Genomic DNA, 142,884 nt, shown 5'->3' with positions numbered 1-142,884 from the left:
CTCCTTCCGCTCCAGCAGCTCCCACTGCTCCTGAAGATCCTGCAGCTCCTGCTATTCCTCAAGGTCCCGCAGCTCCTGCTGCTCCTCAAGGTCCCTCAGCTCCCGCTGCTTCCAAAGGTCCTGAAGATGCTGCACCTGCAGCTGGACCGCTGGGCCACGGAGAGCCAGTTCAGGCGTCAGCAGCCCCTGGGGCTGAGCCCCCTCTGCGCCCACCCGCACCTTCTTCTTCAAAATCCCACCGTGAATCCCCTCCCGCACTCGACCTTGACTTCCATTCCCCTGAAGTGATTTGTGTTTGGTTTTTCTTCACTTGCCTCTGTTTCTTTCATATCGGTTATGGCATCCTTTATCTTCCCTTTTTAATTGTCTTTTAATAAAATATAGACTTTGTCCCTCTGAAATTGTGCAATTCAGGAGCACTAGGTGCCTTCACGATGCCGTGCGAGCATCACTGCCATGCAGGCTCACACCATTCCTTTCTTCAAAGTAAAAACTTGGATCCACAGCACGCACTGCCCCCCACGCCCTCACCCCCCAGCCCCTGACAGCCCCGAGTCCTCTTCCCCTCTGGGTGTCTTTACCTCTCCTGGGTGTTCCCTGTCAATGAAGCCACAGGAAAGCTGGCTTTGCGTGCCTGCCCACGTGGCTTAAGCGGGGGCTGGTGATGTTTTCTTTTGTTTTCACTTGAAATCGCATTTTGATTATTTGAAAGGGAAATCCAGGTGGGCTAAAGATGTCATGTGCAAAATGAAGCCCTTTCGGTAACTCTCTGCATAACCTCGGGGGAGGCGCTGCTCTTCCCCCTGGGACGCCACAGCCACAAGACAGAAGGGAGATGCTTAGCTCTTCCTGGGGCAAAAACAAAAGCACACAAACCAAGAAACCAGCAAAAGCCCAGAAATATACCCGGAAAGAGACTCCACGACCCGCGAGGTCCCAAGCTTGGAGAAAGGCTACACAACCCCGGGGTCCAAAAACCTCTCGAAACCCAGCGCTCTAAACAAACAAAACACACACGCAGATCCAAGGAGAGGCACAGCAGGTGGCCAGTGTGCGTTAGACCTGCTCGACCTCTCGGGGGAGGACACAGGCAGACGGATACACTGTGGAGACAGCACTGGTCACCATGACGCTGGCAGGGCTTTAGCCTGGTGACAGCCAGCCCTGGTGACAACGTGAGGAGGCAGAGGCCCCAGCAGATCCCCCGGATGGATGAGAGAACAGACACACCTCTCCAGGGAAACAGTGTGCAGGACGCATCAAAGGGCCACAGGCGCAGCAGCCCTTCCCCGGCAGTGCCGATCCTTACAGCTGACCCCACCAAAGTGCTCGCACAACTTGCAAAGAAGGTTTTACTTCAGCAACATGAAAACAATCAGTATGTCATCAAGGCATTTTCAGAAGTGACCTGCCCCGGGCCCTAACATTACAAACCCAGAAATACACAGGTACGCACGTAAATGTACACGCACATGCATCCAGGAAAAGGGACAGAGAGACTGACACACAGACAGGCAGAGGGAGAGAGAAACAGAGAGAGAGAGAGAGACAAGACAGGCGCTGAGAGACACAAAGGGGGAGAAGGAACAGCGGAGCTGGGAACGAGCGGAAGTCACGCCCATTTTCACACGTCACTCTGCATGTCACAACCAGGTCCCAATGTCCATCCACCCTGCAGGGGAGGGTGTGGTGGGGGCTCACACGAGGAAACGTGACCAGAAGGCATAAAAGCAGAGAGCATTGTGGGGCAGCCCACCCGAGGGGCCGAGATGAGACACTGGGCCTGAATCTAAACATGACCCAGTGACCCAGGAGGGGGTATGCCAGCGAGAACGAAGTCACAGTTATGTTCAGTTTCTCCCCACCCCCCGCCCCGACAGGGAGCTGGGAAGCAGGTGGCAAGGGGAGTGACTTTCTCCGGACCCCAGGGCAGACCCCACCCAGGCTGTGTGGGGTGTGCTCTGCGCTCCGCCAGCCCTCTCTGGGGCCCTCCCTTTGCTGAGTCTGCGCGCGAGCTCCCTGTGATGCCAGCCCGCGGGACTGACAGGTGAGGCAGGTGTTTGTGCCTCTGGAGACACGATGGCTTCCCCGGGAAGGAGGGGCCAGGATGATCCCCACTGTGCCGACGGGGGACTGGGGAGACCCTGAGAGGCAGGCAGCTCGTCCAGGGTGACAGCACTGCGGACGACGGCGGGCCGGGTCCGAACCCAGCTGCGTCCTCAGAGCTGGCGCCCTGGCTGCATCCAGGCCTCCGCAGGGTCCTGGGCAGGGGGGCCGAGGTGGCGTCACTGTGTGCGGACACGGACACGGCATGGGCTGGGAGGTGAGCAGTCAGCAGCCCAGAGGGGCCCCTGGGGAGCTGTACGGAAGGAGGAAGCTTGGGGAAGGGGATCCCAGGAAGTGACCTCATTTCCCTGGCAACCGAACCCAACAGAACTTAGACCCGAGGTCACCGGGCACCCACTCTGTCGAGAAGCCCCTACTCGGCTCACCCGCTTGGTGAACTCAGCTCAACTCAGTCACCCATGTTCTGCTGCGTCCCAACACCCCGAGGCCGCGGTGCCCGCAAGGCCCGCAGCCAGGGGCTGGGCCAGCGGTGCCGGCGCTGGCTCAGCTCTCACCCCAGGCGCCTCTGGCCTTTTGGCCACAGGGACCCAAAGGTAACCCAGGGAGGCCCGGGGCAGGCCCGACCAGCCCAGGCCACCACTCAGGCCCCACCCGGGTATAGCCCCACATCCCCTTCCCTTTGCTGGTGGAGGTGGGCAGTCACGTTGGGCTGGGGTGGGTGGGGCCTGCCTCAAGCACGAGCAGGTCAGAGGCCTGGGGGGCCTGTCACGTCCACACCCCGGGTCCCAGCTGGCGGGCTGGGCTGTGGCCAGCCGGGCAGGGACCTGCCGCACGAGTCCAAGCCCGTGCCCTCTGGCTGTGTCTCTTCCCTCCCGGGTGGCCGTCTCAGCTGACCAAGGTCCCAGTCTGATCGGGCAGCACAGGGTCGAGCGGGCAGAAGCGGGAGTGGTCCTGGCTGGGCAGGGCTCTGAGACCTCCGGGCCGGGCTCTGAGACCTCCGGGCCGGGCCCGCTGCCGCTCACTGTCATTGCAGAGCCGGACACTGCAGGAGCCGCTGGATCAGGACACCCACGCCGCCTCCCCGAGCGAGGGGCCGCTGCACGCTTCTCAGGGCCAGCACCAGCTCCGGGTGAGTCTGCACACGGAGGGGTCCCCGCCACCACGACGGCCTCCTCCCCAGAAACCGCCCAGGCGGCACGCCAGGGTCCTGCCCGCGGCTGACAGGCAGCTCAGCAGACCCGGCTCTGACCTGGACCAGCTCCCTGCGAGTCAGGTGGAGGACCAGGAGCCCACTGAGGCACAGCCCCAAGGTGAGAAGGGCGGGGCTGGTGAACGTGTGCAGCTGAGGGAGGGCCGAGGGCTGGGCCACACAGGGAGGCGTCCCCAGAGGCTGCTGCTGGCACCAGAGCAAACATTGCTCTCAGACCACCTGCCTACAAGAGTTCAGTCACAAAACACATCCTGTGGGCACTTGCTGGGTGGGAGCTGTTCGCAAAGCTCTGGGAAGATGTCCGCCCTTGAAGAGGCCCACGGAAAGGGAGGCACGTGGCTCAAGTTTTCCTCTCTCAAAGCACGAGCGAGCGCATCCACGAGACTCAAAGCTCTCTCCACTTCCAACAGTCACAGATCCAGAGCAGGCGCGGGCAGGGGAAGATGCCACAGACCAAAACCAGGACCATCAGGATCCAGCAGGAGACCCCGAGCTCCCTCCTGCTGCTCCTGCAGCTTCTGCAGCTCCAGCAGCTAACGCTGCTCCTGAAGATCCTGCAGCTCCTGCAGCTCCTTCCGCTCCAGCAGCTCCCACTGCTCCTGAAGATCCTGCAGCTCCTGCTATTCCTCAAGGTCCCGCAGCTCCTGCTGCTCCTCAAGATCCCGCAGCTCCCGCTGCTTCCAAAGGTCCTGAAGATGCTGCACCTGCAGCTGGACCGCTGGGCCACGGAGAGCCAGTTCAGGCGTCAGCAGCCCCTGGGGCTGAGCCCTCTCTGCGCCCACCCGCACCTTCTTCTTCAAAATCCCACCGTGAATCCCCTCCCGCACTCGACCTTGACTTCCATTCCCCTGAAGTGATTTGTGTTTGGTTTTTCTTCACTTGCCTCTGTTTCTTTCATATCGGTTATGGCATCCTTTATCTTCCCTTTTTAATTGTCTTTTAATAAAATATAGACTTTGTCCCTCTGAAATTGTGCAATTCAGGAGCACTAGGTGCCTTCACGATGCCGTGCGAGCATCACTGCCATGCAGGCTCACACCATTCCTTTCTTCAAAGTAAAAACTTGGATCCACAGCACGCACTGCCCCCCACGCCCTCACCCCCCAGCCCCTGACAGCCCCGAGTCCTCTTCCCCTCTGGGTGTCTTTACCTCTCCTGGGTGTTCCCTGTCAATGAAGCCACAGGAAAGCTGGCTTTGCGTGCCTGCCCACGTGGCTTAAGCGGGGGCTGGTGATGTTTTCTTTTGTTTTCACTTGAAATCGCATTTTGATTATTTGAAAGGGAAATCCAGGTGGGCTAAAGATGTCATGTGCAAAATGAAGCCCTTTCGGTAACTCTCTGCATAACCTCGGGGGAGGCGCTGCTCTTCCCCCTGGGACGCCACAGCCACAAGACAGAAGGGAGATGCTTAGCTCTTCCTGGGGCAAAAACAAAAGCACACAAACCAAGAAACCAGCAAAAGCCCAGAAATATACCCGGAAAGAGACTCCACGACCCGCGAGGTCCCAAGCTTGGAGAAAGGCTACACAACCCCGGGGTCCAAAAACCTCTCGAAACCCAGCGCTCTAAACAAACAAAACACACACGCAGATCCAAGGAGAGGCACAGCAGGTGGCCAGTGTGCGTTAGACCTGCTCGACCTCTCGGGGGAGGACACAGGCAGACGGATACACTGTGGAGACAGCACTGGTCACCATGACGCTGGCAGGGCTTTAGCCTGGTGACAGCCAGCCCTGGTGACAACGTGAGGAGGCAGAGGCCCCAGCAGATCCCCCGGATGGATGAGAGAACAGACACACCTCTCCAGGGAAACAGTGTGCAGGACGCATCAAAGGGCCACAGGCGCAGCAGCCCTTCCCCGGCAGTGCCGATCCTTACAGCTGACCCCACCAAAGTGCTCGCACAACTTGCAAAGAAGGTTTTACTTCAGCAACATGAAAACAATCAGTATGTCATCAAGGCATTTTCAGAAGTGACCTGCCCCGGGCCCTAACATTACAAACCCAGAAATACACAGGTACGCACGTAAATGTACACGCACATGCATCCAGGAAAAGGGACAGAGAGACTGACACACAGACAGGCAGAGGGAGAGAGAAACAGAGAGAGAGAGAGAGACAAGACAGGCGCTGAGAGACACAAAGGGGGAGAAGGAACAGTGGAGCTGGGAACGAGCGGAAGTCACGCCCATTTTCACACGTCACTCTGCATGTCACAACCAGGTCCCAATGTCCATCCACCCTGCAGGGGAGGGTGTGGTGGGGGCTCACACGAGGAAACGTGACCAGAAGGCATAAAAGCAGAGAGCATTGTGGGGCAGCCCACCCGAGGGGCCGAGATGAGACACTGGGCCTGAATCTAAACATGACCCAGTGACCCAGGAAGTGGTATGCCAGCGAGAACGAAGTCACAGTTATGTTCACTTTCTCCCCACCCCCCGCCCCGACAGGGAGCTGGGAAGCAGGTGGCAAGGGGAGTGACTTTCTCCGGACCCCAGGGCAGACCCCACCCAGGCTGTGTGGGGTGTGCTCTGCGCTCCGCCAGCCCTCTCTGGGGCCCTCCCTTTGCTGAGTCTGCGCGCGAGCTCCCTGTGATGCCAGCCCGCGGGACTGACAGGTGAGGCAGGTGTTTGTGCCTCTGGAGACACGATGGCTTCCCCGGGAAGGAGGGGCCAGGATGATCCCCACTGTGCCGACGGGGGACTGGGGAGACCCTGAGAGGCAGGCAGCTCGTCCAGGGTGACAGCACTGCGGACGACGGCGGGCCGGGTCCGAACCCAGCTGCGTCCTCAGAGCTGGCGCCCTGGCTGCATCCAGGCCTCCGCAGGGTCCTGGGCAGGGGGGCCGAGGTGGCGTCACTGTGTGCGGACACGGACACGGCATGGGCTGGGAGGTGAGCAGTCAGCAGCCCAGAGGGGCCCCTGGGGAGCTGTACGGAAGGAGGAAGCTTGGGGAAGGGGATCCCAGGAAGTGACCTCATTTCCCTGGCAACCGAACCCAACAGAACTTAGACCCGAGGTCACCGGGCACCCACTCTGTCGAGAAGCCCCTACTCGGCTCACCCGCTTGGTGAACTCAGCTCAACTCAGTCACCCATGTTCTGCTGCGTCCCAACACCCCGAGGCCGCGGTGCCCGCAAGGCCCGCAGCCAGGGGCTGGGCCAGCGGTGCCGGCGCTGGCTCAGCTCTCACCCCAGGCGCCTCTGGCCTTTTGGCCACAGGGACCCAAAGGTAACCCAGGGAGGCCCGGGGCAGGCCCGACCAGCCCAGGCCACCACTCAGGCCCCACCCGGGTATAGCCCCACATCCCCTTCCCTTTGCTGGTGGAGGTGGGCAGTCACGTTGGGCTGGGGTGGGTGGGGCCTGCCTCAAGCACGAGCAGGTCAGAGGCCTGGGGGGCCTGTCACGTCCGCACCCCGGGTCCCAGCTGGCGGGCTGGGCTGTGGCCAGCCGGGCAGGGACCTGCCGCACGAGTCCAAGCCCGTGCCCTCTGGCTGTGTCTCTTCCCTCCCGGGTGGCCGTCTCAGCTGACCAAGGTCCCAGTCTGATCGGGCAGCACAGGGTCGAGCGGGCAGAAGCGGGAGTGGTCCTGGCCGGGCAGGGCTCTGAGACCTCCGGGCCGGGCTCTGAGACCTCCGGGCCGGGCCCGCTGCCGCTCACTGTCATTGCAGAGCCGGACACTGCAGGAGCCGCTGGATCAGGACACCCACGCCGCCTCCCCGAGCGAGGGGCCGCTGCACGCTTCTCAGGGCCAGCACCAGCTCCGGGTGAGTCTGCACACGGAGGGGTCCCCGCCACCACGACGGCCTCCTCCCCAGAAACCGCCCAGGCGGCACGCCAGGGTCCTGCCCGCGGCTGACAGGCAGCTCAGCAGACCCGGCTCTGACCTGGACCAGCTCCCTGCGAGTCAGGTGGAGGACCAGGAGCCCACTGAGGCACAGCCCCAAGGTGAGAAGGGCGGGGCTGGTGAACGTGTGCAGCTGAGGGAGGGCCGAGGGCTGGGCCACACAGGGAGGCGTCCCCAGAGGCTGCTGCTGGCACCAGAGCAAACATTGCTCTCAGACCACCTGCCTACAAGAGTTCAGTCACAAAACACATCCTGTGGGCACTTGCTGGGTGGGAGCTGTTCGCAAAGCTCTGGGAAGATGTCCGCCCTTGAAGAGGCCCACGGAAAGGGAGGCACGTGGCTCAAGTTTTCCTCTCTCAAAGCACGAGCGAGCGCATCCACGAGACTCAAAGCTCTCTCCACTTCCAACAGTCACAGATCCAGAGCAGGCGCGGGCAGGGGAAGATGCCACAGACCAAAACCAGGACCATCAGGATCCAGCAGGAGACCCCGAGCTCCCTCCTGCTGCTCCTGCAGCTTCTGCAGCTCCGGCAGCTAACGCTGCTCCTGAAGATCCTGCAGCTCCTGCAGCTCCTTCCGCTCCAGCAGCTCCCACTGCTCCTGAAGATCCTGCAGCTCCTGCTATTCCTCAAGGTCCCGCAGCTCCTGCTGCTCCTCAAGGTCCCGCAGCTCCCGCTGCTTCCAAAGGTCCTGAAGATGCTGCACCTGCAGCTGGACCGCTGGGCCACGGAGAGCCAGTTCAGGCGTCAGCAGCCCCTGGGGCTGAGCCCCCTCTGCGCCCACCCGCACCTTCTTCTTCAAAATCCCACCGTGAATCCCCTCCCGCACTCGACCTTGACTTCCATTCCCCTGAAGTGATTTGTGTTTGGTTTTTCTTCACTTGCCTCTGTTTCTTTCATATCGGTTATGGCATCCTTTATCTTCCCTTTTTAATTGTCTTTTAATAAAATATAGACTTTGTCCCTCTGAAATTGTGCAATTCAGGAGCACTAGGTGCCTTCACGATGCCGTGCGAGCATCACTGCCATGCAGGCTCACACCATTCCTTTCTTCAAAGTAAAAACTTGGATCCACAGCACGCACTGCCCCCCACGCCCTCACCCCCCAGCCCCTGACAGCCCCGAGTCCTCTTCCCCTCTGGGTGTCTTTACCTCTCCTGGGTGTTCCCTGTCAATGAAGCCACAGGAAAGCTGGCTTTGCGTGCCTGCCCACGTGGCTTAAGCGGGGGCTGGTGATGTTTTCTTTTGTTTTCACTTGAAATCGCATTTTGATTATTTGAAAGGGAAATCCAGGTGGGCTAAAGATGTCATGTGCAAAATGAAGCCCTTTCGGTAACTCTCTGCATAACCTCGGGGGAGGCGCTGCTCTTCCCCCTGGGACGCCACAGCCACAAGACAGAAGGGAGATGCTTAGCTCTTCCTGGGGCAAAAACAAAAGCACACAAACCAAGAAACCAGCAAAAGCCCAGAAATATACCCGGAAAGAGACTCCACGATCCGCGAGGTCCCAAGCTTGGAGAAAGGCTACACAACCCCGGGGTCCAAAAACCTCTCGAAACCCAGCGCTCTAAACAAACAAAACACACACGCAGATCCAAGGAGAGGCACAGCAGGTGGCCAGTGTGCGTTAGACCTGCTCGACCTCTCGGGGGAGGACAGAGGCAGACGGATACACTGTGGAGACAGCACTGGTCACCATGAGGCTGGCAGGGCTTTAGCCTGGTGACAGCCAGCCCTGGTGACAACGTGAGGAGGCAGAGGCCCCAGCAGATCCCCCGGATGGATGAGAGAACAGACACACCTCTCCAGGGAAACAGTGTGCAGGACGCATCAAAGGGCCACAGGCGCAGCAGCCCTTCCCCGGCAGTGCCGATCCTTACAGCTGACCCCACCAAAGTGCTCGCACAACTTGCAAAGAAGGTTTTACTTCAGCAACATGAAAACAATCAGTATGTCATCAAGGCATTTTCAGAAGTGACCTGCCCCGGGCCCTAACATTACAAACCCAGAAATACACAGGTACGCACGTAAATGTACACGCACATGCATCCAGGAAAAGGGACAGAGAGACTGACACACAGACAGGCAGAGGGAGAGAGAAACAGAGAGAGAGAGAGAGACAAGACAGGCGCTGAGAGACACAAAGGGGGAGAAGGAACAGCGGAGCTGGGAACGAGCGGAAGTCACGCCCATTTTCACACGTCACTCTGCATGTCACAACCAGGTCCCAATGTCCATCCACCCTGCAGGGGAGGGTGTGGTGGGGGCTCACACGAGGAAACGTGACCAGAAGGCATAAAAGCAGAGAGCATTGTGGGGCAGCCCACCCGAGGGGCCGAGATGAGACACTGGGCCTGAATCTAAACATGACCCAGTGACCCAGGAGGGGGTATGCCAGCGAGAACGAAGTCACAGTTATGTTCAGTTTCTCCCCACCCCCCGCCCCGACAGGGAGCTGGGAAGCAGGTGGCAAGGGGAGTGACTTTCTCCGGACCCCAGGGCAGACCCCACCCAGGCTGTGTGGGGTGTGCTCTGCGCTCCGCCAGCCCTCTCTGGGGCCCTCCCTTTGCTGAGTCTGCGCGCGAGCTCCCTGTGATGCCAGCCCGCGGGACTGACAGGTGAGGCAGGTGTTTGTGCCTCTGGAGACACGATGGCTTCCCCGGGAAGGAGGGGCCAGGATGATCCCCACTGTGCCGACGGGGGACTGGGGAGACCCTGAGAGGCAGGCAGCTCGTCCAGGGTGACAGCACTGCGGACGACGGCGGGCCGGGTCCGAACCCAGCTGCGTCCTCAGAGCTGGCGCCCTGGCTGCATCCAGGCCTCCGCAGGGTCCTGGGCAGGGGGGCCGAGGTGGCGTCACTGTGTGCGGACACGGACACGGCATGGGCTGGGAGGTGAGCAGTCAGCAGCCCAGAGGGGCCCCTGGGGAGCTCTACGGAAGGAGGAAGCTTGGGGAAGGGGATCCCAGGAAGTGACCTCATTTCCCTGGCAACCGAACCCAACAGAACTTAGACCCGAGGTCACCGGGCACCCACTCTGTCGAGAAGCCCCTACTCGGCTCACCCGCTTGGTGAACTCAGCTCAACTCAGTCACCCATGTTCTGCTGCGTCCCAACACCCCGAGGCCGCGGTGCCCGCAAGGCCCGCAGCCAGGGGCTGGGCCAGCGGTGCCGGCGCTGGCTCAGCTCTCACCCCAGGCGCCTCTGGCCTTTTGGCCACAGGGACCCAAAGGTAACCCAGGGAGGCCCGGGGCAGGCCCGACCAGCCCAGGCCACCACTCAGGCCCCACCCGGGTATAGCCCCACATCCCCTTCCCTTTGCTGGTGGAGGTGGGCAGTCACGTTGGGCTGGGGTGGGTGGGGCCTGCCTCAAGCACGAGCAGGTCAGAGGCCTGGGGGGCCTGTCACGTCCACACCCCGGGTCCCAGCTGGCGGGCTGGGCTGTGGCCAGCCGGGCAGGGACCTGCCGCACGAGTCCAAGCCCGTGCCCTCTGGCTGTGTCTCTTCCCTCCCGGGTGGCCGTCTCAGCTGACCAAGGTCCCAGGCTGATCGGGCAGCACAGGGTCGAGCGGGCAGAAGCGGGAGTGGTCCTGGCCGGGCAGGGCTCTGAGACCTCCGGGCCGGGCTCTGAGACCTCCGGGCCGGGCCCGCTGCCGCTCACTGTCATTGCAGAGCCGGACACTGCAGGAGCCGCTGGATCAGGACACCCACGCCGCCTCCCCGAGCGAGGGGCCGCTGCACGCTTCTCAGGGCCAGCACCAGCTCCGGGTGAGTCTGCACACGGAGGGGTCCCCGCCACCACGACGGCCTCCTCCCCAGAAACCGCCCAGGCGGCACGCCAGGGTCCTGCCCGCGGCTGACAGGCAGCTCAGCAGACCCGGCTCTGACCTGGACCAGCTCCCTGCGAGTCAGGTGGAGGACCAGGAGCCCACTGAGGCACAGCCCCAAGGTGAGAAGGGCGGGGCTGGTGAACGTGTGCAGCTGAGGGAGGGCCGAGGGCTGGGCCACACAGGGAGGCGTCCCCAGAGGCTGCTGCTGGCACCAGAGCAAACATTGCTCTCAGACCACCTGCCTACAAGAGTTCAGTCACAAAACACATCCTGTGGGCACTTGCTGGGTGGGAGCTGTTCGCAAAGCTCTGGGAAGATGTCCGCCCTTGAAGAGGCCCACGGAAAGGGAGGCACGTGGCTCAAGTTTTCCTCTCTCAAAGCACGAGCGAGCGCATCCACGAGACTCAAAGCTCTCTCCACTTCCAACAGTCACAGATCCAGAGCAGGCGCGGGCAGGGGAAGATGCCACAGACCAAAACCAGGACCATCAGGATCCAGCAGGAGACCCCGAGCTCCCTCCTGCTGCTCCTGCAGCTTCTGCAGCTCCAGCAGCTAACGCTGCTCCTGAAGATCCTGCAGCTCCTGCAGCTCCTTCCGCTCCAGCAGCTCCCACTGCTCCTGAAGATCCTGCAGCTCCTGCTATTCCTCAAGGTCCCGCAGCTCCTGCTGCTCCTCAAGGTCCCGCAGCTCCCGCTGCTTCCAAAGGTCCTGAAGATGCTGCACCTGCAGCTGGACCGCTGGGCCACGGAGAGCCAGTTCAGGCGTCAGCAGCCCCTGGGGCTGAGCCCCCTCTGCGCCCACCCGCACCTTCTTCTTCAAAATCCCACCGTGAATCCCCTCCCGCACTCGACCTTGACTTCCATTCCCCTGAAGTGATTTGTGTTTGGTTTTTCTTCACTTGCCTCTGTTTCTTTCATATCGGTTATGGCATCCTTTATCTTCCCTTTTTAATTGTCTTTTAATAAAATATAGACTTTGTCCCTCTGAAATTGTGCAATTCAGGAGCACTAGGTGCCTTCACGATGCCGTGCGAGCATCACTGCCATGCAGGCTCACACCATTCCTTTCTTCAAAGTAAAAACTTGGATCCACAGCACGCACTGCCCCCCACGCCCTCACCCCCCAGCCCCTGACAGCCCCGAGTCCTCTTCCCCTCTGGGTGTCTTTACCTCTCCTGGGTGTTCCCTGTCAATGAAGCCACAGGAAAGCTGGCTTTGCGTGCCTGCCCACGTGGCTTAAGCGGGGGCTGGTGATGTTTTCTTTTGTTTTCACTTGAAATCGCATTTTGATTATTTGAAAGGGAAATCCAGGTGGGCTAAAGATGTCATGTGCAAAATGAAGCCCATTCGGTAACTCTCTGCATAACCTCGGGGGAGGCGCTGCTCTTCCCCCTGGGACGCCACAGCCACAAGACAGAAGGGAGATGCTTAGCTCTTCCTGGGGCAAAAACAAAAGCACACAAACCAAGAAACCAGCAAAAGCCCAGAAATATACCCGGAAAGAGACTCCACGACCCGCGAGGTCCCAAGCTTGGAGAAAGGCTACACAACCCCGGGGTCCAAAAACCTCTCGAAACCCAGCGCTCTAAACAAACAAAACACACACGCAGATCCAAGGAGAGGCACAGCAGGTGGCCAGTGTGCGTTAGACCTGCTCGACCTCTCGGGGGAGGACACAGGCAGACGGATACACTGTGGAGACAGCACTGGTCACCATGAGGCTGGCAGGTCTTTAGCCTGGTGACAGCCAGCCCTGGTGACAACGTGAGGAGGCAGAGGCCCCAGCAGATCCCCCGGATGGATGAGAGAACAGACACACCTCTCCAGGGAAACAGTGTGCAGGACGCATCAAAGGGCCACAGGCGCAGCAGCCCTTCCCCGGCAGTGCCGATCCTTACAGCTGACCCCACCAAAGTGCTCGCACAACTTGCAAAGAAGGTTTTACTTCAGCAACATGAAAACAATCAGTATGTCATCAAGGCATTTTCAGAAGTGACCTGCCCCGGGCCCTAACATTACAAACCCAGAAATACACAGGTACGCACGTAAATGTACACGCACATGCATCCAGGAAAAGGGACAGAGAGACTGACACACAGACAGGCAGAGGGAGAGAGAAACAGAGAGAGAGAGAGAGACAAGACAGGCGCTGAGAGACACAAAGGGGGAGAAGGAACAGCGGAGCTGGGAACGAGCGGAAGTCACGCCCATTTTCACACGTCACTCTGCATGTCACAACCAGGTCCCAATGTCCATCCACCCTGCAGGGGAGGGTGTGGTGGGGGCTCACACGAGGAAACGTGACCAGAAGGCATAAAAGCAGAGAGCATTGTGGGGCAGCCCACCCGAGGGGCCGAGATGAGACACTGGGCCTGAATCTAAACATGACCCAGTGACCCAGGAGGGGGTATGCCAGCGAGAACGAAGTCACAGTTATGTTCAGTTTCTCCCCACCCCCCGCCCCGACAGGGAGCTGGGAAGCAGGTGGCAAGGGGAGTGACTTTCTCCGGACCCCAGGGCAGACCCCACCCAGGCTGTGTGGGGTGTGCTCTGCGCTCCGCCAGCCCTCTCTGGGGCCCTCCCTTTGCTGAGTCTGCGCGCGAGCTCCCTGTGATGCCAGCCCGCGGGACTGACAGGTGAGGCAGGTGTTTGTGCCTCTGGAGACACGATGGCTTCCCCGGGAAGGAGGGGCCAGGATGATCCCCACTGTGCCGACGGGGGACTGGGGAGACCCTGAGAGGCAGGCAGCTCGTCCAGGGTGACAGCACTGCGGACGACGGCGGGCCGGGTCCGAACCCAGCTGCGTCCTCAGAGCTGGCGCCCTGGCTGCATCCAGGCCTCCGCAGGGTCCTGGGCAGGGGGGCCGAGGTGGCGTCACTGTGTGCGGACACGGACACGGCATGGGCTGGGAGGTGAGCAGTCAGCAGCCCAGAGGGGCCCCTGGGGAGCTCTACGGAAGGAGGAAGCTTGGGGAAGGGGATCCCAGGAAGTGACCTCATTTCCCTGGCAACCGAACCCAACAGAACTTAGACCCGAGGTCACCGGGCACCCACTCTGTCGAGAAGCCCCTACTCGGCTCACCCGCTTGGTGAACTCAGCTCAACTCAGTCACCCATGTTCTGCTGCGTCCCAACACCCCGAGGCCGCGGTGCCCGCAAGGCCCGCAGCCAGGGGCTGGGCCAGCGGTGCCGGCGCTGGCTCAGCTCTCACCCCAGGCGCCTCTGGCCTTTTGGCCACAGGGACCCAAAGGTAACCCAGGGAGGCCCGGGGCAGGCCCGACCAGCCCAGGCCACCACTCAGGCCCCACCCGGGTATAGCCCCACATCCCCTTCCCTTTGCTGGTGGAGGTGGGCAGTCACGTTGGGCTGGGGTGGGTGGGGCCTGCCTCAAGCACGAGCAGGTCAGAGGCCTGGGGGGCCTGTCACGTCCACACCCCGGGTCCCAGCTGGCGGGCTGGGCTGTGGCCAGCCGGGCAGGGACCTGCCGCACGAGTCCAAGCCCGTGCCCTCTGGCTGTGTCTCTTCCCTCCCGGGTGGCCGTCTCAGCTGACCAAGGTCCCAGGCTGATCGGGCAGCACAGGGTCGAGCGGGCAGAAGCGGGAGTGGTCCTGGCCGGGCAGGGCTCTGAGACCTCCGGGCCGGGCTCTGAGACCTCCGGGCCGGGCCCGCTGCCGCTCACTGTCATTGCAGAGCCGGACACTGCAGGAGCCGCTGGATCAGGACACCCACGCCGCCTCCCCGAGCGAGGGGCCGCTGCACGCTTCTCAGGGCCAGCACCAGCTCCGGGTGAGTCTGCACACGGAGGGGTCCCCGCCACCACGACGGCCTCCTCCCCAGAAACCGCCCAGGCGGCACGCCAGGGTCCTGCCCGCGGCTGACAGGCAGCTCAGCAGACCCGGCTCTGACCTGGACCAGCTCCCTGCGAGTCAGGTGGAGGACCAGGAGCCCACTGAGGCACAGCCCCAAGGTGAGAAGGGCGGGGCTGGTGAACGTGTGCAGCTGAGGGAGGGCCGAGGGCTGGGCCACACAGGGAGGCGTCCCCAGAGGCTGCTGCTGGCACCAGAGCAAACATTGCTCTCAGACCACCTGCCTACAAGAGTTCAGTCACAAAACACATCCTGTGGGCACTTGCTGGGTGGGAGCTGTTCGCAAAGCTCTGGGAAGATGTCCGCCCTTGAAGAGGCCCACGGAAAGGGAGGCACGTGGCTCAAGTTTTCCTCTCTCAAAGCACGAGCGAGCGCATCCACGAGACTCAAAGCTCTCTCCACTTCCAACAGTCACAGATCCAGAGCAGGCGCGGGCAGGGGAAGATGCCACAGACCAAAACCAGGACCATCAGGATCCAGCAGGAGACCCCGAGCTCCCTCCTGCTGCTCCTGCAGCTTCTGCAGCTCCAGCAGCTAACGCTGCTCCTGAAGATCCTGCAGCTCCTGCAGCTCCTTCCGCTCCAGCAGCTCCCACTGCTCCTGAAGATCCTGCAGCTCCTGCTATTCCTCAAGGTCCCGCAGCTCCTGCTGCTCCTCAAGATCCCGCAGCTCCCGCTGCTTCCAAAGGTCCTGAAGATGCTGCACCTGCAGCTGGACCGCTGGGCCACGGAGAGCCAGTTCAGGCGTCAGCAGCCCCTGGGGCTGAGCCCTCTCTGCGCCCACCCGCACCTTCTTCTTCAAAATCCCACCGTGAATCCCCTCCCGCACTCGACCTTGACTTCCATTCCCCTGAAGTGATTTGTGTTTGGTTTTTCTTCACTTGCCTCTGTTTCTTTCATATCGGTTATGGCATCCTTTATCTTCCCTTTTTAATTGTCTTTTAATAAAATATAGACTTTGTCCCTCTGAAATTGTGCAATTCAGGAGCACTAGGTGCCTTCACGATGCCGTGCGAGCATCACTGCCATGCAGGCTCACACCATTCCTTTCTTCAAAGTAAAAACTTGGATCCACAGCACGCACTGCCCCCCACGCCCTCACCCCCCAGCCCCTGACAGCCCCGAGTCCTCTTCCCCTCTGGGTGTCTTTACCTCTCCTGGGTGTTCCCTGTCAATGAAGCCACAGGAAAGCTGGCTTTGCGTGCCTGCCCACGTGGCTTAAGCGGGGGCTGGTGATGTTTTCTTTTGTTTTCACTTGAAATCGCATTTTGATTATTTGAAAGGGAAATCCAGGTGGGCTAAAGATGTCATGTGCAAAATGAAGCCCTTTCGGTAACTCTCTGCATAACCTCGGGGGAGGCGCTGCTCTTCCCCCTGGGACGCCACAGCCACAAGACAGAAGGGAGATGCTTAGCTCTTCCTGGGGCAAAAACAAAAGCACACAAACCAAGAAACCAGCAAAAGCCCAGAAATATACCCGGAAAGAGACTCCACGACCCGCGAGGTCCCAAGCTTGGAGAAAGGCTACACAACCCCGGGGTCCAAAAACCTCTCGAAACCCAGCGCTCTAAACAAACAAAACACACACGCAGATCCAAGGAGAGGCACAGCAGGTGGCCAGTGTGCGTTAGACCTGCTCGACCTCTCGGGGGAGGACACAGGCAGACGGATACACTGTGGAGACAGCACTGGTCACCATGAGGCTGGCAGGTCTTTAGCCTGGTGACAGCCAGCCCTGGTGACAACGTGAGGAGGCAGAGGCCCCAGCAGATCCCCCGGATGGATGAGAGAACAGACACACCTCTCCAGGGAAACAGTGTGCAGGACGCATCAAAGGGCCACAGGCGCAGCAGCCCTTCCCCGGCAGTGCCGATCCTTACAGCTGACCCCACCAAAGTGCTCGCACAACTTGCAAAGAAGGTTTTACTTCAGCAACATGAAAACAATCAGTATGTCATCAAGGCATTTTCAGAAGTGACCTGCCCCGGGCCCTAACATTACAAACCCAGAAATACACAGGTACGCACGTAAATGTACACGCACATGCATCCAGGAAAAGGGACAGAGAGACTGACACACAGACAGGCAGAGGGAGAGAGAAACAGAGAGAGAGAGAGAGACAAGACAGGCGCTGAGAGACACAAAGGGGGAGAAGGAACAGCGGAGCTGGGAACGAGCGGAAGTCACGCCCATTTTCACACGTCACTCTGCATGTCACAACCAGGTCCCAATGTCCATCCACCCTGCAGGGGAGGGTGTGGTGGGGGCTCACACGAGGAAACGTGACCAGAAGGCATAAAAGCAGAGAGCATTGTGGGGCAGCCCACCCGAGGGGCCGAGATGAGACACTGGGCCTGAATCTAAACATGACCCAGTGACCCAGGAGGTGGTATGCCAGCGAGAACGAAGTCACAGTTATGTTCAGTTTCTCCCCACCCCCCGCCCCGACAGGGAGCTGGGAAGCAGGTGGCAAGGGGAGTGACTTTCTCCGGACCCCAGGGCAGACCCCACCCAGGCTGTGTGGGGTGTGCTCTGCGCTCCGCCAGCCCTCTCTGGGGCCCTCCCTTTGCTGAGTCTGCGCGCGAGCTCCCTGTGATGCCAGCCCGCGGGACTGACAGGTGAGGCAGGTGTTTGTGCCTCTGGAGACACGATGGCTTCCCCGGGAAGGAGGGGCCAGGATGATCCCCACTGTGCCGACGGGGGACTGGGGAGACCCTGAGAGGCAGGCAGCTCGTCCAGGGTGACAGCACTGCGGACGACGGCGGGCCGGGTCCGAACCCAGCTGCGTCCTCAGAGCTGGCGCCCTGGCTGCATCCAGGCCTCCGCAGGGTCCTGGGCAGGGGGGCCGAGGTGGCGTCACTGTGTGCGGACACGGACACGGCATGGGCTGGGAGGTGAGCAGTCAGCAGCCCAGAGGGGCCCCTGGGGAGCTCTACGGAAGGAGGAAGCTTGGGGAAGGGGATCCCAGGAAGTGACCTCACTTCCCTGGCAACCGAACCCAACAGAACTTAGACCCGAGGTCACCGGGCACCCACTCTGTCGAGAAGCCCCTACTCGGCTCACCCGCTTGGTGAACTCAGCTCAACTCAGTCACCCATGTTCTGCTGCGTCCCAACACCCCGAGGCCGCGGTGCCCGCAAGGCCCGCAGCCAGGGGCTGGGCCAGCGGTGCCGGCGCTGGCTCAGCTCTCACCCCAGGCGCCTCTGGCCTTTTGGCCACAGGGACCCAAAGGTAACCCAGGGAGGCCCGGGGCAGGCCCGACCAGCCCAGGCCACCACTCAGGCCCCACCCGGGTATAGCCCCACATCCCCTTCCCTTTGCTGGTGGAGGTGGGCAGTCACGTTGGGCTGGGGTGGGTGGGGCCTGCCTCAAGCACGAGCAGGTCAGAGGCCTGGGGGGCCTGTCACGTCCGCACCCCGGGTCCCAGCTGGCGGGCTGGGCTGTGGCCAGCCGGGCAGGGACCTGCCGCACGAGTCCAAGCCCGTGCCCTCTGGCTGTGTCTCTTCCCTCCCGGGTGGCCGTCTCAGCTGACCAAGGTCCCAGGCTGATCGGGCAGCACAGGGTCGAGCGGGCAGAAGCGGGAGTGGTCCTGGCCGGGCAGGGCTCTGAGACCTCCGGGCCGGGCTCTGAGACCTCCGGGCCGGGCCCGCTGCCGCTCACTGTCATTGCAGAGCCGGACACTGCAGGAGCCGCTGGATCAGGACACCCACGCCGCCTCCCCGAGCGAGGGGCCGCTGCACGCTTCTCAGGGCCAGCACCAGCTCCGGGTGAGTCTGCACACGGAGGGGTCCCCGCCACCACGACGGCCTCCTCCCCAGAAACCGCCCAGGCGGCACGCCAGGGTCCTGCCCGCGGCTGACAGGCAGCTCAGCAGACCCGGCTCTGACCTGGACCAGCTCCCTGCGAGTCAGGTGGAGGACCAGGAGCCCACTGAGGCACAGCCCCAAGGTGAGAAGGGCGGGGCTGGTGAACGTGTGCAGCTGAGGGAGGGCCGAGGGCTGGGCCACACAGGGAGGCGTCCCCAGAGGCTGCTGCTGGCACCAGAGCAAACATTGCTCTCAGACCACCTGCCTACAAGAGTTCAGTCACAAAACACATCCTGTGGGCACTTGCTGGGTGGGAGCTGTTCGCAAAGCTCTGGGAAGATGTCCGCCCTTGAAGAGGCCCACGGAAAGGGAGGCACGTGGCTCAAGTTTTCCTCTCTCAAAGCACGAGCGAGCGCATCCACGAGACTCAAAGCTCTCTCCACTTCCAACAGTCACAGATCCAGAGCAGGCGCGGGCAGGGGAAGATGCCACAGACCAAAACCAGGACCATCAGGATCCAGCAGGAGACCCCGAGCTCCCTCCTGCTGCTCCTGCAGCTTCTGCAGCTCCAGCAGCTAACGCTGCTCCTGAAGATCCTGCAGCTCCTGCAGCTCCTTCCGCTCCAGCAGCTCCCACTGCTCCTGAAGATCCTGCAGCTCCTGCTATTCCTCAAGGTCCCGCAGCTCCTGCTGCTCCTCAAGGTCCCTCAGCTCCCGCTGCTTCCAAAGGTCCTGAAGATGCTGCACCTGCAGCTGGACCGCTGGGCCACGGAGAGCCAGTTCAGGCGTCAGCAGCCCCTGGGGCTGAGCCCCCTCTGCGCCCACCCGCACCTTCTTCTTCAAAATCCCACCGTGAATCCCCTCCCGCACTCGACCTTGACTTCCATTCCCCTGAAGTGATTTGTGTTTGGTTTTTCTTCACTTGCCTCTGTTTCTTTCATATCGGTTATGGCATCCTTTATCTTCCCTTTTTAATTGTCTTTTAATAAAATATAGACTTTGTCCCTCTGAAATTGTGCAATTCAGGAGCACTAGGTGCCTTCACGATGCCGTGCGAGCATCACTGCCATGCAGGCTCACACCATTCCTTTCTTCAAAGTAAAAACTTGGATCCACAGCACGCACTGCCCCCCACGCCCTCACCCCCCAGCCCCTGACAGCCCCGAGTCCTCTTCCCCTCTGGGTGTCTTTACCTCTCCTGGGTGTTCCCTGTCAATGAAGCCACAGGAAAGCTGGCTTTGCGTGCCTGCCCACGTGGCTTAAGCGGGGGCTGGTGATGTTTTCTTTTGTTTTCACTTGAAATCGCATTTTGATTATTTGAAAGGGAAATCCAGGTGGGCTAAAGATGTCATGTGCAAAATGAAGCCCTTTCGGTAACTCTCTGCATAACCTCGGGGGAGGCGCTGCTCTTCCCCCTGGGACGCCACAGCCACAAGACAGAAGGGAGATGCTTAGCTCTTCCTGGGGCAAAAACAAAAGCACACAAACCAAGAAACCAGCAAAAGCCCAGAAATATACCCGGAAAGAGACTCCACGACCCGCGAGGTCCCAAGCTTGGAGAAAGGCTACACAACCCCGGGGTCCAAAAACCTCTCGAAACCCAGCGCTCTAAACAAACAAAACACACACGCAGATCCAAGGAGAGGCACAGCAGGTGGCCAGTGTGCGTTAGACCTGCTCGACCTCTCGGGGGAGGACAGAGGCAGACGGATACACTGTGGAGACAGCACTGGTCACCATGAGGCTGGCAGGTCTTTAGCCTGGTGACAGCCAGCCCTGGTGACAACGTGAGGAGGCAGAGGCCCCAGCAGATCCCCCGGATGGATGAGAGAACAGACACACCTCTCCAGGGAAACAGTGTGCAGGACGCATCAAAGGGCCACAGGCGCAGCAGCCCTTCCCCGGCAGTGCCGATCCTTACAGCTGACCCCACCAAAGTGCTCGCACAACTTGCAAAGAAGGTTTTACTTCAGCAACATGAAAACAATCAGTATGTCATCAAGGCATTTTCAGAAGTGACCTGCCCCGGGCCCTAACATTACAAACCCAGAAATACACAGGTACGCACGTAAATGTACACGCACATGCATCCAGGAAAAGGGACAGAGAGACTGACACACAGACAGGCAGAGGGAGAGAGAAACAGAGAGAGAGAGAGAGACAAGACAGGCGCTGAGAGACACAAAGGGGGAGAAGGAACAGCGGAGCTGGGAACGAGCGGAAGTCACGCCCATTTTCACACGTCACTCTGCATGTCACAACCAGGTCCCAATGTCCATCCACCCTGCAGGGGAGGGTGTGGTGGGGGCTCACACGAGGAAACGTGACCAGAAGGCATAAAAGCAGAGAGCATTGTGGGGCAGCCCACCCGAGGGGCCGAGATGAGACACTGGGCCTGAATCTAAACATGACCCAGTGACCCAGGAGGTGGTATGCCAGCGAGAACGAAGTCACAGTTATGTTCAGTTTCTCCCCACCCCCCGCCCCGACAGGGAGCTGGGAAGCAGGTGGCAAGGGGAGTGACTTTCTCCGGACCCCAGGGCAGACCCCACCCAGGCTGTGTGGGGTGTGCTCTGCGCTCCGCCAGCCCTCTCTGGGGCCCTCCCTTTGCTGAGTCTGCGCGCGAGCTCCCTGTGATGCCAGCCCGCGGGACTGACAGGTGAGGCAGGTGTTTGTGCCTCTGGAGACACGATGGCTTCCCCGGGAAGGAGGGGCCAGGATGATCCCCACTGTGCCGACGGGGGACTGGGGAGACCCTGAGAGGCAGGCAGCTCGTCCAGGGTGACAGCACTGCGGACGACGGCGGGCCGGGTCCGAACCCAGCTGCGTCCTCAGAGCTGGCGCCCTGGCTGCATCCAGGCCTCCGCAGGGTCCTGGGCAGGGGGGCCGAGGTGGCGTCACTGTGTGCGGACACGGACACGGCATGGGCTGGGAGGTGAGCAGTCAGCAGCCCAGAGGGGCCCCTGGGGAGCTCTACGGAAGGAGGAAGCTTGGGGAAGGGGATCCCAGGAAGTGACCTCACTTCCCTGGCAACCGAACCCAACAGAACTTAGACCCGAGGTCACCGGGCACCCACTCTGTCGAGAAGCCCCTACTCGGCTCACCCGCTTGGTGAACTCAGCTCAACTCAGTCACCCATGTTCTGCTGCGTCCCAACACCCCGAGGCCGCGGTGCCCGCAAGGCCCGCAGCCAGGGGCTGGGCCAGCGGTGCCGGCGCTGGCTCAGCTCTCACCCCAGGCGCCTCTGGCCTTTTGGCCACAGGGACCCAAAGGTAACCCAGGGAGGCCCGGGGCAGGCCCGACCAGCCCAGGCCACCACTCAGGCCCCACCCGGGTATAGCCCCACATCCCCTTCCCTTTGCTGGTGGAGGTGGGCAGTCACGTTGGGCTGGGGTGGGTGGGGCCTGCCTCAAGCACGAGCAGGTCAGAGGCCTGGGGGGCCTGTCACGTCCGCACCCCGGGTCCCAGCTGGCGGGCTGGGCTGTGGCCAGCCGGGCAGGGACCTGCCGCACGAGTCCAAGCCCGTGCCCTCTGGCTGTGTCTCTTCCCTCCCGGGTGGCCGTCTCAGCTGACCAAGGTCCCAGGCTGATCGGGCAGCACAGGGTCGAGCGGGCAGAAGCGGGAGTGGTCCTGGCCGGGCAGGGCTCTGAGACCTCCGGGCCGGGCTCTGAGACCTCCGGGCCGGGCCCGCTGCCGCTCACTGTCATTGCAGAGCCGGACACTGCAGGAGCCGCTGGATCAGGACACCCACGCCGCCTCCCCGAGCGAGGGGCCGCTGCACGCTTCTCAGGGCCAGCACCAGCTCCGGGTGAGTCTGCACACGGAGGGGTCCCCGCCACCACGACGGCCTCCTCCCCAGAAACCGCCCAGGCGGCACGCCAGGGTCCTGCCCGCGGCTGACAGGCAGCTCAGCAGACCCGGCTCTGACCTGGACCAGCTCCCTGCGAGTCAGGTGGAGGACCAGGAGCCCACTGAGGCACAGCCCCAAGGTGAGAAGGGCGGGGCTGGTGAACGTGTGCAGCTGAGGGAGGGCCGAGGGCTGGGCCACACAGGGAGGCGTCCCCAGAGGCTGCTGCTGGCACCAGAGCAAACATTGCTCTCAGACCACCTGCCTACAAGAGTTCAGTCACAAAACACATCCTGTGGGCACTTGCTGGGTGGGAGCTGTTCGCAAAGCTCTGGGAAGATGTCCGCCCTTGAAGAGGCCCACGGAAAGGGAGGCACGTGGCTCAAGTTTTCCTCTCTCAAAGCACGAGCGAGCGCATCCACGAGACTCAAAGCTCTCTCCACTTCCAACAGTCACAGATCCAGAGCAGGCGCGGGCAGGGGAAGATGCCACAGACCAAAACCAGGACCATCAGGATCCAGCAGGAGACCCCGAGCTCCCTCCTGCTGCTCCTGCAGCTTCTGCAGCTCCAGCAGCTAACGCTGCTCCTGAAGATCCTGCAGCTCCTGCAGCTCCTTCCGCTCCAGCAGCTCCCACTGCTCCTGAAGATCCTGCAGCTCCTGCTATTCCTCAAGGTCCCGCAGCTCCTGCTGCTCCTCAAGGTCCCGCAGCTCCCGCTGCTTCCAAAGGTCCTGAAGATGCTGCACCTGCAGCTGGACCGCTGGGCCACGGAGAGCCAGTTCAGGCATCAGCAGCCCCTGGGGCTGAGCCCCCTCTGCGCCCACCCGCACCTTCTTCTTCAAAATCCCACCGTGAATCCCCTCCCGCACTCGACCTTGACTTCCATTCCCCTGAAGTGATTTGTGTTTGGTTTTTCTTCACTTGCCTCTGTTTCTTTCATATCGGTTATGGCATCCTTTATCTTCCCTTTTTAATTGTCTTTTAATAAAATATAGACTTTGTCCCTCTGAAATTGTGCAATTCAGGAGCACTAGGTGCCTTCACGATGCCGTGCGAGCATCACTGCCATGCAGGCTCACACCATTCCTTTCTTCAAAGTAAAAACTTGGATCCACAGCACGCACTGCCCCCCACGCCCTCACCCCCCAGCCCCTGACAGCCCCGAGTCCTCTTCCCCTCTGGGTGTCTTTACCTCTCCTGGGTGTTCCCTGTCAATGAAGCCACAGGAAAGCTGGCTTTGCGTGCCTGCCCACGTGGCTTAAGCGGGGGCTGGTGATGTTTTCTTTTGTTTTCACTTGAAATCGCATTTTGATTATTTGAAAGGGAAATCCAGGTGGGCTAAAGATGTCATGTGCAAAATGAAGCCCTTTCGGTAACTCTCTGCATAACCTCGGGGGAGGCGCTGCTCTTCCCCCTGGGACGCCACAGCCACAAGACAGAAGGGAGATGCTTAGCTCTTCCTGGGGCAAAAACAAAAGCACACAAACCAAGAAACCAGCAAAAGCCCAGAAATATACCCGGAAAGAGACTCCACGACCCGCGAGGTCCCAAGCTTGGAGAAAGGCTACACAACCCCGGGGTCCAAAAACCTCTCGAAACCCAGCGCTCTAAACAAACAAAACACACACGCAGATCCAAGGAGAGGCACAGCAGGTGGCCAGTGTGCGTTAGACCTGCTCGACCTCTCGGGGGAGGACACAGGCAGACGGATACACTGTGGAGACAGCACTGGTCACCATGACGCTGGCAGGGCTTTAGCCTGGTGACAGCCAGCCCTGGTGACAACGTGAGGAGGCAGAGGCCCCAGCAGATCCCCCGGATGGATGAGAGAACAGACACACCTCTCCAGGGAAACAGTGTGCAGGACGCATCAAAGGGCCACAGGCGCAGCAGCCCTTCCCCGGCAGTGCCGATCCTTACAGCTGACCCCACCAAAGTGCTCGCACAACTTGCAAAGAAGGTTTTACTTCAGCAACATGAAAACAATCAGTATGTCATCAAGGCATTTTCAGAAGTGACCTGCCCCGGGCCCTAACATTACAAACCCAGAAATACACAGGTACGCACGTAAATGTACACGCACATGCATCCAGGAAAAGGGACAGAGAGACTGACACACAGACAGGCAGAGGGAGAGAGAAACAGAGAGAGAGAGAGAGACAAGACAGGCGCTGAGAGACACAAAGGGGGAGAAGGAACAGCGGAGCTGGGAACGAGCGGAAGTCACGCCCATTTTCACACGTCACTCTGCATGTCACAACCAGGTCCCAATGTCCATCCACCCTGCAGGGGAGGGTGTGGTGGGGGCTCACACGAGGAAACGTGACCAGAAGGCATAAAAGCAGAGAGCATTGTGGGGCAGCCCACCCGAGGGGCCGAGATGAGACACTGGGCCTGAATCTAAACATGACCCAGTGACCCAGGAAGTGGTATGCCAGCGAGAACGAAGTCACAGTTATGTTCACTTTCTCCCCACCCCCCGCCCCGACAGGGAGCTGGGAAGCAGGTGGCAAGGGGAGTGACTTTCTCCGGACCCCAGGGCAGACCCCACCCAGGCTGTGTGGGGTGTGCTCTGCGCTCCGCCAGCCCTCTCTGGGGCCCTCCCTTTGCTGAGTCTGCGCGCGAGCTCCCTGTGATGCCAGCCCGCGGGACTGACAGGTGAGGCAGGTGTTTGTGCCTCTGGAGACACGATGGCTTCCCCGGGAAGGAGGGGCCAGGATGATCCCCACTGTGCCGACGGGGGACTGGGGAGACCCTGAGAGGCAGGCAGCTCGTCCAGGGTGACAGCACTGCGGACGACGGCGGGCCGGGTCCGAACCCAGCTGCGTCCTCAGAGCTGGCGCCCTGGCTGCATCCAGGCCTCCGCAGGGTCCTGGGCAGGGGGGCCGAGGTGGCGTCACTGTGTGCGGACACGGACACGGCATGGGCTGGGAGGTGAGCAGTCAGCAGCCCAGAGGGGCCCCTGGGGAGCTCTACGGAAGGAGGAAGCTTGGGGAAGGGGATCCCAGGAAGTGACCTCAGTTCCCTGGCAACCGAACCCAACAGAACTTAGACCCGAGGTCACCGGGCACCCACTCTGTCGAGAAGCCCCTACTCGGCTCACCCGCTTGGTGAACTCAGCTCAACTCAGTCACCCATGTTCTGCTGCGTCCCAACACCCCGAGGCCGCGGTGCCCGCAAGGCCCGCAGCCAGGGGCTGGGCCAGCGGTGCCGGCGCTGGCTCAGCTCTCACCCCAGGCGCCTCTGGCCTTTTGGCCACAGGGACCCAAAGGTAACCCAGGGAGGCCCGGGGCAGGCCCGACCAGCCCAGGCCACCACTCAGGCCCCACCCGGGTATAGCCCCACATCCCCTTCCCTTTGCTGGTGGAGGTGGGCAGTCACGTTGGGCTGGGGTGGGTGGGGCCTGCCTCAAGCACGAGCAGGTCAGAGGCCTGGGGGGCCTGTCACGTCCGCACCCCGGGTCCCAGCTGGCGGGCTGGGCTGTGGCCAGCCGGGCAGGGACCTGCCGCACGAGTCCAAGCCCGTGCCCTCTGGCTGTGTCTCTTCCCTCCCGGGTGGCCGTCTCAGCTGACCAAGGTCCCAGGCTGATCGGGCAGCACAGGGTCGAGCGGGCAGATGCGGGAGTGGTCCTGGCCGGGCAGGGCTCTGAGACCTCCGGGCCGGGCTCTGAGACCTCCGGGCCGGGCCCGCTGCCGCTCACTGTCATTGCAGAGCCGGACACTGCAGGAGCCGCTGGATCAGGACACCCACGCCGCCTCCCCGAGCGAGGGGCCGCTGCACGCTTCTCAGGGCCAGCACCAGCTCCGGGTGAGTCTGCACACGGAGGGGTCCCCGCCACCACGACGGCCTCCTCCCCAGAAACCGCCCAGGCGGCACGCCAGGGTCCTGCCCGCGGCTGACAGGCAGCTCAGCAGACCCGGCTCTGACCTGGACCAGCTCCCTGCGAGTCAGGTGGAGGACCAGGAGCCCACTGAGGCACAGCCCCAAGGTGAGAAGGGCGGGGCTGGTGAACGTGTGCAGCTGAGGGAGGGCCGAGGGCTGGGCCACACAGGGAGGCGTCCCCAGAGGCTGCTGCTGGCACCAGAGCAAACATTGCTCTCAGACCACCTGCCTACAAGAGTTCAGTCACAAAACACATCCTGTGGGCACTTGCTGGGTGGGAGCTGTTCGCAAAGCTCTGGGAAGATGTCCGCCCTTGAAGAGGCCCACGGAAAGGGAGGCACGTGGCTCAAGTTTTCCTCTCTCAAAGCACGAGCGAGCGCATCCACGAGACTCAAAGCTCTCTCCACTTCCAACAGTCACAGATCCAGAGCAGGCGCGGGCAGGGGAAGATGCCACAGACCAAAACCAGGACCATCAGGATCCAGCAGGAGACCCCGAGCTCCCTCCTGCTGCTCCTGCAGCTTCTGCAGCTCCAGCAGCTAACGCTGCTCCTGAAGATCCTGCAGCTCCTGCAGCTCCTTCCGCTCCAGCAGCTCCCACTGCTCCTGAAGATCCTGCAGCTCCTGCTATTCCTCAAGGTCCCGCAGCTCCTGCTGCTCCTCAAGGTCCCGCAGCTCCCGCTGCTTCCAAAGGTCCTGAAGATGCTGCACCTGCAGCTGGACCGCTGGGCCACGGAGAGCCAGTTCAGGCGTCAGCAGCCCCTGGGGCTGAGCCCCCTCTGCGCCCACCCGCACCTTCTTCTTCAAAATCCCACCGTGAATCCCCTCCCGCACTCGACCTTGACTTCCATTCCCCTGAAGTGATTTGTGTTTGGTTTTTCTTCACTTGCCTCTGTTTCTTTCATATCGGTTATGGCATCCTTTATCTTCCCTTTTTAATTGTCTTTTAATAAAATATAGACTTTGTCCCTCTGAAATTGTGCAATTCAGGAGCACTAGGTGCCTTCACGATGCCGTGCGAGCATCACTGCCATGCAGGCTCACACCATTCCTTTCTTCAAAGTAAAAACTTGGATCCACAGCACGCACTGCCCCCCACGCCCTCACCCCCCAGCCCCTGACAGCCCCGAGTCCTCTTCCCCTCTGGGTGTCTTTACCTCTCCTGGGTGTTCCCTGTCAATGAAGCCACAGGAAAGCTGGCTTTGCGTGCCTGCCCACGTGGCTTAAGCGGGGGCTGGTGATGTTTTCTTTTGTTTTCACTTGAAATCGCATTTTGATTATTTGAAAGGGAAATCCAGGTGGGCTAAAGATGTCATGTGCAAAATGAAGCCCTTTCGGTAACTCTCTGCATAACCTCGGGGGAGGCGCTGCTCTTCCCCCTGGGACGCCACAGCCACAAGACAGAAGGGAGATGCTTAGCTCTTCCTGGGGCAAAAACAAAAGCACACAAACCAAGAAACCAGCAAAAGCCCAGAAATATACCCGGAAAGAGACTCCACGACCCGCGAGGTCCCAAGCTTGGAGAAAGGCTACACAACCCCGGGGTCCAAAAACCTCTCGAAACCCAGCGCTCTAAACAAACAAAACACACACGCAGATCCAAGGAGAGGCACAGCAGGTGGCCAGTGTGCGTTAGACCTGCTCGACCTCTCGGGGGAGGACACAGGCAGACGGATACACTGTGGAGACAGCACTGGTCACCATGAGGCTGGCAGGGCTTTAGCCTGGTGACAGCCAGCCCTGGTGACAACGTGAGGAGGCAGAGGCCCCAGCAGATCCCCCGGATGGATGAGAGAACAGACACACCTCTCCAGGGAAACAGTGTGCAGGACGCATCAAAGGGCCACAGGCGCAGCAGCCCTTCCCCGGCAGTGCCGATCCTTACAGCTGACCCCACCAAAGTGCTCGCACAACTTGCAAAGAAGGTTTTACTTCAGCAACATGAAAACAATCAGTATGTCATCAAGGCATTTTCAGAAGTGACCTGCCCCGGGCCCTAACATTACAAACCCAGAAATACACAGGTACGCACGTAAATGTACACGCACATGCATCCAGGAAAAGGGACAGAGAGACTGACACACAGACAGGCAGAGGGAGAGAGAAACAGAGAGAGAGAGAGAGACAAGACAGGCGCTGAGAGACACAAAGGGGGAGAAGGAACAGCGGAGCTGGGAACGAGCGGAAGTCACGCCCATTTTCACACGTCACTCTGCATGTCACAACCAGGTCCCAATGTCCATCCACCCTGCAGGGGAGGGTGTGGTGGGGGCTCACACGAGGAAACGTGACCAGAAGGCATAAAAGCAGAGAGCATTGTGGGGCAGCCCACCCGAGGGGCCGAGATGAGACACTGGGCCTGAATCTAAACATGACCCAGTGACCCAGGAGGGGGTATGCCAGCGAGAACGAAGTCACAGTTATGTTCAGTTTCTCCCCACCCCCCGCCCCGACAGGGAGCTGGGAAGCAGGTGGCAAGGGGAGTGACTTTCTCCGGACCCCAGGGCAGACCCCACCCAGGCTGTGTGGGGTGTGCTCTGCGCTCCGCCAGCCCTCTCTGGGGCCCTCCCTTTGCTGAGTCTGCGCGCGAGCTCCCTGTGATGCCAGCCCGCGGGACTGACAGCTGAGGCAGGTGTTTGTGCCTCTGGAGACACGATGGCTTCCCCGGGAAGGAGGGGCCAGGATGATCCCCACTGTGCCGACGGGGGACTGGGGAGACCCTGAGAGGCAGGCAGCTCGTCCAGGGTGACAGCACTGCGGACGACGGCGGGCCGGGTCCGAACCCAGCTGCGTCCTCAGAGCTGGCGCCCTGGCTGCATCCAGGCCTCCGCAGGGTCCTGGGCAGGGGGGCCGAGGTGGCGTCACTGTGTGCGGACACGGACACGGCATGGGCTGGGAGGTGAGCAGTCAGCAGCCCAGAGGGGCCCCTGGGGAGCTCTACGGAAGGAGGAAGCTTGGGGAAGGGGATCCCAGGAAGTGACCTCATTTCCCTGGCAACCAAACCCAACAGAACTTAGACCCGAGGTCACCGGGCACCCACTCTGTCGAGAAGCCCCTACTCGGCTCACCCGCTTGGTGAACTCAGCTCAACTCAGTCACCCATGTTCTGCTGCGTCCCAACACCCCGAGGCCGCGGTGCCCGCAAGGCCCGCAGCCAGGGGCTGGGCCAGCGGTGCCGGCGCTGGCTCAGCTCTCACCCCAGGCGCCTCTGGCCTTTTGGCCACAGGGACCCAAAGGTAACCCAGGGAGGCCCGGGGCAGGCCCGACCAGCCCAGGCCACCACTCAGGCCCCACCCGGGTATAGCCCCACATCCCCTTCCCTTTGCTGGTGGAGGTGGGCAGTCACGTTGGGCTGGGGTGGGTGGGGCCTGCCTCAAGCACGAGCAGGTCAGAGGCCTGGGGGGCCTGTCACGTCCACACCCCGGGTCCCAGCTGGCGGGCTGGGCTGTGGCCAGCCGGGCAGGGACCTGCCGCACGAGTCCAAGCCCGTGCCCTCTGGCTGTGTCTCTTCCCTCCCGGGTGGCCGTCTCAGCTGACCAAGGTCCCAGGCTGATCGGGCAGCACAGGGTCGAGCGGGCAGAAGCGGGAGTGGTCCTGGCCGGGCAGGGCTCTGAGACCTCCGGGCCGGGCTCTGAGACCTCCGGGCCGGGCCCGCTGCCGCTCACTGTCATTGCAGAGCCGGACACTGCAGGAGCCGCTGGATCAGGACACCCACGCCGCCTCCCCGAGCGAGGGGCCGCTGCACGCTTCTCAGGGCCAGCACCAGCTCCGGGTGAGTCTGCACACGGAGGGGTCCCCGCCACCACGACGGCCTCCTCCCCAGAAACCGCCCAGGCGGCACGCCAGGGTCCTGCCCGCGGCTGACAGGCAGCTCAGCAGACCCGGCTCTGACCTGGACCAGCTCCCTGCGAGTCAGGTGGAGGACCAGGAGCCCACTGAGGCACAGCCCCAAGGTGAGAAGGGCGGGGCTGGTGAACGTGTGCAGCTGAGGGAGGGCCGAGGGCTGGGCCACACAGGGAGGCGTCCCCAGAGGCTGCTGCTGGCACCAGAGCAAACATTGCTCTCAGACCACCTGCCTACAAGAGTTCAGTCACAAAACACATCCTGTGGGCACTTGCTGGGTGGGAGCTGTTCGCAAAGCTCTGGGAAGATGTCCGCCCTTGAAGAGGCCCACGGAAAGGGAGGCACGTGGCTCAAGTTTTCCTCTCTCAAAGCACGAGCGAGCGCATCCACGAGACTCAAAGCTCTCTCCACTTCCAACAGTCACAGATCCAGAGCAGGCGCGGGCAGGGGAAGATGCCACAGACCAAAACCAGGACCATCAGGATCCAGCAGGAGACCCCGAGCTCCCTCCTGCTGCTCCTGCAGCTTCTGCAGCTCCAGCAGCTAACGCTGCTCCTGAAGATCCTGCAGCTCCTGCAGCTCCTTCCGCTCCAGCAGCTCCCACTGCTCCTGAAGATCCTGCAGCTCCTGCTATTCCTCAAGGTCCCGCAGCTCCTGCTGCTCCTCAAGATCCCGCAGCTCCCGCTGCTTCCAAAGGTCCTGAAGATGCTGCACCTGCAGCTGGACCGCTGGGCCACGGAGAGCCAGTTCAGGCGTCAGCAGCCCCTGGGGCTGAGCCCTCTCTGCGCCCACCCGCACCTTCTTCTTCAAAATCCCACCGTGAATCCCCTCCCGCACTCGACCTTGACTTCCATTCCCCTGAAGTGATTTGTGTTTGGTTTTTCTTCACTTGCCTCTGTTTCTTTCATATCGGTTATGGCATCCTTTATCTTCCCTTTTTAATTGTCTTTTAATAAAATATAGACTTTGTCCCTCTGAAATTGTGCAATTCAGGAGCACTAGGTGCCTTCACGATGCCGTGCGAGCATCACTGCCATGCAGGCTCACACCATTCCTTTCTTCAAAGTAAAAACTTGGATCCACAGCACGCACTGCCCCCCACGCCCTCACCCCCCAGCCCCTGACAGCCCCGAGTCCTCTTCCCCTCTGGGTGTCTTTACCTCTCCTGGGTGTTCCCTGTCAATGAAGCCACAGGAAAGCTGGCTTTGCGTGCCTGCCCACGTGGCTTAAGCGGGGGCTGGTGATGTTTTCTTTTGTTTTCACTTGAAATCGCATTTTGATTATTTGAAAGGGAAATCCAGGTGGGCTAAAGATGTCATGTGCAAAATGAAGCCCTTTCGGTAACTCTCTGCATAACCTCGGGGGAGGCGCTGCTCTTCCCCCTGGGACGCCACAGCCACAAGACAGAAGGGAGATGCTTAGCTCTTCCTGGGGCAAAAACAAAAGCACACAAACCAAGAAACCAGCAAAAGCCCAGAAATATACCCGGAAAGAGACTCCACGACCCGCGAGGTCCCAAGCTTGGAGAAAGGCTACACAACCCCGGGGTCCAAAAACCTCTCGAAACCCAGCGCTCTAAACAAACAAAACACACACGCAGATCCAAGGAGAGGCACAGCAGGTGGCCAGTGTGCGTTAGACCTGCTCGACCTCTCGGGGGAGGACACAGGCAGACGGATACACTGTGGAGACAGCACTGGTCACCATGACGCTGGCAGGGCTTTAGCCTGGTGACAGCCAGCCCTGGTGACAACGTGAGGAGGCAGAGGCCCCAGCAGATCCCCCGGATGGATGAGAGAACAGACACACCTCTCCAGGGAAACAGTGTGCAGGACGCATCAAAGGGCCACAGGCGCAGCAGCCCTTCCCCGGCAGTGCCGATCCTTACAGCTGACCCCACCAAAGTGCTCGCACAACTTGCAAAGAAGGTTTTACTTCAGCAACATGAAAACAATCAGTATGTCATCAAGGCATTTTCAGAAGTGACCTGCCCCGGGCCCTAACATTACAAACCCAGAAATACACAGGTACGCACGTAAATGTACACGCACATGCATCCAGGAAAAGGGACAGAGAGACTGACACACAGACAGGCAGAGGGAGAGAGAAACAGAGAGAGAGAGAGAGACAAGACAGGCGCTGAGAGACACAAAGGGGGAGAAGGAACAGTGGAGCTGGGAACGAGCGGAAGTCACGCCCATTTTCACACGTCACTCTGCATGTCACAACCAGGTCCCAATGTCCATCCACCCTGCAGGGGAGGGTGTGGTGGGGGCTCACACGAGGAAACGTGACCAGAAGGCATAAAAGCAGAGAGCATTGTGGGGCAGCCCACCCGAGGGGCCGAGATGAGACACTGGGCCTGAATCTAAACATGACCCAGTGACCCAGGAAGTGGTATGCCAGCGAGAACGAAGTCACAGTTATGTTCACTTTCTCCCCACCCCCCGCCCCGACAGGGAGCTGGGAAGCAGGTGGCAAGGGGAGTGACTTTCTCCGGACCCCAGGGCAGACCCCACCCAGGCTGTGTGGGGTGTGCTCTGCGCTCCGCCAGCCCTCTCTGGGGCCCTCCCTTTGCTGAGTCTGCGCGCGAGCTCCCTGTGATGCCAGCCCGCGGGACTGACAGGTGAGGCAGGTGTTTGTGCCTCTGGAGACACGATGGCTTCCCCGGGAAGGAGGGGCCAGGATGATCCCCACTGTGCCGACGGGGGACTGGGGAGACCCTGAGAGGCAGGCAGCTCGTCCAGGGTGACAGCACTGCGGACGACGGCGGGCCGGGTCCGAACCCAGCTGCGTCCTCAGAGCTGGCGCCCTGGCTGCATCCAGGCCTCCGCAGGGTCCTGGGCAGGGGGGCCGAGGTGGCGTCACTGTGTGCGGACACGGACACGGCATGGGCTGGGAGGTGAGCAGTCAGCAGCCCAGAGGGGCCCCTGGGGAGCTCTACGGAAGGAGGAAGCTTGGGGAAGGGGATCCCAGGAAGTGACCTCAGTTCCCTGGCAACCGAACCCAACAGAACTTAGACCCGAGGTCACCGGGCACCCACTCTGTCGAGAAGCCCCTACTCGGCTCACCCGCTTGGTGAACTCAGCTCAACTCAGTCACCCATGTTCTGCTGCGTCCCAACACCCCGAGGCCGCGGTGCCCGCAAGGCCCGCAGCCAGGGGCTGGGCCAGCGGTGCCGGCGCTGGCTCAGCTCTCACCCCAGGCGCCTCTGGCCTTTTGGCCACAGGGACCCAAAGGTAACCCAGGGAGGCCCGGGGCAGGCCCGACCAGCCCAGGCCACCACTCAGGCCCCACCCGGGTATAGCCCCACATCCCCTTCCCTTTGCTGGTGGAGGTGGGCAGTCACGTTGGGCTGGGGTGGGTGGGGCCTGCCTCAAGCACGAGCAGGTCAGAGGCCTGGGGGGCCTGTCACGTCCGCACCCCGGGTCCCAGCTGGCGGGCTGGGCTGTGGCCAGCCGGGCAGGGACCTGCCGCACGAGTCCAAGCCCGTGCCCTCTGGCTGTGTCTCTTCCCTCCCGGGTGGCCGTCTCAGCTGACCAAGGTCCCAGTCTGATCGGGCAGCACAGGGTCGAGCGGGCAGAAGCGGGAGTGGTCCTGGCCGGGCAGGGCTCTGAGACCTCCGGGCCGGGCTCTGAGACCTCCGGGCCGGGCCCGCTGCCGCTCACTGTCATTGCAGAGCCGGACACTGCAGGAGCCGCTGGATCAGGACACCCACGCCGCCTCCCCGAGCGAGGGGCCGCTGCACGCTTCTCAGGGCCAGCACCAGCTCCGGGTGAGTCTGCACACGGAGGGGTCCCCGCCACCACGACGGCCTCCTCCCCAGAAACCGCCCAGGCGGCACGCCAGGGTCCTGCCCGCGGCTGACAGGCAGCTCAGCAGACCCGGCTCTGACCTGGACCAGCTCCCTGCGAGTCAGGTGGAGGACCAGGAGCCCACTGAGGCACAGCCCCAAGGTGAGAAGGGCGGGGCTGGTGAACGTGTGCAGCTGAGGGAGGGCCGAGGGCTGGGCCACACAGGGAGGCGTCCCCAGAGGCTGCTGCTGGCACCAGAGCAAACATTGCTCTCAGACCACCTGCCTACAAGAGTTCAGTCACAAAACACATCCTGTGGGCACTTGCTGGGTGGGAGCTGTTCGCAAAGCTCTGGGAAGATGTCCGCCCTTGAAGAGGCCCACGGAAAGGGAGGCACGTGGCTCAAGTTTTCCTCTCTCAAAGCACGAGCGAGCGCATCCACGAGACTCAAAGCTCTCTCCACTTCCAACAGTCACAGATCCAGAGCAGGCGCGGGCAGGGGAAGATGCCACAGACCAAAACCAGGACCATCAGGATCCAGCAGGAGACCCCGAGCTCCCTCCTGCTGCTCCTGCAGCTTCTGCAGCTCCAGCAGCTAACGCTGCTCCTGAAGATCCTGCAGCTCCTGCAGCTCCTTCCGCTCCAGCAGCTCCCACTGCTCCTGAAGATCCTGCAGCTCCTGCTATTCCTCAAGGTCCCGCAGCTCCTGCTGCTCCTCAAGGTCCCTCAGCTCCCGCTGCTTCCAAAGGTCCTGAAGATGCTGCACCTGCAGCTGGACCGCTGGGCCACGGAGAGCCAGTTCAGGCGTCAGCAGCCCCTGGGGCTGAGCCCCCTCTGCGCCCACCCGCACCTTCTTCTTCAAAATCCCACCGTGAATCCCCTCCCGCACTCGACCTTGACTTCCATTCCCCTGAAGTGATTTGTGTTTGGTTTTTCTTCACTTGCCTCTGTTTCTTTCATATCGGTTATGGCATCCTTTATCTTCCCTTTTTAATTGTCTTTTAATAAAATATAGACTTTGTCCCTCTGAAATTGTGCAATTCAGGAGCACTAGGTGCCTTCACGATGCCGTGCGAGCATCACTGCCATGCAGGCTCACACCATTCCTTTCTTCAAAGTAAAAACTTGGATCCACAGCACGCACTGCCCCCCACGCCCTCACCCCCCAGCCCCTGACAGCCCCGAGTCCTCTTCCCCTCTGGGTGTCTTTACCTCTCCTGGGTGTTCCCTGTCAATGAAGCCACAGGAAAGCTGGCTTTGCGTGCCTGCCCACGTGGCTTAAGCGGGGGCTGGTGATGTTTTCTTTTGTTTTCACTTGAAATCGCATTTTGATTATTGGAAAGGGAAATCCAGGTGGGCTAAAGATGTCATGTGCAAAATGAAGCCCTTTCGGTAACTCTCTGCATAACCTCGGGGGAGGCGCTGCTCTTCCCCCTGGGACGCCACAGCCACAAGACAGAAGGGAGATGCTTAGCTCTTCCTGGGGCAAAAACAAAAGCACACAAACCAAGAAACCAGCAAAAGCCCAGAAATATACCCGGAAAGAGACTCCACGACCCGCGAGGCCCCAAGCTTGGAGAAAGGCTACACAACCCCGGGGTCCAAAAACCTCTCGAAACCCAGCGCTCTAAACAAACAAAACACACACGCAGATCCAAGGAGAGGCACAGCAGGTGGCCAGTGTGCGTTAGACCTGCTCGACCTCTCGGGGGAGGACAGAGGCAGACGGATACACTGTGGAGACAGCACTGGTCACCATGACGCTGGCAGGTCTTTAGCCTGGTGACAGCCAGCCCTGGTGACAACGTGAGGAGGCAGAGGCCCCAGCAGATCCCCCGGATGGATGAGAGAACAGACACACCTCTCCAGGGAAACAGTGTGCAGGACGCATCAAAGGGCCACAGGCGCAGCAGCCCTTCCCCGGCAGTGCCGATCCTTACAGCTGACCCCACCAAAGTGCTCGCACAACTTGCAAAGAAGGTTTTACTTCAGCAACATGAAAACAATCAGTATGTCATCAAGGCATTTTCAGAAGTGACCTGCCCCGGGCCCTAACATTACAAACCCAGAAATACACAGGTACGCACGTAAATGTACACGCACATGCATCCAGGAAAAGGGACAGAGAGACTGACACACAGACAGGCAGAGGGAGAGAGAAACAGAGAGAGAGAGAGAGACAAGACAGGCGCTGAGAGACACAAAGGGGGAGAAGGAACAGCGGAGCTGGGAACGAGCGGAAGTCACGCCCATTTTCACACGTCACTCTGCATGTCACAACCAGGTCCCAATGTCCATCCACCCTGCAGGGGAGGGTGTGGTGGGGGCTCACACGAGGAAACATGACCAGAAGGCATAAAAGCAGAGAGCATTGTGGGGCAGCCCACCCGAGGGGCCGAGATGAGACACTGGGCCTGAATCTAAACATGACCCAGTGACCCAGGAGGTGGTATGCCAGCGAGAACGAAGTCACAGTTATGTTCAGTTTCTCCCCACCCCCCGCCCCGACAGGGAGCTGGGAAGCAGGTGGCAAGGGGAGTGACTTTCTCCGGACCCCAGGGCAGACCCCACCCAGGCTGTGTGCGGTGTGCTCTGCGCTCCGCCAGCCCTCTCTGGGGCCCTCCCTTTGCTGAGTCTGCGCGCGAGCTCCCTGTGATGCCAGCCCGCGGGACTGACAGGTGAGGCAGGTGTTTGTGCCTCTGGAGACACGATGGCTTCCCCGGGAAGGAGGGGCCAGGATGATCCCCACTGTGCCGACGGGGGACTGGGGAGACCCTGAGAGGCAGGCAGCTCGTCCAGGGTGACAGCACTGCGGACGACGGCGGGCCGGGTCCGAACCCAGCTGCGTCCTCAGAGCTGGCGCCCTGGCTGCATCCAGGCCTCCGCAGGGTCCTGGGCAGGGGGGCCGAGGTGGCGTCACTGTGTGCGGACACGGACACGGCATGGGCTGGGAGGTGAGCAGTCAGCAGCCCAGAGGGGCCCCTGGGGAGCTCTACGGAAGGAGGAAGCTTGGGGAAGGGGATCCCAGGAAGTGACCTCACTTCCCTGGCAAACGAACCCAACAGAACTTAGACCCGAGGTCACCGGGCACCCACTCTGTCGAGAAGCCCCTACTCGGCTCACCCGCTTGGTGAACTCAGCTCAACTCAGTCACCCATGTTCTGCTGCGTCCCAACACCCCGAGGCCGCGGTGCCCGCAAGGCCCGCAGCCAGGGGCTGGGCCAGCGGTGCCGGCGCTGGCTCAGCTCTCACCCCAGGCGCCTCTGGCCTTTTGGCCACAGGGACCCAAAGGTAACCCAGGGAGGCCCGGGGCAGGCCCGACCAGCCCAGGCCACCACTCAGACCCCACCCGGGTATAGCCCCACATCCCCTTCCCTTTGCTGGTGGAGGTGGGCAGTCACGTTGGGCTGGGGTGGGTGGGGCCTGCCTCAAGCACGAGCAGGTCAGAGGCCTGGGGGGCCTGTCACGTCCACACCCCGGGTCCCAGCTGGCGGGCTGGGCTGTGGCCAGCCGGGCAGGGACCTGCCGCACGAGTCCAAGCCCGTGCCCTCTGGCTGTGTCTCTTCCCTCCCGGGTGGCCGTCTCAGCTGACCAAGGTCCCAGTCTGATCGGGCAGCACAGGGTCGAGCGGGCAGAAGCGGGAGTGGTCCTGGCCGGGCAGGGCTCTGAGACCTCCGGGCCGGGCTCTGAGACCTCCGGGCCGGGCCCGCTGCCGCTCACTGTCATTGCAGAGCCGGACACTGCAGGAGCCGCTGGATCAGGACACCCACGCCGCCTCCCCGAGCGAGGGGCCGCTGCACGCTTCTCAGGGCCAGCACCAGCTCCGGGTGAGTCTGCACACGGAGGGGTCCCCGCCACCACGACGGCCTCCTCCCCAGAAACCGCCCAGGCGGCACGCCAGGGTCCTGCCCGCGGCTGACAGGCAGCTCAGCAGACCCGGCTCTGACCTGGACCAGCTCCCTGCGAGTCAGGTGGAGGACCAGGAGCCCACTGAGGCACAGCCCCAAGGTGAGAAGGGCGGGGCTGGTGAACGTGTGCAGCTGAGGGAGGGCCGAGGGCTGGGCCACACAGGGAGGCGTCCCCAGAGGCTGCTGCTGGCACCAGAGCAAACATTGCTCTCAGACCACCTGCCTACAAGAGTTCAGTCACAAAACACATCCTGTGGGCACTTGCTGGGTGGGAGCTGTTCGCAAAGCTCTGGGAAGATGTCCGCCCTTGAAGAGGCCCACGGAAAGGGAGGCACGTGGCTCAAGTTTTCCTCTCTCAAAGCACGAGCGAGCGCATCCACGAGACTCAAAGCTCTCTCCACTTCCAACAGTCACAGATCCAGAGCAGGCGCGGGCAGGGGAAGATGCCACAGACCAAAACCAGGACCATCAGGATCCAGCAGGAGACCCCGAGCTCCCTCCTGCTGCTCCTGCAGCTTCTGCAGCTCCAGCAGCTAACGCTGCTCCTGAAGATCCTGCAGCTCCTGCAGCTCCTTCCGCTCCAGCAGCTCCCACTGCTCCTGAAGATCCTGCAGCTCCTGCTATTCCTCAAGGTCCCGCAGCTCCTGCTGCTCCTCAAGGTCCCGCAGCTCCCGCTGCTTCCAAAGGTCCTGAAGATGCTGCACCTGCAGCTGGACCGCTGGGCCACGGAGAGCCAGTTCAGGCGTCAGCAGCCCCTGGGGCTGAGCCCCCTCTGCGCCCACCCGCACCTTCTTCTTCAAAATCCCACCGTGAATCCCCTCCCGCACTCGACCTTGACTTCCATTCCCCTGAAGTGATTTGTGTTTGGTTTTTCTTCACTTGCCTCTGTTTCTTTCATATCGGTTATGGCATCCTTTATCTTCCCTTTTTAATTGTCTTTTAATAAAATATAGACTTTGTCCCTCTGAAATTGTGCAATTCAGGAGCACTAGGTGCCTTCACGATGCCGTGCGAGCATCACTGCCATGCAGGCTCACACCATTCCTTTCTTCAAAGTAAAAACTTGGATCCACAGCACGCACTGCCCCCCACGCCCTCACCCCCCAGCCCCTGACAGCCCCGAGTCCTCTTCCCCTCTGGGTGTCTTTACCTCTCCTGGGTGTTCCCTGTCAATGAAGCCACAGGAAAGCTGGCTTTGCGTGCCTGCCCACGTGGCTTAAGCGGGGGCTGGTGATGTTTTCTTTTGTTTTCACTTGAAATCGCATTTTGATTATTTGAAAGGGAAATCCAGGTGGGCTAAAGATGTCATGTGCAAAATGAAGCCCTTTCGGTAACTCTCTGCATAACCTCGGGGGAGGCGCTGCTCTTCCCCCTGGGACGCCACAGCCACAAGACAGAAGGGAGATGCTTAGCTCTTCCTGGGGCAAAAACAAAAGCACACAAACCAAGAAACCAGCAAAAGCCCAGAAATATACCCGGAAAGAGACTCCACGACCCGCGAGGTCCCAAGCTTGGAGAAAGGCTACACAACCCCGGGGTCCAAAAACCTCTCGAAACCCAGCGCTCTAAACAAACAAAACACACACGCAGATCCAAGGAGAGGCACAGCAGGTGGCCAGTGTGCGTTAGACCTGCTCGACCTCTCGGGGGAGGACACAGGCAGACGGATACACTGTGGAGACAGCACTGGTCACCATGAGGCTGGCAGGTCTTTAGCCTGGTGACAGCCAGCCCTGGTGACAACGTGAGGAGGCAGAGGCCCCAGCAGATCCCCCGGATGGATGAGAGAACAGACACACCTCTCCAGGGAAACAGTGTGCAGGACGCATCAAAGGGCCACAGGCGCAGCAGCCCTTCCCCGGCAGTGCCGATCCTTACAGCTGACCCCACCAAAGTGCTCGCACAACTTGCAAAGAAGGTTTTACTTCAGCAACATGAAAACAATCAGTATGTCATCAAGGCATTTTCAGAAGTGACCTGCCCCGGGCCCTAACATTACAAACCCAGAAATACACAGGTACGCACGTAAATGTACACGCACATGCATCCAGGAAAAGGGACAGAGAGACTGACACACAGACAGGCAGAGGGAGAGAGAAACAGAGAGAGAGAGAGAGACAAGACAGGCGCTGAGAGACACAAAGGGGGAGAAGGAACAGCGGAGCTGGGAACGAGCGGAAGTCACGCCCATTTTCACACGTCACTCTGCATGTCACAACCAGGTCCCAATGTCCATCCACCCTGCAGGGGAGGGTGTGGTGGGGGCTCACACGAGGAAACGTGACCAGAAGGCATAAAAGCAGAGAGCATTGTGGGGCAGCCCACCCGAGGGGCCGAGATGAGACACTGGGCCTGAATCTAAACATGACCCAGTGACCCAGGAGGGGGTATGCCAGCGAGAACGAAGTCACAGTTATGTTCAGTTTCTCCCCACCCCCCGCCCCGACAGGGAGCTGGGAAGCAGGTGGCAAGGGGAGTGACTTTCTCCGGACCCCAGGGCAGACCCCACCCAGGCTGTGTGGGGTGTGCTCTGCGCTCCGCCAGCCCTCTCTGGGGCCCTCCCTTTGCTGAGTCTGCGCGCGAGCTCCCTGTGATGCCAGCCCGCGGGACTGACAGCTGAGGCAGGTGTTTGTGCCTCTGGAGACACGATGGCTTCCCCGGGAAGGAGGGGCCAGGATGATCCCCACTGTGCCGACGGGGGACTGGGGAGACCCTGAGAGGCAGGCAGCTCGTCCAGGGTGACAGCACTGCGGACGACGGCGGGCCGGGTCCGAACCCAGCTGCGTCCTCAGAGCTGGCGCCCTGGCTGCATCCAGGCCTCCGCAGGGTCCTGGGCAGGGGGGCCGAGGTGGCGTCACTGTGTGCGGACACGGACACGGCATGGGCTGGGAGGTGAGCAGTCAGCAGCCCAGAGGGGCCCCTGGGGAGCTCTACGGAAGGAGGAAGCTTGGGGAAGGGGATCCCAGGAAGTGACCTCATTTCCCTGGCAACCAAACCCAACAGAACTTAGACCCGAGGTCACCGGGCACCCACTCTGTCGAGAAGCCCCTACTCGGCTCACCCGCTTGGTGAACTCAGCTCAACTCAGTCACCCATGTTCTGCTGCGTCCCAACACCCCGAGGCCGCGGTGCCCGCAAGGCCCGCAGCCAGGGGCTGGGCCAGCGGTGCCGGCGCTGGCTCAGCTCTCACCCCAGGCGCCTCTGGCCTTTTGGCCACAGGGACCCAAAGGTAACCCAGGGAGGCCCGGGGCAGGCCCGACCAGCCCAGGCCACCACTCAGGCCCCACCCGGGTATAGCCCCACATCCCCTTCCCTTTGCTGGTGGAGGTGGGCAGTCACGTTGGGCTGGGGTGGGTGGGGCCTGCCTCAAGCACGAGCAGGTCAGAGGCCTGGGGGGCCTGTCACGTCCACACCCCGGGTCCCAGCTGGCGGGCTGGGCTGTGGCCAGCCGGGCAGGGACCTGCCGCACGAGTCCAAGCCCGTGCCCTCTGGCTGTGTCTCTTCCCTCCCGGGTGGCCGTCTCAGCTGACCAAGGTCCCAGGCTGATCGGGCAGCACAGGGTCGAGCGGGCAGAAGCGGGAGTGGTCCTGGCCGGGCAGGGCTCTGAGACCTCCGGGCCGGGCTCTGAGACCTCCGGGCCGGGCCCGCTGCCGCTCACTGTCATTGCAGAGCCGGACACTGCAGGAGCCGCTGGATCAGGACACCCACGCCGCCTCCCCGAGCGAGGGGCCGCTGCACGCTTCTCAGGGCCAGCACCAGCTCCGGGTGAGTCTGCACACGGAGGGGTCCCCGCCACCACGACGGCCTCCTCCCCAGAAACCGCCCAGGCGGCACGCCAGGGTCCTGCCCGCGGCTGACAGGCAGCTCAGCAGACCCGGCTCTGACCTGGACCAGCTCCCTGCGAGTCAGGTGGAGGACCAGGAGCCCACTGAGGCACAGCCCCAAGGTGAGAAGGGCGGGGCTGGTGAACGTGTGCAGCTGAGGGAGGGCCGAGGGCTGGGCCACACAGGGAGGCGTCCCCAGAGGCTGCTGCTGGCACCAGAGCAAACATTGCTCTCAGACCACCTGCCTACAAGAGTTCAGTCACAAAACACATCCTGTGGGCACTTGCTGGGTGGGAGCTGTTCGCAAAGCTCTGGGAAGATGTCCGCCCTTGAAGAGGCCCACGGAAAGGGAGGCACGTGGCTCAAGTTTTCCTCTCTCAAAGCACGAGCGAGCGCATCCACGAGACTCAAAGCTCTCTCCACTTCCAACAGTCACAGATCCAGAGCAGGCGCGGGCAGGGGAAGATGCCACAGACCAAAACCAGGACCATCAGGATCCAGCAGGAGACCCCGAGCTCCCTCCTGCTGCTCCTGCAGCTTCTGCAGCTCCAGCAGCTAACGCTGCTCCTGAAGATCCTGCAGCTCCTGCAGCTCCTTCCGCTCCAGCAGCTCCCACTGCTCCTGAAGATCCTGCAGCTCCTGCTATTCCTCAAGGTCCCGCAGCTCCTGCTGCTCCTCAAGATCCCGCAGCTCCCGCTGCTTCCAAAGGTCCTGAAGATGCTGCACCTGCAGCTGGACCGCTGGGCCACGGAGAGCCAGTTCAGGCGTCAGCAGCCCCTGGGGCTGAGCCCTCTCTGCGCCCACCCGCACCTTCTTCTTCAAAATCCCACCGTGAATCCCCTCCCGCACTCGACCTTGACTTCCATTCCCCTGAAGTGATTTGTGTTTGGTTTTTCTTCACTTGCCTCTGTTTCTTTCATATCGGTTATGGCATCCTTTATCTTCCCTTTTTAATTGTCTTTTAATAAAATATAGACTTTGTCCCTCTGAAATTGTGCAATTCAGGAGCACTAGGTGCCTTCACGATGCCGTGCGAGCATCACTGCCATGCAGGCTCACACCATTCCTTTCTTCAAAGTAAAAACTTGGATCCACAGCACGCACTGCCCCCCACGCCCTCACCCCCCAGCCCCTGACAGCCCCGAGTCCTCTTCCCCTCTGGGTGTCTTTACCTCTCCTGGGTGTTCCCTGTCAATGAAGCCACAGGAAAGCTGGCTTTGCGTGCCTGCCCACGTGGCTTAAGCGGGGGCTGGTGATGTTTTCTTTTGTTTTCACTTGAAATCGCATTTTGATTATTTGAAAGGGAAATCCAGGTGGGCTAAAGATGTCATGTGCAAAATGAAGCCCTTTCGGTAACTCTCTGCATAACCTCGGGGGAGGCGCTGCTCTTCCCCCTGGGACGCCACAGCCACAAGACAGAAGGGAGATGCTTAGCTCTTCCTGGGGCAAAAACAAAAGCACACAAACCAAGAAACCAGCAAAAGCCCAGAAATATACCCGGAAAGAGACTCCACGACCCGCGAGGTCCCAAGCTTGGAGAAAGGCTACACAACCCCGGGGTCCAAAAACCTCTCGAAACCCAGCGCTCTAAACAAACAAAACACACACGCAGATCCAAGGAGAGGCACAGCAGGTGGCCAGTGTGCGTTAGACCTGCTCGACCTCTCGGGGGAGGACACAGGCAGACGGATACACTGTGGAGACAGCACTGGTCACCATGACGCTGGCAGGGCTTTAGCCTGGTGACAGCCAGCCCTGGTGACAACGTGAGGAGGCAGAGGCCCCAGCAGATCCCCCGGATGGATGAGAGAACAGACACACCTCTCCAGGGAAACAGTGTGCAGGACGCATCAAAGGGCCACAGGCGCAGCAGCCCTTCCCCGGCAGTGCCGATCCTTACAGCTGACCCCACCAAAGTGCTCGCACAACTTGCAAAGAAGGTTTTACTTCAGCAACATGAAAACAATCAGTATGTCATCAAGGCATTTTCAGAAGTGACCTGCCCCGGGCCCTAACATTACAAACCCAGAAATACACAGGTACGCACGTAAATGTACACGCACATGCATCCAGGAAAAGGGACAGAGAGACTGACACACAGACAGGCAGAGGGAGAGAGAAACAGAGAGAGAGAGAGAGACAAGACAGGCGCTGAGAGACACAAAGGGGGAGAAGGAACAGCGGAGCTGGGAACGAGCGGAAGTCACGCCCATTTTCACACGTCACTCTGCATGTCACAACCAGGTCCCAATGTCCATCCACCCTGCAGGGGAGGGTGTGGTGGGGGCTCACACGAGGAAACGTGACCAGAAGGCATAAAAGCAGAGAGCATTGTGGGGCAGCCCACCCGAGGGGCCGAGATGAGACACTGGGCCTGAATCTAAACATGACCCAGTGACCCAGGAGGGGGTATGCCAGCGAGAACGAAGTCACAGTTATGTTCACTTTCTCCCCACCCCCCGCCCCGACAGGGAGCTGGGAAGCAGGTGGCAAGGGGAGTGACTTTCTCCGGACCCCAGGGCAGACCCCACCCAGGCTGTGTGGGGTGTGCTCTGCGCTCCGCCAGCCCTCTCTGGGGCCCTCCCTTTGCTGAGTCTGCGCGCGAGCTCCCTGTGATGCCAGCCCGCGGGACTGACAGCTGAGGCAGGTGTTTGTGCCTCTGGAGACACGATGGCTTCCCCGGGAAGGAGGGGCCAGGATGATCCCCACTGTGCCGACGGGGGACTGGGGAGACCCTGAGAGGCAGGCAGCTCGTCCAGGGTGACAGCACTGCGGACGACGGCGGGCCGGGTCCGAACCCAGCTGCGTCCTCAGAGCTGGCGCCCTGGCTGCATCCAGGCCTCCGCAGGGTCCTGGGCAGGGGGGCCGAGGTGGCGTCACTGTGTGCGGACACGGACACGGCATGGGCTGGGAGGTGAGCAGTCAGCAGCCCAGAGGGGCCCCTGGGGAGCTCTACGGAAGGAGGAAGCTTGGGGAAGGGGATCCCAGGAAGTGACCTCAGTTCCCTGGCAACCGAACCCAACAGAACTTAGACCCGAGGTCACCGGGCACCCACTCTGTCGAGAAGCCCCTACTCGGCTCACCCGCTTGGTGAACTCAGCTCAACTCAGTCACCCATGTTCTGCTGCGTCCCAACACCCCGAGGCCGCGGTGCCCGCAAGGCCCGCAGCCAGGGGCTGGGCCAGCGGTGCCGGCGCTGGCTCAGCTCTCACCCCAGGCGCCTCTGGCCTTTTGGCCACAGGGACCCAAAGGTAACCCAGGGAGGCCCGGGGCAGGCCCGACCAGCCCAGGCCACCACTCAGGCCCCACCCGGGTATAGCCCCACATCCCCTTCCCTTTGCTGGTGGAGGTGGGCAGTCACGTTGGGCTGGGGTGGGTGGGGCCTGCCTCAAGCACGAGCAGGTCAGAGGCCTGGGGGGCCTGTCACGTCCGCACCCCGGGTCCCAGCTGGCGGGCTGGGCTGTGGCCAGCCGGGCAGGGACCTGCCGCACGAGTCCAAGCCCGTGCCCTCTGGCTGTGTCTCTTCCCTCCCGGGTGGCCGTCTCAGCTGACCAAGGTCCCAGGCTGATCGGGCAGCACAGGGTCGAGCGGGCAGAAGCGGGAGTGGTCCTGGCCGGGCAGGGCTCTGAGACCTCCGGGCCGGGCTCTGAGACCTCCGGGCCGGGCCCGCTGCCGCTCACTGTCATTGCAGAGCCGGACACTGCAGGAGCCGCTGGATCAGGACACCCACGCCGCCTCCCCGAGCGAGGGGCCGCTGCACGCTTCTCAGGGCCAGCACCAGCTCCGGGTGAGTCTGCACACGGAGGGGTCCCCGCCACCACGACGGCCTCCTCCCCAGAAACCGCCCAGGCGGCACGCCAGGGTCCTGCCCGCGGCTGACAGGCAGCTCAGCAGACCCGGCTCTGACCTGGACCAGCTCCCTGCGAGTCAGGTGGAGGACCAGGAGCCCACTGAGGCACAGCCCCAAGGTGAGAAGGGCGGGGCTGGTGAACGTGTGCAGCTGAGGGAGGGCCGAGGGCTGGGCCACACAGGGAGGCGTCCCCAGAGGCTGCTGCTGGCACCAGAGCAAACATTGCTCTCAGACCACCTGCCTACAAGAGTTCAGTCACAAAACACATCCTGTGGGCACTTGCTGGGTGGGAGCTGTTCGCAAAGCTCTGGGAAGATGTCCGCCCTTGAAGAGGCCCACGGAAAGGGAGGCACGTGGCTCAAGTTTTCCTCTCTCAAAGCACGAGCGAGCGCATCCACGAGACTCAAAGCTCTCTCCACTTCCAACAGTCACAGATCCAGAGCAGGCGCGGGCAGGGGAAGATGCCACAGACCAAAACCAGGACCATCAGGATCCAGCAGGAGACCCCGAGCTCCCTCCTGCTGCTCCTGCAGCTTCTGCAGCTCCAGCAGCTAACGCTGCTCCTGAAGATCCTGCAGCTCCTGCAGCTCCTTCCGCTCCAGCAGCTCCCACTGCTCCTGAAGATCCTGCAGCTCCTGCTATTCCTCAAGGTCCCGCAGCTCCTGCTGCTCCTCAAGATCCCGCAGCTCCCGCTGCTTCCAAAGGTCCTGAAGATGCTGCACCTGCAGCTGGACCGCTGGGCCACGGAGAGCCAGTTCAGGCGTCAGCAGCCCCTGGGGCTGAGCCCTCTCTGCGCCCACCCGCACCTTCTTCTTCAAAATCCCACCGTGAATCCCCTCCCGCACTCGACCTTGACTTCCATTCCCCTGAAGTGATTTGTGTTTGGTTTTTCTTCACTTGCCTCTGTTTCTTTCATATCGGTTATGGCATCCTTTATCTTCCCTTTTTAATTGTCTTTTAATAAAATATAGACTTTGTCCCTCTGAAATTGTGCAATTCAGGAGCACTAGGTGCCTTCACGATGCCGTGCGAGCATCACTGCCATGCAGGCTCACACCATTCCTTTCTTCAAAGTAAAAACTTGGATCCACAGCACGCACTGCCCCCCACGCCCTCACCCCCCAGCCCCTGACAGCCCCGAGTCCTCTTCCCCTCTGGGTGTCTTTACCTCTCCTGGGTGTTCCCTGTCAATGAAGCCACAGGAAAGCTGGCTTTGCGTGCCTGCCCACGTGGCTTAAGCGGGGGCTGGTGATGTTTTCTTTTGTTTTCACTTGAAATCGCATTTTGATTATTGGAAAGGGAAATCCAGGTGGGCTAAAGATGTCATGTGCAAAATGAAGCCCTTTCGGTAACTCTCTGCATAACCTCGGGGGAGGCGCTGCTCTTCCCCCTGGGACGCCACAGCCACAAGACAGAAGGGAGATGCTTAGCTCTTCCTGGGGCAAAAACAAAAGCACACAAACCAAGAAACCAGCAAAAGCCCAGAAATATACCCGGAAAGAGACTCCACGACCCGCGAGGTCCCAAGCTTGGAGAAAGGCTACACAACCCCGGGGTCCAAAAACCTCTCGAAACCCAGCGCTCTAAACAAACAAAACACACACGCAGATCCAAGGAGAGGCACAGCAGGTGGCCAGTGTGCGTTAGACCTGCTCGACCTCTCGGGGGAGGACACAGGCAGACGGATACACTGTGGAGACAGCACTGGTCACCATGAGGCTGGCAGGTCTTTAGCCTGGTGACAGCCAGCCCTGGTGACAACGTGAGGAGGCAGAGGCCCCAGCAGATCCCCCGGATGGATGAGAGAACAGACACACCTCTCCAGGGAAACAGTGTGCAGGACGCATCAAAGGGCCACAGGCGCAGCAGCCCTTCCCCGGCAGTGCCGATCCTTACAGCTGACCCCACCAAAGTGCTCGCACAACTTGCAAAGAAGGTTTTACTTCAGCAACATGAAAACAATCAGTATGTCATCAAGGCATTTTCAGAAGTGACCTGCCCCGGGCCCTAACATTACAAACCCAGAAATACACAGGTACGCACGTAAATGTACACGCACATGCATCCAGGAAAAGGGACAGAGAGACTGACACACAGACAGGCAGAGGGAGAGAGAAACAGAGAGAGAGAGAGAGACAAGACAGGCGCTGAGAGACACAAAGGGGGAGAAGGAACAGTGGAGCTGGGAACGAGCGGAAGTCACGCCCATTTTCACACGTCACTCTGCATGTCACAACCAGGTCCCAATGTCCATCCACCCTGCAGGGGAGGGTGTGGTGGGGGCTCACACGAGGAAACGTGACCAGAAGGCATAAAAGCAGAGAGCATTGTGGGGCAGCCCACCCGAGGGGCCGAGATGAGACACTGGGCCTGAATCTAAACATGACCCAGTGACCCAGGAAGTGGTATGCCAGCGAGAACGAAGTCACAGTTATGTTCACTTTCTCCCCACCCCCCGCCCCGACAGGGAGCTGGGAAGCAGGTGGCAAGGGGAGTGACTTTCTCCGGACCCCAGGGCAGACCCCACCCAGGCTGTGTGGGGTGTGCTCTGCGCTCCGCCAGCCCTCTCTGGGGCCCTCCCTTTGCTGAGTCTGCGCGCGAGCTCCCTGTGATGCCAGCCCGCGGGACTGACAGGTGAGGCAGGTGTTTGTGCCTCTGGAGACACGATGGCTTCCCCGGGAAGGAGGGGCCAGGATGATCCCCACTGTGCCGACGGGGGACTGGGGAGACCCTGAGAGGCAGGCAGCTCGTCCAGGGTGACAGCACTGCGGACGACGGCGGGCCAGGTCCGAACCCAGCTGCGTCCTCAGAGCTGGCGCCCTGGCTGCATCCAGGCCTCCGCAGGGTCCTGGGCAGGGGGGCCGAGGTGGCGTCACTGTGTGCGGACACGGACACGGCATGGGCTGGGAGGTGAGCAGTCAGCAGCCCAGAGGGGCCCCTGGGGAGCTCTACGGAAGGAGGAAGCTTGGGGAAGGGGATCCCAGGAAGTGACCTCAGTTCCCTGGCAACCGAACCCAACAGAACTTAGACCCGAGGTCACCGGGCACCCACTCTGTCGAGAAGCCCCTACTCGGCTCACCCGCTTGGTGAACTCAGCTCAACTCAGTCACCCATGTTCTGCTGCGTCCCAACACCCCGAGGCCGCGGTGCCCGCAAGGCCCGCAGCCAGGGGCTGGGCCAGCGGTGCCGGCGCTGGCTCAGCTCTCACCCCAGGCGCCTCTGGCCTTTTGGCCACAGGGACCCAAAGGTAACCCAGGGAGGCCCGGGGCAGGCCCGACCAGCCCAGGCCACCACTCAGGCCCCACCCGGGTATAGCCCCACATCCCCTTCCCTTTGCTGGTGGAGGTGGGCAGTCACGTTGGGCTGGGGTGGGTGGGGCCTGCCTCAAGCACGAGCAGGTCAGAGGCCTGGGGGGCCTGTCACGTCCGCACCCCGGGTCCCAGCTGGCGGGCTGGGCTGTGGCCAGCCGGGCAGGGACCTGCCGCACGAGTCCAAGCCCGTGCCCTCTGGCTGTGTCTCTTCCCTCCCGGGTGGCCGTCTCAGCTGACCAAGGTCCCAGTCTGATCGGGCAGCACAGGGTCGAGCGGGCAGAAGCGGGAGTGGTCCTGGCCGGGCAGGGCTCTGAGACCTCCGGGCCGGGCTCTGAGACCTCCGGGCCGGGCCCGCTGCCGCTCACTGTCATTGCAGAGCCGGACACTGCAGGAGCCGCTGGATCAGGACACCCACGCCGCCTCCCCGAGCGAGGGGCCGCTGCACGCTTCTCAGGGCCAGCACCAGCTCCGGGTGAGTCTGCACACGGAGGGGTCCCCGCCACCACGACGGCCTCCTCCCCAGAAACCGCCCAGGCGGCACGCCAGGGTCCTGCCCGCGGCTGACAGGCAGCTCAGCAGACCCGGCTCTGACCTGGACCAGCTCCCTGCGAGTCAGGTGGAGGACCAGGAGCCCACTGAGGCACAGCCCCAAGGTGAGAAGGGCGGGGCTGGTGAACGTGTGCAGCTGAGGGAGGGCCGAGGGCTGGGCCACACAGGGAGGCGTCCCCAGAGGCTGCTGCTGGCACCAGAGCAAACATTGCTCTCAGACCACCTGCCTACAAGAGTTCAGTCACAAAACACATCCTGTGGGCACTTGCTGGGTGGGAGCTGTTCGCAAAGCTCTGGGAAGATGTCCGCCCTTGAAGAGGCCCACGGAAAGGGAGGCACGTGGCTCAAGTTTTCCTCTCTCAAAGCACGAGCGAGCGCATCCACGAGACTCAAAGCTCTCTCCACTTCCAACAGTCACAGATCCAGAGCAGGCGCGGGCAGGGGAAGATGCCACAGACCAAAACCAGGACCATCAGGATCCAGCAGGAGACCCCGAGCTCCCTCCTGCTGCTCCTGCAGCTTCTGCAGCTCCAGCAGCTAACGCTGCTCCTGAAGATCCTGCAGCTCCTGCAGCTCCTTCCGCTCCAGCAGCTCCCACTGCTCCTGAAGATCCTGCAGCTCCTGCTATTCCTCAAGGTCCCGCAGCTCCTGCTGCTCCTCAAGGTCCCTCAGCTCCCGCTGCTTCCAAAGGTCCTGAAGATGCTGCACCTGCAGCTGGACCGCTGGGCCACGGAGAGCCAGTTCAGGCGTCAGCAGCCCCTGGGGCTGAGCCCCCTCTGCGCCCACCCGCACCTTCTTCTTCAAAATCCCACCGTGAATCCCCTCCTGCACTCGACCTTGACTTCCATTCCCCTGAAGTGATTTGTGTTTGGTTTTTCTTCACTTGCCTCTGTTTCTTTCATATCGGTTATGGCATCCTTTATCTTCCCTTTTTAATTGTCTTTTAATAAAATATAGACTTTGTCCCTCTGAAATTGTGCAATTCAGGAGCACTAGGTGCCTTCACGATGCCGTGCGAGCATCACTGCCATGCAGGCTCACACCATTCCTTTCTTCAAAGTAAAAACTTGGATCCACAGCACGCACTGCCCCCCACGCCCTCACCCCCCAGCCCCTGACAGCCCCGAGTCCTCTTCCCCTCTGGGTGTCTTTACCTCTCCTGGGTGTTCCCTGTCAATGAAGCCACAGGAAAGCTGGCTTTGGGTGCCTGCCCACGTGGCTTAAGCGGGGGCTGGTGATGTTTTCTTTTGTTTTCACTTGAAATCGCATTTTGATTATTGGAAAGGGAAATCCAGGTGGGCTAAAGATGTCATGTGCAAAATGAAGCCCTTTCGGTAACTCTCTGCATAACCTCGGGGGAGGCGCTGCTCTTCCCCCTGGGACGCCACAGCCACAAGACAGAAGGGAGATGCTTAGCTCTTCCTGGGGCAAAAACAAAAGCACACAAACCAAGAAACCAGCAAAAGCCCAGAAATATACCCGGAAAGAGACTCCACGACCCGCGAGGCCCCAAGCTTGGAGAAAGGCTACACAACCCCGGGGTCCAAAAACCTCTCGAAACCCAGCGCTCTAAACAAACAAAACACACACGCAGATCCAAGGAGAGGCACAGCAGGTGGCCAGTGTGCGTTAGACCTGCTCGACCTCTCGGGGGAGGACAGAGGCAGACGGATACACTGTGGAGACAGCACTGGTCACCATGACGCTGGCAGGTCTTTAGCCTGGTGACAGCCAGCCCTGGTGACAACGTGAGGAGGCAGAGGCCCCAGCAGATCCCCCGGATGGATGAGAGAACAGACACACCTCTCCAGGGAAACAGTGTGCAGGACGCATCAAAGGGCCACAGGCGCAGCAGCCCTTCCCCGGCAGTGCCGATCCTTACAGCTGACCCCACCAAAGTGCTCGCACAACTTGCAAAGAAGGTTTTACTTCAGCAACATGAAAACAATCAGTATGTCATCAAGGCATTTTCAGAAGTGACCTGCCCCGGGCCCTAACATTACAAACCCAGAAATACACAGGTACGCACGTAAATGTACACGCACATGCATCCAGGAAAAGGGACAGAGAGACTGACACACAGACAGGCAGAGGGAGAGAGAAACAGAGAGAGAGAGAGAGACAAGACAGGCGCTGAGAGACACAAAGGGGGAGAAGGAACAGCGGAGCTGGGAACGAGCGGAAGTCACGCCCATTTTCACACGTCACTCTGCATGTCACAACCAGGTCCCAATGTCCATCCACCCTGCAGGGGAGGGTGTGGTGGGGGCTCACACGAGGAAACGTGACCAGAAGGCATAAAAGCAGAGAGCATTGTGGGGCAGCCCACCCGAGGGGCCGAGATGAGACACTGGGCCTGAATCTAAACATGACCCAGTGACCCAGGAGGGGGTATGCCAGCGAGAACGAAGTCACAGTTATGTTCAGTTTCTCCCCACCCCCCGCCCCGACAGGGAGCTGGGAAGCAGGTGGCAAGGGGAGTGACTTTCTCCGGACCCCAGGGCAGACCCCACCCAGGCTGTGTGGGGTGTGCTCTGCGCTCCGCCAGCCCTCTCTGGGGCCCTCCCTTTGCTGAGTCTGCGCGCGAGCTCCCTGTGATGCCAGCCCGCGGGACTGACAGCTGAGGCAGGTGTTTGTGCCTCTGGAGACACGATGGCTTCCCCGGGAAGGAGGGGCCAGGATGATCCCCACTGTGCCGACGGGGGACTGGGGAGACCCTGAGAGGCAGGCAGCTCGTCCAGGGTGACAGCACTGCGGACGACGGCGGGCCGGGTCCGAACCCAGCTGCGTCCTCAGAGCTGGCGCCCTGGCTGCATCCAGGCCTCCGCAGGGTCCTGGGCAGGGGGGCCGAGTTGGCGTCACTGTGTGCGGACACGGACACGGCATGGGCTGGGAGGTGAGCAGTCAGCAGCCCAGAGGGGCCCCTGGGGAGCTGTACGGAAGGAGGAAGCTTGGGGAAGGGGATCCCAGGAAGTGACCTCATTTCCCTGGCAACCGAACCCAACAGAACTTAGACCCGAGGTCACCGGGCACCCACTCTGTCGAGAAGCCCCTACTCGGCTCACCCGCTTGGTGAACTCAGCTCAACTCAGTCACCCATGTTCTGCTGCGTCCCAACACCCCGAGGCCGCGGTGCCCGCAAGGCCCGCAGCCAGGGGCTGGGCCAGCGGTGCCGGCGCTGGCTCAGCTCTCACCCCAGGCGCCTCTGGCCTTTTGGCCACAGGGACCCAAAGGTAACCCAGGGAGGCCCGGGGCAGGCCCGACCAGCCCAGGCCACCACTCAGGCCCCACCCGGGTATAGCCCCACATCCCCTTCCCTTTGCTGGTGGAGGTGGGCAGTCACGTTGGGCTGGGGTGGGTGGGGCCTGCCTCAAGCACGAGCAGGTCAGAGGCCTGGGGGGCCTGTCACGTCCACACCCCGGGTCCCAGCTGGCGGGCTGGGCTGTGGCCAGCCGGGCAGGGACCTGCCGCACGAGTCCAAGCCCGTGCCCTCTGGCTGTGTCTCTTCCCTCCCGGGTGGCCGTCTCAGCTGACCAAGGTCCCAGTCTGATCGGGCAGCACAGGGTCGAGCGGGCAGAAGCGGGAGTGGTCCTGGCCGGGCAGGGCTCTGAGACCTCCGGGCCGGGCTCTGAGACCTCCGGGCCGGGCCCGCTGCCGCTCACTGTCATTGCAGAGCCGGACACTGCAGGAGCCGCTGGATCAGGACACCCACGCCGCCTCCCCGAGCGAGGGGCCGCTGCACGCTTCTCAGGGCCAGCACCAGCTCCGGGTGAGTCTGCACACGGAGGGGTCCCCGCCACCACGACGGCCTCCTCCCCAGAAACCGCCCAGGCGGCACGCCAGGGTCCTGCCCGCGGCTGACAGGCAGCTCAGCAGACCCGGCTCTGACCTGGACCAGCTCCCTGCGAGTCAGGTGGAGGACCAGGAGCCCACTGAGGCACAGCCCCAAGGTGAGAAGGGCGGGGCTGGTGAACGTGTGCAGCTGAGGGAGGGCCGAGGGCTGGGCCACACAGGGAGGCGTCCCCAGAGGCTGCTGCTGGCACCAGAGCAAACATTGCTCTCAGACCACCTGCCTACAAGAGTTCAGTCACAAAACACATCCTGTGGGCACTTGCTGGGTGGGAGCTGTTCGCAAAGCTCTGGGAAGATGTCCGCCCTTGAAGAGGCCCACGGAAAGGGAGGCACGTGGCTCAAGTTTTCCTCTCTCAAAGCACGAGCGAGCGCATCCACGAGACTCAAAGCTCTCTCCACTTCCAACAGTCACAGATCCAGAGCAGGCGCGGGCAGGGGAAGATGCCACAGACCAAAACCAGGACCATCAGGATCCAGCAGGAGACCCCGAGCTCCCTCCTGCTGCTCCTGCAGCTTCTGCAGCTCCAGCAGCTAACGCTGCTCCTGAAGATCCTGCAGCTCCTGCAGCTCCTTCCGCTCCAGCAGCTCCCACTGCTCCTGAAGATCCTGCAGCTCCTGCTATTCCTCAAGGTCCCGCAGCTCCTGCTGTTCCTCAAGGTCCCTCAGCTCCCGCTGCTTCCAAAGGTCCTGAAGATGCTGCACCTGCAGCTGGACCGCTGGGCCACGGAGAGCCAATTCAGGCGTCAGCAGCCCCTGGGGCTGAGCCCTCTCTGCGCCCACCCGCACCTTCTTCTTCAAAATCCCACCGTGAATCCCCTCCCGCACTCGACCTTGACTTCCATTCCCCTGAAGTGATTTGTGTTTGGTTTTTCTTCACTTGCCTCTGTTTCTTTCATATCGGTTATGGCATCCTTTATCTTCCCTTTTTAATTGTCTTTTAATAAAATATAGACTTTGTCCCTCTGAAATTGTGCAATTCAGGAGCACTAGGTGCCTTCACGATGCCGTGCGAGCATCACTGCCATGCAGGCTCACACCATTCCTTTCTTCAAAGTAAAAACTTGGATCCACAGCACGCACTGCCCCCCACGCCCTCACCCCCCAGCCCCTGACAGCCCCGAGTCCTCTTCCCCTCTGGGTGTCTTTACCTCTCCTGGGTGTTCCCTGTCAATGAAGCCACAGGAAAGCTGGCTTTGCGTGCCTGCCCACGTGGCTTAAGCGGGGGCTGGTGATGTTTTCTTTTGTTTTCACTTGAAATCGCATTTTGATTATTGGAAAGGGAAATCCAGGTGGGCTAAAGATGTCATGTGCAAAATGAAGCCCTTTCGGTAACTCTCTGCATAACCTCGGGGGAGGCGCTGCTCTTCCCCCTGGGACGCCACAGCCACAAGACAGAAGGGAGATGCTTAGCTCTTCCTGGGGCAAAAACAAAAGCACACAAACCAAGAAACCAGCAAAAGCCCAGAAATATACCCGGAAAGAGACTCAACGACCCGCGAGGTCCCAAGCTTGGAGAAAGGCTACACAACCCCGGGGTCCAAAAACCTCTCGAAACCCAGCGCTCTAAACAAACAAAACACACACGCAGATCCAAGGAGAGGCACAGCAGGTGGCCAGTGTGCGTTAGACCTGCTCGACCTCTCGGGGGAGGACAGAGGCAGACGGATACACTGTGGAGACAGCACTTGTCACCATGACGCTGGCAGGGCTTTAGCCTGGTGACAGCCAGCCCTGGTGACAACGTGAGGAGGCAGAGGCCCCAGCAGATCCCCCGGATGGATGAGAGAACAGACACACCTCTCCAGGGAAACAGTGTGCAGGACGCATCAAAGGGCCACAGGCGCAGCAGCCCTTCCCCGGCAGTGCCGATCCTTACAGCTGACCCCACCAAAGTGCTCGCACAACTTGCAAAGAAGGTTTTACTTCAGCAACATGAAAACAATCAGTATGTCATCAAGGCATTTTCAGAAGTGACCTGCCCCGGGCCCTAACATTACAAACCCAGAAATACACAGGTACGCACGTAAATGTACACGCACATGCATCCAGGAAAAGGGACAGAGAGACTGACACACAGACAGGCAGAGGGAGAGAGAAACAGAGAGAGAGAGAGAGACAAGACAGGCGCTGAGAGACACAAAGGGGGAGAAGGAACAGTGGAGCTGGGAACGAGCGGAAGTCACGCCCATTTTCACACGTCACTCTGCATGTCACAACCAGGTCCCAATGTCCATCCACCCTGCAGGGGAGGGTGTGGTGGGGGCTCACACGAGGAAACGTGACCAGAAGGCATAAAAGCAGAGAGCATTGTGGGGCAGCCCACCCGAGGGGCCGAGATGAGATACTGGGCCTGAATCTAAACATGACCCAGTGACCCAGGAGGGGGTATGCCAGCGAGAACGAAGTCACAGTTATGTTCAGTTTCTCCCCACCCCCCGCCCCGACAGGGAGCTGGGAAGCAGGTGGCAAGGGGAGTGACTTTCTCCGGACCCCAGGGCAGACCCCACCCAGGCTGTGTGGGGTGTGCTCTGCGCTCCGCCAGCCCTCTCTGGGGCCCTCCCTTTGCTGAGTCTGCGCGCGAGCTCCCTGTGATGCCAGCCCGCGGGACTGACAGCTGAGGCAGGTGTTTGTGCCTCTGGAGACACGATGGCTTCCCCGGGAAGGAGGGGCCAGGATGATCCCCACTGTGCCGACGGGGGACTGGGGAGACCCTGAGAGGCAGGCAGCTCGTCCAGGGTGACAGCACTGCGGACGACGGCGGGCCGGGTCCGAACCCAGCTGCGTCCTCAGAGCTGGCGCCCTGGCTGCATCCAGGCCTCTGCAGGGTCCTGGGCAGGAGGGCCGAGGTGGCGTCACTGTGTGCGGACACGGACACGGCATGGGCTGGGAGGTGAGCAGTCAGCAGCCCAGAGGGGCCCCTGGGGAGCTCTACGGAAGGAGGAAGCTTGGGGAAGGGGATCCCAGGAAGTGACCTCACTTCCCTGGCAACCGAACCCAACAGAACTTAGACCCGAGGTCACCGGGCACCCACTCTGTCGAGAAGCCCCTACTCGGCTCACCCGCTTGGTGAACTCAGCTCAACTCAGTCACCCATGTTCTGCTGCGTCCCAACACCCCGAGGCCGCGGTGCCCGCAAGGCCCGCAGCCAGGGGCTGGGCCAGCGGTGCCGGCGCTGGCTCAGCTCTCACCCCAGGCGCCTCTGGCCTTTTGGCCACAGGGACCCAAAGGTAACCCAGAGAGGCCCGGGGCAGGCCCGACCAGCCCAGGCCACCACTCAGACCCCACCCGGGTATAGCCCCACATCCCCTTCCCTTTGCTGGTGGAGGTGGGCAGTCACGTTGGGCTGGGGAGGGTGGGGCCTGCCTCAAGCACGAGCAGGTCAGAGGCCTGGGGGGCCTGTCATGTCCGCACCCCGGGTCCCAGCTGGCGGGCTGGGCTGTGGCCAGCCGGGCAGGGACCTGCCGCACGAGTCCAAGCCCGTGCCCTCTGGCTGTGTCTCTTCCCTCCCGGGTGGCCGTCTCAGCTGACCAAGGTCCCAGTCTGATCGGGCAGCACAGGGTCGAGCGGGCAGAAGCGGGAGTGGTCCTGGCCGGGCAGGGCTCTGAGACCTCCGGGCCGGGCTCTGAGACCTCCGGGCCGGGCCCGCTGCCGCTCACTGTCATTGCAGAGCCGGACACTGCAGGAGCCGCTGGATCAGGACACCCACGCCGCCTCCCCGAGCGAGGGGCCGCTGCACGCTTCTCAGGGCCAGCACCAGCTCCGGGTGAGTCTGCACACGGAGGGGTCCCCGCCACCACGACGGCCTCCTCCCCAGAAACCGCCCAGGCGGCACGCCAGGGTCCTGCCCGCGGCTGACAGGCAGCTCAGCAGACCCGGCTCTGACCTGGACCAGCTCCCTGCGAGTCAGGTGGAGGACCAGGAGCCCACTGAGGCACAGCCCCAAGGTGAGAAGGGCGGGGCTGGTGAACGTGTGCAGCTGAGGGAGGGCCGAGGGCTGGGCCACATAGGGAGGCGTCCCCAGAGGCTGCTGCTGGCACCAGAGCAAACATTGCTCTCAGACCACCTGCCTACAAGAGTTCAGTCACAAAACACATCCTGTGGGCACTTGCTGGGTGGGAGCTGTTCGCAAAGCTCTGGGAAGATGTCCGCCCTTGAAGAGGCCCACGGAAAGGGAGGCACGTGGCTCAAGTTTTCCTCTCTCAAAGCACGAGCGAGCGCATCCACGAGACTCAAAGCTCTCTCCACTTCCAACAGTCACAGATCCAGAGCAGGCGCGGGCAGGGGAAGATGCCACAGACCAAAACCAGGACCATCAGGATCCAGCAGGAGACCCCGAGCTCCCTCCTGCTGCTCCTGCAGGTTCTGCAGCTCCAGCAGCTAACGCTGCTCCTGAAGATCCTGCAGCTCCTGCAGCTCCTTCTGCTCCAGCAGCTCCCACTGCTCCTGAAGATCCTGCAGCTCCTGCTATTCCTCAAGGTCCCGCAGCTCCTGCTGCTCCTCAAGGTCCCGCAGCTCCCGCTGCTTCCAAAGGTCCTGAAGATGCTGCACCTGCAGCTGGACCGCTGGGCCACGGACAGCCAGTTCAGGCGTCAGCAGCCCCTGGGGCTGAGCCCCCTCTGCGCCCACCCGCACCTTCTTCTTCAAAATCCCACCGTGAATCCCCTCCCGCACTCGACCTTGACTTCCATTCCCCTGAAGTGATTTGTGTTTGGTTTTTCTTCACTTGCCTCTGTTTCTTTCATATCGGTTATGGCATCCTTTATCTTCCCTTTTTAATTGTCTTTTAATAAAATATAGACTTTGTCCCTCTGAAATTGTGCAATTCAGGAGCACTAGGTGCCTTCACGATGCCGTGCGAGCATCACTGCCATGCAGGCTCACACCATTCCTTTCTTCAAAGTAAAAACTTGGATCCACAGCACGCACTGCCCCCCACGCCCTCACCCCCCAGCCCCTGACAGCCCCGAGTCCTCTTCCCCTCTGGGTGTCTTTACCTCTCCTGGGTGTTCCCTGTCAATGAAGCCACAGGAAAGCTGGCTTTGCGTGCCTGCCCACGTGGCTTAAGCGGGGGCTGGTGATGTTTTCTTTTGTTTTCACTTGAAATCGCATTTTGATTATTGGAAAGGGAAATCCAGGTGGGCTAAAGATGTCATGTGCAAAATGAAGCCCTTTCGGTAACTCTCTGCATAACCTCGGGGGAGGCGCTGCTCTTCCCCCTGGGACGCCACAGCCACAAGACAGAAGGGAGATGCTTAGCTCTTCCTGGGGCAAAAACAAAAGCACACAAACCAAGAAACCAGCAAAAGCCCAGAAATATACCCGGAAAGAGACTCCACGACCCGCGAGGTCCCAAGCTTGGAGAAAGGCTACACAACCCCGGGGTCCAAAAACCTCTCGAAACCCAGCGCTCTAAACAAACAAAACACACACGCAGATCCAAGGAGAGGCACAGCAGGTGGCCAGTGTGCGTTAGACCTGCTCGACCTCTCGGGGGAGGACACAGGCAGACGGATACACTGTGGAGACAGCACTGGTCACCATGAGGCTGGCAGGTCTTTAGCCTGGTGACAGCCAGCCCTGGTGACAACGTGAGGAGGCAGAGGCCCCAGCAGATCCCCCGGATGGATGAGAGAACAGACACACCTCTCCAGGGAAACAGTGTGCAGGACGCATCAAAGGGCCACAGGCGCAGCAGCCCTTCCCCGGCAGTGCCGATCCTTACAGCTGACCCCACCAAAGTGCTCGCACAACTTGCAAAGAAGGTTTTACTTCAGCAACATGAAAACAATCAGTATGTCATCAAGGCATTTTCAGAAGTGACCTGCCCCGGGCCCTAACATTACAAACCCAGAAATACACAGGTACGCACGTAAATGTACACGCACATGCATCCAGGAAAAGGGACAGAGAGACTGACACACAGACAGGCAGAGGGAGAGAGAAACAGAGAGAGAGAGAGAGACAAGACAGGCGCTGAGAGACACAAAGGGGGAGAAGGAACAGTGGAGCTGGGAACGAGCGGAAGTCACGCCCATTTTCACACGTCACTCTGCATGTCACAACCAGGTCCCAATGTCCATCCACCCTGCAGGGGAGGGTGTGGTGGGGGCTCACACGAGGAAACGTGACCAGAAGGCATAAAAGCAGAGAGCATTGTGGGGCAGCCCACCCGAGGGGCCGAGATGAGACACTGGGCCTGAATCTAAACATGACCCAGTGACCCAGGAAGTGGTATGCCAGCGAGAACGAAGTCACAGTTATGTTCACTTTCTCCCCACCCCCCGCCCCGACAGGGAGCTGGGAAGCAGGTGGCAAGGGGAGTGACTTTCTCCGGACCCCAGGGCAGACCCCACCCAGGCTGTGTGGGGTGTGCTCTGCGCTCCGCCAGCCCTCTCTGGGGCCCTCCCTTTGCTGAGTCTGCGCGCGAGCTCCCTGTGATGCCAGCCCGCGGGACTGACAGGTGAGGCAGGTGTTTGTGCCTCTGGAGACACGATGGCTTCCCCGGGAAGGAGGGGCCAGGATGATCCCCACTGTGCCGACGGGGGACTGGGGAGACCCTGAGAGGCAGGCAGCTCGTCCAGGGTGACAGCACTGCGGACGACGGCGGGCCAGGTCCGAACCCAGCTGCGTCCTCAGAGCTGGCGCCCTGGCTGCATCCAGGCCTCCGCAGGGTCCTGGGCAGGGGGGCCGAGGTGGCGTCACTGTGTGCGGACACGGACACGGCATGGGCTGGGAGGTGAGCAGTCAGCAGCCCAGAGGGGCCCCTGGGGAGCTCTACGGAAGGAGGAAGCTTGGGGAAGGGGATCCCAGGAAGTGACCTCAGTTCCCTGGCAACCGAACCCAACAGAACTTAGACCCGAGGTCACCGGGCACCCACTCTGTCGAGAAGCCCCTACTCGGCTCACCCGCTTGGTGAACTCAGCTCAACTCAGTCACCCATGTTCTGCTGCGTCCCAACACCCCGAGGCCGCGGTGCCCGCAAGGCCCGCAGCCAGGGGCTGGGCCAGCGGTGCCGGCGCTGGCTCAGCTCTCACCCCAGGCGCCTCTGGCCTTTTGGCCACAGGGACCCAAAGGTAACCCAGGGAGGCCCGGGGCAGGCCCGACCAGCCCAGGCCACCACTCAGGCCCCACCCGGGTATAGCCCCACATCCCCTTCCCTTTGCTGGTGGAGGTGGGCAGTCACGTTGGGCTGGGGTGGGTGGGGCCTGCCTCAAGCACGAGCAGGTCAGAGGCCTGGGGGGCCTGTCACGTCCGCACCCCGGGTCCCAGCTGGCGGGCTGGGCTGTGGCCAGCCGGGCAGGGACCTGCCGCACGAGTCCAAGCCCGTGCCCTCTGGCTGTGTCTCTTCCCTCCCGGGTGGCCGTCTCAGCTGACCAAGGTCCCAGTCTGATCGGGCAGCACAGGGTCGAGCGGGCAGAAGCGGGAGTGGTCCTGGCCGGGCAGGGCTCTGAGACCTCCGGGCCGGGCTCTGAGACCTCCGGGCCGGGCCCGCTGCCGCTCACTGTCATTGCAGAGCCGGACACTGCAGGAGCCGCTGGATCAGGACACCCACGCCGCCTCCCCGAGCGAGGGGCCGCTGCACGCTTCTCAGGGCCAGCACCAGCTCCGGGTGAGTCTGCACACGGAGGGGTCCCCGCCACCACGACGGCCTCCTCCCCAGAAACCGCCCAGGCGGCACGCCAGGGTCCTGCCCGCGGCTGACAGGCAGCTCAGCAGACCCGGCTCTGACCTGGACCAGCTCCCTGCGAGTCAGGTGGAGGACCAGGAGCCCACTGAGGCACAGCCCCAAGGTGAGAAGGGCGGGGCTGGTGAACGTGTGCAGCTGAGGGAGGGCCGAGGGCTGGGCCACACAGGGAGGCGTCCCCAGAGGCTGCTGCTGGCACCAGAGCAAACATTGCTCTCAGACCACCTGCCTACAAGAGTTCAGTCACAAAACACATCCTGTGGGCACTTGCTGGGTGGGAGCTGTTCGCAAAGCTCTGGGAAGATGTCCGCCCTTGAAGAGGCCCACGGAAAGGGAGGCACGTGGCTCAAGTTTTCCTCTCTCAAAGCACGAGCGAGCGCATCCACGAGACTCAAAGCTCTCTCCACTTCCAACAGTCACAGATCCAGAGCAGGCGCGGGCAGGGGAAGATGCCACAGACCAAAACCAGGACCATCAGGATCCAGCAGGAGACCCCGAGCTCCCTCCTGCTGCTCCTGCAGCTTCTGCAGCTCCAGCAGCTAACGCTGCTCCTGAAGATCCTGCAGCTCCTGCAGCTCCTTCCGCTCCAGCAGCTCCCACTGCTCCTGAAGATCCTGCAGCTCCTGCTATTCCTCAAGGTCCCGCAGCTCCTGCTGCTCCTCAAGGTCCCTCAGCTCCCGCTGCTTCCAAAGGTCCTGAAGATGCTGCACCTGCAGCTGGACCGCTGGGCCACGGAGAGCCAGTTCAGGCGTCAGCAGCCCCTGGGGCTGAGCCCCCTCTGCGCCCACCCGCACCTTCTTCTTCAAAATCCCACCGTGAATCCCCTCCTGCACTCGACCTTGACTTCCATTCCCCTGAAGTGATTTGTGTTTGGTTTTTCTTCACTTGCCTCTGTTTCTTTCATATCGGTTATGGCATCCTTTATCTTCCCTTTTTAATTGTCTTTTAATAAAATATAGACTTTGTCCCTCTGAAATTGTGCAATTCAGGAGCACTAGGTGCCTTCACGATGCCGTGCGAGCATCACTGCCATGCAGGCTCACACCATTCCTTTCTTCAAAGTAAAAACTTGGATCCACAGCACGCACTGCCCCCCACGCCCTCACCCCCCAGCCCCTGACAGCCCCGAGTCCTCTTCCCCTCTGGGTGTCTTTACCTCTCCTGGGTGTTCCCTGTCAATGAAGCCACAGGAAAGCTGGCTTTGGGTGCCTGCCCACGTGGCTTAAGCGGGGGCTGGTGATGTTTTCTTTTGTTTTCACTTGAAATCGCATTTTGATTATTGGAAAGGGAAATCCAGGTGGGCTAAAGATGTCATGTGCAAAATGAAGCCCTTTCGGTAACTCTCTGCATAACCTCGGGGGAGGCGCTGCTCTTCCCCCTGGGACGCCACAGCCACAAGACAGAAGGGAGATGCTTAGCTCTTCCTGGGGCAAAAACAAAAGCACACAAACCAAGAAACCAGCAAAAGCCCAGAAATATACCCGGAAAGAGACTCCACGACCCGCGAGGCCCCAAGCTTGGAGAAAGGCTACACAACCCCGGGGTCCAAAAACCTCTCGAAACCCAGCGCTCTAAACAAACAAAACACACACGCAGATCCAAGGAGAGGCACAGCAGGTGGCCAGTGTGCGTTAGACCTGCTCGACCTCTCGGGGGAGGACAGAGGCAGACGGATACACTGTGGAGACAGCACTGGTCACCATGACGCTGGCAGGTCTTTAGCCTGGTGACAGCCAGCCCTGGTGACAACGTGAGGAGGCAGAGGCCCCAGCAGATCCCCCGGATGGATGAGAGAACAGACACACCTCTCCAGGGAAACAGTGTGCAGGACGCATCAAAGGGCCACAGGCGCAGCAGCCCTTCCCCGGCAGTGCCGATCCTTACAGCTGACCCCACCAAAGTGCTCGCACAACTTGCAAAGAAGGTTTTACTTCAGCAACATGAAAACAATCAGTATGTCATCAAGGCATTTTCAGAAGTGACCTGCCCCGGGCCCTAACATTACAAACCCAGAAATACACAGGTACGCACGTAAATGTACACGCACATGCATCCAGGAAAAGGGACAGAGAGACTGACACACAGACAGGCAGAGGGAGAGAGAAACAGAGAGAGAGAGAGAGACAAGACAGGCGCTGAGAGACACAAAGGGGGAGAAGGAACAGCGGAGCTGGGAACGAGCGGAAGTCACGCCCATTTTCACACGTCACTCTGCATGTCACAACCAGGTCCCAATGTCCATCCACCCTGCAGGGGAGGGTGTGGTGGGGGCTCACACGAGGAAACGTGACCAGAAGGCATAAAAGCAGAGAGCATTGTGGGGCAGCCCACCCGAGGGGCCGAGATGAGACACTGGGCCTGAATCTAAACATGACCCAGTGACCCAGGAGGGGGTATGCCAGCGAGAACGAAGTCACAGTTATGTTCAGTTTCTCCCCACCCCCCGCCCCGACAGGGAGCTGGGAAGCAGGTGGCAAGGGGAGTGACTTTCTCCGGACCCCAGGGCAGACCCCACCCAGGCTGTGTGGGGTGTGCTCTGCGCTCCGCCAGCCCTCTCTGGGGCCCTCCCTTTGCTGAGTCTGCGCGCGAGCTCCCTGTGATGCCAGCCCGCGGGACTGACAGCTGAGGCAGGTGTTTGTGCCTCTGGAGACACGATGGCTTCCCCGGGAAGGAGGGGCCAGGATGATCCCCACTGTGCCGACGGGGGACTGGGGAGACCCTGAGAGGCAGGCAGCTCGTCCAGGGTGACAGCACTGCGGACGACGGCGGGCCGGGTCCGAACCCAGCTGCGTCCTCAGAGCTGGCGCCCTGGCTGCATCCAGGCCTCCGCAGGGTCCTGGGCAGGGGGGCCGAGTTGGCGTCACTGTGTGCGGACACGGACACGGCATGGGCTGGGAGGTGAGCAGTCAGCAGCCCAGAGGGGCCCCTGGGGAGCTGTACGGAAGGAGGAAGCTTGGGGAAGGGGATCCCAGGAAGTGACCTCATTTCCCTGGCAACCGAACCCAACAGAACTTAGACCCGAGGTCACCGGGCACCCACTCTGTCGAGAAGCCCCTACTCGGCTCACCCGCTTGGTGAACTCAGCTCAACTCAGTCACCCATGTTCTGCTGCGTCCCAACACCCCGAGGCCGCGGTGCCCGCAAGGCCCGCAGCCAGGGGCTGGGCCAGCGGTGCCGGCGCTGGCTCAGCTCTCACCCCAGGCGCCTCTGGCCTTTTGGCCACAGGGACCCAAAGGTAACCCAGGGAGGCCCGGGGCAGGCCCGACCAGCCCAGGCCACCACTCAGGCCCCACCCGGGTATAGCCCCACATCCCCTTCCCTTTGCTGGTGGAGGTGGGCAGTCACGTTGGGCTGGGGTGGGTGGGGCCTGCCTCAAGCACGAGCAGGTCAGAGGCCTGGGGGGCCTGTCACGTCCACACCCCGGGTCCCAGCTGGCGGGCTGGGCTGTGGCCAGCCGGGCAGGGACCTGCCGCACGAGTCCAAGCCCGTGCCCTCTGGCTGTGTCTCTTCCCTCCCGGGTGGCCGTCTCAGCTGACCAAGGTCCCAGTCTGATCGGGCAGCACAGGGTCGAGCGGGCAGAAGCGGGAGTGGTCCTGGCCGGGCAGGGCTCTGAGACCTCCGGGCCGGGCTCTGAGACCTCCGGGCCGGGCCCGCTGCCGCTCACTGTCATTGCAGAGCCGGACACTGCAGGAGCCGCTGGATCAGGACACCCACGCCGCCTCCCCGAGCGAGGGGCCGCTGCACGCTTCTCAGGGCCAGCACCAGCTCCGGGTGAGTCTGCACACGGAGGGGTCCCCGCCACCACGACGGCCTCCTCCCCAGAAACCGCCCAGGCGGCACGCCAGGGTCCTGCCCGCGGCTGACAGGCAGCTCAGCAGACCCGGCTCTGACCTGGACCAGCTCCCTGCGAGTCAGGTGGAGGACCAGGAGCCCACTGAGGCACAGCCCCAAGGTGAGAAGGGCGGGGCTGGTGAACGTGTGCAGCTGAGGGAGGGCCGAGGGCTGGGCCACACAGGGAGGCGTCCCCAGAGGCTGCTGCTGGCACCAGAGCAAACATTGCTCTCAGACCACCTGCCTACAAGAGTTCAGTCACAAAACACATCCTGTGGGCACTTGCTGGGTGGGAGCTGTTCGCAAAGCTCTGGGAAGATGTCCGCCCTTGAAGAGGCCCACGGAAAGGGAGGCACGTGGCTCAAGTTTTCCTCTCTCAAAGCACGAGCGAGCGCATCCACGAGACTCAAAGCTCTCTCCACTTCCAACAGTCACAGATCCAGAGCAGGCGCGGGCAGGGGAAGATGCCACAGACCAAAACCAGGACCATCAGGATCCAGCAGGAGACCCCGAGCTCCCTCCTGCTGCTCCTGCAGCTTCTGCAGCTCCAGCAGCTAACGCTGCTCCTGAAGATCCTGCAGCTCCTGCAGCTCCTTCCGCTCCAGCAGCTCCCACTGCTCCTGAAGATCCTGCAGCTCCTGCTATTCCTCAAGGTCCCGCAGCTCCTGCTGTTCCTCAAGGTCCCTCAGCTCCCGCTGCTTCCAAAGGTCCTGAAGATGCTGCACCTGCAGCTGGACCGCTGGGCCACGGAGAGCCAATTCAGGCGTCAGCAGCCCCTGGGGCTGAGCCCTCTCTGCGCCCACCCGCACCTTCTTCTTCAAAATCCCACCGTGAATCCCCTCCCGCACTCGACCTTGACTTCCATTCCCCTGAAGTGATTTGTGTTTGGTTTTTCTTCACTTGCCTCTGTTTCTTTCATATCGGTTATGGCATCCTTTATCTTCCCTTTTTAATTGTCTTTTAATAAAATATAGACTTTGTCCCTCTGAAATTGTGCAATTCAGGAGCACTAGGTGCCTTCACGATGCCGTGCGAGCATCACTGCCATGCAGGCTCACACCATTCCTTTCTTCAAAGTAAAAACTTGGATCCACAGCACGCACTGCCCCCCACGCCCTCACCCCCCAGCCCCTGACAGCCCCGAGTCCTCTTCCCCTCTGGGTGTCTTTACCTCTCCTGGGTGTTCCCTGTCAATGAAGCCACAGGAAAGCTGGCTTTGCGTGCCTGCCCACGTGGCTTAAGCGGGGGCTGGTGATGTTTTCTTTTGTTTTCACTTGAAATCGCATTTTGATTATTGGAAAGGGAAATCCAGGTGGGCTAAAGATGTCATGTGCAAAATGAAGCCCTTTCGGTAACTCTCTGCATAACCTCGGGGGAGGCGCTGCTCTTCCCCCTGGGACGCCACAGCCACAAGACAGAAGGGAGATGCTTAGCTCTTCCTGGGGCAAAAACAAAAGCACACAAACCAAGAAACCAGCAAAAGCCCAGAAATATACCCGGAAAGAGACTCAACGACCCGCGAGGTCCCAAGCTTGGAGAAAGGCTACACAACCCCGGGGTCCAAAAACCTCTCGAAACCCAGCGCTCTAAACAAACAAAACACACACGCAGATCCAAGGAGAGGCACAGCAGGTGGCCAGTGTGCGTTAGACCTGCTCGACCTCTCGGGGGAGGACAGAGGCAGACGGATACACTGTGGAGACAGCACTTGTCACCATGACGCTGGCAGGGCTTTAGCCTGGTGACAGCCAGCCCTGGTGACAACGTGAGGAGGCAGAGGCCCCAGCAGATCCCCCGGATGGATGAGAGAACAGACACACCTCTCCAGGGAAACAGTGTGCAGGACGCATCAAAGGGCCACAGGCGCAGCAGCCCTTCCCCGGCAGTGCCGATCCTTACAGCTGACCCCACCAAAGTGCTCGCACAACTTGCAAAGAAGGTTTTACTTCAGCAACATGAAAACAATCAGTATGTCATCAAGGCATTTTCAGAAGTGACCTGCCCCGGGCCCTAACATTACAAACCCAGAAATACACAGGTACGCACGTAAATGTACACGCACATGCATCCAGGAAAAGGGACAGAGAGACTGACACACAGACAGGCAGAGGGAGAGAGAAACAGAGAGAGAGAGAGAGACAAGACAGGCGCTGAGAGACACAAAGGGGGAGAAGGAACAGTGGAGCTGGGAACGAGCGGAAGTCACGCCCATTTTCACACGTCACTCTGCATGTCACAACCAGGTCCCAATGTCCATCCACCCTGCAGGGGAGGGTGTGGTGGGGGCTCACACGAGGAAACGTGACCAGAAGGCATAAAAGCAGAGAGCATTGTGGGGCAGCCCACCCGAGGGGCCGAGATGAGATACTGGGCCTGAATCTAAACATGACCCAGTGACCCAGGAGGGGGTATGCCAGCGAGAACGAAGTCACAGTTATGTTCAGTTTCTCCCCACCCCCCGCCCCGACAGGGAGCTGGGAAGCAGGTGGCAAGGGGAGTGACTTTCTCCGGACCCCAGGGCAGACCCCACCCAGGCTGTGTGGGGTGTGCTCTGCGCTCCGCCAGCCCTCTCTGGGGCCCTCCCTTTGCTGAGTCTGCGCGCGAGCTCCCTGTGATGCCAGCCCGCGGGACTGACAGCTGAGGCAGGTGTTTGTGCCTCTGGAGACACGATGGCTTCCCCGGGAAGGAGGGGCCAGGATGATCCCCACTGTGCCGACGGGGGACTGGGGAGACCCTGAGAGGCAGGCAGCTCGTCCAGGGTGACAGCACTGCGGACGACGGCGGGCCGGGTCCGAACCCAGCTGCGTCCTCAGAGCTGGCGCCCTGGCTGCATCCAGGCCTCTGCAGGGTCCTGGGCAGGAGGGCCGAGGTGGCGTCACTGTGTGCGGACACGGACACGGCATGGGCTGGGAGGTGAGCAGTCAGCAGCCCAGAGGGGCCCCTGGGGAGCTCTACGGAAGGAGGAAGCTTGGGGAAGGGGATCCCAGGAAGTGACCTCACTTCCCTGGCAACCGAACCCAACAGAACTTAGACCCGAGGTCACCGGGCACCCACTCTGTCGAGAAGCCCCTACTCGGCTCACCCGCTTGGTGAACTCAGCTCAACTCAGTCACCCATGTTCTGCTGCGTCCCAACACCCCGAGGCCGCGGTGCCCGCAAGGCCCGCAGCCAGGGGCTGGGCCAGCGGTGCCGGCGCTGGCTCAGCTCTCACCCCAGGCGCCTCTGGCCTTTTGGCCACAGGGACCCAAAGGTAACCCAGAGAGGCCCGGGGCAGGCCCGACCAGCCCAGGCCACCACTCAGACCCCACCCGGGTATAGCCCCACATCCCCTTCCCTTTGCTGGTGGAGGTGGGCAGTCACGTTGGGCTGGGGAGGGTGGGGCCTGCCTCAAGCACGAGCAGGTCAGAGGCCTGGGGGGCCTGTCATGTCCGCACCCCGGGTCCCAGCTGGCGGGCTGGGCTGTGGCCAGCCGGGCAGGGACCTGCCGCACGAGTCCAAGCCCGTGCCCTCTGGCTGTGTCTCTTCCCTCCCGGGTGGCCGTCTCAGCTGACCAAGGTCCCAGTCTGATCGGGCAGCACAGGGTCGAGCGGGCAGAAGCGGGAGTGGTCCTGGCCGGGCAGGGCTCTGAGACCTCCGGGCCGGGCTCTGAGACCTCCGGGCCGGGCCCGCTGCCGCTCACTGTCATTGCAGAGCCGGACACTGCAGGAGCCGCTGGATCAGGACACCCACGCCGCCTCCCCGAGCGAGGGGCCGCTGCACGCTTCTCAGGGCCAGCACCAGCTCCGGGTGAGTCTGCACACGGAGGGGTCCCCGCCACCACGACGGCCTCCTCCCCAGAAACCGCCCAGGCGGCACGCCAGGGTCCTGCCCGCGGCTGACAGGCAGCTCAGCAGACCCGGCTCTGACCTGGACCAGCTCCCTGCGAGTCAGGTGGAGGACCAGGAGCCCACTGAGGCACAGCCCCAAGGTGAGAAGGGCGGGGCTGGTGAACGTGTGCAGCTGAGGGAGGGCCGAGGGCTGGGCCACATAGGGAGGCGTCCCCAGAGGCTGCTGCTGGCACCAGAGCAAACATTGCTCTCAGACCACCTGCCTACAAGAGTTCAGTCACAAAACACATCCTGTGGGCACTTGCTGGGTGGGAGCTGTTCGCAAAGCTCTGGGAAGATGTCCGCCCTTGAAGAGGCCCACGGAAAGGGAGGCACGTGGCTCAAGTTTTCCTCTCTCAAAGCACGAGCGAGCGCATCCACGAGACTCAAAGCTCTCTCCACTTCCAACAGTCACAGATCCAGAGCAGGCGCGGGCAGGGGAAGATGCCACAGACCAAAACCAGGACCATCAGGATCCAGCAGGAGACCCCGAGCTCCCTCCTGCTGCTCCTGCAGGTTCTGCAGCTCCAGCAGCTAACGCTGCTCCTGAAGATCCTGCAGCTCCTGCAGCTCCTTCTGCTCCAGCAGCTCCCACTGCTCCTGAAGATCCTGCAGCTCCTGCTATTCCTCAAGGTCCCGCAGCTCCTGCTGCTCCTCAAGGTCCCGCAGCTCCCGCTGCTTCCAAAGGTCCTGAAGATGCTGCACCTGCAGCTGGACCGCTGGGCCACGGACAGCCAGTTCAGGCGTCAGCAGCCCCTGGGGCTGAGCCCCCTCTGCGCCCACCCGCACCTTCTTCTTCAAAATCCCACCGTGAATCCCCTCCCGCACTCGACCTTGACTTCCATTCCCCTGAAGTGATTTGTGTTTGGTTTTTCTTCACTTGCCTCTGTTTCTTTCATATCGGTTATGGCATCCTTTATCTTCCCTTTTTAATTGTCTTTTAATAAAATATAGACTTTGTCCCTCTGAAATTGTGCAATTCAGGAGCACTAGGTGCCTTCACGATGCCGTGCGAGCATCACTGCCATGCAGGCTCACACCATTCCTTTCTTCAAAGTAAAAACTTGGATCCACAGCACGCACTGCCCCCCACGCCCTCACCCCCCAGCCCCTGACAGCCCCGAGTCCTCTTCCCCTCTGGGTGTCTTTACCTCTCCTGGGTGTTCCCTGTCAATGAAGCCACAGGAAAGCTGGCTTTGCGTGCCTGCCCACGTGGCTTAAGCGGGGGCTGGTGATGTTTTCTTTTGTTTTCACTTGAAATCGCATTTTGATTATTTGAAAGGGAAATCCAGGTGGGCTAAAGATGTCATGTGCAAAATGAAGCCCTTTCGGTAACTCTCTGCATAACCTCGGGGGAGGCGCTGCTCTTCCCCCTGGGACGCCACAGCCACAAGACAGAAGGGAGATGCTTAGCTCTTCCTGGGGCAAAAACAAAAGCACACAAACCAAGAAACCAGCAAAAGCCCAGAAATATACCCGGAAAGAGACTCCACGACCCGCGAGGTCCCAAGCTTGGAGAAAGGCTACACATCCCCGGGGTCCAAAAACCTCTCGAAACCCAGCGCTCTAAACAAACAAAACACACACGCAGATCCAAGGAGAGGCACAGCAGGTGGCCAGTGTGCGTTAGACCTGCTCGACCTCTCGGGGGAGGACAGAGGCAGACGGATACACTGTGGAGACAGCACTGGTCACCATGACGCTGGCAGGTCTTTAGCCTGGTGACAGCCAGCCCTGGTGACAACGTGAGGAGGCAGAGGCCCCAGCAGATCCCCCGGATGGATGAGAGAACAGACACACCTCTCCAGGGAAACAGTGTGCAGGACGCATCAAAGGGCCACAGGCGCAGCAGCCCTTCCCCGGCAGTGCCGATCCTTACAGCTGACCCCACCAAAGTGCTCGCACAACTTGCAAAGAAGGTTTTACTTCAGCATCATGAAAAGAATCAGGATGTCATCAAGCCATTTTCAGAAGTGACCTGCCCCGTGCCGTAACAATACAAACACGTAAATACACAGATACGCACGTAAATATACATGCACATGCATCCCAGGAAAGACACAGAGAGACTGAAACACAGAGAGGCAGACGGACAGAGCAACAGAGAGAGAGATAAGACAGGTGCTTAGGACAGAGAGGTGTAGAAGGAACACCGGAGCTGGGAACGAGCAGAAGTCACACCCATTTTCAAACAAAGATACTGAGGATGAAAAGCTTATTTCACTTATTCCAGAAACAAAGCTACTTATAGTCTATTTTTATTTGAGAAAACTAATTCTCTCCATCGTTATTTACTACCATAATATATTGAATGGAATATATGTATGTTCTATTCGACGTATACATAGGTATATGCTACACAATATACGTTATACACAAAATATATATTTACATACTCAATTTTATATTCCATAAAATGATCCTGAAATAATTTGAAGGGCATTGTAAACACTTGTACAAAAACCCACCTTTCAAAACACATTACGCGATGTCTTTCCTATTTCTCTGTAACTCCTATGCTAGCCAAACGAGCCACTTAGCAACCTAAAGATCTGTAATGAAGGGTGCCTCTCTTTGCTACTTTTATCCTTTTTACGCGCACAGCATAATCGGTGCTAGGAAGAAACTGATTTTTTCGGCCTTGGACCTAAATGTCACTATACATTTGATTGGCTTAGCCTTTCCAAACAATCAAATCATGCCTATGTCACATCAAAGTAACTGCTAGAAAACAAAATTGTCAAAGGAGAGTTATAATTTCCTAAAATGGAAAAAGAACCTACCTTGTGAGAATGGGAGCTTTTCCAAATTATACAGGAGTCAGATCAGTAGGGTGGGGCGGCGGGAGGCAAGGGCACCAGCCTCTTCTGGCCCCATAGGGTGCGAGCGACTTCAAGAGTCCAGGTGCGGGGCAGGCTCAGTGGCGGGCTAAGCCCCACTGAGGCTTCCGCGCCCATCCTCGGAGCGCCCAAGCAGCGGGGGCACAACTTTGGGGCCGCGGGAAGGGTGCGGAGCGACAAGGGCCCCGGGGTGCCCAGTGTGGGGAGCGACAAGGGCTCGGGAGTGCCCAAGGTAGGGAGAGGTAAGGCCTCCGGGGTTCCCAGGGTGGGGAGCGGCAAGGCATCCTGGGTGCCCATGGTGGGGAGCGTCATGGGCTTCGGGGTGCCCACGGTGGGGAGCGACAAGGGCTCCGGGGTGCACAGGGTGGGGAGCGAAAACGGAATCCAGGTGCCCAGGTTGGAGAGCGATAAGGGCTCAGGTGTGCCCAGGGTGGGGAGCCACAAGGGCTCCGGGGTGCCCAGGTGGGAAGCGACAAGGGCTCAGGGGTACCCAGGTTGGGGAGTGACAAGGGCTCCAGGGTTCCCAGGTGGGTAGCGACAATGGCTCCGGGGTGCCCAGGTGGAAAGCGACAAGGGCTCAGGGGTGCCCAGGGTGGGGAGTGACAAGGGCTCCTGGGTACCCAGGTGGGGAGCGAAAAGGGCTCCGGGGTGCTCAGGGTGGGGAGCGAAAAGGGCTCCCGGGTGTCCAGGGTGGGGAGTGACAAGGGCTCCTGGGTACCCAGGTGGGGAGCGAAAAGGGCTCCAGGGTGCTCAGGGTGGGGAGAAACCAGGGCTCCGAGGTGCTCAACTGCGCCCACAGCCATGGCCCCTGACGCGCAGAGTGCCGGCGCCCGCACTCCCCGCCCCGCGGAGGCCCGCGGGGCCTCCCTCCCCCCGCGAGGACCCGGGGCGGCAGCCGCCGCATCCCCCTCCTTCCAGCGCCCCGCGCCCCGCGCCCTGCCGCCGCCGCCGTACTCACCTCAGGGACGCAACCGGCACAGCCGGCCGTCGGCCTCGTTCCCGCTGAAGCCTCTCGCTGCGGTACTCCCTGCGTGGGCGGGCTGTTCCCCGGCGGTCGCACGGGGTTCCGGGCTGGGGGTGCGGGGAGCAACGAAACGAAGCGCCGCCTGCTGGCATTTTCCACAGGCCGGCGCCACCGCAGCCGCCTTGGGTCCGCACAGCCCCCTGCCGGCCGCAGCTCTTGCTGTCTCGCCGAGCCGACAAGCCTCCGAGGACAGGGGACGGAGCCACGGCGCGAGACGGGGGTGTGCGCAGACTCTTTCCTGTGGGGACTGCGCGCATGCGCACCAGCGGGGCGGGGCGAACGGCCGCTGCGTGGGGGCGGGACCCGTGACCGCCGCGTGGGGGCCGGCCCCGCCCAGGGGCGCTGGTCCGGCTTAGCCAATCGCGATCGTCGGGTACCTCTTGGAGCGGGCGGTTTGAATGGTTCGTGGACCGCCGGAGGCAGCGGCAGGCTGGCCACGCTGCTGCCGTTTTGGGAGCTTTTCCGAGATCGGGATGGGAACTCGCCCCTCATCGTTTCGCCGGAGCCCCTGGGAAAGTAAAACAATAGTGACTTCAGGTAACGGTTACCTCGCGCCCTTAGGGGGGGAGTCTCAGTGGCCCCGCCCCCCAACCCCCAAACCCCCCGCCACTTGAAAGCACCGCGCCCGCCTCCCAGGAGAAGGCTGCCTGCGACACGTGCACCCCATGAACATGGGGAAGCAAGACCGGCGGGGTCCAGGCCGCGCGGGACTAGGGCACACATCCAGGGGCTCGCACCGGGCAGCCCCCATCCCCCCGCGGCCGCAGCCGCCGCGGCCCCGAGACCGCACCGCACCCGCCCCCTGGGAGCAGGCCACGGTCTGAGAGCCGGTCGCAGGTGCTCCGGGGCCGTCAGGAGCCCTCCCACCTTCCGGAGCTGCACCTGCTTCTGCAAACCCCGGCATAAGTGGCAGCGGAGACACGCCGTTCAGGGGCTACTAATGTGGGGAGGCGGGGTACACTACGAACCAGGGCGGTGAGCCCGGACCCGCCTCAGGGCCCTAACGGGAAGCGCGGCCGGGACCTCACCACGCACCCCTCCCTGTGCGCCTCCCCAACGGCACAGCCCAGGCCTCACCCGCCGACTCCCCGACCTGCGCGCCCCCACCAGCGCCCCCTTACCTGCCTGGCGGCGGCAGCGAAGACGACGACCCGCGGCGGCCCAGACCCCAGGCCGCGTTCCTCCTCCGGGAGCTGGTCCGGGAGCACCTGACTCTCGCCAACTTCTACAAGCTCTGGGCCGTTTCCGGGGTCTGCGCGTCTGCGCGTGCGCGCCCCTCCTCCTCCCGCCCGCAAGGCGGACGCTGGGGCGGGGTCTCTTGCTGTATCGCCCTTGGACAGTGGGGCAGGGCGGGACCGGGCTGGGGGGGCGGGGCCGGGCAGGGGCCCGACCCCCCGGCCCGCCCTACCTGCCCTGCCCGCCCTGCCCGCCCTGCCAGGTCTCCATCTCCAATGCCCCCACCCCACCACCCCACCACCCCACCAGCAATCGGGTCCGCACTCAACCAGGACTACCACTGGCCCGGGTAGGGGACACATCGCTCGGCCCCACTTCCCTCGGCCCCATTCCCCTCGGCCCCACTTCTCCTGCTCTCCTCCCTCTCCCCATTACTGCCTCCCAGACCCGGGCCAGGCCCAGTTTCCAACTGGACCTCCAAGATGGGGCTCCCTCTCTTCACACCAAGAAGCAAGCACAGGGTCTCCCTGCAGGGCTGGTGGAACTGGACCCAGTCCTGGACCTCCTGCAGGAGCAGGCTCTGGGTTAGTGTTGGGGTTGTGGTTGGGGTTGGTGTTCAAGGTTAATGTTAGTGTTGGGGTTGGGGTCGGGATCAGGTTAAGGGATTTGGGGTTAGGCTTAGGATTTCAGGTGAGGGCTGAGGGGTTAGGGATTAGGGATACGGGTAGCTTTAGGGTTAGGGTTTTAGGGTTAGGCTTATTGCTAAGGTTAGGATTTGGGAGGAGGAGGAGTCGTTAGGGTTAAGGCTAGGGGTAGGGATAGGGTTAGGTTTAGGGGTTAGGGTTAGGTTAAGAGGTTAGGGGTCAGGACCAGAGCCAGACTTTAGGGATAGGTTTGGGGTTTGGGTTAGGGGTTGGGGTTAGCGTTAGGGGAGAAGGAGGAGAAGGGTTAGGGTTAGAGGGGAGGAGGAGCAGGAGTAGGATAAGGTTAGAGTTAGCAGTTGGGTCAAGTTAAGGTTTGTTTTAGGGTTAGGGTTTGTGTTCTCGTTCTGGTTTGAGGTTCTGCTTAAGGCTAGTGTTAGGGTTAGGGTCTGGGTAAGGGTTAGGACTTGGGGTAGGGGTTAGGGTTAGGGGTTAGTGTTAGGACTAAGGCTAGGGCTAGGGCTGGGCTGTACGTGGGGGAGGGGGAGCCAGACTAGGATGAGATGTCAGTTGGAAGATCCCAGTCCCTGCAGATGACAGCAGCCATGGGGTTGGAGGGGAAGGACACTACCCACATGAAGGAAGGAAGACCCCAGTCCTGGAGGCTCCCTGGTGTGCGGGGGGTCCTGCCATCAGTGGTCCCATCACCGGGAGGGAGAAAGAACCACTGGGAGTCATACATCGCTATCAAAGGAATAAAACCAAACACAAAATAAGAATCAGCAGAATGCGGTAATCCAATCATAAAGGACAGTCCAATGTCCTCTCACTCGGCTCCCACACACACCCCCCCAGCAAACCCAGCTTACTTTAAAATTTATTCTCATGCTATTCTTTAGTCTCCAATTTAGCTGTCTCTTCCACTGCTGAGGTTACTAACATCTCTCAACTGAGACAATGAAAAATGTCTCATAGTTGATCTCCATGTCTTCAGTCTTTCCCCTACTCTCCATCCTCCACATAGCAGTCAGAGTATGTCCGGTATGTATTTAAATCAGATAATGTTATTAACCTAGTGGTATCTCAGCATCCTTAGTGAGGCTTCTAGATGACCTATCACAGCCCAGAAGACTCTGTATTCTCTCCTTGGCTTCTCTTTCCACTTCAGGTCTGTTTCTATGTCTGCCCTTCTCTCCCTTAGACATGAAGACTTTTTGCCTTCCTTGTCCTTTTGACCTACAGGGCTTTTCACATGACCATTCCCATGACTTTTCTTGCTCATCAGTTACTTACATGTCAACACAACTATCACCTCAGAACTGCCTTCTAGGACTGTCGTTACTAAAGGAGCTCCCTTCCTTTGCTACTGCTGCAGTCCATTGCGTCACCTGGTCCCAGGTCTGCTTTGATCACCACCGAAAGTGAGCAATTAGAGGAGGATGTGGCAAACTGATAGAATGATTCCATTCATAGTGACTCATGCTTTTAAATACATGGAGGATACACATACGCTCTCTCTCGTATTATGTGTGGCAATTTTTACACTGAAAGATTTAATACATTATTAAAAGTGATAATACAATTTTCAGCATTTTAGATTTACCGCTTTTCTTTGAAAGAGGCATTGCTGTCTGTGATATCCTCGACTTCATGGAATGAAGTGAGCATAGATTTTAGATTTGGATAATTGTTTACAATTGATACAGTCTTAACTTTATACACATAAAAACAATAAATTAAGTGGTCTGCTTCAAATCATACATCTAAGTTGGATTCTAGCTGACAATCCCATAAGATTTATTTATTTCCCAGGAGCATAATATGTGGTTGAAGGTGGACCCCAGATCATCCACCATTCTTCTAATTAGATGCAATATTAAGACATTTTGGGAGAATGTCATTCTAAGTGAAGTAAGCCAGAAAGAGAAAGAAAAATACCATATGACATCACTCTTATGTCGAATTTAAAAAAAAAAAAGAACATAAATACAAAACAGAAACAGACTCATAGACAGAGAATACAAACTTGTGGTTGCCAAGGGGGAGGGGGATGGGAAGGGACAGTCTGGGAGTTCAAAATTTGTAGATACTGACAGGCATATGCAGAATAAATAAGCAAGATTATATTGTACAGCACGGGGAAATGTACACAAGCTCTTGTGGCAGCTCACAGTGAAAAAAATGTGACAATGAATATATGTATGTTCATGTATAGCTGAAAAATTGTGCTCTGCATGGGAAATTGACACCACCTTGTAAAATGAATATAGCAATAAAAAATGTTAAATAAAAATAAATAAATACATACATAAATAAGTAAATAAGACATTTTCATTGCCTTCCTCACCTGGTCCTGCTTAATGGACCATAAGTCTTAAGCATCATTACTGAGGGTCATTTGCTTGATAAATTCTAGACTGATTGGTTGATTGACTGATTAACATGATCCAGCAATTCACATTTAAATGTAACTTTTATTCAAATAAGGATTTCACTAATTTTGAGATATAAATGTTTCATCTTAGATAAATTAGAAAATGATCTTGATCTTTACTTGCCAGAATATATAGGCTGTAAAAATGTCACCAAAAAGAAATTCTCAAAAATACATTTTGATATTCATAATTAATATACATGTTAGGATCACAGGGTATTTTGGAGTTAATAAAGTATTACAGTTTAAGAGACTGTTTTTGCATTATCTATACACTAGGTACTGTTGAGTGCTGACCATGTAATAGTTTTAAAGGTTTGGGTTATTTATCTATATTGAATTTTATAAAGTTTGTTCATACCATATACTTATTTCACTTCTAAAACTGTGCATTGTTTTTCACTCAAAATACTCTCATATGAAACAGTGCCTTTGCCACTAGAACAAAGCCATACTAACATCACAGTGTTTAGAAATTCACACAATGTTATTTATCTTGAACTGTCTATTGAGTTTTTTTAATACATTTGTCTATATTGATTTTATATAGTGACAATCAGTTTATACTATTACTGTACAGCATTTTATACATTTATGCAAATTAACTTTTTGTGATATGTTTACATTGATACAAGGAAAATATTCCTTTATGAGTAATGTTCATATATTATGACCTTACATTATATAAATATATATAAAAATATAACTCAAAAGACACCTGCACCCCAATGTTCATAGCAGCACAATTTACAATAGCCAAGACATGCAAACAACCCAAATGTCCATCAACGGATGCCTGGATAAAGAAGCTTGGTTACATATATACAATGGAATACTACTCAGCCATGAAAAAGAATAAAATAATGCCTTTGCAGCAATATGGATGGACCTGAAGAATGTCATTCAAAGTGAATTGGACCGGAAAGAGAAAGAAAATGCCATATAACATCATTTATATGAGGAATCTAAATAATAACAATAACAATAATAATAATAATAATATTCATAATAATAATGACACAAAAGAACTACTTATTATTTATAACTAACATGAATTATTTCTTGAATATGTATAAGCACATTTGACTGTCCTTTATGATTGGATTACCGCATTCTGCTGATTCTTATTTTGTGTTTGGTTTTATTCCTTTGATAGCTATGTATGACTCCCAGTGGTTCTTTCTCCCTCCGGGGATGGGACCACTGATGGCAGGACCCCCCGCACACCAGGGAGCCTCCAGGACTGGGGTCTTCCTTCCTTCATGTGGGTAGTGTCTTTCCCCTCCAACCCCATAGCTGCTGTCATCTGCAGGGACTGGGATCTTCCAACTGACATCTCATCCTAGTCTGGCTCCCCCTCCCCGACGTACAGCCCAGCCCTAACCCTAGTCCTAGTCCTAACACTAACCCCTAACCCAAACCCCTACCCCAAGTCCTAACCCTAACCCAGCTCCTAACCCTAACCCTAGCCTTAAGCAGAACCTCAAACCAGAACGAGAACACAAACCCTAACCCTAAAACAAACCTTAACTTGACCCAACTGCTAACTCTAACCTTATCCTACTCCTGCTCCTCCTCCCCTCTAACCCTAACCCTTCTCCTCCTTCTCACCTAACTCTAACCCCAACCCCTAACCCAAACCCCAAACCTATCCCTAAACTCTGGCTCTGGTCCTGACCCCTAACCTCTTAACCTAACCCTAACCCCTAAACCTAACCCTATCCCTACCCCTAGCCTTAACCCTAACAACTCATCCTTCTCCCAAATCCTAACCTTAGCAGTAAGCCTAACCCTTAAACCCTAACCCTAAATCTACCCCTACCCCTAACCCCTAACCCCTCAGCCCTCACCTGAAATCCTAACCCTAACCCCAAATCCCTTAACCTGATCCCGACCCCAACCCCAACACTAACATTAACCTTGAACACCAACCCCAAACCCAACCCTAACCCAGAGCCTGCTCCTGCAGGAGGTCCAGGACTGGGTCCAGTTCCACCAGCCCTGCAGGGAGACCCTGTGCTTGCTTCTTGGTGTGAAGAGAGGGAGCCCCATCTTGGAGGTCCAGTTGGAAACTGGGCCTGGCCCGGGTCTGGGAGGCAGTAACGGGGAGAGGGAGGAGAGCAGGAGAAGTGGGGCCGAGGGGAATGGGGCCGAGGGAAGTGGGGCCGAGCGATGTGTCCCCGGCCCGGGGCAGTGGTAGTCCTGGTTGAGTGCGGACCCGATTGCTGGTGGGGTGGTGGGGTGGTGGGGTGGTGGGGTGGGGGCATTGGGGATGGAGACCTGGCAGGGCGGGCAGGGCAGGCAGGGCGGGCAGGGCAGTCAGGGCGGGCCGGGGGGCGGGCCCCTGCCAGGCCCCGCCCCTCCAGCCCGGTCCCGCCCTGCCCCACTGTCCAAGGGCGATACAGCAAGAGACCCCGCCCCAGCGTCCGCCTTGCGGGCGGGAGGAGGAGGGGCGCGCACGCGCAGACGCACAGACCCCGGAAACCGCCCAGAGCGTGTAGAAGCTGGGCGAGAGCCAGGTGCACCCGGACCAGCTCCCGGAGGAGGAACGCGGCCTGGGGTCTGGGCCGCCGCGGGTCGTCGTCTCCGCTGCCGCCGCCAGGCAGGTAAGGGGGCGCTGGTGGGGGCGCGCAGGTCGGGGAGTCGGCGGGTGAGGCCTGGGCTGTGCCGTTGGGGAGGCGCACAGGGAGGGGTGCGTGGTGAGGTCCCGGCCGCGCTTCCCGTTAGGGCCCTGAGGCGGGTCCGGGCTCACCGCCCTGGTTCGTAGTGTACCCCGCCTCCCCACATTAGTAGCCCCTGAACGGCGCGTCTCCGCTGCCACTTATGCCGGGGTTTGCAGAAGCAGGTGCAGCTCCGGAAGGTGGGAGGGCTCCTGACGGCCCCGGAGCACCTGCGACCGGCTCTCAGACCGTGGCCTGCTCCCAGGGGGCGGGTGCGGTGCGGTCTCGGGGCCGCGGCGGCTGCGGCCGCGGGGGGATGGGGGCTGCCCGGTGCGAGCCCCTGGATGTGTGCCCTAGTCCCGCGCGGCCTGGACCCCGCCGGTCTTGCTTCCCCATGTTCATGGGGTGCACGTGTCGCAGGCAGCCTTCTCCTGGGAGGCGGGCGCGGTGCTTTCAAGTGGCGGGGGGGTTGGGGGGCGGGGCCACTGAGACTCCCCCCCCAAGGGCGCGAGGTAACCGTTACCTGAAGTCACTATTGTTTTACTTTCCCAGGGGCTCCGGCGAAAGGATGAGGGGCGAGTTCCCATCCCGATCTCGGAAAAGCTCCCAAAACGGCAGCAGCGTGGCCAGCCTGCCGCTGCCTCCGGCGGTCCACGAACCATTCAAACCGCCCGCTCCAAGAGGTACCCGACGATCGCGATTGGCTAAGCCGGACCAGCGCCCCTGGGCGGGGCCGGCCCCCACGCGGCGGTCACGGGTCCCGCCCCCACGCAGCGGCCGTTCGCCCCGCCCCGCTGGTGCGCATGCGCGCAGTCCCCACAGGAAAGAGTCTGCGCACACCCCAGGCCGGCCTTCGTCTCGCGCCGCGGCTGCGTCCCCTTTCCTCGGAGGCTTGTCGGCTCGGCGAGACAGCAAGAGCTGCGGCCGGCAGGGGGCTGTGCGGACCCAAGGCGGCTGCAGTGGCGCTGGCCTGTGGAAAATGCCAGCAGGCGGCGCTTCGTTTCGTTGCTCCCCGCACCCCCAGCCCGGAACCCCGTGCGACCGCCGGGGAACAGCCCGCCCACGCAGGGAGTACCGCAGCGAGAGGCTTCAGCGGGAACGAGGCCGACGGCCGGCTGTGCCGGTTGCGTCCCTGAGGTGAGTACGGCGGCGGCGGCGGCGGGTCGCGGGGCGCGGGGCGCTGGAAGGAGGGGGATGAGGCGGCTGCCGCCCCGGGTTCCCGCGGGGGGAGGGAGGCCCCGATGGCCTCCGCGGGGCGAGGAGTGCGGGCTCCGGCACTCTGGGCGCCAGGGGCCATGGCTGTGGGCTCAGTTGAGCACCTCGGAGCCCTTGTGGCTCCCCACCCTGGGCACCCCGGAGCCCGTGACGCTCCCCACCCTGTGCACCCCGGAGCCCTTGTCGCTCCCCACCGTGGGCACCCCGGGGCCCTTGTCGCTCCGCACCCTTCCTGCGGCCCCAAAGTTTTGCCCCCGCTGCTTTGGCGCTCCGGGGATGGGCGCGGAAGCCTCAGTGGGTCTTAGCCCGCCACCGAGCCTGCCCCGTAGCTGGAATCTTGAAGTCGCTCGCACCCTATGGGGCCAGAAGGGGCTGGTGCCCCTGCCTCCCGGCGCCCCACCCCACTGATCTGACTCCTGTATGATTTGGAAAAACTCCCATTCTCACAAGGTAGGTTCTTTTTCCATTTTAGGAAATTATAACTCTCCTTTGACAATTTTGTTTTCTAGCAGTTACTTTGATGTGACATAGGCATGATTTGATTGTTTGGAAAGGCTAAGCCAACCAAATTTATAGTGACATTTAGGTCCAAGGCCGAAAAAATCAGTTTCTTCCTAGCACCGATTATGCTGTGCGCGTGAAAAGCATAAAAGTAGCAAAGAGAGGCACCCTTCATTACAGATCTTTAGGTTGCTTAGTGGCTCCTTTGGCTAGCATAGGAGTTACAGAGAAATAGGAAAGACATCGCCTAATGTGTTTTGAAAGGTGGGGTTTTGTACAAGTGTTTACTCTGCCCTTCAAATTATTTCAGGATCCTTTTATGGAATATAAAATTGAGTGTGTAAATATGTATATTTGTGTATAACATATATTGTGTAGCATATACCTATGTATACGTCGAATAGAACATATATATATTCCATTCAATATATTATGGTAGTAAATAACGATGGGGAGAATTAGTTTTCTCAACAAAAATAGACTATGAGTAGCTTTGTTTCTGGAATAAGTGAAATAAGCTTTTCATCCTCAGTATCTTTGCTTTGAAAATGGGTGTGACTTCTGCTCGTTCCCAGCTCCGGTGTTCCTTATACCCCTCTCTGTCTCTCAGCACCTGTCTTATCTCTCTCTCCCTCTGTTGCTCTCTCCGTCTGCCTCTCTGTGTTTCAGTCTCTCTGTGTCTTTTCCGGGATACATGTGCATGTATATTTACGTGCGTATCTGTGTATTTACGTGTTTGTATTGTCAGGGCCCATGGTAGGTCACTTCTCAAAATGGCTTGATGACATCCTGATTCTTTTCATGTTGCTGAAGTAAAAACTTCTTTGCAAGTTGTGCGAGCACTTTGGTGGGGTCAGCTGTAAGGATCGGCACTGCCGGGGAAGGGCTGCTGAGCCTATGGCCCTGTGATGCATCCTGCACACTGTTTCCCTGGAGAGGTGTGTCTGTTCTCTCGTTCCTCCGGAGGATCTGCTGGGGCCTCTGCCTCCTCAGGTTGTCACCACGGCTGGCTGTCACCAGGCTAAAGCCCTGCCAGCGTCATGGTGACCAGTGCTGTCTCCACAGTGTGTCCGTCTGCCTGTGTCCTCCCCCGAGACGTTGAGCTCCTCTAAGGCACACTGGCCACCTGCTGTGCCTCTCCTTGGAACTCCCCGTTTGTGTTGTGTTTGTTTAGAGCACTGGGTTTCGAGAGGTTTTTGGACCCCGGGGTTGTGTAGCCTTTCTCCAAGCTTGGGACCTCGCGGGTCGTGGAGTCTCTTTCCGGGTATATTTCTGGGCTTTTGCTGGTTTCTTGATTTGTGTGCTTTTGTTTTTGCCCCAGGAAAAGCTAAGCATCTCCCTTCTGTCTTGTGGCTGTGGTGTCACAGGGGGAAGAGCAGTGCCTCCCCTGAGGTTATGCAGAGATTTACCGAAAGGGCTTCATTTTGCACATGACATCTTTAGCCCACCTGGATTTCCCTTTCAAATAATCAAAATGCGATTTCAAGTGAAAACAAAAGAAAACATCACCAGCCCCCGCCTAAGCCACATGGTCAGGCACGCAAAGCCAGCTTTCCTGTGGCTTCATTGACAGGGAACACCCAGGAGAGGTAAAGACACCCAGAGGGGAAGAGGACTCGGGGCTGTCAGGGGCTGGGGGGTGAGGGCGTGGGGGGCAGTGCGTGCTGTGGATCCAAGTTTTTACTTTGAAGAAAGGAATGGTGTGAGCCTGCATGGCAGTGATGCTCGCACGGCAATGTAAAGGCACCTAGTGCTCCTGAATTGCACAATTTCGGAGGGACAAAGTCTATATTTTATTAAAAGAAACTTAAAAAGCAAGATAAAGGATGCCATAACCGATATGAAAGAAACAGAGGCAAGTGAAGAAAAACCAAACACAAATCACTTCAGGGGAATGGGAGTCAATGTCGGGTGCGGGAGGGGATTCATGGTGGGATTTTGAAGAAGAAGATTCGGGTGGGCACAGAGGGGGCTCAGCCCCAGTGACTGCTGACGCCTGAACTGGCTCTCCGTGGCCCAGCGGTCCAGCTGCAGGTGCAGCATCTTCAGGACCTTTGGAAGCAGCAGGAGCTGCGGGACCTTCAGGAGTATCAGGAGCAGCAGGAGTTTAGGGATATGTTTGGGGTTAGGATAGGTGTTTGTGTTAGGGTTAGGCGTTGGGGTTAGAGTTATGGGAGAAGGAGGAGAAGGGTTAGGGTTAGAGGGGTGAAGAAGCAGGAGTTGGATAAGGTTTGAGTTAGCAGTTGGGTCAAGTTAAGGTTTGGTTTAGGGTTGGGGTTTGTGTCTCGTTCTGGTTTGAGGTTCTGGTTAAAGCTAGGGTTAGGTTTAGGGTTAGGGGCTGGGTTAGGGTTAGGACTTGGGGTAGGGGTTAGGTTTAGGGGTTAGTGTTAGGACTAGGGCTAGGGCTAGGTCTGGGCTGTATGTGGGGGAGGGGGAGCCAGACAAGGATGAGATGTCAGTTGGAGGATCCCAGTCCCTGCAGATGACAGCAGCTATGGGGTTGGAGGGGAAAGACACTACCCACATGAAGGAAGGAAGACCCCAGTCCTGGAGGCTCCCTGGAGTGCTAGCCTTGCTTTCCAACATCAGCTGTAGCCTTCCTGGTCAGACCAACGTCATGTTCTCCTACGTGGTTCCTGGCTCAAGTGGCCAGCTCATCTTTGACTCAGGTTTTGAAAAGTACAGTGATGGGAGAATTCAGAATTTCTTGATTCTGCAGGCTGCCAATAGTAACCACATGGATGTGGATTTTTTGCAGTCCCTGGGATATAGTGTTCTCCGTCTCTCTTCTGCTAAAGTGAAGGTAACAAATGCTGAGAACCCACATTATCGAAACATTAGGCATGGAGAGGGATAAGGATTTTGGGACTAAGGACAAATAAACTGTTCTTCACTAAGGATCTTGCATAGAGGAATACTAGTCTTATTCAGTCAAGATTGACAAGAGATGTGTTTTCATTCAATCAACAAGTAATTACTAAGTGCTAGAGGCTCTTTGCTGAATGTCATTAGAGGTAAAAGGTTAAAGTCACTGCCCTTGGGTTGCCCACAGCTTAGCGATCCAGGTTTTCCATGACATAAATTCCTTCCAAAGACAGCTTGGAAGATGTTAGCTCCTCATGGTCACTCATTGTAAGAACCCATTATTTCTCTCTTTCTTTCACTCTCTCTCTTTCATGATTTTATTTATTTATTTGTTTGTTTGTTTATTTATTTATTTTAATTGACATATAGTCAATTTCCAATGTTGGGTCAGTTTCTGGTGTACAACATCATGTTTCATATACATACATCTATTCCTTTTCATATTCTTTTTTTGACATCAGTTACTACAAGATATTTAATACAGCTTCGTATGCTATATAGTAGAACCATGTTGTTTGTCTTTTTTGTATATAGTAGTTAGTATCTGCTGATCTCAAACTCCCAATTTATCCCTTCCCAACCCCTTCCCTACTCTGGTAACCGTAAGTTTGTAGGACCCATTGTTTTTGTAATCAGCCCCCTGAACCATCTTTAGTGACAGTTAATGGCTTGTTAGCATAACCCCCCTCCTCTCTTTTCTGCTGCCCCAGAACCATGCACCCACAGAAGTCACAGGGGTAAAAAGATCTCATATGACATCTATTAGGAAACGACCTCCCCAAACTTTGAAAGTTACATTGATTTTTTCCTTCCATCATGCATCCAATGGATTTATTTCTTAAAAAATGTAATTCACTTTTTAAATTCAGTTTTTCTATGAGTAAAGGTAACAGAGGTAAAGAACATTGTAAGACAATTTTTGGACGATATCTTTAAGTGAACACATTAAGCTGCTTCAAATTCTTTTTCAGCGGTGGGGGTGTGTGTGGGAGGACATGGAGGGCAAGTGAGTGTGTAATAAAGTAATAAATGAATGGGTAAAATGGAATAGAACAGGGTGAAAGGCTGGTTATAGCTTACCCTTGCATTTTTTAAGAAACGTGCGATTTACAGCATCCATCTTTTCCATTGCCCCTCCCCTCTGTCCTCCCTTCTTCTTCCTTCTCCCTGGTCCCTCTGTTCCTGCATCTCCCATACCCCCCTCTCATAAACAACAGGTCCTTTTAGTGTTTACAGACGTATTGGATGATGATTTAGAGAGACTGAAGGAAACGTCCCAGCTTCTCCGTAGCAAAGGTAAGTGCATGATTTTGTTCCTCCCACGGGAGCAGAGATGGTCTTTCAGATTCCGGAGGGCCCAGTGATCTCTGAGCCCCCGAAGGCTAAGCCAGGTAATTGGAGCTCAGTGCCCACGAGGCTGCTGCCCAGTTTCTGGCTTCGTATGAATCAGGGGGCTATTGAGGGCTGAGAGACCCCTGGGTCTCTCTGACTGAGACAGGGCTGACCAGTTACCAGTCCAGCATCTGGTTCAGAAGGTTGTGGGTACAACCCCTGCTTCGTGGGAAGTGGGTGCTCTCTGCTCTTTTGAGCTACCCAGGGGTCCAACCGTCTCTCTTTCCTAAACTCTAAAATCACCCTAAAGCTGCGTCTTACTTTTTCTACTGTCCTTCCTCCCTGATTCTTCTTTATCCATCTCCAAGGGCTGCTGCATACATACATGTATATGTACATATATATGTATATAATCAAAGTATAGTTAGTTTGCATTACTGTATTAGTTTCAGGTGTCCAACATAGTGATTTGATATTTTTGCAAATTATACTCCATTTAAATTTATTATAAAATATTGGTTATATTCCCTGTGCTGTACAATATATCCATGTAGCCTATTTATTTTATACATAATAGTTTGTATTTCTTAATTCCCTCCCCCAATTTGCCACTCCCCTCTTTCTCTCCACACTGGTAACCACTAGTGTGTTCTCTTTATGTTAGTCTCTTTCTGTTTTGTTATATTCATTTGTTTGTTTTATTTTTTAGGTTCCCCACATAAGTGATAAATAACATAGTCTTATCTTTATCTGATTTATTTCACTAAAAGTGATACCCTCCAGGTCCGACTATGTTGTTGCAAATGGCAAGATTTCATTCTTTCTATGACTGAGTAGTATACCTTTGAATATACAGTTGACCCTTGAACAACCGGGGGTTAGGGGCACCAACCCTGAGTACAGTTGAAGACTCATGTATAACTATATTATTGCAGAAAAATGTGTGACAGCTCAGTGGTACAGCTCAGTGTTATGGCTCAGTGTTACAGCTCAGTTGTGACAGCAGCCTGGATCCGGGTGAGAGACCAAGCAGCACTCGGAGAGTAGGAGAACTCAGGTTTATTATGCCAGCGGGCCCAGAGGAGTTAACACTCCAAGCTCTGGACCCCATCTGTAGGTTTACACAGGCTTTTAATAGGCTGTCAGTTTACACTTTGCAACATCATATGCAAATAAGATATAACAATAGTTGTCTAATTAGGATCAATCAGGAGGGAGAGAAAGAACCAATCAGGTGTAAGCTCCATGCAAATGAAGTACTACAAATGGACCAATCAGAAGTTAGGGAAATGGACCAATCAGGAATGAAGGAAATAACCAATCAGGAGTGAGCTCAGGGAACAAATAGAATTTTAGGGGTAAGTTCCACTTTCCTAGAAGTAAGCTGTTTCAGAGGCAAAAAGTGAGATAGAGCCACTGGGCCAGGAAACTGGATGGTGCTGGCAGGAGAGTAGTGGCCATGCCTGGGGGTCCTGCCGGTCTTTTTTATGGGGCTTCCCACCTCAATATAACCTCTGTATCCACAATTCATCCATAGTTGAATCCACAGATTCAATCAGCCACGCATCATGTAGGACTATAGTGGTTATATATTGAAAAAAATCCGCATGTTAGTGGACCCACGCAGTTCAAAGCCATGTTGTTCATAGGTCAACTGTATATACCACATCTTCTTTATCCATTCCTCTATTGATGGACATTTAGGTTGCTTCCATATCTTGGCTATTTAAAAAACTGCTTCTATGAACACTGGGTGCATGTATCTTTTTGAGTTAGTGCCTTCATTTTTGTTGGAAACATACCGAGGAGTGGAATTTCTGGATCATTTGTTAGTTCTGTATCTAGGTTTTTGAGAAACCTCCATATTATTTTCCATTGTGGCTGCATCAATTTACACTTCCACCAACAGTGTACAAAAGTTCCATTTTCTCTACATCCTTGCCAGTATGTTGTTTGTAGACTTTTTGATGATAGCCATTCTGACAGGTGTGAGGTTTTATTTTACTGTCATTTTCATTTGCATTTCTCTGATGATTAAGGATATTGAGCATCTTTCCCTGTGCCTGTTGGCCATCTGTATGTCTTCTTCGTAAAAAGGTCTATTCAGGTCTTCTGCCCATTTTTTGATTGAGTTGTATGTTTTTTCAATATAGAGTTTATGAGATGCTTATATGTTTTGAGTATTGACCCTTTATTGGTCATATCATTTGCAAATATTTCTCCCATTCAGTAGATTGCCTTGGTTTCGTTGATGGTTTCATTGATGGTTTCCTTTGCTGTGCAAAGCTTTTACATTTAATTAGATCATATTGTTTTTGCTTTTGTTTTCTTGCCAGATCCAAAAAATTATTGCTACAATTTATGTCAAAGAGTGTTTTGCCGGTTGTTTTTTGAAGTGTTTTATGGTTTTTGGTCTTACATTTAGGTCTTTAATCCATTTTGAGTTTATTTTTGAGGTTTATATGATGTGAGAAAATGTTCTAATTTCATTGTTTTACATGTAGCTGTTCAGTTTTCCCAGCACCACTTATTGAAGAGACTGTCTTTTCTCCATTGTATGTTTTTGCCTCCTTTGTCATAGATGAGTTGACCTTAGGTGTGTGGGTTTATTTATGATCTCTGTATTCTGTTTCATTGATCTCTGTGTCTGCTTTTGTGCCAGTATGTGTCTGTTTTTATTACTGTAGCTTTGTAATATAGTCTGAAGTCAGGGAGCATGTTACCTCCAGCTTTGTTATTTTTCTCTTAAGATTGCTTTAGCAAATCAGGGTCTTTCATGGTTCCATATAAATTTTAGGATCATTTGTTCTAGTTCTGTGAAAACTGTCATGGGTACTTTACTAAGGATTGCATTAAGTGGAATATTTTCTGACAATTTGCTTTCAACTAAATTTACTGCATAGATTTCCACTGAAAGTTTAAAACATTGCAACTTTTCTCGAAGGGAACTGGGAGTTCATGACAAAGGACTGCAAACTTTGCCTACGAGCTAGATCAGCAATTCCATTTCCAAGAATTTATTTTGAGGAGTAATTAAGAATTTGTATACAACTGTTAACCACAGGATTTTAAAGCAGTTTGTTTACCATAGCCAAGAGCTGATGTGTGTGCATGTGTGTGTGAATTTACTGTTTAAGTATTAACGGTAATATTTGTTTGGAAATTCTACTTGACTTCTGGTCAGATTTGAGAAATGTTCTTGTCACTATGTTTTCTGTTACATGGAAAAACCCAGATGATCTCTCAGTGTCTGCATCAGTAGGAGACTGTTGTTATTCTGCAATGACCACCTTCAAATCTCAGTGGCTTAAACTAGCAAGATTGTCTCCATCTTGTACTTCGTGCCCTTTCATCCATGCCTCTTTCTCATCAGTCGAGGACCCAGGCTGAAGGAGGGATCTGTTTCTGTGGGAGGGGAAAGAAAATGGGCTGAAGTGTGCACTGCTCTTAAAATTTCTCCCAGGGAGTGACCAGTGTCACCTCTGCTCATATTTCATTGGTCAGAGCCAGCCGTGCGGACAGTTGTAAATTTCATGAGATAGTATTTTTGCTGGTAAAGAATTGGGGCTTAATGAAAGCTTATAATTTCCCCCAAAAAGTGAAGTCTTACCTCGTCCTCTTCAGTAGAGGAACCAGAATATTTGTGAACAGCCCGCAAGATGGTCACAGAGTAAACCACAAGTCTACTTCAAGCATGGGGTTAAAGGATGTAACTTCATACTGTAACAGAGGAAAACTCTTTCAAATAGAAAACTGGGGCTATAAGAGCCCTGAGGGTCCTTTGTGGTTCCATGTAACTGTTTGACTTTCAGCTGCAGGGATTGAAAGATGTCAGACCAATTCTTCAAGAAGGCATGTCATGAGCTAGCTTTGATTTTAAAAGAAATGCAGTTTGAGACAAGATTGATGAGGCTGTAGGAGCGGTGATGGATATTGGGGCCCAAAGACAGACCATTCAAAAGATGTGCAAGGAAATCCCCCACCTGTTGGTGTTTTGAAGGATTCTCTGGACTCCTTACTATTGGCCTGGAAGGTGTGTATAAATTGGAGGAGGTCCAGGAGCTAGAATTTGGCAGAGGATTTGTGTATCATCAACCTCTCAGCATCACACTGCCATCCCTCCCGAGCATCTTACAGAAGCAACTTGTAAGTTGTTTTTAGATTTTAAATTAATTAATTACTTTTTTATTGAAGTATAGTCAGTTTACAATGTTGTGTCAATTTCTGGTGGTTGTTTGTTTTGACACCATCCTTCACCAGATCTGTACATTCTAATAACTTTAAAAACCTTGAGGGAATTTTGTTTCTTTAGTGTGTCATGTGACATAGGTTCATACAGATGAAAAAAAAATTTTACGTGATGTGGATTCTGTTTTCAGGACGCAATTGTAGAAAGAACGTGCTGCAATACATATGCAAAGTGTTTTGGAGACGACAGGCACAGAGGTGATGGTTGGAGCCCTGGGAGGAAGGTGAGGATTTGTTGGGGGGGTGTGTGGGAGAGAGATGACATTTCGTATCCACTGCACACCAGCCTGTGTTATGCCTTTAACATGCCTTTTTTAGTTCTGTGCTCTTTACAACCTATTTTACAGGTGTGAAATCGAGACTCAGAGAGGGAACACCACTTTCCCCAAAGTTGCATGGTTGCCAAGAGATATTTTGGGATTTAAGCCCCTATGTCTCCCTGACTCCAAGGCGTACTTCCTGTCCACCCTATTGTGCTGTCTACTTATATTTATTTTACAGACACTTTCCCTAACTGTAGGACTGAGTGGTAGGAAAAAGATCACTTCATGCTTTTCAGGGAGACTCTTGTTAGAAATGGTCCTCAGCTATCCAGGGACACAGGTTTCCATTCTCATGGGACGACAGCTTTAAGATGGGGGTATAATCACCAATTCACATGTAAGGTTGAATCACACCCATGGGCTTTCATGTTCTCTTGTTGTAAGGTTTCCCATGAGGTGGTTGAAACGAGCTCTTCCTGCCTTTGCAGATCAATCTTAATTTTGAACACTGTGTAATTACTTTTTGAAAAATAAATTATAATTATGCCCCAGCACTAGAATTTTCTTCCCTCTTGTTTTTCTTAAATATGGGATTGGAGGTTCAGAAAATCAAGCCTGGGAATCTCTTGACATGTTTTTTGGCAACTTGAGGACCATGCCTCAAAGGCCAAAGACGGGAGTGTCCTGAATTCTTGACTTCTCTGCTCAGAATTCAGTGCTTGGTCATGTTACTTTCATATCTTTGTTAATTACAAGGAGACTATGGTTCCCACATCTTGTTGACCAGGTTTTCGACTAAATAAAAACCTCTGGCTATAAAATGTTAAGCCAAACTTCCTTGACAGGAAATGGTTTGTGGGTTTAGTTATCTAAGAAGAGTAAAAAAACAGAGACTAAACAGTTTAGTCACACAGAAATAAGCAACCATTTCTCATAAGTAATGCGGGCTGTAACACCTTTGTTTACTGATGTTTTGTAAAACCAGCTCAAAGCCCCCTTTAAAGTAATAGTCTTCCTGAAATGTTTAATTAGAAACTAGTTTTGACTTTGGTTTTCACAATAGCATGGCTTAAAAGATATTTTAGAAAAATAAAAATAGACTGGGGTCCCGGACTATGAAGACAAACAGGTATGCAAGTTTCACTCTAAGACAGGCCAACAGTGTCTCTACGTCTCTGTGTGTTACACTCCACATTTAGTAGAATCTCAGTAAAACGTCAACTCAGTGAAACAAGGGTATCTATTAGTAACCATTTTTATTTCACATAGATTTGAGAAATGAAGGATTAGGAGTCCAAAATATTTATTTTGATTTTTTCTCAGGGAGAGAGGGGTTTTGATGGATTATCTGGTCACCCTGGTGAAGAAGGTGGTCCTGTAAGTACTGAATCTGTTTTTCTCTTTGAGGGAGTATGGTAAATGGGTCATCTATTAGGAATACTTAATTGCATTAAGCCATCAAAGTTCTTCACATCCATGCCATTTAAGGTGGATTTAAAATATCTATATAAAAATAATCATCTGTTACAACAAATGTTTGGTGGACTGAGTTTGTAAAGATATAATCTCCAGAAGGTGTTTGGTGATGAAGTATGGTCATTTTGGTCTTCAGTCAGTGATTCTTGGACAACTGAAAATGTGCTCTGTGTCTGACAGGCATACATTGAAGAGCAGTTCTTAATCATGAGCTGAATAACAGGTAGCTTGTTACCATTAAGGAGACAGCCATGCTTGTAAGTGGTTTAACAGAATCAATTAAAGAACTAAGGCTGTTCTTACAACAAGATCACTCAGATGCCTTCCTGAGTGACTGAAAAGGTGATGGAGTTGTCATCACCTGCTGACAATTTGTATGTAACCCTGGACACATCCCTGGGCAAAGAAAAGTTACCATGTGATTGGCTGTGGAGAACAATGTGTGTCACAGAGACAGTTGTTAGCTTGGGGACTGGAATGTGGTTGGGACCATCTTTATTACATCATATAAATACTGAAAGGATTTTAAAAGCCCATCATTTTCAGTTAATTTTAGATGATGGGAAACCACTCACCCACAGGGGTCAATTTTAAATCTGACTTTTATATACTACTGTTTCTTACACTTTTTGGTCTCAAGATAGCTTTGCATTCTAAAAGATTATGGAGCTCGAAGAGCTTTTGTTGGTGTGGTATCTAGCTACTGATATTTACCATGTTAGAAATTAAAATCGAAGTAATTTAAAATCATTTATTTTCTTTCAAAATAATAAAAATAAACCCATAACATAAATCACATATTCCTTTATAAAAAATAACTATTTTCCCAAACAAAATACATTAGTGAGAAGAGTGGCATTCTTTTATGTGTTTTCAAATGTCTTTAATGTCTAGCTTATTAGAAGGCAGCTGGATTGTTATATCCACTTCTGTAGAGTCTGTTGTGATATCGCTTGCTTTGTGACCTCTTAAAAACTACTGTACACAGACATAGGGAACAAACTTATGGTTACCAAGGGGTAGAAGGGGTGGGGAGGGATAAATTTGTAGTTCAAAAATTGCATCTCTTGGGGAGCGATGGAAGTGTTAGCTGTCTTGATTGTGGTCATGGTTTCATGGGTGTACACATCTATCAAAATTCATCAAATTGTACATCTGAAATATGTGTAGTTTACTGTACAGAAATTATACCACAATAAAGTTTTTTAAAACTCTGCTGCACATTTGGGAAAGAATATGAATGAAAAAGGAAAAGATAGCATTTTAGTGTAATTGGGAAAAAAGGTTTAACTTTGTGAGCATCACCTCCCAAAGGGTCTTGGGGGCCTGAGGGGTCTTTGGGCCAAACTTTTCACACTCCTGGTATACACAAGCATTAGTGTTTTAATTGCCCCAGTTAGAGTAGTCTGTTGATTATTAGAATCTTTAGGTTGCCTGAGCTTGGAAAGGAAGCAGAAATTAGAGAAAAATGTAGCCACTGAGATTTGTGTAAGCCCACCCTTTTCTTTGGTGATGTTTGTGGGAGAATCACTCCACTTTCCTCTTTATTTTGCTTCAGTAAGCGTAGTCTCAGATGTTAGAAATATGTTCAGAAATGTGAATTGTGAGCTTACATGATTTTGCTGAGCAGTAGTGAAATTATTTCTTCCTGTTTTTAAGATGTTTTAAAATGTCTTTTAAGTGTTATTTTTTCTGCTTGGCCTCTGGCTTCATAATATGCCTGATCAAAGTTAAGAGAATAACTTAAGGTCTGACTAGCCCATTAGGACCACTGACGCCAATTTCAGACAACTTGGATAAGCCAGCAATGCCTGTCTAGGGTGGAGGATGATTTTGTCCCCTTTCTCTGCTGTCTCAACATCTCAAAACCAACATATCTTATAAAGACCGTCTAGTACAGAGCTAGAAATAGAATGTGAGCAACGTATGTAATTTTATATAATGAAAAATTTTTAGTAGCAAACAAAAAATTTAAAAAAACAGGCAAAGTTAACTTTATTAGCATATTTTATTTAACCCAGTATATCCAAGATGTAATCATTTCAACATGTAATTAATATAAATATTGATGAGATAATTTATTTTTAAAAATATGCTACTTCATAATCCAGTGTGTATCTGCATTTAGAGCTCAATTGGACTAGACACATTTTAAGGTCTCAGCAGCCACCTGTGGTTACTGATTGTGACACTGCCTTCTGTAGGACTCATTCTTTTTTTATTTCATTTCTCGCAAGAGAGGTGACTTCAAACTACATCACCCTCTGAGTGGCTTTTTTTTTTTTAATTGAAGTATAGTCAGTTACAGTGTGTCAATTTCTGGTGTACAGCATGTTTCAGTCATACATATACATACATACATTCATTTTCATACTCTTTTTCATTATAGGTTACCACAAGATAGTGACTACAGTTCCCTGTGCTGTACAGTAGAAACTTGTTGCTTATTTTATATATAGTATCTACAAATTTTGAACTCCCAATGAATAGCTTTTTTAAAAATTGAGGTATAGTAGGTTTACAATGTTGTGTTAATTTCTGGTGTATAGCATATTGATTTGGTTATACACATACATATATATTATTTTTCACATTCTTTTTCACTATAGGCTATGACAAGGTATTGAATATAGCTCTATGTACTATACAGTAGGACTTTGTTGTTTATCTATTTGATGTATAGTAGTTGGTATCTGCAAATCCTGAACTCCCAATTTATCCGTCCTCACTCCCATTCCCCTGGGTAACCATAAGTTTGTTTTCTGTGCCTGTGAGTCTGTCTCTGTTTTGTAGATAAGTTCATTTGTGTCATTTTTAAAAGATTCCACATATAAGTGATATCATGTGGTATTTCTCTTTCTCTTCCTGGCTTACTTCACCTAGTATAACAATGGCTTTTAATGTCACTTCTCCGCAAAGCAGATCAGGCTGGTCTCCTCTATGGCAGAGACAGCTCTTGCTGGTTGACAGGTTTCAGAATCTGCCCAGAATTCATAGGTTCAAGAACGTTCAAAGTGTAGGAAGACAGATAATTAACTCATTGTTCCTATTATCTTTCCATCCCTGTTCCCACTTCCCAAATAGCAACAACAACAAACCCAGACACAACCCTTAGTGTTGCAGAACAGCAGTCACCCTCTAGGGCTCTGTGGGTGATGAAGCTGAGAGGGGAACAGTGGGTAGTCCTATGCTGGGTGTCTAGGGTCTCAGCTGGGCTGGAAGACCCGAGGTGACTTCCTTTCCCTGCCCTGGTGAGCTTCGAATGCGAAAGGGCAGGTAGAGGTGGTCCTGCAAGGCTGCTGGGTCTCACAGGGAGTGGCAGACTTGAGAGGGAGCAACCAAGGGATCAGCCTGAAGCCACCGGGCTCTGAGCATGCTCAGAAGTCAGGCGGTAACTTGCCGACCACAGTCTGCTGGGTCCAAGGGCATCACTAAGGCCTGACCAGATTCAAAAGAAGGTGGGCGATCAGAACCCTCGTCTTGAGACGGGAGTGCAAGGTCACGTGCATGGCAGGAGAACTTGGAGCTTTTGGTGTGGCCATCCTTGGAAAGCACAATTGGTCAGAATCACGGATTCAATGTATTTTCAAAATTTACCTACTGTGAGATGGTGGTTTAAATATGAACTGGTCACACATGAAGGCTTCATTAGATAGTACAAAAGTCAGGTTATCTACGGTCACAAAAAATAGTTACGTAAGAAAACCGGCATGCCGCGAGGCAAGGCACGCCTTCTCGCAAGAAACTGGCACCTGGCTCTTGGCATCTGCCCACCCTTCCACAGGCGTCGCCCTCTTCCTCTTGGAACTTCAGCTTCCTGCCTCTTGAAGTGTACAGACTGTGTTGTTTCCTCATCTGTGTGGAAGGATAGCCCTACCTGCATCCTAGGTGTGCGGACTAAATGAGCCAAGGTGGGAAACGCACTTGGAACAGCGTCCAGCAGGGAGCAAATGCTGTTACTGTTGGTGGTGCTTTTCCGGCTGCTCTCTGACTTGAACGTCCAACCCTGCGACCAGGACGCATCCTCTGAGTGAGCGCGGGGCTCGTCCAACTGGCCTTTCCTCCAAGCAAGCTTCCTCCAGGGCCAGCACCAGGACACCTTGCTGCAGCCCATTGGCCACGGGTGGGGGAGGATTGGTCACCACACCCAGGGGAGAACATCATTAAGACACACAACAAGGGGCGCAGATAGTGGGGTGAGCATCCCTGGGACCAGCAGTGCCGCTGGAAACCAACTAAAAGCTCTAACAGTAAACAGCATTTATGACTTTTAACGGCAGCAAGAAGCATCACAGACAACGTGGCAGTAAATGACTAAAAGCAGGCGCGAACGTGATGAAAGTTTAATGGAAAACACAAAGGAGACTGGGTAATGGGTCCAAATGGAGTCACCCACCATTTTCGTGGATGGGAGATTCAGCGTGGGAGAGTCCAGGCTCTGTCAGGCGGAACTGTAGTTCAGTGTGGTGCCAGTATGGAGTCAGTGGGCGTGACTTGGTCCTGCTGTTGGGCTGAGCGATGCTGGTGTGTTGGGGAGCCTGCCTCACAGATCACGGGGACAGCCCTTAGCGTGGTGTTTAAAAACAGAGCAAGGGCTCTAAGAAAGGACTTCAGTGCATATGAAGATTAGTGTGACGTAGGATTAATACCTGGCGCGGGACAAGTGGTCCTTCATGGGGTGTAAGAGGAGAGAGCGCTTCACCCCACACAGACCAGAGTTGCTGCAGATGCAAGAGCCAATCGTGAGCGTTTAGTTATGAAAGTTCGAGTAGTAACAGAAGTCATATGGAAACAACACATAGTTTGTTACTGTTTTTATTGAAGTACTGTCAGTGACAAATGTGCCAATTTCTGGTGTAGAGCACAATGTTCCAGTCATGCATACATACATAGATTTGTTTTCATATTCTCTTTCATTAAAGGTTATTATAAAGATATTGAATAGTTTCCTGCACTATACAGAAGAAACTTGTTTTTCAATCTATTTATATATATTAGTTAATAATCACAAATCTCAAATTCGCAAATTTATCCCTTCCCACTCCCTTTTCCTGGTAACCATAAGATTATTTACTGTATCTGTGAGTCTTTCTGTTTTGTAGATGAGTTTATAGTGTCCTCTTTTTTCTTTTTTTTAGATTCCACATATAAGTGATATCATATGGTATTTTTATTTCTTTTTCTGTCTTACTTCACTTAGAATGACAATCTCTAGATCCATCCATGTTGCAGCAAATGGCATTATTTTATTCTTTTTTATGGTTAAGTAGTATTTCATTGTATAAATATACCATAGCTTCTTTATCCAGCCCTCTGTCAATGGACATTTAAGTTGCTTCCAAGTCTTGGCAACAATTGATAGTTTTGACTCCAAATTTAAGAGTTGCATTTAAGGACAGACACCATGGATAAAGTTAGAAGGACGAGCATCACATAGAGAGAGAAATGTACCAGTTAAACAGTGCAAATATATCTGGAACACACAGAAATGTTCTATAAATGAGTAAGAGGTAGAAATTCAATAGAAAGTGGACAATGGATAAACTAGTAATTTGCAGAAAAAGAAATGCAAATGGAAAATAAGTACCCAAGAAGAGGTTTGACTTTGTAAAAATACAGGAAAATGAAAATAAGAACATATTCTATTTATGCTAGCCTGATTGAAAAAATGTAAAAGATTGATAATATCTGGGGCAGGGAAGTGGCCACTCTCATCACTGTTGATTGCAAGACACCTGTTTTTTTGCAGGATAATTTGGAAGAATTTATCAAAAATTAAACAATGCCTGTTTTTTGACCAGCAAACCCACTATTAAAAAGCCATGTATAGCTCTCCAAGACTTCAGACAATACTATAGAGCTACAGTCATCAAGACAGCATGGTATTGGTACAAAAACAGACATATGGACCAATGGAACAGAATAGAAAGCCCAGAAATGAACCCACAAACTTTTGGTCAACTAATCTTTGACAAAGGAGGCAAGAATATACAATGGAATAAAGACAGTCTCTTCAGCAAATGGTGTTGGGAACACTGGACAGCAGCATGTAAAGCAATGAAGCTAGAACACTCCCTTATACCATATACAAAAATCAACTCAAAATGGATCAAAGACTTAAACATAAGACAAGATACAGTAAACCTCCTAGAAGAAAATATAGGCAAAACATTATCTGACATACATCTCAAAAATGTTCTCCTAGAACAGTTTACTCAAGCAATAGAAATAAAAGCAAGAATCAACAAAGGGGACCTAATGAAACTTACAAGCTTCTGCATAGCAAAGGAAACCATAAGTAAAACAAAATGAATGGGAGAAAATTTTTGCAAATGATGAAACCAACAAAGGCTTGATCTCTAGAATATATAAGCAGCTCATACAACATAATAAGAAAAAAGCAAACAACGCAATCCAAAAATGGGCAAAAGACTTAAAGAAGCAATTCTCCAAGGAAGACATACAAATGATCAATAGGCACATGAAAAAATGCTCAATATCACTAATTATCAGAGAAATACAAATCAAAACTACAATTAGGTATCACCTCACACCAGTCAGAATGGCCATCATTCAAAAGTTCACGAATGACAAATGCTGGAGGGGCTGTGGAGGAAAGGGAACCCTCCTACACTGCTGGTGGGAATGCAGTTTGGTGCAGCCACTGTGGAAAACAGTATGGAGATTCCTCAAAAGACTAGGAATAGACTTACCATATGACCAAGGAATCCCACTCCTGGGCATGTATCCAGAAGGAACCCTACTTCAGGATGACACCTGCACCTCAATGTTCATAGCAGCACTATTTACAATAGCCAAGACATGGAGACAGCCTAAATGTCCATCAACAGATGACTGGATAAAGAAGAAGTGGTATATTTATACAATGGAACACTACTCAGCCATAAAAACTGACAACATAACACCATTTGTAGCGACATAGATGTCCCTGGAGAATGTCATTCTAAGTGAAGTAAGCCAGAAAGAGAAAGAAAAATACCATATGAGATCGCTCATATATAGAACCCCCCTCAAAAGAACATAAATACAAAACAGAAACAGACTCATAGACATAGAATACAAACTTGTGGTTGCCAAGAGGGTGAGGGGTGGGAAGGGACAGACTGGGAGTTCAAAATCTGTACTGACAGGCATATGCAGAATAGATAAACAAGATTATACTGTATAGCACAGGGAAATATACACAAGCTCTTGTGGTAGCTCACACACAAAAAAAAGTGACAGTGAATATATGTATGTTCATGTAGAACTGAAATATTGTGTTCTACACTGGAATTTGACACAACATTGTAAAATGACTATAACTCAAAAAAATGTTAAAAAAAAAAGCATGTATAGTGGCTATTGGGGTAAGTGGAACAAGTCATGCAGAGAAAGACAAATACTGCTTTAGCTCACTTATATGTGGAATCTAAAGAAAGAGAGAAGGAAAGAAAAAGAACGAACTAAACTCATAGAAAAAGAGATGAGACTTGGTTACCAGCGGGGTGGGGGAAGGGGACCTGGAGGAAGGTGGCCAAAAGGTACAAACTGCCAGGTGTGAGGTAAGTGCATGCTAGGGGAATAATGGGCCACGTGTGACTCCCGTTACCACTGCTGTGTGATCCACGGGAAAGTTGTCAAGAGAGTCAACGTTGAGTTCTCATCACAAGGCAAAGAGCGTGTTCCCTTATCTTTTGTCTTTGTGTCTGTATGGGATGGTGGGTGTTGACTGAGCCCTCCTTTCACAGCGGGTGGAAGTCAGAAACCTGCATCTGCTGCGTGAGGGTGGGCTGGGAAAGCAGATAGGGAAGAAATAAGAAAATCCATGTGTGAAGATGTGTGTACTAGTGTGATTACTTACCAGCAAACAGTGGGGAGCAGTCTAGACCTTTCCTCCTGGAGACCTGGATACGGAAGTTGTGGTGCCTGGAAGCCAGCTTTTTGGCTGGCAGTGAAATGTCACGATTACACAAAGTGTACATGTTATATAGAAGTTCCTTATAGGGCCTTAATGTTTAGACTCTCTCTACCCATAGAGGATGGAAGCTGTGGTCAGTGCGGGGAGAGAACGCGGGCTGCAGCCGACAGAAGGAGAACCAAGAACCCGGGGAAGCACCTCCAGGCAGAAGCGCCCTGAGAGCGGTGGACTGAGCCCAGCCCGGGGGAGGGGGGGGGGGGGAAACGCGCCTGGAACGCGGCACTCCTCCCGCTCCCCGCGCGCACGCCCTGCCCTCTCGCCTGGACGGTTGCGGGAGCCCCCCCACCACGCACAGCGGTCAGAAGGGCCCAGATGGAATCTGTCTGGTGGTGACCCTCGCCCCTCCCCTGCTCAGGGATGCTGGTTTCACCTCGAGGAGAAGGAAACCTGGTGAGGCCCCTCCGGGGCCGCACCGGGGGACCGCACCCACCCTCGGGCTCCGACGGCCTCAGCCCACCGGGATGTTCTGGGACGACACAGGCTTCTCCCGCCTCGTGGGCCGGGCTGGCTGTCCCTCTGCCTGGACGGCTCCTTCCTCACCTCCTTCAAGCTTGTTCTCCGACGTCACTGCCCACAAGAGGCCTCCAGGTGACAGTCTGCACCGCCCTTCATGTCCGGGAGCCCTGCGTCCTGTCTCTGCAACTCTTATAAATCTAAAATTATTTCAAAGTAAAACGTTTAAAACACACACACACACACACACAAACACAACCAGCTCACGTTTGTTGGGAGCTTTGTATGTGTTAGTTGCATGGCTACACGTGCGTATGTTTTCTCTTCTTATCTCATCCACAAAATAATTTGCTTTTCTTCATCTTATTCCCTTTTCTCATAGAATAACTTGCACCAGCCCAGCATTCGAAAAGCTTTGTTGATGTAATTCTCTCCACTATCCTGATTTTAATCAATAGCTTTAAGCAGCCCCTGTGAGCAATCGATCATCGATTTTTAAATGCAGTAGAACTTAATTCCTAATGAGAAACACAGGGAGCCCAAATTGCCCTCTCAAAACAATTTAGCCTATTGCCCATCATAAAGCAATTTCCATTTCTTATGAGAACATCCTGGAGCTGTTCTGCCCAATTAGAAAACAGGATCTATTAGGGATGCAGGTGAATTGAACAACTATTTACTTACAATATTTAACTTAGTTACAGCTGCGGTTCCATGGTACCCAGGGTCCATCCTGGGAAAGGGTCCTGATTCAGCCTGTCCTGGGTTCTGCCACTTACCTGTATCAATTTGGGGGATGAGTCTACTCTCCAGGTCTCAGTCTCTCTATCTGGAAAATGGGCACAGTGTAAGCCCCTCCATGTAGGGATGTTGTGAAGGTTGGTGAAGTGACACATAAGAAGCCTATGTGCACTGGGCACTCCAGTGGCCCCTGCTGGGTTTCTGATTTCCCCTGAGACACCTCCTGGGGGCCGGATCCACAGCTGGAGGAAGGATGAGGCCCAGCCCTGGAAATTCTTTTTTTTCCTCATATTTTATCAAGCCGTTTTTTTCAAAACTCTTCCCATGTAATTTCTTTCTTAATTTATTGAAGTATATTTATTCTTTTTTTATTGAAGTATAGTTGATGTACAATATTATATGTTACAGGTGTACAATATAGTGATTCACAATTTTTAAAAGTTATGCTCCATTTATAGTTACTATAAAATATTGACCATATTCCCTGTTTTGTGCAACATATCTTTGTAGCTCATTCCATGTAATTTCTATATTTCTTTGGCATTCCTGGAGCCACTTTCTGGAAGCATCGCACCAGGTTTTCTAGAGTATATTGTGTTCACTTCTAAATGTTTTTCAGATAAACCACTTTTAAGTCTATTTATGAAATCTCACTGCAAATTTTACTTCTGGCTTCAAAAACCTGTTGCCTCATTTTTCTTGTGAGAGTATTTTTAGGCACTCAGGAATGTAATTACAAATTCTGCTGTTTGTAAAAGTGATTTTTAAAAGTCCTGTTTCATGGTCTAACATTTGAAATTGTGAGGTCTCACCCTCAAATATAATAAATAATCTCTGTCAGATTTCTTTATCTCCTTTCTTCTTTAACTGATCTGGTAGGTGACTTCCATAAACATCCCATAAATATCTCAAATTACCTCTGACTGGGTGTCAATCCTACGCTGTTCAAAGCCAAGTAATGGAGAGAGGGCTCTGAAATACGGGAGACTTTGTGAAGACTCAAATTAAGGATACTCTTTTTTTCCCTGAGGACTGATTTTGAAAAAAACAGATACCTAATCATGTAGATACAACAACTGGAACTTTAGAAATTATAAATAGAAGTCATAGGAGTGGGTCTTTTCCTTTTTCATCATGTTTCTTTTTAATTTTTAAGTGTAGTAAAACACAGGTAACGTAAACTTGATGGTCCTAACTGCTTCTAAGTGTGACGCTCAGTGACGTCAGGTACATTCACGTTGTGTGGCCCCTCCCCCCACCCATCTCCAGAACTCTTCCATCTTGCAAACTGGAACTCCGTACCCATTAACACTACCTTCCCGTTCCCCTCTCCCCCAGCCCCTAGCCACCACTGTTCTACTTTCTGTCTCTATGAATTTGACTACTCCACATGTCTCTTTAAGTAGAATCACACCGTATTTGTCTTTTTGGCTTATTTCACACAGCATAATGTCCTCAAGTTTCATCCATGTTGTAGCATGCCAGAATCTCCTTCCTTTTCAAGGCTGAATAATATTCCTTGGTATCTGTATGTCCCCTTTTGTGTCTCCATCCATCCATCAATGGACACTTGGGTTGCTTCCACCTTTTGGCTGTTGTGAATGATTACTGTGTTTGTGGGTATGCAGAGATCTCTTTGAGACTCAGCTTTCAATTCTTTAGGGGTGTATATTCCAAAAGTGGAATTGTTGGCTTAAGTGGTAATTCTGTTTTTACTTTTTTTTTGAGAAACTACAATACTGTTTTCCATAGCAGCTATATTCTTTTCTATTTCCACCCCAAATGCATTGGGGTTCCAACTTCTTCACATCCTTGCCAACATTTGTTTTTGTTTGTTTCTTGCTAATAGCCATCCTGAGTGAGTTTTTAGAAATTTTTTTATTTTTTATTTCCAAGATTAACTTACTTACTTACTTTATTTATTTATTCATCTTATTGGTGTAGAGTTGATTTACAATGTTGTGTTAGTTTCTAGTGCACAGCATAGTGATACACCTATATATATATATGTTCTTTTTGGTATTCTTTTTCATTAGAGGTTATTACAAAGTATTGAATAAAGTTCCCTGGGTTATTCAGTAGGACATTATTGTTTGTTTATTTTATAGATAGTAGTTTATATCTGCTAATCCCAAACTCCTAATTTATCCTTCCCCCCTTTCCCCTTTGATAACCGTAAGTTTGTTTTCTATGTTTATGAGTCTCTGAGTCTCTTTCTGTTTTGTAAGTAAGTTCATTTGTATCATTTTTTTAAAGATTCTGAATGGGTTTATTTTTAACATTTTGTTAAAAATAAAACTAAGAATTTTTCCTCAGTGTCCTTGCTTTATTAGGGATGTTTGTTTTATATATAACAATTATTTTCTAATAAAGATGACAACCATTTATTCATGATTGATGACACTGGATAGTGCAATGTAAACCAGCAGATCTGTGAGGGTTACGTTTTCCAGATGAAGCTTAAACACCATATATTGAACGTAAAAATTCTTATAGGCTAGGAAGAAAGAGGAGAACAGACATTTATTTGGCACCTCCTGTGTGTTAGGCTCTGCATTAGGCACTTTGTGTATATTTTGACACAACCTTCATCACAACTCTACTGATATGTGTTAATACTTTCATTATGTATATTCAGAAATAGAAACTCAGAGAGAGTAAGTGACTTGCTAAGGTCAGGTAGACAGCATTGCAGGTGTGTCCAAACCCATGTCTTGTGTTGTGCTCTGCTATCACTTGCAGTCTGTTAGGCATAAAGCACCTCATTTGTCCAATCCATGTGGTTTGTGACATCCTTTCAATACAATAGCTCATGCGTTCAATACAACAATCCTATGAGTGGTTAGAATCCATGTTATCCAGATCCATATTTTTTTTTTTTGCCAGTGGAAGAAATTGTAATTCACAGAGTCATGTGCTCACAAAACTTGCTGGAGGCAGAGCTGGGACTCAAACCCAGGTCCTTTCATTCCAGATCCGGAGGACCTCTCACTTTACCGTGATCCCTTTTGCTGTCCTGGGCAGCTCACACAGGGAAGTCATCCAGCCTTGTTAAGAGAAAGTTAGATATTACATTTTGTAGACCCTCTTTTTGATGAAAGGTCTTGGGATGTATAGTGCTTTCTAATTTATATTTGATCAACTTAGTAAAAGGCCTGACATCTCCCATTCCATTCCTTATTCAATACCTAGATCAAAAGGTTACGTTCGTTAACATAATTCAGGGAATCATTCTTCAAATCCTGATTGGATGTTACTGTGTGCCAGACGCTGTACTTAGGGCTGGAAATCCAGAGATAAATAAATGAGACATTGTCCTTGTCTCCAGGAAGCTCACAATATACCAGGAATATAACACAAAAACATAATAACAAGCAATATAACAGTAAAAGCTTCTCAGGAGAGGACGTATGACCTATGATCTACACCTTAGACAGAGGCTGGATTTCATCTAGAAAAGAAAGAGTTAAATAGTGGTTTATTCTTTGTGGAGCCATGAGGAAACCTTCATCCAGTTTTAGCTGCCTGAAGGAAATGTTCAGAGACAACTTCTGTTTGATTTGAATGCTTAAGTTTTTGCTCATGTGCCTTGACTGAATTGATTGAACATAGAGAGAGTTCAGATTCGTGTGATTTGGAGTCATCAGTGTGGGCAGTTGATGGGTGAACATTCTGATTGCCTTGCAGGTCATCCAACCACGTCTTTGAGGATGTAAAAGTGATTGCAAGGACCATGTTGTTATTTTACCCGTTCTGACAGTTGCTCATTGCTGGCTGGAATTGGTTGGATGGGGACAGAGGTTGTTGCTTGACTGTCTCCATGTGTATCTTTACTCCACAGGGAGAAAGAGGTCCCCAAAGTCTTCCTGGACTCCGAGGTGAGGATGGATGCTGGGGCAGGAGAGGACCCAAGGTGAGTGTGGCCTCAAGCTGTGGAGATCTTTCCCTGTCTCTGGAGTTTGAGGAAAATCTTAATTCTTCAGCATAGTTCTGGTGTTTCAGCTCTTTCTCAGACTGAGGGAGTGGAGCAGTGGAGCCCAAGGAAAGGCATCCAGTGCAAAATCTAGTGTTTATTTGGGGGGTGGGGCTGGGGGTCACAGTAAACCCAAGTAGGGGAGTAGAGAAGTTAGAAGGGAAGGTGGCCTAAAAAGAGTGCATTATTATTTGATTACACTGTGGGTGGATAGAGCTTAATCCTGCTGAGAAGCAGTGGGGGCAGTGAGCACAACTCACCCCCAGGGGGAGGGAGCGGGGGTATGTGTGCACCAGATCCCATTGGGCATTAGTTGAGGGCTGCTCCCAGGGGACACTGGTACCCCAGCACTTCTGGCCGGTCTCGTGTGTGGACAGACTTCCGATACCAGGAAAAGCCCTCAGGAGGAGACCCACAGAGGTGGCAGTTGGAAGCTGGGCTTGAGAACAATGAGATTTTAAAGGCTCAGTGGTAGACTTTGTGCTTAACAAGCACAAGGTCCTGGGTTCAATCCCCAGTGCTTCCATTAAAACAAACAAACAAGCAAACAAACAAACAAATAAATTAAAAGCCAAATTTAGGGATCATGAGTGGGAAACCCTTTTTTAGTGGTTGATTTAAATGTCTCTTAACCTTCTAGGATTAGAGAATGTCCTTTAATAAGGCCAGAGAATTATTTTTACAGCCAGCTTCAGAGTCCTCTGGAGTTCTTCTGATCACAGTGACCATATTCTGTATCTTCTACCAAGTTTGTCTTTCAATTACTTTGTCTTATTGTTCCCGGAAGCCTTTGCATGCTTGTGACTCTGTATTCCCATTTTTGTTTGGAAGAGTATGATTGTTGTCATAAACTACAGGTTACTGCTGTTTCTGGCTCTCCCCCTACTGTGGGAGGAGTTACAAGGTGCACTTTTCTCCACATCATGGTGCAGGGGAGTGGTAGTAATCAGTGATGTCCATATGGTCACTAGAGAAGAAATCTCCATTTTGATCCAAAACTTGCAGTATCTTTTTTTAAAATTTTATTCTCAATTGAAGTGTAGTTGATTTACAGTGTTAATTTCAGCTGTACAGCAAAGTGATTCAGTCATACATACATATATATATTTCAGATTCTTTTCCACTGTGTGTTATTACAAGAAATTGACTATAGTTCCCTGTGCTAGACAGTAGTTTCTTGTTGTTTATCTATTTTATATATAGTAATGTGTGTATCAAAATTGCAGTTTCTTGAAATTAGGGAACATATGGTTTCCTAAATGAAACAGTGGCTTAAAAGTGTCATTCAAGCTCAGTTGTTTTTATTTGTTTTGAATTTTAGGGAGCAAGAGGATTTTCTGGAGAAAAGGTGAGTGGTCTTCCTTATTCTCAAACTGGGGGTGGCTTCTTTGGGAAACACAACATCAAGTTCACTGATTTTTTCCTTTGCTTGAGTAATCAGCAAAGGGGCTTAATACTTGGGGATAGATGTGTCAGGTGGTGTTAACAGCCAAACTGTCATGCTAATGAATGGCTGTCTGTAAGGTAAGTATTTCAGGTTTGAATCTGGATCTATAAGATAAATTTCAAGCCTTGCTGACTACAATGATGGAGCCACAAGATTATCATGTTTATCTGAAAGAGTTGGTCCTGAATTCAAGGTGTGTTCAGGAGGGTTTGGTCACGTGAGGTATCACGTGGGAGAGGGATGCAGGACAGGGCTGGTAAGGTGCTGGTGCAGCAGGGAGTGACTTTACATCCAGATTCAGAAGCCAAGTACCCATTTGCCCATTCATTCATTCATTCATTCAACAAACATGTATTAGGTACCTGCTATGTTCCCCGCATTATCCTAGGGAATGAATACCAAGTGATGAATGGATCAGACAAGGGCTGATGGATCTCATTTATCAGGTCTCCTGGGACCACTATGTCCTGTGCCAAATGTAGCACGGGATTTAGTCCTAGAGTTTCCTATGTGTATTTTCATTCACTAAAATCAGCTGTCCTTTGGCTAAAACAAAAATGCCTGAAACTTGATTTCCTCATGTGGCCAGTAGGAGTACATCGACCACCCCACGTGTGTAAAATGCATTTTATTCTGCTTGCAACACTCTGAATCTTTTTGTTTTTTCTTCAGAAGATGCTTTATAATAAATAGATTCTCTGTCCTTTTGAGTTGGTTGGTAAAACAACGAGCCTGTGATTTGAAAGCGATGGAAAGCTTGATGGGGTAGCACAATGCCGCGGCCAGTTCTTACTCTTATCGTAGTCAGCCCCAGCTTTTCAGCTCTTCTCTAAAGAAGTCTTTTTTTCTTTTTTTAAGTCATAAGTCTTTCCAAATGCACACACGTCCAAACACACTCATTTAATTCCTGCTTAATCTGTGATCTTTGGAGTTTCCATTATGCAGATGAATTCAGGCATGTTTACCAGTCTTTTTATTTACTTATTTATTTTGTTGGGGGAGGATAGATAGGGGTGTTTATTTATTCATTTATTTTTCTAATGAAGGTACTGGGATTGAACCCAGGACCTCGTGCATGCTTGGGCATGCCCTCTACCACTGAGCTATACCCTCCTCTCTTTGCCAGTCTTTTTACATTAAAAAAAAAAAAAAGGTCAGTGACACAAGGACCATCGTAGACAACCAGTGAGAAATGTTTCATTCGGTCCGGTGAGAGTTACCATGCTTGTCCCAGTGTAAAACTTTAAAAGGAAGCCTTTCTATCCATTCAAAATATGAATTTCTTTTTTTCTTCTATTTTTCTTTAGCATCTGAAACTGTCAGGAAAAACAGTATATATTGCTAATATCCATTTCAGGAAGAAAATAATCACTGCTTTTTACAGCAAGCTTTATTTTTATTTATTTTTTTATTTTTTTTAACATTTTTTTTAATACTTGAATGCCGAATATAAGTGTTGTTTGGAAGACCTAGATTCTTCTACCTTCTGAGAATAATATTAGCAAGGAAATTAACATGCAAGCAGTAACCAGGGATACCTGGTCCTCTGGTCCCTAATGTCCTCATCTTCCTTTGCTCCACAGGGCAGCCCTGGTGAGGAGGGTCTTGACGGCTTGGATGGAGAACAGGTACAGACAGTTTCTCATTCTATTTCCCCAGCTCTCCCCACCCTCATGAGTTTGCAATTAATACTCTCCATGTTTCTCACAACTAGTCTGGAAATTTAAATAAACATGCGTGCTCACCAATGTCTAAAGTTAATTTATGTGTTTGTTCTTGTGTTCAAAAGACAAGGAACCTATAAACTTAGCTCTCATATCACATGTTGCTGTCGGAGTTTTATTTTCACCTTTTACTTTTGTTAATTCTAGTAACTGGACATTGTTATAATGATTGCTTTATTTAATCAGTACTTACTTAGCTTTACCATCGCATTTATTAGTCACTGATGCCTTCAAAGGAACGTGAAAAGATCATATGCTTCTTTTGCCTAAAATACAACTTGTAGATATTTTTCTTTGATGAAGGTTGTAAATGCTCCTTGTTTTTTTTTACTCTGACAATTTCATGATTTCACCATTTTTCTTGAAAGATCACTCTTGGGTATACAATTATTTTCTCTCAGCACTTTGGAAATTAATTTCATCCTCTCCTGGCTGACTTTCATCTTTGCTTTTAAGAAGTTATCCATCAAGGAACTGTTGTCCCTTTGTTAGCAATCTTTGAAAAAAATCTCAGGCTGCTTTACAGCTTTCCTTTGTTTCTCGTTTTCTGCAGTTTCAATATGGTGTTCTAGGCATGAATTTCTTCTCACGTATCCTACTTGGGACTTAGTAAGCTTTTGAATCGGAGCATTTGTGTCTCCAGGTTTTGGAAAATCCTTAGCAGATGATCATTTTGAAATTTTAATCTTTCCCACTTTCTCTCGTATCTCCTTCTGGAAGTCTAATTAGAAATTTGGAGACCTTCTCACTTTATCCTCAATGTCTCTTAGCCTTTCTTTCATATTTTCTATTTCTTTATCTTTCTGTGCTGCATTCGGAATAACTTCTTCAGTTTCTAGTTCACCAATCCTTATGTTAAATGTTTAATGTGCCATTAACCTGCTAATTGGAGTTTTGATTTCATTTATTCTAATTTCACTTCAAGAAGTTATGTTTGATTCTTTCTCAAATCTGCTTGCCCCCCACCCTTTTTTAAAATATAGATGCTTTTTTTTCCTTAGCTCATTTTTTGAGTTATTTAAATGATTAAAGATATTTATTTTACATTGTGATAATTCCAAAATCTATAGTCATTATAAGTCTAATTTGTTGTCTGTTGGATCTGCTGGCTTCTCCCTCATGGTGTCTACCTCCTATGTGTTGTAACTTTTGATTGACACTCATTTTTGATGGAACTTTATCTGTGAGAAGCCACTGAGTGGAGGTTGTTTGCTTCTGCCACATACTTGGTGGCACTGCCTCCTGGGACCACTTTAAAATGAGTGATCACCTTGTGGGTTTTCACACCACACATGTCCAGAGTGATCAGGAGTCCTCCGGCAGCCAATAGCTGTGACTCTTCTAGATTCCTGCTTTCTCTTTGTCTAAACTCTAAGCATCTCTCTTTTTCTTTATCAGCTCATGGATGCATGTAAGATGTAATTTAATTTGTTATTTGGATTTTAAATTGTTTTTTGAAGGGAAGATTGTTCAGGGCATATAGTCTGCCACATAGTCAGATTTAGAACTTTCTACTCTTGGCTAGAATGTGAAACTATGTGAAAAAATTTCCTGGTGTGTGTGACTTATGTAATACAGATTCTTTTTGTATTTCTTTGTTTTTTTCTAGGGTGATCGTGGAGTCCCAGGGTCATCTGGAGGAAAAGGAAATGGGAAATCGGGTAAAGTGTGAGAAGATTCTTCTCCCACATCTCTCAGATTCCTGCTGCAGAAACTGACCTGGATAGCTTATTTCTAAGCTCTGGGAAAGCGTCGTCTGGTAGCACTAGTACTGGGTTGGGAGTGAAAGGGTGATAAATATTAGATTAGTCTTTGGAACTTCTACTTAAGGCTTGACTCTGCTGATAGTGAAATGGGTCATGGGAACCAGCTTACTTAACTTTTTGTGCTTTATCATGGGCATCATTCCCTTTTGCTCAAGCTTTTCATGGCTTCCTGTCACCAGTGATGTAGTCTGACACGCAAGGCCTTTCAACCACATTCTTCACTAATCTCAGTCCAAAAGTGTCCTTCCCAGTCAAACTGGGCTCCTCACTGTCCCCTGGAGATTCCTTCTGCATGCCAAGCTCTGTGTCTCACCCTCACTCAGTACTTCATCCAGGAACGCCTTTCCCCTGCATCCATCTTCAGTGTTTACTTGAACCTCACCTTTCCTTCAGTTTCCACCTCCTCTCTTTCATCCTAATGATGCCCTCCTTGACCATGTCAGTCTGTAGTGACCTCCCCCTTCTCTGCATCTCCCAGTGTCCATTGTTTGGACTATCTGCTTGACTGCGACTGTGCACTGTGCTGGTCACTCTCTCCATGTGAGGGAGGGCAGGTTCCTGGTGTATGTACTGCAACTCCCCCTTCCTGTGCCCAGGCAGACATTACTTATCAATTTCCCTTCCCATGCCCATGTAGACATTACTAACTGATGATGGATTCCAGCCTGAAGGATCCAACTTGACACAGCACTGTAATCAGCTTCTGTTGATTCACTGGATTAGATAAAGAGGGTTAAATTTATTTACGTATGTTTCTATTACCCCTATGGAATTAGAGCAATGTTTTTACCCTTAGGCGTGGATTGATTTCCTGATACATGAAACAGAGAGTCGCAAGACATGACTCTTTATTGAGGTTTAATTTCCAACCTGCAGTTTGTGGGTCAGATTTTGGAGAAGGTGGAGCACACTACATTCCCTTCAAGACTGGAGAGCCTTCAGTTTCCACCAAAATTAGTTGAACTCAGTAAACGCCTGTCAAGTGCTTCCTAGCTGTAGGGCATTTTGGCGGACACAGAGAAGGGTTCAGAAGTAAATGAGTCAAGGTTGACCAATAAAGAGCTGGTTTGCTGGTGCAGGAGATAAGATTTGTACAGGAATAACTCTAATACAAGATAGGATAAGAAAAAGGCTGTAAGAATGGTACAAATAAAGAATCAATGGGAGCCCAGTGACTTGGAGAGGAATCTCAGGTAGAGTGGCCTTTCTCCATCCAATCAGTCAACAAAATTCACTGAGCATGTATTGTAATTTAGGGAAGACTGTAGAATGGGGACCAAAATAGGCATAAGTTCTGTTTCTCAGGATTTGCCTCTATGGGGTGAAACGGATATTAATGAAATAATCATGGAAATAGGTGTAAGATTACTGCTGAGATAAGTACATGAAAGGCAAGGAAATGGCACTGGGATCTGATCCAGCCTGCGCAGTCAGGAAGGCTTCAGTGAGGGAGTAATGATGGAATGAAATTTAAAAGATGGTGAGGGAGGAGGAAGGGGATGTGAGACCAGCCTTCCCTACTGAGGCCCTTTGGCATTTGAGAATGTGCTCAGGGTGGAGAAGACTCAGGCATTCCCAGGGAACACAGGAAATCAAGACATTCTCCACTGAGACTTCTGTGAGAGACACACACACACACACACAGTATTCCAGGTTAAGAAAAAGAAAAGGCTTAGATTAAAAGAACTCAGAGTGGTTTTGGACAAACAAAGATTCCACTTCAACAGAAGTGGAGGGTGAGATCAAAAGTATAAAGAGTGGGAGGACAGTCTGGAAGGGCAAGTTGGAACCGGTTTAATGCCATGTTTTAAGGGTTTTGTTCTTTTCTGCTGAGTCACCAGGTGCTGTTGAAAGTTTCTAAGCAAGTAAGACATGTGTTCAAAGCTACAGATTTGGAAGATTACTCTGGAAGCCAGTGTCTGGGTCAGAAAAAGGAAGGACTACATGTTGGACAAAACATAATAGGCACCATATGTCAGGCCCTGTACTCAGCATTTTAATTTACTATTCCATTGAGTCCCTGTAACAGCCCTATAAGATAAGTATGTCTATTTCACCGATGAGAAAATTGTTTTGAACTGAGAAGTCAAAGAAATTTGCCTTGGTTGTCAATTAAACAGCAGGATTAAAATTTAGAATTAACTAATTCCTTCTTACCATTGTATCAGACCGGGGAAGACGTGAAGAAAGGTCTCCAGTGACATTATGAGGTGACTTCGTGTGGAAACCAGAGAACATCCCATTTCCTGTGTGTCTGAGAGTCAGATTTCAGAGGGGGCCCCACTTTACTATTCTCAGGGCGTGGTGTGTACCCTCCAGAACCAGGTACATAACATCATCCGAGGAAGGCTCCTGCATGGGGGGGCTCTCCCCAATTCTGTGATTCTGTAGGAACTATGGCACAGAGGTGGTACCACTAACAGCAAGGTTTAACAAACATTTTTTTTATTGAATTGTAGTTGACTTACAATGTTAGCTTTAAGAGTACAGCAAAGTGATTCATTTGTACATATGCATACACATATATTTTTTTCTTTTTATATTCTTTTCCGTTATATGTTATTACAGGGTATTGAATGTAGTTTCCTGTGCTATACAGTAGGACCTTGTGTTTATCTATTTTAGATACAGTCATGTGTATCTAACAGCAGGTTTTAAGAGAAGCAACCATTTGCTTTTCATGTCATAGTCTAATGGCAAGTTCCTCCACCTCTCTGGTTCCCTGCCTGTAGCAGTCAGGAGCTCCAGAAGCATTTCTCTCTCTTTTCTTCTCTTTTTCATAAGATCTTGCGCTGCTAGTACTGATGGAGAAAGCCTTCTTTTCCTTACGTGTATTTCTGTGTAGGAGCATCAGGAAGTTGTGAAAAGATCCAGGGTATTGGTGGTAGGGGGACAGGGTCTGACTTCTCTGAGCCTCAGTTTCCTCATATGTAGCAGGTTAATTCTTGAATTGTGAGGCAATGCACATATAGGGCCAAGTGTATCCCAGATTTCCAATAAAAGTATGTTCTTTTCTGTGTCTCAACCTCATCTCTTTGGCAGCTAATGCTTTAAAGTTCACGTACTACATTGCTCTTTTAATTTGAATCTCATTTGCCATTTCCCTTTAGGCAATAGATGAGTTTAAAAAGTGACACTTTTTAAAAATTTGATTTAAGGGCTTGCCTGGGCCACCTGGATGACCTGGTGAGCATGGAGAGGAGAGGGGAGATTTTGTGAGTAGTGGGGCTTCAGGGATTTCTGCTGCTCTAATCCAGGGACTGTGAATTGTTTGCTTGGGCACAAAGGCAGAGGACAATGAATAATTCATTAATGAGGCATCTGTTCAGCCTGTCTTAGTATTGTGACCAATAGGGGATTTGAAAGGAAGTCCATCTTATACAACGTTTGGGCTCTTAAAGTGTTTAGAATTTTAACTGCACTGGGTATTTGGAATACTGAGCAGGCTCAGACAACTGAAAGGGTCCACTTTGGTGCCTTTTCTTTTTTAATAATCATAATTTTCCTACCCATTTGAGCTAAGCAACCTTTTATTTTCCCAGGGAGATCCTGGAATTCATAGATTCACCCAAGGCCCCAAGGGGGAAAAAGGGAGGCATGGACACTAGGTAAGAAGGTCTCCCTCCCTTTGGGGATACTGGTGCCCTGGGAGCAGATGCTGGCTGGGGCAGGAGTCGTGGGCATTCAGGTTGGATCAGCAGAGAAAACCACAGTGAAAATGTATGGTCTCCACTGTCCATGGGAACAGGAGCTCTGAATGCTAATCTCTACTTATATCCTTGTCCTAGCATTTTTGTCTCCTGGTTTATTATTATTTTTTTGTACAGATCTTACCTCCCACAGCATTAGTAATTTACTTTACCTCTTTTGTCCTTGGTTTCCTCATCTCCGAATTGAAAATATGGGACTCAATGATGCCTAAGCCCTTTCAGTTTTAAAATTCTCCAATTTTATAATGATGCCTCGATTTAAAAAATGCTCAGGGTCATCACCCCGCTGGCTTGCTTTCTGTCATGGCAACTGTCAATTGATGTGTATGGGGTACCATCCATTTTTAAAGAGAAGATCTTTGTCTAGTTCTAAATACTAGAAGCATTGTGATAAGAGTCATCACAGAAGGAAAAAGACTTGCTATCTTGACAGAGACCAATTTGTTGAAAGGTATTTTTAGATTTTTACTCCCAAGACATTAAAATGCAAGATTCTGAATAATGACTGAAATAACCCAGGTACCTCCATCCACAGAGTTCATCCTTCCCAGTTTCCAGGAATGGGGTGTGCATAGCAAAATGTTCACAACTCTAGAGGAACTTCCATTTGCTTAGAACTCCTATTTGCATCCTTTGACAAAAACCTTAGGACATCCATTCTCCTTCATGAATTTTGGCTAGTTCGCAACCATTTTATATACGCCCAGGTTCTGAATAAAGTCCAGTTTGTAACAAGATCATTATTACACAGCTATGTGAGAAAATCGTCATGACTTGCTGCAAGAATTTCTCATCCTGTTGTCGATTACAGTTGTTTTGGACCAACTGTGAGGATTTTCTTTGGTGAGTTGAGATCAGAGAGCCATGTGAATTGCCTCAATCAGCTATGGGATTGAGCTAAGGGAACAGCAGGGCAGCCACCCTGAACCCATCCCGGCCCCAGTTTCCTCATCCGCAGGGTGGGACTAGTAGAGAAACCATTTCAAAGTTTCCAGGAGTCAGTGGTTATCATGGCAAGAAAGGTCTTGATCTGTATCAGCTGTGATTTGCTCATGGTTTCACTGCTGGAAAGGAACTCAGGTCTCTAGACAAACTGTCTGCTGCTGCATCCGTCTCGGCACCGGGGGGACCCTCCTGCTCACAGCTTTCCGAGGTGTCCGAGGTGTCCATCGCTGACTTTAGCTAAAGGGTTAACCTTGAACACCGGATGCCTGAATTGTGCGTACAGGCAAAAAGGTACCTGAAACAGCGCCACGTCATGCTGCATTTTCCTTTCCTGTGCTCGCTACTCCCATGCTGAGCTCAAAGAAGGCTCCTAACTAAGGGTTCTTTGCGTAGATTTGGATGATGGAAGTCACTCCTGCCAGTTACACAAGCCTGCAGCTGGTGCATGCTGACGGCCTAGCCTGTTAGGTGCTTTGAGATGAGAGCCCCCTAGGGGTCAGTCTTTCCTCGGTTTTACCAAAGAGCAGATTGACTGTAACCTGGTTGGAGAAGGGGCCCTGATGAAGCCGTCTTTCAAACCACAGAGGAACTTTATTCTATGCCTAGAATTTGGGGAAGGGATGGGAAACCAGTGACGGCTTCACACTTCCGGGAGAATGAAAAGCAATACAACCTTTGTGGAAGGCAATCAGTCAACATATGTCAGTTAGAACGGCTGTTTTTTGTTTGTGTTTTTTAATATGCAAGTGACAGAAAGCCTGACTGGCAGGCTTTAGCTGATAAATGTGTTTGATAATCCAGGTGGGGGCAGGTTTGGTACATGAGCTCAGCGGTGTATCAAAACCCAGTGATGTCATCAAAACCCAGTGATGTCATCAGGGGCTCAGCTCCTTCTTTCCAGGGTGCCATCTGCAGTGTGGTTCTTGGGCTGGGCATTAAGGATTTCATCTCCACTGTTACATGAAATGGCAGCAGGAGAGGGGCTTGCCTTCATCAGGGCACTCCCAGCAATACTCTGTTTATAGCTCATTTGGCTCATTGGCTGGGTCCTGGGCTCCCCACCCACCCTCACCCCATTTTAAGAGCACCAGAGAAAGCACGTCTCTGACAGAAGAGATGAGATTGTCATGATTGACTTAGACCTGTTGTAAGTCAGCCCTTAGAGTGGGGCATGTTGTTGCACCAAACAAAACTGAGATTTTTGTCAGCAAGGAAGAAAGGGGAGGGTTTGTTGCATGGTCGCCAACTGTGCCTGCCATGACTTAACATGTGCACGTCCTTTGACCCAGTCTTCCCAGCTCTAAAAATTTATCCAGAAACATATCATGGATCAAACAAGGTTTTAACTCCAAAGATGGTCAAGGTGATGATTTTTAATCACTGCAAAGCCTACGTGTTCAATGAAAAGGGATTGTTCGTATAAATGATGGTGTACCAACACGATAAAATATTATTAAGCCATGAAAAATAATTTAGAAGACTATTTCTAACAAGGAAAACATTCATGGTATGATATTAAGTGAAAAAAACCAGATTACAAAACTCTGTACTCCACAAGGGGTCCAAATGGGTAGAAGATACCCGTATCTATTTTTCCTAGAAGGATAAACAGCCAGAAGTGCATTTATTTTCTTTAACCTTGTTCTCTGAATTGTTGAAATAGTATGTGATGAACCTGTTCTACATTTTACCTCAACTTTTTATTTTGAAAAATTTGAAACCTGCAAAAAAATTTGTAGTTTCAAGACAAGTGTAATGGACACCAATTGTTACCACTGACCCCGCTTTTCGTCTCTCTGTACAAATACATGGGTAATATATGTACATATCTTGCTGAGTCATTTGAGGACTAATTGGAACAAAGGCATTCTCCTATACAAGCAAAATACAGTCATCACATTTGAAAAATTTTTGTATCAATGCAAAATGTTTTTCTAATATACAGCCCACATTCAGATTTCCACACTTGCCTCAATAATGCCCTTTACAACTATTTTTATTGTTGTCCCGGGACCCAGTCAAGGATTATGTGGTGCATTTCATTGTCTTGGTCACAACCATTGCCCAGTTATTTGTTTGTTCACATGACATTGATGATCTAGACCAGTACACCAGCATCCCTCAATTAGAATTTACCTGATTGTTTCCTCATGGCTAGATTCAGGTTAGCATTTGTGAAAGGAGATTAATCAATGCTGGACCGTTCTCAGTCACCAGGTGGGACACTGCCAGTCTCCCTCATTATTGGTGCATTAATTTTGTCATCTGATTAAGATGGTGTCCACCAGATTCATCCACTGTGAACATACTTTTCCCTCTGTCCAGTGATTAATTTGGAAGATGACACCCTGAGACTGCATAGTTCTTATTTACCAACCATCTTTTACCCAATGATTCTAGCATCTGCCCAAATAATTTCTTTACTATGTTGGCTGCAAATAAATTACTTACTGTTGAAATGAGAAAATGATAACCATTTTAAGAAAGAATCTTTATTACATCTGGACAAATTGTGAGTGTTTTACCTAAAGCCTTCTCCCTCATAAAATCTACTTCACTGTAAAAATTCCGATTATAAAAGTAACACCACAGATATTTGAGAGTACAGAAATGTAAAATGTAGAGAAAAAAATTCAGGAGTTCCAGTGACTAAGAAAACCATCAGCTTACTAGACCTTCCTAACTTGTTGATGGCAAAGTTACTCTCCCTGAGACATTCAGATGAGGATCCCATGAGCTTATTAAGAAATGTTCTACAACAATATAAAAAATGAGGAATCACCATTTTGTCTTTCTCCTTATCTGGATAAATTATTTACTTACAAAATTTAGCATACTTGGAAAGAACAACATGATAGCACAATTTTTTTCTACTTTATAAACTTCTGATAAATATAGTTTTTGATTGTTTTTATGTGATTACAAAAGCATTTCTACCATAATGTAATTAACACATCTCTCACTTCATGGAATATTTAGATTGTATCAGAATTTGATCTGTTGTAAATAACAGAAGAATAGCTTTGCACAAATTGTTTTTGTTTCTGTATTAAAAATTTTTTTTAATTGAAGTACAGTCAGTTACAATGTATTGATTTCTGGTGTACATCATCATGTCCCAGTCATGTATATATATACACATATATTCATTTTCATATGTCTTTCATTAAAGGTTATTACAAGGTATTGAATACAGTTCCCTGTGCTGTACAGCAGAAACTTGTTTTTTACTCTATTTTCATATATGGTGGTTAACCTTTGCAAATCTCAAACTCCCAAATTTATCCCTTCCCACCCTCTTTCCCCCATTAATCATAAAATTGTTTACTATGTCTGTGAATCTGTTTCTGTTTTGTATGTTTCTGTATTTCATATTCTTTGCCAATTTATGGATTCTTACTGAGTTAGCATGCAACTTCACTGAGTAATTATCTAAAATATCCCTATTTGGGACCCAAGATGTTTTTTTCCATTCTCCTGAAATGTGGACTCAGTTTGGTTTTCTCTGGACACCACTTATTTTCCCACTTCAGACCTTAAATAGGTGAGAGCTCTAGGAAGTGTCCCCATCATGACTGAATAGCCTCCCCTTGCACCGTCTGGTCTACCCATCACTCCACATGTGCAGAGACCAGTCTTCTGTTTCCTTTTGCACATTTTTCAAGTATTAAACCTGGCTTCTTGGCAAGTACATATGACTACTGTCCCAGCATGGTGAACCCTTGCTGGATATTGTTCAGCAAACAAACAATCTAGGGAGAAAATGCCCACAATGTGGATATTTCAGAACACCAAATTAAATCCACTTGCTTCTAGAGGAATGCTGACCAACAAAATTTTCTAGATCACAGAACTGTTCTGTATCTGTACTGTCCAATATGGTAGCCACCAGCCACCTGTGGTTATTGAACACTTGAAATGTACCTACTATAACTAAGGAACTAAATTTTATATTTAACTTACTTTAGGTTAATTTAAATTTAAGAGCCACAGGCTAGTTAGTGGTTTCTGTGTGGGACAGCCCATATCTAGAGGGTAAACTCGGAAATGTGTGGCTATCTAAACCAATCACTTTACCTCTTTCTTGTCAGGGAAGTTCTAATATTGATGGACCTCACGGGGGAACAGGAAGTGTTGGCCCTCAGGTAGGTATAGCCACTTGTTGGATGTATTTTATCTGCTTTTGTGGGAGAGAGAGAGGCTGGGGTGAAAACTGGCTTGTTTCCTTCTCTAAGGTCTCCACTTTCCTTCTATCCTTAGGGTCCAAGAGGAAGACAAGGTCTGCCAGGATTGAAGGTCAGTGTTTTCTGGAAAGAGTTACTTCTTATTCCACACATATGGCTTCTGTAAATAGTTCTGTCTGGGGTCAAGGCAGGTGTTGGTTGGGCTGATGGAGGCTGCGTGATCCCTGAGAGGTTTCCATGGAGAAGGGAAAGTTTATATGGTTCCTCTCTGCTCCCTCCCCAACCTGCTGTAACAGTTCACCTAGATTGAAAATAAGCTAACATCTTAAAGAATTGCTTTTACCTCTGAAATAGTGACTTTTTCATTTAAAGAAGTGGGACTTACTACAGGTGCATAAGGGGGTCTCATAGTCACTAAATAAAGAGAAAAGACCAAGCGGTTACAATTTCCGAAGAAGGGTTGGTGGGTGTTATCTGAGGGTGGGGTGGGGCATCTCTGTAGGGGAATCATATTTTACAAAGCATTTGTCTAGCACTTTATTTATATGACCTCATGTAACCTTTCTACAACCCCAGGAGTTATGAGCATCATTGGTTACTTTTTATGGATAAGAGAGGAAATAAAGGTTTAGCAAAGTGAAGTTAGTTGTCAGAGACCACATAGCTAATAAGTAAGTGGTGGAGACAGGATTCAAATCCAAAGATCAAGATGCTCTTGGAAATTTTTGTTCAAAACGAGAGTTACGTGGACTCCTCTCTAATGTGGTTTGGTCCTGCTCTGCTGGTATTTTTTTCCCCCTAGCATTCTCAGGATTTAGGGGTGGAGGAGAGGTCAGAGACTGACTTATGTCATTTCTGAGCCTGGGAATGGCTGAGTGTATGTGTGTGTGTGTGTGTGATGGGTGGGCAGTGACCTCCTCAGAACAAAAGAAGGTGAGACTCCTGTGTCTTCAAACTAAACATGTTGGAAAAGCATGGCTACTGAGAAATTTCAAGTCTCAAAAATGCAAACAATCTTTGTTGACACTAAGTAAAATATGACTTCTCATAAAATGTTGAGGCTTGAAATAGATTCTTATGCTTTTAATTCAGTTTGAACATTTGTGAAATAATGTCTTGAACTATCATTGTAGCCTATTGTTTTTAGCCCCCAAAAGGCAGAAAGAAATAGACTACAACTTGACTAGGCTAAGTTCTGGAGAAATTAAATGGCTCAGTGGAAAGAATTTCTTACTCTTGAATTATTTAATATTTTTGCAATCCTGTGTGTGGTTTATCTAACTAGCCATCGGCAGTGGGTCCTCTGCCCAGTTGGGTCTTGGTTATTTTTGGTTTGTTAAACTGAACTCCGTCTCCTATGTCTTTCCTTTTTATTTAATTTGAACCAGAGCTCAGCCTGTGCATAAATTTAAAGTCAGATTGCTTACTTTGCTATTTCTTTGTTTTCCATTTTGAATGTTTTTCTATTGAATTCTTCTGATGGAGAACAAAGATTTTTCTTAACCTGTCCATCTCTTCCATACACTTCCCCTCAACTCATCCTTATAATACACTTATTTTCTCTACTTTTGGTCAAATCAATTCATCATTCAGATGATGACTGATAAACATCACAAATGGCTGTAAGTGATATTTATCCGTCACTTTTGTATTCCTTGAGTCACCCTCTCTCCCCAGGTGCCTATTACTAGTTAATCATAAAGCTTTTCCACAAAACTGCTAACCTCCCAATATATTCTAACATGTGAGGTTTATTTTTCTTAGTTTCCTCCTTCCTGAGCCCTCTGTCCTCCTGCTCTAATCCGGGCTGATTGCTCTCTGGACCTCTGCACTGTTGTCTTCTGGGGACAGACTTTGAACAACAATCTTTCATTTTGGGAGCTGGGAAAAATGTGTGACCATGGCCATCTTTAATAGAAAACCTCTCCCTTTAATGCATCATAATCTTGATGAATCCCTGTACTTTTTGCTCTTTTCAAGAATCACTGTAGTTGTTTGTTGTTGTTTCTATTCAAGTTTGAGTTTTTAATAAGAGGAAAATTTATAATTACTTGCAGGTTCTAGAGTGAACTAGGTTTATCCAACAAGTCAGTGGTTTGCTAGTTAACCCAGTGTTGGAGCCGTGGTCATAGGACTCATTTAAGTTTTGAGGCTGTAACTTGCTAAAGATCAGTCAGTATTATTGGGAAAATGTGGCTTAAAGAGGTGCTGAACTCCAGATTACAGTATCCCTTGACCTTGGGAAATTATTGGGTATAAATTAGATGTGCTGGTTTTTGCAAGGTGCATAATAAAATGAAATTTTAAATAAGATCTTATTTATGGAAAAGATTGTACTATGGCAAACAAATCAATGCACAGATTATTTGGCAATAAGGGAAAACTTTTTGTTACTTAAGATAAAATTAAGAATATCATTAATTTTTTAAATGTGCACAAACCCACCGCCCTCCTGCAATTATTTTCCTGTTTGTATGTTTCCTTTATTTGCATACATAATAAAGAGCTGTTTTTAATGTATATACTAGTTTATATTCTGCTTTTCTATGTTTCCAAATCTTACTAGTATCACTTTAATGCATTATATTCTACTCTGTTGAAGAACAGTGATTTACTAAACCATTCTAATGTTGAACATTTAGATAATTTCTATTTGTTTAAATATAACAGTGATGAAAAGAAAAAGCTGTATTACAGGGCTTTTGTTCTGTTCTTGCTTTTCTTTGCTGTAATGATTTCCCTAGTATAAATGTGAAAGAGTCTGAACTTTGCTGTACAGAGCCGCATCATTTTCCAATCTGTTGTACTACAAATGTCACTAATGTGATGAGCAAATTGGCCCACATCTTCCAAACGATTTCAAAATGTCTAGCTACATGCCTTTTAAAATGTGACTCACACTTACGAATCTAGAAATCAACTCTTGAAGAATAGAACAATTTAACAGGAATGATTAGTAGGAGAGCTTCCCATTTATCTGAATGGTTTAAAAAACTTAAGAAGCACAAGTCTTTGATCCACGTATTGCTTTGTTCTGAGCTTAGGGTTTCTTGTCTTTGCAAATCTACAACTAATCAGTAGCCTGGTCAACAGTGAGCAGTGTGAAAAAGAAGGCAGCACTGGTCACAAAACAGGTATTGTCCTCAATCTTGGAATATGTATCTTCTCTGTAGAAATGGAAATATTAATTTGAGGGAGGAATTAAATCAGTTACCAGATGAATTATTTTAATAGCTCACCCTGTGCCTAGAGAGCTAGCTCAGTGCTGTAGGGATCTGTAGGATTTTAAAGCCAGTTTTCTGCTATTTCTTTGTGTGCTGTGTGTGCCTTTGTCCCCAAATGCCACACTTGCTGCTGTGCTTGACATTCTGAGTTTCCTCACAGGGGATAAAGGTCCTTAACACCAGGGACCATCTAGCCCTTAAAAGGGATGGATGGGCTTTTAGGAACTGTTATTGTGTAAATTGGGGGTTTGGGTTATTTAAACAAAGTGCTTTTATATTTAAACAACTAGCTGTTTGGAAGGAGACTGGAAAAGACAATAAGAATGTCCTAAGCAAATAAGTGGGACCCCCCTCACACACCTCCTCCCTGATTCTGTGTCCTAAGAGGACTGAGCGCAGACCTTCAGATTATTTTGCCTTTCTCTTGTGGCTTTCAAGTGACCTCTTGCAGGGAAGGCTGCCTTCAACAGGAACACTGAAGATGCCTGGAGAACTCACTGAGTTTTCTTCCTTTCGACAGGGTATGGGGTGGAGAATCCAGCGAACAAGGTTACCCAGGAGAGCTTGGCCATCCAGGCTCACAGGTTGTATCAGTGAACTTGCTTTTAGTGCTCAGCAATATTCGTTTGAAATTTTACCTTCTCTGATAGGAATTTAACATGTATTGGAATGTTCTACGATGCTCCCTGCCAGGGCCTCCCTAAGCAAAATATGTAGCGTCTTTTCTGGGGAGGTTAAATGCCGATGGCTAATATTTATTGAGCTTTTGTTGTGTCCTAGATACGGCCCTAGACACTTATCTTAACTCATTTAAGCCTTCAGTGGGGAGGTTTTATCTTCCTCGTTTTAGAGGGGAGAAATGGCGGGGGAGGGGGGCGGGCTGGAAAAGTGAGGTAAACTGGCCAAGCTCGCACAGCTAGGAAGTGATGGAGGCCAGGTTCAGGCGCAGGCAGTCTAGTTATGAAGCCTGTGCTCTGAATTACTGCCTCTGAAGCTGTGAGTGCAAATTACTCAAATAGGATTTAATTCTTTAAAATTGGAATCAATTTGGCAGGAAAAATCAGCAGAGTGTTTACTGAGTAGCCAGTATACACAGGGCACTTTGCAAACAGGCTGGGTCGTTTAGACCATGAAGGCCAGGGTCTCACCCTGAAGGATTCAGTCCGGTGGGGCCTTGTAAACTATGGAGTGATAACCAGTTCCTTTGAAATCTCCTAAGCATAACCCAAATCTGTCATTCTGTAAACCATTCTGGGACACTTTCTACATTTTTTTTAAACCACATTATTTCCAAGTACCCTTAAAAGGAAAAACTTTGTAACAACAAATTTTACTAATGCATTGAATCGTTCTCCGTAACGTTAAAAATCCTATGAGTGTCAGATGGTCATTTAAGAAAGTTTCTGCTGTTTTGGCACTTGACAAAGGTACTGAAGAAAGAGCTGGATCAAATCAGAGTGTAATTAGAGATGCGATTGTATTTATTTTATGGTAGAAAATAGTGTCCACAACCTAGGGGGAAAGAGCTGAGAGATACTTACGGCTTTCCTCTTGAACACTGGCTCAATTCAAATTCAACTGTGGACCCCCCCACCACTGTTGTGTCCTGGGTTTCTCCTTTGGGTTCACTTTATTGTATGGCTGAACACAGGAGAGCAAGTCATGTCGTGAACCATGAGGGAGATAATCGGTAAAAGCTCCCCTGGATTCTCACCTTCCCACTACGGATGGTATGGGATGGTGATTAAAAAACCTCACCCAGGGATGGAGAAGCCCGGTCAGTCCTTCACAGAGGAAAGCATCTCTCAGAAAAGTGGGAGAAAATCTAAAGTGGCAGAAAAAGTCAGTAAAGTAAGTAAAGTAAAATAGATCGGGGAGAAAATGAACACCCCCTAGCAAGGTGCACAGTGAGATTAGCCCACTTTTCCATGTGTTTGGGCTCTTGATAACATCAGAATGTGAACGCTTGTCCTTAGCCTTTATGTGGAGAAAGAAAAGGTTGATTTCTCAAAGGAGATCAATTTCCTGACAGCTTTTCTCATTCCCCTTTTAGGATTTAAAATTAGTTGGGTGAATTAAAACACGGAAGCAATTGTTAGTGTTTGTCAGATTCAGCTGGAGAGGAGGTTAAAAATATAGATACTGAGGACTCGTGTCCTGATGGAGGGAGTTTGGAGGGAGTGGGTGCTTCAGGGTGATGAGGCTGCTTGATTCAAGTGTGATGAATGAGATCATGGTGGGTCAGAGCACCTTCATTTGTGCCTCCATCAGCATCCAAGATGGTCTTGTGGTACATGGAAAAGAAATAGCTCAATAAAAATTGGTTGAATTTAAATTTCATCTGTGGACCAGGGACCAAGAGGAAGGCAAGGACCGCCAGGAACTTTGGGAGAAAAAGGCTCACTGGGTGCTCAGGTAGGTTTGAGACACTGACAGCTACAACATAGCTGCTCATTACCAAGGGCCGGTTCATGCACCTGCATGTTCCTGGGCAAACAACATAAGGCTACCCCATTTGTTCTGGGATCTGTGGGCATCAGGAATTTCTAAAAAGAGCTGTTTCAAGGAAGTAGCCCTTGATCACCAGCTCCGTCCCCCTTCCACTCTAGGTGTTTGGGGGATATACTGACTAATGAGATTGGGCTTGAGGCTCAAAGGTGTGTGACACAGGCTTATCCTTATGTAGAGTTCAAGAGAAAAACAGTAGTGTAAAGGGGTGTAAATGACTAACGTCTTCCTCAAAATCATATAAGGAAGCATTACTTAAAATCACCCTACTTTTATAGAGATGAGGAAACTGAGGCTCAAAGAGATGAAATGACTCTTCATCTGGATCGTTTAAGTGGCTGAACTTGGCCTCCAATTCGGGTCTTTCTTTCTGGAGCCTGATGAGAGCCTCGCCCACTCTGTTTCCAGGGGCTCGTGGAAGGGTCAGATCAGATGGAGGCAGGCAATCAGGCGCGGCAAAGGAGTATTTGAGAGAGCTTGAAACACCTGAGCAGCATGATGTAAGTCAGGGGTTAGAGTACCTGGAGACTCAAACAGCAGCTCCAAGAAGGCCTGAGCCACCTCTCTCTTGTTCGGGAAATGTCTAGCCTCATAACCGATGGTATTGTTTTCATTCTCATTTGATCGTATTTTTAATTCAGAGTGACTAAAAGTCCAGGCATTTGTCTTCCTAATCTCTTAGCCAGATGGTGTTCTTCCCCTCTGGTAGCCAGATCCTCCCTCCCATTCTTGATATGTGGGGGAGGTGACTTCTTGCTCAGAACACTCTGCTCCTCCGCCCCAAGCCCCCAGCTCAGAGGCTACATGTGTATATGTTGCACTTTGGAAGATGAAATTAATTGTCTAAAACATTACGGATAATTTGGGTTGTGGTGTCATTACAGGGGAATGCTGGGCTTCCAGGGCCAAATGGTTCCAAAGGAAAAGACGGACCAAGAGGAATGAAGGTAAGTGTCACAAAACACACCTTTCCTTGACTGCAGCTTGGGGTCTCTTCTATGAATTATGAGATCATTTCTGGCATGAGTGTCTGATGTCATTGGTAACGATACTGACTGTCCATTACCTCACAGCTGGATAGGTGGATATAGACAAGGGAAGATGTATAGACAAGACATACAGAAAGATGGACAGATAGAGGGTTACATAGATTAGTAGACAAGGACACATCAATAGATAGATAAACATAAGGACTCAAATATAGAGTCATACACGCACCCCTAGAGAAAGCCATGGTAATGTGAAATTTTGTAACTGGCACTGCGTACCTGGGCTTGCTAATTTTCAGCACCAAAATCTTTCCTAGATTTGCTAGTTACCTGTATTTAACAAAGTCTAGAGGAAGATACTGACCTTAGACTGTAGGATGATGCCAATAGGACTTCAAAAGAGTGACTGCAACATATCTGAGGAAAATGACATAACATTGCATGAACTCACAGCAGAAAATTAATTTTGTGTTTACTTTTCATCATACAAGGAAGAACGTGGTATTCCAGGAGAAAGAGGACCACTGGGTCAACAAGGACCAAGAGGGCAACCTGTAAGCCTTCAGTCTTTGTTTTGGATTCCTGATCGAATTTTTTGTTGTTTGTTCTTGCTTCACACAAAATTCTAATATTCTTGATGAATATTTGGGGTTACAAATATGTGACCATCACTAGAGCTGTTGTGAATCCACTCAGTCCAGAGACTCCCAAACTCCTCAGATTAATAAAGAATCCAAAGATGCTTTGGAATTTATCCTGCCTTCTCGCATGTTGTCGAAGAGGGAAGTTCCAAGGACCCTCTTCTCTTTGGAAGACCAAGATGTCTTAGGAGCATTTGAGCCTTTAGGAATACGGAAATGTTCAAGGAAACAATATTTTTCCCCCAGAGAAATAAATAAGACAGCCAATCAGAGTTGCAGACTTAAATTTTAAGAGTCTTTGGAGACCAAGGATGGTCTGCAGGCTATGCATTTTTACCTTAGTCATCTCTCCAAACACGAGAGTAAGTTAGTTATTTCATGACTCTTTCCAATTTGCTGCCTCACGGGAATTAGCTTTATGATAGGGCATAATGTTGTCTTTCCTGCAGCTCACATTTCTGAGATTTCTTTCATTAGGGAGGACCTGCTGTTGTTCTGCACTCAGCACTGAAATTGCATCTGTTGTTAGCAACGAGAGGAAACAAAAAACAGGCCTAAGAAACTTAAACTTTAATGCAGAAAGGGAAAGAAAAGAATGAAAGAATGGGATTACTATCAAGTGTGGCAAATAACGTTTAGCATCTATACTCAACTCAGATGATGACCTTAATACTGTTAAACTTTATAAAGAATCCTGATTTAAAACAATGCAAACTTCTGTGTCCTGACCTCTCCCTGGGCCAGACAAACTGAGCAGCAATGCCTTTCTTGAAGGTGTCACATCAGAGGGGACATCTCCAAAATGCTCGGTTTGGGCACCTGGGGCTGCCAGTGCTGGGGACACGGCATGTGAGAGAGAAGCTGGAATAACAGCAACTGAATCTCATTTGCATCCTTTCCCCCCTGCAAATAATTTATTTTGGGCCATTTTCTTTATCTTGTTTTCTTTCTTTTCTAATAGTTCACATTTTCCTCCTTTAGTTATAGCACTGATTTTTATGGCTTAAAATTTTAAAATCTTTCTTCTCAGTTGACCTACTTGATGTAGGTGCCATCTTTGTCCATTTGGCAAAAAATATCTCAAAGGTTTCTGAATTCACCCTTTATTATGAAATGCTCACTGTCTGTATGTTCGGATGCTAAGGATCCCAGCAGTATGATCAACGTTTTCATAATTATGAACATCACCACATTGACTTCCCTCCCCACTGCCTCCACTGTCAACAACACCATCATCACCATCACCACTACCACCGTGAACCATCTGCACCTCCACCACCACCATCACCACCACCATTAACCCCCCACCAGCATCACTGTTACTACGGCCACTGTGAGCAGCAGAATCAGGGCCACTTAACAAGTACTGTCTGTGTGCCTGGCATCATGCTTTCCATGCACAATCTCACTTAATCTTTCCCCAAACCCTGATACTTAGATGATATTATTATCCCCAATTAACAGATGAGGACACTGAAACTTACAGTGGTTGAGTAACTTGCCCAAGGTCACTTCTGTAATCAGTGTTGGAAGTGGAATAAAAATTCAGGTCTGTCTGGGTTTATATCATAAGCACTTATTCACTAAATGACATTACCTCTATCCTTTCCCCTCCAAATTTGTCTTCATACCTAGAGATCTATCAGCTTGCGAGCTTCTTCCTTTGTTACTTTATCCTACAAAGAAAGCAGGTTTAGCTCGAGGGGAACTTTTGTGCAATGATTTGGCTTCCTGCAACCTAGGTAGCCTCTTGCTGAGGTCAGAATCTTGCTGAAGATGGGGTTAAAAATTAAAGCACACACCCACACAAGCTTACTTATCTCATGGTCTTTCAAAGTTTTAAACCCTTATCACCTCCTAACCCTAGGAAGGCAGTCTAAAGTTTATCCTACAAAGGTGGGATAAACCTCCGCCAAGCCCATTCTGCCTCCCCTGCCTCTTTGTGCTGCTGATTTATCTGTGTTCAGATGATTTTATTGACCAATTATTGATCTGGATGACTCTACGATTCATTGTGTATTATTTTCTTAGGGTCTTTCTGGCCCAGATGGATATGGACGTCCAGGAAGAAAAGGAACAAAGGTGAGGGTTACCTTTCAGAGAATTCTCAACCAAGGACCAGAGTTTTTATTTTATTTTACTAGAATAAGGGTTATTACCCAAGCATATGCCGGAAATCATTTCTATAGGTTGTTTATGACATTTCATAGCTGCCATAGTTCCCTCCTTAAAAAATAAAAGCTGATTTTATTTCTCCCTTATTTAAAAGCCAAACTCCTTACCTCATCTTCCATCTGTGCCGGATGGTCCCACCCCAGCTCCGGGTGTGCCAGACCTTTTGTCCGTGTCTTACCTTTGCAAATACTCTTGCTTCTCTTTGAGATGTCCCTCCCCATTTCCCTCTTCTGGACAATTTGGACTCCTTTTCTGAGACCACCGTCTTCTCCATGTGGATGCCCCACTGAGTTTCCCCAGACAGAATGCATGGTGCTCCTAAATGCACAATGCAGTGTTCCTAAATAAAGCACCTCGCTCCTTCATCTCAGGGAGTGGAGACTCCATCCTGCCAGTTACTCAAGACAGATGCTTCTGTCGTCTTAAATAAGTCTCTTTCTCTTACCCGCTGCACTTAATCCATCAACATATGGTGAGTCTGTCTTCACAGTCTGTCCACCATTGCACCACATCTCACCACCGCCATTGCCACCCTCTGAGTCAAGCCAATGTGATTTTCCACCTGGATTAAGGCAACAGCCACCGACCTTTTCCCCCTGCTTCTGCCCCCACCTCCTATGGTGAGCTCTCCTTGCAGGAACCAGAGCCATCCTTTAAACATGTCAGATCCTGTCTCTCTTTTACTCGAAGCCTGGCTGTGGCTTCTGATGTCACTCAGAGTTGCCCCACTGTTAGATGGCCTACAAGACTCCACGTCAGCTGGCCCCTCCGTGAGCTCTCTGACTTCGTTGCCTCCTGCCCCTCCCCTGCCCCTCATTCTGCTTCACTGCTCCTCCAGCACAGCACACGCTCACACCCTTGTTCACAGTCTTCACATCCTCTCTCCTCCCCCGGGATGCTCTTCTTCCCAGATATCTGCTTGGCTTGCTTCTTCAGTTCATGCTGGTCTTTACCCAAATGCCACCTTTACAAAAAGCTTTTACCTGACCTCCTTATATAAAATAGTTACCTCCCTTGCCCCTACCCGTGTCATTCTTTATTCCTTAGTCCTTTTTCTTGAATAGCATTGAGCTCCCCCTGACAGACTGTGCATTTCTTCCTCACTAGCAGGTCGGTTCCCTGATAGCAGGGTCTTTGGTCTGTTCACCACTGACTTCCTAGTGCCGAGAGGAGTGTCTGGCACAGAGTAGGTGCTAAGTGAATATTTGTTGAGTGAATACTTGCTTTGTAGTCCGTCTTTGGTCTGACAGTGAGCACCTGCCTCCCAGCAATCGGTGTGGTGGCCCTTCCCTTCCCTTTGGTTTCCATTGGATCATCCATCTGGTTATTTAAACCTGTAGATTAAAAAATGCTTAAGAGGAAAGTTTCATTATCAAGGAGGGAGGAAGAATTTGTAAAACTCAATTACATTGGATAATTGAAATACAATATGTCCATTTGGGAGTAACTCAAGAAAACATTTGCGTGATAATTTTTTTTTTCTGGTGCCTATTTTGAGTCTATTTCCAATGATAGCTTCTTCTCCCTCCCCCCCACCAAGGAATGTCAAAGAAAGATCTTAATCACATGACACTAAATAAGACCTTATCTCATTTCTGACACTAGGGTGAACCTGGGTTTCCTGGCTACCCTGGTGCACAAGTAAGAAGATATCTTTAAGTACCTGGCACTCCAGTATGCAGAATGTGTCATTTGTTTGCACTTGTTATTTTTCTTTACACTCAAGGTCCTACTTTTGATTCTTTTAAGGGAGAAGATGGTGATCCAGGCCCCCAAGGAGAAAAGGGGGCAAAAGGAATCAGAGGGAAGAAGGTAAGAACCAAGGGAATGTCCCCAAATCCACAGAAGGTCACATCATGACACTTTCCTCACAGGAATGTACTTCCACTGGGTTAATGGACTTCTTAGCAGGAAGCCTGTGTCCTCCTCAGGATATCCTGCACCTTCCTTGGTCACTCCCTACTTAGTCCTGCTGTCCTTCATCTTCTGAATGCAAGTGCAGCTCACCAAACCATAACGACAGGAAATTGAAGTTGGAGGTTCAGTTATGCAATATCAACCTTAAAAAACCAAAGTTGGGGGCACCGCTGTCTTTGGTAAATCTGAACATCATTTGGAAGGGTATTGCTTTAACAGCAAGGCAAGCATTACCATTTCTGTAAGATTCGTCCAAGGATTAGACTCTTCCAGGTTAGACTGTCAAGAATGTGGCTGCCATCTTGGTGGACTCTGAGTCATGTTTTCACTGTGCTTTTTAGAGAATCTACCAGGAAAAGCCCATTCTGTTAGGTTCAGAAGAGTCAGTCTTAAAGAGCCGCAATCATTAGCAGCCCTTTTTGGGAAGGGTAACCCTGTGGATATCTAGAACTTTGGTTGTTTAGCTGATAAACATTAGAGAGGAAGGCCTTCTGGGAAAAGGCCATGGACTAGTGTTCAGGGCAGAAAAGGGGAATGGAAAGAGGATGTGTACCCTCTGGGCACTCAGTAATTGATGTTTTTATACCCTGGCAAGGACATAAAGAAAAATCTGATCTACGCCTAACTTGGCTTGCTGCTGGCTAGGATTAGCCTGCTCCCTGCTCAGAAGGACTTCTCTCTCTTGTTTAAAATTAAAAAAAAGATAAAGCACCAATTACATGCAGATCACACTGTATCCATTCAAATACCTGTAAGACGGGCAGTGAGTCGGTGGTTAGCATATACTTTTTCTTAGACACTGAAGACCTGAAGGCAATTGGGGAGTTTCTTTTCTCCTGATGCCTGGCCCTCAATACACATTTCCTGCATTCTTTTAATTACATGACCTGGAGCCTCAGCGGAGGATTGAGAAGTGATTTAAAACTGTTCGGATGTGTGTGCGTGCGTGCGTGTGTGTACACCTGTTGCCAGGGGTCAGGTATGTAGGGGGATTGAGAAGGTTCCCTCAAAGAGACCCCCTTCTCTTTCTAGCCTCTGAGTCTCACTCTACTGATCATGGTTCATAAATTGGCTGGTCCATAGCAGCCTCGCTGGACCTTAGATATATGACACCTTGGAATCCCAGAGCGGGTCTGTTGGTTTTAATCACGTTGTGTTCACGGTGGGGGCAGCGGCTTATTCCTCTGGTTTTGCTCCTTTTTAGGGGAATGCTGGACTTCCTGGGTTTGTTGGACCTCCAGGAGACCCAGGCCCTCCAGGACCAGTGGTAACGTGGACTTCTCCTTTCATTTATTTTCAACCTTTCTGTAAAAACAAATAAGGATTTGACAAGAGGCATCTCTAAGAAGAAATGAACATTTCAAATGCACAGTTGGAGCAACATAGGGGGTGGGTCAGATTTGCTTTAGAGGACATTAGCCTCAAGTCCTTACACAGTATGGTACTTATTAAGTATAGATATTTTGACTTAATGTGGGGAAGATTTTAGAGTGGCTGGAGATTTATTTATTTTTAAATTTATTGAATTGCAGTTGATTTACACTGTTGGGTGGAGATTTATGAATCTGTCTAAATACACAAAAAACAATTTGTAAAACTCACCGGAGAGTGAGTTTATCCATGTAATCCAGATGCATAACAATAATTATGCAAAAAACAGAAAGAACTCCTAACAAAATCTGACATTTATATAATCTTACCTGAACAGATGATGTTGCAAGCCCACAGAGCTTTCTAAAATTCCCTGGAAGGTACTTGGTCTGAAAGGAAAGTCTCAAGGCTGTTGTTGTTTCACCCCATATCTCGTCCTAAGAGGCTAGGCCATCATTCGTGGAGGATGGGATGGTGAGGCAGCCGGGGGCTGGACCAGGTGATTTCACTGCAGTTTGGGGTTTACCGGAGGGGTGCAGCTGAAATCAAAAGTAGAATAAAAACATCTTAAAAGCAGAAGGACCACTCATACCCATTTCACAGATGAGGAAACAAAAGCTGAGAAGATTTTAATGAGTGGCTGGAAGTCACAGATGACTACCTTGCAGAGTCCAAATAAGAACAAAGATCTTAAGACTCCCAGAGTGGCTGGGGTCAGGCGGCTCTGTTCTGAAGGCTCGTGCGACACTAGGGAGTAGATAGAGTGGTGGGGGGTGGCCGGAGGAGAAAGGATGGGAGGAATGGGGTCTACCTGAGAGCTGCCTATAAATGGTCCTGGGGTCTTGAATGGTCCCTTCCTGAATTTGTCCCAGACTGTGACTTGGTCTCTAAATGAATGATCTTCTAGGAGTCTTTATGTACCATCTCCCTGGGCATCCTGCACTCCAGGGTTTGGGACTCATCCCCTACACACTCTGACTCCTTCCTTCAGGAGTCAGACAGAACTCCAGGCCCACAAGTGATGCAGAAGGTGTTCTGTGTAACACGGTGAACCTTCTCAAACTCTCATGCCAACTTTTTTTTTTAACACCTTTATTGTGGTATGGTTCCTGTACAGCAAACTGCACACATTTCAGATGTACAGTTTGATGAATTTTGGTAGATGTATACACCCAAGAAAACACAACCACAATCAAGGTAGCTAACATTTCCATCACTTTCCAAGAGGTGCAATTTTTGAATTCCCAATTTGTCTCTTCCCACCCTCTTTACCTGCTGGTAACCATAAGTTTGTTTTCTATGTCCATAAATCTGTTCTTGTTTTGTAGATAAGTTCATTTGTGTCTTTTAGATTCCACATACTAGCTTTATGACATGGCATTTTTCTTTTTCTTTCTGGCTTACTTTACTTGGTATGATGATCTCCAGGTCCATCCATGTTGCTACAAATGGCATTATTTTATTCTTTTTTATGGCTGAGTAGTATTTCATTGTATACCACATACCACAGCTTCTTTATCCAGTCATCTGTCGATGGACATTTGGGTTGTTTCCATGTCTTGGGTATTGTAAATAGTGCTGCTATGAACATTGGGGTGCAGGTGTCTTTTTGAGAGTTATATTTTTCTCCAGATATGTACCCAGGAGTGGGACTGCTGGATCATATGGTAGGTCTATTTTTAGTTTTTTAAGAAATCTCCATACTGTTTTCCATAGTGGCTGCAATAGTTTACATTCCCACCAACAGTGTAGGAGGGTTCCTTTTTCTCCACAGCCTCTCCAGTATTTATCATTTGTAGACTTCTTAATGATGGCCATTCTGACAGGTGTGAGGTGACACCTCATTGTAGTTTTGATTTACGTTTCTCTAACAATTAGTGATGTTGAGCATCTTTTCATGTGCTTGTTGACCATCTGGATGTTTTCTTTGGAGAGATGTCTATTTAGGTCTTCTGCCCATTTTTGGATTGGGTTGCTTGTTTCTTTGATATTAAGGTGTATGAGCTGTTTGTGTATTTTGGAAATTAGTCCCTTGTCGGTCACATCATTTGCAAATATTCTCTCCCATTCTGTAGGTTGTCGTTTAGTTTTGTTGATGGGCTCCTTAGCTGTGCAAAAGCTTTTAAATTTAATTGGATCCCATCTTCACCATAATGTATTGGAATGCCAGAATCTTGCATTTTGAACCCATTTCTGTTCCTTCCACGGCATCAAGGGCCCCCAAGGTTTGGCAGATATGACGGTATGTGAAGATTTTAATTCTAGACTTGATTATTTTCAGAACACAGAGTTTTCCACTTTCACAAAATGGAACTCTGTAAAGGTTCCTTAGTTTCTTCTTTCACAAGTTCTTAGTTTATAGACTTTGCTCTGGTAGGTTATGACCAAATCAAAGGAGCAGAATAATATTTTAAATGCTTAAATAATATCTTAAATAATTTAAAGTGTAGAATAAGAGTCTAAATCTCGATATTTTAAAGTAACACTAGTTGACGTAAAATGAAAGACTTTGAGGCTACTAGCCCTGTGCAAAAAAAAAAAAAAAAGAAAGCCTTTTTGTAAGTTCAAAAATTGCTTATAAAGTATTTATAAGTCAACATGTAGTGTAGTACAGACCACTCTGTCTTATGGTCCACCTGGAACCACTCTCAAAAGTTACGATGATTTTTCATCTCCCAGGAGCAAGGTACCTATGGGAGAGGTGGAGGCAGATCTCGGGGCACTTGAGAAGCCAGAAGTGGTGAGGTCGAGGGAAGAACAGGATTGAGAGGATGAAACAGAATTCTAGGGGAGGTGTTGGGGTTGGAGGATATTGGCCGCCATTCTAAAGAAGTGTCACAGAAATCACTAATACACAAGCTCCAAGACTTGAAGGCATTCCTCTGCCTTCTGGGCTGAGATTCCTGGAACTCAGCTTCTTCAAAAGCAGATTTGATTCCTTCAGGGGAAAAAAAAAGAGGTCCCCTCATCTGCCTGTCTCTAATCATATGGGCACTCTATTGTATATAAAATGCTACAAATATTTTAAAATATCCACTGGATCTAGAATGATGTCTTCTGGGGAGTTCCATCTGCTGCAAGAACTTTTGGGTTTCCTTTTGTGGATTCAGAAGCTTAAGATAGGCACTGATAACATCCATATGGCATTTCTAAGTCATGAGGGTGAGGAGAGATATGCTTCAAATTAAATACCGTTTCCTCTCTTTCTCCATCTTTCTCACAGCCTTGCGAAATCATCCATCTTGCTCAAGAAAACTGCCGTAAGTTGTGTGGGAAAGGCTCCAAAGGAGCCAGTGGTGTGAAGTGGGGATGGATCGTGGGCTGGGGACAGAAGTCATCTGGGGATTTGACTGAGGTGGTCCATCATAAAAGGCTATTATAAATTAACATTCAGCTCAGTCCCCGCCTTGGCTAAGTCATCATCCCAAGTGTGGTCTCAGAAATGAAGTGGGTGAAAGGCAGGAAGAAAAATTCCACCACGATATGGCGCCTCATGCAACACACTGACAATTACGCACCTGCGTGTCTGAAGCTCGGCACTTCTTTATCACAAGACAGGCAGAGAGGAGCTCTGTTCTTTTATTTCCTCCATTTAAAGAAGAGGGATTAATGGAGAGCCTTTAGTAATGAACGTGACCTTTTGCATATCTTTTTTTTTACATTTTTTTATTGAGTAATACTTATTTTACAATGTTGTGTCAAATTCTAGTGTAGAGCACAATTTTTCAGTCATACATGAACATTTATATATTCATTGTCACATTTTTTCACTATGAGCTACCACAAGATCTTATATATTTTTCCCTGTGCTACACAGTATAATCTTGTTTATCTATTCTGCAGAATGTGACCTTTTGAGTTAACATTTGTTTTAAAAATGGAAAGATGAATCATTGAATTCTAAGTAATGCCTTGTCACGTTCCCAGATTGGAATTCCTTTACTGTCCTTAATGTTCTCTGGGATATTTGCATCCTATAATATGCACATCTCTCTGCTCACTGGCAACAGGAAGAGAATGCTGATCTGGCAAATTGCTTAGCTGGATTTTCTCCACTATCATCCTGCCCTGTAAGATGCTAACTCTTCCACGTTCTGTCCATTCCCATCCAGTTGCAGTTCAAGGATATCTGGAATCTTTTTTCCTTGAAATCATAAAGAATAATACCATCATCTTGACCACCAAGGGAAAGAGTCTCAGAGTTGGCTGTATAAAAAGTTAAACCCCTTTTGCATTCAAGAGCACTGTGTAGTCAAAACCAAACAGAAAAAGGGGGAAAAAATATGCACTACAAGCCATGAACCTAGGCAAAGGTCCTAACTTCTTTACCCTATCATGTTGAAATATGTAAACTTGCTGCTACTCAACCATTTTCATCTACAAACATGGAGATTTCATATTTGCTAAACCTAAATGCAAAAAGGTCTTTTAGACTGAAAACAGGCCAAAGACATAAATGAGGATTCAGAAAAGAAAAAATACAATAAACCTGCCATTGTTTGACCTCACGAGAAGTCAAAAAATACAAATTAAAATGAGATACTCTTTTGTGGCTCAAATTGGAAAGATTTTTAAAATGAGGGGAAAAAAATCCCTATCCAAAGCTGAGAAATCCAAAACGTCCATTGGCACACATTTTCTGAAGAGCCATTGGGCAATGCACATCAACATTATCAGAATATGGGGCTGTAATTGGACAGATATGCACAGATGCACGTTCCAGTAAGGGATGCTGGCGGAAGAAGTTATGAGATGTCCATGTTACGCCAGATGACTTTGCTCTCAATTTATTGTTGGAAAGAATAGATGTTTATCACACAATAAGGGGGAAAAAAAAGATTCAGAATAGAACATACCCTGAGCTCCAAGTTTTATAAAATAAAACAACAAAGTATATCTGTGCATATGTACACATACATATGATAAATTAAGGGTGATTTTAATTTTTTTGCTTTCTGCTATTTTCCATGAAAATAACTTGTGTACACACACTCACATAATTTAATTAATGTATTTTGTATTATATGTATGTACTTTAAGGTGTGTGTGTGTATGTGCGTGGGTATGTGTGGATACAGTTGCAGAGTAGCTCAGGGTATCAGGTTGAAGGTGAGCACAGTGTGAGCTCAGTGCCCAGAAGCACAGACACAAATGTAGTTCCCAAGTTGGAGCCTGGACGGGGCCAGTCAGTGCTACTGGAACTCCACGGTGCTCAGAGAGGCAGGCTCTTTGTATTCTCTTGCTCTGCCATTGGGGCAAGGATGCTATTTCCCAGTCACCTCGTGGTCCAAGATGTCTATCAAGCTTCAGCCAGCAGGGAAAGGAAAGAAAAGGAGAAGAACATTGTGCCCGCCAGGTTTCTGATTCTATTATCCAGAACTAAGTAAGTTGGCTACCCACCCCGGGAAATATCGTCTTTGTTCCAGGCAGCCAGACCCCTGGCCAGAGACTGGGGTTCTGTTCTGGAAAAAAGGGAGAGTGGGCATTGGGGAGCAAGTCAAGGTCTCTGCCACACTCAGGCAGGAGGCAGGGAGGCTCGAGTGTCTCAGAGGAGATGGTTCTCAGCCGAAGACCTCGCGTGTCAAACACGCTGTTGCCTGTGGTAACTAACGGTGTCTTCTCTTCTCTCCCAAATCGTCCCCCTTCCAGCTTGTTCAATAGGTAAATAGCATTTCTTCTTATTCACACCCGCCTTCCCCTGTTGAGAGGCCTTGCAGACAATCCCAAATCTGCGTGTCCGTGTGTCTAGGTGTCTCCAGATGCCCAGTGTTCCCAACTGACCTGGTCTTCACCTTGGACACATCAAATGACGTCTCCCAGCTGGAGTTTGAGAGGAGGATAGACATTGTCTCTCTGTTGATGAAGATGGACATAAGTGGGGGTACCTGCCCCACGGGGGCCCGGATGGCCGCGGTCTCAGACGACAGCAGAACAGACCACCTGGTTCGCTTCTCCGACTACCGGGGCAGGCCCGCGCTCCTGCGGGCGCTCGGGGAGGCAGCCCTGGCAGTGCCCTCCGGCAGCAGGAGCCTCGGGGGCGCCACGAGGTTTGTGGCAAGACACCTGTTCAAGCGCGTGTGCTCGGGCCTTCTGCTCAGGAAGGTGGCCGTGTTCTTCCAGGCGGGCTGGGCCCAGGATGCCGACACCATCAGCACCGCCACTCTGGAGCTCAGCGTCCTGGGCATCACCTCTGCCATCATCACCTTCACGGAGGGGCACAACCTCCCGGAGGCTCTGCTGGTACGTGGGGGCCGCGGCCAGGTTGGGGGGCCCAGGGTGAGTGCCATGTGCCTCGTGAACACCGTTTTACTGAATTCTTCCCTGGACTCTACAAGGTTGGTGTTACCATGCATCTCCCTTCCAGAGAGAAGAAATCCAAGGCTTAGAGAGGTTAAGTCTATCATCAAAGGTCAGATATCTTATTAGGGGTGGACTGATTTGACCTGCCTTCAGAGCCTGTGCTGAAGCACTGTGCTAACCAGTATCACGAGGTCAGTAGAATGGACTTTTCTTTCTTTTTTTTCACTCAGGCTATAAAATCCATACCCAGGTAACGTGTAGAGATGGCACACCAATCCCGTCTACGGCTGGGTGGATGTTGACATAGGGTTAAACCCCTGCAACCAAGACATGGTTCAAGACATTGAGCACCTTCAGCATTTCATAAGTTTTCTCTTGTCTCTTTCTGAACCATAAGATGCTCCGGGCTTCTGTCACAGTCAGATAGTTTCACCTGTTTGGGGTCTTCATGCACACTGAGTCCTGAATTTTAAATGCCTATGCTTGCCTGGTTCCTCAAAATGCTCTTTGGAACAGCTTTACCCTTTAACTATTTCAATCATTAATGAGCTAATAAATCTTTGAAAAGCATGCACTTGGTATTTGGATGTAGCAAATATTTTAACTTGAGAAAATTATGATTCCATATCTAGAAACTGGAAGCAATATTTTGTAAGAAAATTTATTTATAGATAAGTTTTTAATTTCTATACCCTCTATACCCCTAAATACTTTCCTTGAAAAGTATTTTGCGACTCTGCAATGAGAAAGATGTCTTTCTTATCTTATAAAAATAAATGTTAGCTATTGTAACTTTCACTCTTGAAAAATATCAAAAGAAATATATATATTAGCTTAAAAATCATTTATATATCATCATGGTCTTATAAGAAGGCACATCCTTGGGAGTCAGAGAGAAATAGCATAGGTATGGAAATCTCTGTGGCATATTAATATGGCTTGTATTGCATCATGCATCCTTTAATATCTAGTAAAAATAAAATTGACTTTGAATTATTTATCTATATTTGAACGTTTTGAAATCATTTCGTTTCTCTTTTTTTTTTCTTTTTCAAATGGAGGTACTGTGAATTGAACCAAGTACCTCATGCATGCTCAGCATGCTCTCTACCAACTGAGCTATACCCTCACCCCCCATTTTGAAATCATTTGGTTAATTATCTGCCATCCATCCAAAGGAATCTGATGTCTGTTACTCTGTTATTTCCTGTTGTAGTTTAAATGAATTAATTGACATCTTCTAGCTGTCCCAGAACAGAGTTTTCATTCCTTGGTTTTTCAAGTTAGAAAGACAGGAAGTTTAAATTTTATTCTTTACAATAAAGAGGAATCAAGTTTTCAGGAAATAAAAATGGCAGTGGTAGTGAAAAAAAGAGTTACAAGATAGCATTCACTTTATCATGTACACTTTAAAGTGAAGAGGATAAACTATCAGATGGACCTCAAGAAAAATGTACTCTATATGTTTTTATTTTCTAAAGAATATCTGAGCCCTTCACTTCTCAGGCATTACAACTGTTGGGTGTCTATTCAAATGGATTTATGATGTTCAGTTTAAAATGTATGAGTCACATGATTAATTAAAAAGCTGTTACATAATTTCACTCCTGATACTTCAGCAACTACTTCAATACTGAGGACACAGTGCAGAAGGCACAGTATAGACCAGTGACTAGGGTATGAAGTTACTATGCAAAAATCACGTCTGGTTCTTATTTCAGGATGGACCATATAAAATCCTAGTGGCTAAAAATTAAACCACTAGTGAAACCAAAAATGAACTCAGAGCAGAGAAATGGGATGTGGTCACCTTTATAGATGTATATTGAACATTTGCTTCTATTTGGTCATAAGTAGATACAAGTTAGACACCGTAAGACACTCAACTAAGGTTCCTAGTCTTTTCATGTTCTGTGCATTTATCCTCATAATGCCAGAGGCTCCTTTGATTTTGATAAAATATTAAATAAAAGTCAGAGGAGAAGGAATTTCCCCTTTGCTGTAGTGAATTTGTTGGCATACAAATTGTAGAAAACATTGGTCAGCAAAATGGGCCATGTTTCAGAATCAGAAACAAGACAAAAGTAAAATATCTCTTCAGCAGAGCATCAGTGTCAATATCAGCAAAATCTCTCTCCAGTCCTGCTGCCACCTGTTAAGTGGTGACCAGATTGGAACTAAAGGCCCACATGGCAATTGTTGAAGTGACAGGGAGGGTAAACTGTTTCCAGCTGCAGTCAATCCTAGAAGACCATTTTTTGAAGGTCATAAATTTGCTCTATGTTCTATTTCAATAACTTATACTTACAGTATTATATTTGAATTATAATTCATTTGCATGTCCTCTTTGGTCAAAATGAATATCAGATTCTAGATAGAAAAAACAAAATTGCTTGCTGTGAAAAAACAAATCCTTAGTATTTAATTGGAGATGTAATGATAATATCTGTAAAACTAATAGCAAAATCCAAATATGCTTTATTGAAAAGTTCTTTAGCACTCTCTCTTATCATCTCTCATTTCCTCTGATGTACTAGGCCTAAATTGCCACTTATATTATGTGATGAAATACAAAAACCTACATGTTGCCTTTTGTTTTATCTGGGAGCAAGTAGATTGTACAAATAAGCTTGAGTGCTCTGTGAAAGAAAATGTGACCATCTGTAGCAATTCATATTGTGAACTTGTTACATAGATAATTATTATGATTAGTGTTACAATTCAGCAATCAGAAGTCTGTACAGGATCCAAAGGAACACAGCAGGATGATACTCCATCTAAATGGGCTCAGGAAAAATGCAATGTATTTGACATGCTCCACAAGAGAGGCAGAATCAATTTGACATACCGTACAGTCATTTTTCTCTCCCCCAGTAGCTTGGCTCAGGAGCAGCATCATGCATAGAAATACAGAACCGAGGTTATTGTATTTGCATAAGAATAGATCCACCCTGGGGTACATTCAAGATATTACTAGAGTTCCCTTTCTCCCAACAGGACAGATTTCTCTAAAGACATACTGTTATATTACATAGGACTCAAGAAACTAAGCTTCCCCATGTCTCTAACTCTAAGTGGGTTCAAATGCAGCCATTACATTTAGATTGGACTATGTATATTACAAGAAAAAAAACACTCCCCTCCGTAAAGCTCTTTGTAGCTGTCAGTATGAATTATTCTTTGAAAAATCAGGGAATCTTAATGTGAGAAATGTAAACTTATTTAAATGTTTTCTAGCACCCAATGGTTTTCTGAGTTTGAAAGATAAAACTTTTTATTACCATGCTGATAAAATCTGTAATTATTCAATTTTTTAAAAGCTGTTGTATATCTCTAGGTAATCCACATCTGCTACATCAAGTAAGATATGACAGAAGGGGACTTGGTGGGAGGTGGAGAGGGAGAAGGCAAAGGAGTCCTACAGACATGCAGGTGGAAAGTTGTTCTCCTAAACATATGGACCTATTTACTAGGTAGTTGCTATTCTGGGATAGATCCATCTTATATTTATAAACTCCCATGGTGGAATACAAATAATGTAAAAAATGGAATGCCTTTACTGCATAAAATATCAAAACTTGAAAATGTTAATTTTCAGGATAATCAATTATGAAATCACTAAGATGAAGCATCATTTGTTTCTATTGAATAGAAAATTTAAAAAGTAGGTAAGTGTCCAGCAAAAGTTTTTTCAAGAGATACTAATTTCAAGATATAGTCTCAAATTTTAAGCTATATATTTCATAATGGAATACCATAAGATGGAAGGTGATAAGTTCATTATATGACATTTCCTTCAAGGTATCCCACACATACTTATGGTCTATTTTGTGCCTGCATTTCAGGCAACATTTCATTAAAACTGTGTATATATTCTGGAGGGGCATGATTATATAACATCATAGTCTCTGTGTTTTTTTTTTCCCTTTACATATCATATGATTAATTTTTGAATAGATTATATATACACATGGCATACTTATTTTACAGGTATAAAATAATTGACAAATTAAAAAAACAACTGTTCCATGGCCATTCATTCATTTCCTTTCTTCACTAGGAGCTACTTCATTTTCAGGAGTATTCTACCCATTGTTTCTTTGATTCTTATTTTTAGCAAAATTAGACCACTTATTGTTGAAAGAGTTTGATAGCTCTATGAATCTTGCACCAAAACAGGTATTTTGTTCTGCTCTCCCATACTTCAGATTGTAAACCCCAGATACCATACTCCATTTAACATTTCAGCTGTTCCTTCTGTTAGTTACTCCATTTTCTGAATCACATGGGTATCCTATTCTTTCTTAATTATTCAGTCATAAGCAGTATCTATGGACCTGCCAAAATGGAAAACACAGGAGAAAAATTGAGCTTTCTTATGCTGCCCTCTCTCTGCAAGAGCTCGTATTTACAGCCACATGTATAAGCATATACCTGTGAACACATACACACACACAACGTTTCTTCCCAAAAAATTACATAAATCAGATTCTTAGTATTTAGCAGTTAACTCAATAGTCAATATTTGCATTATGTGACTATGTAAATAGTATTCATAGCAAAGCCACGTAGAATATGCCATGTAGTATATTAACATTATATTTCATATTCTGCCCAATTCATTGTTGCCCTAGGGTTACTTTTTTCATTTGGTCACCTCTCAGTGTGACCATCACAAGTTCATCCTCAAACAATCTTTAAATGTCTCCTCAAAGGACCTAAATACGTTCCTATTCAGTTTTGCTCTTTCTTGGAGGTCTTCCTCCTGAAGTCCTTCATCCTCCAGCTCCAGTCTGAATCATTTGCTGTCTAGACTTCCTGCTGGGTGGTCATCTTGGGATTTCTTTCTCTTGCCAATCAGCTGTCACTCCTCTTCTGCAGGAAAGCTCTTTCCAGTGTATCCGTTCTTCCACTTTCTCTGTGCAGAGCACAAACTCCAGTCAGCTTCTTGAGGATGAATATGTGCATCAAGACTTTGACTATCTGAAAATCCTTTAGACAACCTTCATACATGGTTGGTGGTCTGGCTGGATCCACACCATCTTGTCTCAGAAATTTGAAAACATCATTCCACCTTCTCCTAGTTTCCAATGAGAAGGCTAAGGATGTTCTGTATCATGATCCTGTGGAGGGTCCTGTTTTCTTTTCTCTCCCTCTGTAAGAGTTTAGACTCTTCACTTCATATCCACTGTTGTGAAATTTTAGGGTGACTGGTTTTGGTATAGGTGTTTTTCTGGTCATTGCTATGGGGGCTTTTCTGATTCTTCTGGAAACTATTATTCAGTTATGGGACATTTGCTGTTAAATATAAATGTTCACTTCCATATTCTCTGTTATGTTTCTTGGAACTCTTATTTTTAGCTATTGATACTTCTGGACTGGTTCCCTAACTGATATATTTTTCTTATATATTCCCATGTCTTTTGATTTTAAAACTGGATATTTTTATCAACTGTATCTTTATATATATAGTTATACATACACACTTTATACACACGGAGT

The 142,884-nt window shown here is 51.9% G+C and overlaps 1 protein-coding gene across 7 annotated transcripts; it reads left to right on the top strand.

Annotated features, from left to right (window-relative positions):
- The first annotated feature begins 85,281 nt into the window (after nucleotides 1-85,281).
- Nucleotides 85,282-138,380, top strand: LOC140697478 (uncharacterized). Of its 7 annotated transcripts, XM_072965308.1 has the most exons (23): nucleotides 85,282-85,310; nucleotides 89,347-89,492; nucleotides 89,726-89,818; nucleotides 91,181-91,234; nucleotides 104,350-104,421; nucleotides 105,803-105,829; nucleotides 107,512-107,556; nucleotides 109,262-109,313; nucleotides 118,165-118,218; nucleotides 118,334-118,369; nucleotides 122,002-122,065; nucleotides 123,834-123,896; nucleotides 124,398-124,489; nucleotides 124,874-124,936; nucleotides 125,470-125,532; nucleotides 127,651-127,701; nucleotides 129,544-129,606; nucleotides 130,916-130,978; nucleotides 134,306-134,342; nucleotides 136,732-136,743; nucleotides 136,832-137,322; nucleotides 137,447-137,491; nucleotides 137,613-138,380. In XM_072965308.1, the coding sequence occupies exons 3-23, from the start codon at nucleotides 89,760-89,762 to the stop codon at nucleotides 137,634-137,636; spliced, it is 1,530 nt and encodes a 509-aa protein (XP_072821409.1). In that variant the 5' UTR covers nucleotides 85,282-85,310; nucleotides 89,347-89,492; nucleotides 89,726-89,759; the 3' UTR covers nucleotides 137,637-138,380. The 7 variants fall into 7 exon arrangements, with proteins under 7 accessions (XP_072821409.1, XP_072821411.1, XP_072821408.1 ...); XM_072965310.1 differs by lacking the exon at nucleotides 137,447-137,491; XM_072965307.1 differs by having other exon boundaries at nucleotides 137,447-138,380.
- The last annotated feature ends 4,504 nt before the right edge of the window (nucleotides 138,381-142,884 follow it).

This window comes from Vicugna pacos, chromosome 7 (genome assembly GCF_048564905.1).
Source record: "Vicugna pacos chromosome 7, VicPac4, whole genome shotgun sequence".
Taxonomy (NCBI): Eukaryota; Metazoa; Chordata; class Mammalia; order Artiodactyla; family Camelidae; genus Vicugna; species Vicugna pacos.
This window is presented reverse-complemented; position numbering and strand designations above follow the sequence as displayed.

Excerpts from the sequence above, each read along its gene's own strand:
- LOC140697478 (XM_072965307.1), top strand. The coding sequence starts at position 89,760 with ATGCAAAGTGTTTTGGAGACGACAGGCACAGAGGTGATGGTTGGAGCC. Across the intron at positions 89,819-91,180 it reads GTTGGAGCCCTGGGAGGAAG|GGAGAGAGGGGTTTTGATGG; the intron begins GTGAGGATTTGT and ends ATTTTTTCTCAG. Across the intron at positions 118,219-118,333 it reads CAGGAAGTGTTGGCCCTCAG|GGTCCAAGAGGAAGACAAGG; the intron begins GTAGGTATAGCC and ends TTCTATCCTTAG.